Source organism: Arvicola amphibius, chromosome 9 (genome assembly GCF_903992535.2).
Source record: "Arvicola amphibius chromosome 9, mArvAmp1.2, whole genome shotgun sequence".
Lineage (NCBI taxonomy): Eukaryota > Metazoa > Chordata > Mammalia > Rodentia > Cricetidae > Arvicola > Arvicola amphibius.
Genome location: NC_052055.2, coordinates 120,255,226 through 120,377,121, shown reverse-complemented (window position 1 = coordinate 120,377,121; position 121,896 = coordinate 120,255,226). Strand labels below are relative to the sequence as shown.

Genomic DNA, 121,896 nt, shown 5'->3' with positions numbered 1-121,896 from the left:
TACAACATTGCTTGGCCAATAGCTTAGGCATATCCCTGGCTAACTTATATCTTAAATTAACCCATTTCTATTAATCTGAATATCGCCAAGAGGCTGTGGCCTACTGGTAAAGTTCTGGCATTCTGGCATCTTTCTCCTTCGGCAGCTACATGGCATCTCTCTGACTCCACCCACTCTCTCTCTAGATCTCTTCCAGCCTGGCTATATTCTGCCCTGCCATAGGCCAAAGCAGCTTTATTCATTAGCCCATAAAAGCACCACATGTACAGAAGGACTTCCCACATCATGCCAGGGTATTTTATCATAGTAACAGAAAGAAAACTAAAGCACCATTTGGATTTCAAGATTTAAAGTGTGCTTAAAAATAAACATCCATGAATGTACTTTCTTAGTAGATATAGGACGAGTCAGTTTCTCTATTTTGCTGTGGGCAAATTCCAGCAGTTTGTAGTTGTTAAGGTATTAGCCCAGATCAGTTGCCGTCTTAGAGGGTCTCAGATTGCCCTTCTTAACATGTTAACATCTGCAGGATCTGTGAAGATGACCCATTCCACCCTGATATGGTAATTTTTCACCTTTTCTCGCTGTTTGTTAATCTGGATAGGTAGTAAATTTACTGATCTTTTCAAAGAACCAGCCTTTTGTAATTAAGGGTCTCATGTAGTCTAAGGCGGCCTAACACTTGCCAACGATGATGAATTTGAATGCTCGATCCTCTTCCCTCCATCTCCCAAGTGTGAGGATTACAGGGGTGTGCTCAGGATGACTAAGAATTTATGTTTTGAAAATAAATTAAAAAAAAACAAACAGGCTGGAGAGATGGCTTAGAGATTAAGAGTACTGGCTGCTCTTTCAGCCGTCCTGAGTTCAATTCCCAACAACCACATGGTGACTCACAATCATCTATAATGAGATCTGGTGTTCTCTTCTGCCATGCAGGCAAAACACTGTATACATAATAAATATTTAAAAAAATTTTAAAAACTTGGGGCACTGTGATATACTGATTTCCCCCCCCCCCCCGAATTTAAAACTAGTATTTGTCCTGGTCTGCTGGAATGTGGAGAGCTTACCTCCCTCTCTCTTTCCCTTCCTCTTAGAATCTTCCTGAGGATTACATTTGCATACATTGAAAACCCCTCCAGACAATGTTACATTTGCTTTCAACCATTATGTATATTTTTAAGAACTTGAAAATAGGAAAAATGATTCACTGTATGTTTACCTAGCTGGGGTAAGAATGGTTTATTATTATTATTATTATTTACAGGGTCTCACAATGTAACTCTGGCTGGCCTTGAACTCGTTATATAGACCAGACTGGACTTGAATTCACAAAGATCCTCTGCCTCTGCCTCCCAGCTGCTGAGATTAAAGGTCTGTGCCACTCCTCCCATCTTTTTAGCCAGACTTCCATTCTGTAGACCAGGGTGGCTCTGAACTCAGTATGGCCTCAATTTGGCCTATGTGTGGCTCCAGGCATAGTTAATTGCAACCAATCTTGTTGCATACAGAAATGTAAGGAAACCTGCCATAGCAACCTAGGAACTGATCTCATCAAGTCAGAGCAGCTGAATCCTCAGCCAATCACAGCTGGCGGCTTTGAAGCAAGCCTGTGTAAAGTGAATTTGGATAATCGCCAACCGAATAATTTTGTGTGTAGTTTCTCCATTTTCAGGTGACTGACACAGCTGCTTCTGCTGTTAGTGGAGGCTTCCAGACCCCTCTTCAGCCTGGAATGCTGTCTCACTCTATGATCTTTTTCTTCCTTCCTTCCTTCCTTCCTTCCTCCCTCCCTCCCTCCCTTCCTTCCTTTCTCCCTCCCTCTCTCCCTCCCTCCCTCTCTCTCCCCTTCTCTCTCTCTTATTTATTTATTTTTAGACAGGGTTTCTCTGTGTAACAGTCCAGGCTGTCCTAGGACTCTGTAGACCAGGCTGGCCTCAAGCTCACAGAGCTCTGGTTGCCTATGCCTCCCTAAAGCTGGGATTAAAGTGTGCGCCACCACCTGGAGTGGTGAGCCCATTTTGTGGAACAGTCTTTATTGTTTCCTTTCTCTCTTTTTCTTTTCTTCTGTTTCTGAGATAGCTTCTCACTGATTGGCCAGGAACTCACTCTGTAAATTAGGCTGGACTAGAATTTAGATCTGCTTGCCTTTGCCTCTCAAACGCTGGGATTAAAGGCATGCACCAGAGCCGGGCGGTGGTGGCGCACGCCTTTAATCCCAGCACTCGGGAGGCAGAGGCAGGCGGATCTCTGAGTTCGAGTCCAGTCTGGTTTACAAGAGCTAGCTCCAGGACAGGCTCCAGAAACTACAGGGAAACCCTGTCTTGAAAAACCAAAAAAAAAAAAAAAAAAAAGCATGCACCACTGCACCACCACACACAGCAGTTGCTGTGCTTTCCAATGATTAATTTCTCAACCCACTTACTTTTCTATCTTTTGTTTCTCTGCTGATCGTGACTGTTCATTCTAAGGTTCTCCAGGGTCTGTGTGATGGCTCTGAGGGACTGGCCTTGCTGCCGAGACTAAAGGCTTGAGAGTCTTTTGAGAGCCACATGGTGGATGGAGGATGCAGTGCCTGCCAGCTTTCCTAGGTGGAGGTGGTGCTAATGACTCCTGTGATGTCAGGAAAGGTCTCCAGAGAGGAGAGGGCTACGCCCAGATCGGAGGGGTTAGTGGACATTAGCACTGAGAGAAAGACAGAGAGAGGAACCCTTAGAGATACACTGTATTTGAGAAAGACAGTGAGAGGAACCCTTAGAGATACACTGTATTTGACAGTAGAACAAGGCTGGGGGTCTTTCAGGCCACCCAGAGAACATTAGTGTCACCCTAATAGCAGTGGGACGTCAGGTTTTAATCACTGATGGGTTGCAATAGGATCACATAATAATGCCAAAAAAAAAAAAAAAAACCCCAACAACAACAAAAACCCACTTTAGTTTCAAGGAGAATGCACTAGAAACAACTTGATTGGACACAGACATCACAATTTGTTGGGGACTGTGAACCCCCAGACCCTGAATTTCCTCTGACCCCCTGCCTGCTGTAGTAAACAAGTTGTTTTTCTGTGCTTGCAGCTGCTCTGAGCACGAGACCCTCAGGAGTTCCTGATGGCAGGGGAGTGGTTTCTGTGGGCTTCCAGCTGAGGGTTAGGACATTGCCATTAATCAAGGAGACCCTATATAAGCTGCCCTGGAACACAATGGAGCATTCTTGTCTGCCTGTGTGTTTCAATCTCCAGCCCCTTGCCCAAGGGACCTTGGGAGATGGTTGAAGGGGAGGGGAGAGGCAGGGAGGGGAGCGGAGAAAAATGTAGAGCAACAACAAAAATCAATAAAATAAAAGAAAAAAGGAAAAAAAACTTTACAAAAAAGCAGCATCCTGGAAGAACATACGGTGACATATGAATTCATGGGATTTGAGACGAACCCAACTGAGAATGTCTAATAAAATTACATTAGTCTGAAAATGGGAAGGAGGGGATTAGAAATGAGTCTATCTCTGTTCAAGTGGTCAAATGACACGACATTCCTTCTTTTGGCTGAGTTATTGGGAATTGAACCTAGCAAACACTCTTGACACTGAGCTACTCCTAGTTCACTGTCCTCTCTAAGTGGGTCCTGTGTAATGAGAACCATGGCCTCAGATCTCGGCCAGTTTTCCGGCTTGTCTTTGTTCTTAATCTATATAATGAAGATGAGTCAGTCTGCAGTGAACTACTGAACTATATGTCATCTCGTGAAGCCATTCCTAAGAATACTTTGTTCCGGGTAGGGGAGTGGGGTAATGAGATAGGACCGGTCTCACTGTGTACCTCTGGCTGTCCTGGAACTAGCTTAGGAGACCAGTCTGAGTTCCAACTCACAGAGATTCGCTTGCATCTACTTCCCAGTTCTGGAGTTAAAGGTGCGTGCCACTGCCAAGCTCCTAAGAATAAATACTTTCATGGCTAAAACTATCTTGGGTAAAAACTGGTCTGTGGTCACTTAAACCAGCCTTAAATTTCTATACAAAGTGACTCTGACCTAAAGGTTAACTGCCTGATTTAATTGCTGTCTGTCTACTTATGTAAACAGTGCTTACTTGCTACAGGTGACCAGAGCTGTTTTTCTGTATACATCACAATTGCGGTCCTTGTCTTTAAAATTTTGGATAAACTTGAGGTCGAGATGGCTTCTTGCTACTCTGGGATAGCCCAGCTAGTGGTAAAAATACGGTAAAACGTCACATGATTTATTCAGGCATCTTGGGAGTTTATCTCTTCAAGTACCCAACAAGATGAAGTAAACTGAGGTGAAGGATTGATTTCTCTTCCATAGAGAGCAGAAGACCCTGGGTTTCTTATGCAAGGACACCCTTTCGCGCAGGCGCCTCGTGCGCCCAGCGCCGCCTGACCCGGGCTTTTCCCAGGGCCCAAGTCTGAACCCGGCGGGGGCGGGGCTGGCGGGCTTGTGACGTTATCAAGCGGCGCCGCCCGCAGGGCGGGTTCTTAGCGCGACGGCGCAGCTGGCCGGCCGGGTGAGGAAACGAAAGTGAGGGAGGAGGAGGTTGCAGGGCCAGGCTCGGCGGTGATAGTGGCGGCCTGACCCCTCGTCTCCGCTCGCCGGCAGCTCGCCCCATCCCCTCAGCGTGAGTGCCGGCGCGCGGCCCGGGGGGAGCGAGTGGGCGGGCGCGCGGGCGCAGCATCCTTCCCTTGTGGCGGCGACTCTGCCCGCCTTCTAGTAGCTTCTCTCCGCTCCTGCCCCCTTCTCGCCAGCAACCTCTCGGAGCCCGGGCTGCCGCCGCTGCTGCTCGCCGCGCACACAGTCTCACACCTGACGTTCCCAAACGAGAACTCGCCCCTCCCGCCCCCCCTCCCCCATGGCGTTCCCTTCCCGTCCCGGTGCGAAGCCGGGCCCCGGGCGCGGAGGCTCAGAGGGCGTCTGAACCCCGCGGAGGGGAGGAAGCAGGCCTCGGTGCCGTGTACCCAGAAGTGCCCGGTCCCAGCGCGCCTGCCTTTGTGGGTGGCTCGCTAGCTCCGTGGCCTTTCCCTGGCGGGGAGAAGGAGAGGTTGGATTGGATGCCCCGCGAGGTCCCCACTCGAAGGCGCTGTGGTGGAGGAGACGTTCGTATCTGCCACCCTGCCTTCCACACCGAGCCCGCCGCGCGCCCAGGCTCCCCACTTTTGCGTGCTGTGGCCCGAGAAAGGCTCTGCCGAGCTCCCCGAAGGCTTCCCTGTGGGCCCTTTCTGGCGGCCTAAGATGTCAAGTGAAACGCGGCCCCGGGAGGCCTTACTTTCTGTTTGTTGAGTCTCCTGGTCTTCCTGCTTCCCTCTGATAGGCGCTGCCCGGGTCACTTAAGTTGCCTCCCGGGAGAGGGATGACTGTAGGCTGGGTTCCCCGGTTCGTCCTTGGGCTAACGGGATCCAGTGTTTTGCTAGGTTTGAGGTGGGGGTGTGGGGGGGAGAGGATCACTAATCCCCTTCCAGTTTCATGAGTTTCTTGCTTCAGCTGCTGTTGCTAGAAACCCATTCCTTTTTTTTTTTTACCCCCCCCCCCCCAGCAGATGTTTTGAAATAAGTTCGTCTGGGTCTGACTTTTGTGTGACTTTACTGAGTAGTCAGTTCACAGTGAAAACATGCTCTTCAAACCACCGTGTGTGACGACACGCCGCTGACGCCTTTCCCCCAAGATGTCAATTTACCTCTGACTTTGTCTTTTTCTCCTCCCTGAGCCCTGTTCGTGGATACGCTCCTGAGGATCTCGTGATCATTTCATTCCATCCATTTTTGTAAAAAAATATTTTTACTATTTTAAGTTGTGGGCGTGTGCGAGCGTGTGGTTGCCTGCAGAGGTCAGAGGAGTCTGCTTCCCTGGAGCTAGAGTTACTAGCGTTTGTGAGCTGTCCAGAGTGAGTGGCGGGAATTGAATTCAGGACCTGTACACACTCGGACCTGTTGAGCCACGCCTCCAGCTCCTCAGCACTTTGTTTTTATTTTAAACTTTGTGCTTTCTTCTCGCTTACACCTGCTCATGGCCGTCATGGCACTGACTGCTTGCAGCTTCATGTTCTTTTATTTTCACCCTTGCATTGCTGGACTGAAATCCACAGCCTTGCGCACGCAGGGCAGGGCTCTCTCTGTGAGCTACATCCTCACGTCCTTGGTGTTTTGCTGCAAGTTCTCTCAAACTCAAGTTTGTTTCAAACTCAGACTGAGTTTGAGTGCTGAGACAGGCATACACTAGCCACACCCAGCAGTCTGCTTTTTTTTTTTTTTTTTTATCATGGGAGGTGTAATCCTAGTCTTAAAATTAATGTCAAAAAATCAAAATTTTTAAAAAGGAAAAAATTAGTGTCTTTGTATCCCAGGACTCTTGACAGTTAGCTACCTGTTGTCCCAGGGTTTTCTCACTCTTGGTCTAACCAGCTAATGCATCCATGCCTTACACTAGTACTTTCATACTTCAGACATGAAATAAACTAAATTCCAGCATTTTTGTCATATTTTCTAATATCTTAATTTTTCTGGCAAAAATGATTGAAAAAAGTCGTTGTATGATGGTTCTTGCAAACACTGGTGCCTTTTATTTAGTAGGTTCCGTAGTTTGTTTCCAGTGCACACTGGCATGAATAGCCATTATTGCCTCAAAAGGACAGAGTACAAGTACTCAAAGGCCTTTTTTCCTCCCTTGTTGAATTCATCTAGCTTTTTGGTATCTGACACCAGTGGCCCCTGGGTTTTTAAGTCTGAGATCACCTTGTTTCCTGGTAAAACTGACCGTTGTTCCTGAAATCCAGAGCTTGGCCATCCTTTCCTAAGATACGCGCTAGATGATGGTTGCTGACACGGGGTCCTTGCTTAATTCCCGGTAGCTGACTGATGGGGTTTGTGGTTGTAGTAACAATGAAGAGGAGAACTGATCCAGAATGCACTGCCCCCCTCAAGAAACAGAAGCGAATTGGGGAATTTACCCGGCACCTCAGCTCTACATCTGATGATGAACCTCTCTCCTCTGTCAATCATGCAGCAAAAGGTATGCTGGGCTGTGTGATCTGAGGCCACTGGCCATCTGGTGGTTTGAAGCCTTAGTGCTTGAATTGAGCAGACTATAGTTTAATGCCCCTTAGGCAAAATTAGAAATTTGATAGAAGTAGATTTCCATTCTGCTATTATTCTCCTACTACGAGTAGGGAAACTTGTTTTAAATTTTAAAAATGGGTGTATGGTCTTGTCCAGAAGTGCCTTAATTCTGTTACTGGTCCTTCAACAGGTGACATCCTCACTGCCTTAAGTCAGGTAGAAGAAGTGGTAACTTTGAGTGCCGTGGTTTTAATAGCTATTAATAATTTCGGGGCGTAGATGTGGGGTGCAGCTGCCTGGTCTGACTCTGGTCCTTGCATACAGTTTTCTCAGTTCCTGCAGCTGTAATTAGAAATACCCACCTGTGGTGGGGCATCACTCTGATTTCTGTTTATATTCAGCATAAAGATTTGGTTGGTTTGGTTAAAAGAAACTGCTTTGCCTGCAGGTTAACATTGTGAACATGCACAGTGCCTGAATTCACTTCATAGCCAGGCAATTAGACGTACTCTATTAGACAGCTCTGTTCATTTATTTATTTTTTCCTTTTTCCTCTTTCATTTACTTATTGTTATTTTTTGAGATAATTTTCTGATTGTCCTGGAACTCACTATGTAGACAAGACTGGTCTTAAACTCACAGAGATCCTCCTGTTTCTGCCTCCTAAGTGCTGGGATTAAATATGTGTGCTACTATGCTTCCATTCATTTCTGAGTGCTGCACTGCTTACAACAGAACTTGGTTCTCTCACTTCTGGAGACTAGCAGTCTCAACCAGACTCTCAGTAGGGCTCTTGGGAAACACTTCCCTCCTTACTTCTGTAATGTCTGTTGGCTCACTGGCAGTCCTTGGTAGCATATGACTCTAGTGGTAGTGTGTCTCTAGTTTCTGCCTCTGCTTCCTATGTCTGTGTCCATATTTCCCTACTAGGAGGATGGCAGGCATTGGGTTAGGACTTATGCCACTTTAGTGTTAATTTATTTTAACATGATTATATCTGCAAAGATCCTATTTCCAAATAAAATTCCTTCTCAGTTTGTAAGTGACAGGAATTTTGAAGGAACACACTATATCCAACCCAGTACACTAGCAGGCTTACATTTTGCTTGTTTTGTGTGATCAATGGTAAACTGGAAGGAAACTTTGTAACAGATTGGTGACTAAAAGGATGAGATGCTTCCTTTGTGGGTGTTGGTTTATTTACTAGTGCAGGCTCACAGAAGGACAGTTACATATTCGCTCTACCAGTGAAGCTACCCAGAGAAAAACTTGATAGGTGGTGAGCCTAATGTATCTTTTTTTCCTTTTTTTTTTTTTTAAAATATTTAACTATTTTATATGCATTAGTGTGAAGGTTTCTGATCCATTGGAACTGGAGTTACAGTTGTGAGCTGCCATATGGGTGCTGGGAATTGAACCCAGGTCCTCTTGAAGAGTAGTCAGTGCTCTTAACCACTGAGCCATTTCTCTAGCTGAGTCTAATGTATCTTTGGCGCAGGTGTGATATAGTCTGGTCAGAGACTCTCATGACCTTGCATGGAGGTAGGGCTGCCTTCAAAGACTCAGTGGCGTTGCACATGGTCACATATGCCTGGTCCCTGTCTGTCTGGGGTGTTGACACCAGAGAGATCACTTGAGGTGAGGAGATTGAGACAAGCCTGAGCAATGTTGTGGGACCTGTCCACAAAACAATTGTAGAAAGGCATAAGGGGGGCTGGAGAGATGGCTCAGCGGTTCAGAGCATTGCCTGCTCTTCCAAAGGTCCTGAGTTCAATTCCCAGCAACCATATGGTGGTTCACAACCATCTGAAATGAGGACTTGTGCCCTCTTCTGGCCTGCAGGCATACATGCAGATGGAATATTGTATACATAATAAAAAAAAGGCATAAGGGGTAGCTGAGCGGGCAATGGTGACAGGCAGAGGCAAGTGGATCTCTGTGATTGTGAGGACAGCCTGATCTGCAGAGCGAGTTCCAGGACAGCCAGGGCTACACAGAAACCCTGTTTTGAAAAATGAAACAAAACAAAAAAGTCTTGAGTGATTTGAGGGTAGAAGAGAAAGTCTATATGTGACCAGGGTCAGTAAATGGAAAGAAAGAAACAAGAACATCCATATGGTGCCCTTGGGTATGGAGAGGTCCATGAGGGACAGGGGAGCGTATGCTTGGGTCGTAAGTGTCTAGTGCTCAGTGGATCTTTGGACGTCTTCGGAAAAGTGAGAGGACGGTGAGTATATAAAGTTGAGGAAACTAGTCTGATTGACAGTTTTGGGTTTTTTGTTTTTTTGAGATAGGGTTTCTCTCTGTAGAAATCTGTTGGAGCCTCTCCTGGAACTTGCTCTGTAGCCAGGCTGACCTCTAACTCACAGAGATTTGCCTGCCTCTGCTCCCCTCCGAGTGCTGGATAAATGGCCTGTGCTACCACTGCCTGGCCTATGATTGACACTTTAAACTTTTTTTTTTTTTTTAAGATTTATTTTTTATGTGTACAGTGTTTTGCCTGCATGTATGCCTGTACCCCAGAAGAGGGCACCAGATCTTATTATAGATGGTTGTGAGCCACCATGTGGTTTCTGGGAATTGAACTCAGAACCTGAAAGAGCAGCCAGTGTCTTAACCATCTCTCCAGCCCAGACATTTTAAATGCTTAAAAATGTGTCTGTGAAGTGTGATTACCTGTTGGGGAATATTATTTTCAGGTGTATGACTTTATTTACGTAGCATTTGTTTAACTCTGTGAAGCTGTGTTACTGTGCTTGTCTAACACACCTGATGGTCTAATAAAGAGATGAATGGCCAATAGCAAGGATAGGCTGGGCTGGCAGGCAGAGAGAATAAATATAGAAGGAAAAATCTTGTGGGAGAGAGAATGAGGAGGACATCAGGGGCCAGTCACCCAGTCTCCCAGGCAGACACTGAGTAAGAAAGAAAGTAAGATATACAGAATACCAGAGGGAAAAGGTAGACGGGTTAATTTAAGAAAAGCTAGCAAGCTGGGTGGTGGTGGCGCACGCCTTTAATCCCAGCACTCAGGAGGCAGAGGTGGGCAGATCTCTGAGAGTTTGAGGCCAGCCTGGACTACAAGAGCTAGTTCCAGGACAAGCTCCAAAGCTACAGAGAGACCCTGTCTTGAAAAACCAAAGGAAAAAAGAAAGAAAGAAAAACTATCAAGAAACAAGGCCAGGCAGTCATGTGAATAAACCTTCATGTGAGATTTATTTGGGAACTGGGTGGCAGGCCCCCTGCCAAAGGGAACCCAAAAGAGTTAAAAAAAAAAATTATATAACAGTTACTGGCGTGCCCTTAATTTTACAAAATAGCTTTAACCTTTTCTGAAAGTAGCTTCATGACTCAGGACTGACTATTGCTGCCGTGTGTAGAGAGTGGAGATTGGGACTGGCCAGCTTCATGTGTGTCTGACAGTGGACCAGTTGGTTGTTTTTTTTCAGTTGTAGAAAACAAGGCAGAAAACCAACATAGCTACATATTTCCAGGTTAGTTTACTGTAAGGAGAGAGACAGTGACAGGACAAGATGAACCTGACTGCTCCGTGGTTCCTGCTCTCTTGTGCCTCGCAGTGGAGCAAACTACTTAGTCCACAGTTTCTAGAGCGGACTGAGAAAAGGTCATGGTGTCATCTCTCTAAGAATATGAAACTCCTGGCATCTTTCCTTTGCCCGTCCCTCCTCTCCCCCGTCTTTCGGACTGTGTTAGGCGTCTCTGGGACAGTGCTCTGCCAAGCTTGCTGTTTCCTGAGTTGCTTGTGAGGCTCTCCTCTTCAGGCTGTTGAGTTACAGCAGGGATGTTTCCATCTACTCACGTTTCTCTGCCTGCATGTACAGTTCAGCTAGGTGATTGAGAAATGCCCTTTGGGGACAATCAGAAAATAGAAAAATAGTACTAACTATTCCTGTCTGGACCTAGTGTTTTCTTCCTTTGCTGGATCAATGTGATGATTCATTAGCAGATCTATTTAATCAGTTTGTTTGTTTGACATTTTTCTCAGGTAGATCATTGCCAACTCAGCAGCTTGACATTTAGCCGAGGAAAAGAAGAAAGGGATATTATCATGGCATCTTGGCATCAGTCTCTTCCAGGCATTCTAGAGGAGTTTGAAAGCATTTTCAAGTGTAAATAAACTCTTAGAAGCTCAGTCAGATAACCTTCTTGAAGTAAGAGAGGTAGTTGGCAGCATCTTGTTCTTTTTAGTTGTTTCTAACAGGAAAATGTCTTTTTTTTTTTTTTTTTAACAGTGTGCATGTAGTGTGGGCCCAGGGTCCTCTTGTAGCTGGTTAGTTTGGAAGTGGCAAACCAATCAGCAGCACATTAAAAGCAGCTTTCCCTCCACCAGGTTTAATTCTTCCCTCAATAGGCTTTTGCCCTGAAACACAATTGCTTTCCTGTCAGTCCAGATTCATGGCCTTAATCAAAAACTCTCTTTATCAGTGTCTGTTTAAATTGCTCTAATGAGTTACTATTGGTTTGGCATGAAGGATAAATGGCATCTTTAAGCAAGAATGAGTGTATTCCCAGCACTTGTTAGGTAGGATGTGGTGCTCATTAAAATTCATATTTTATTCGGTATCTGTGTGCTTCTCACCTTGGCTAGGATTGGTTGGAGCTGCCTCTCTTTGGGTTATCACTTTGACATGCTCGTCTTACTGTTCTGAAGGCGGTGAGAGCCCTGAAGACCCGGCTGTGGGGTGCGGGCTGCGCCACTCTCACTGCTGGGTCCCGAAGGGTCTGCCTGGCTCCTTAGAGCTGAAGATGCTCTCAGGGCAGGCCTGTGCGTGTCTACAAGGCTAGTAAAAGGAGCAAGACTGCTACAGCACTGCAGCCATCAGGGCACATTCTCTGCCCCGCCTTTTACTACTGAGCAGTTCCGGTTAAAGGAATGGAGGCCCTTAGAAAGAGAATCTGCACTTTGGAGCACCATTCCTTAGTGTGTGGACTCTGCTGCAGCGCTCTCTCTCCTCCACAAGGGAGATGACAGATTGCAGCCTGGGAAGCATCTTGAGCCGTCAGGAGGCCTTGCCTATCAGAGCTGCTGCCTGATTTCTCTGGAAAGAAACCAATCTCTTCTCAAAGCTTGGAATGGTGATTCTTACAGCTGCATAGTGTGTGTCCCTCCCACCCCCAGTTTTTGCAGCAGAGTACAAAACAGAAAATACCGCCTCACCTTTCTGTTTCCATGGTTACTTATTGTTAATGTTCTGTCCTTTCCTTTTGAGTAGCACTCTCTGCCACTGTGACGTATGCTGCATTGATGGATATAAGTGAGATACTTATTAAGAAAATTGCGCAGCCATCTTAATAGGAAGGGGCAGATTTCATGCTCTTAAACTAAAATTCCTTCTGGTTTAGAAAACACAATTTTGTGAGTACATTTTGAGTGAGTGGTTTTTTTTTTTTTTTTTTTTTTTTTTTTTTGCAGAATGTTTTATTCTTTAAAAATGCACATTTATCTTATCTGTTAAATTTCAAAGTTCTCTGACAGTTATTTTTTTCATAGAAAGTGTCCTATTTTACTTAGTATTGGACCTATCAAGAACAGGTTCTGAACCAAAGGAGTTGTCTGACCTAGACAAGCAATGGGCCTATTGTTGTTGTTGTTTTTTGTTTGTTTTGTTTTGTGTTCTTTTTCAAGACAGGGTTTCTCTGTGTAACAGCCCTGGCTGTCCTGGAACTCACATTGTAGACCAGGCTGGCCTCAAACTCACAGAGATCCACCTGCCTCTGCCTCCCAAGTGCTGTAATTAAAGGTGTGCACCACCACTGCCCAGCTTTTTTCTTTTCCTTTTTTTTAATTGAGATTTATTGAGCTCTTCATTTTTCTCTGCTCCCCTCAATGCCTCTCTCCTCCCCATCAACCCTCTCCCAAGGTCCCCATGCTCCCAGTTTACTCAGGAGATCTTTTCATTTTCTACTTTCTACTTCCCATGTAGATTAGATTTATTTATGTCTCTGTTAGTGTCCGCATTGTTGTCTAAGCTCTCTGGGACTGTGATTTGAAGGCTGGCTTTCTTTGCTTTATGTTTAAAAACCACCTATGAGTGAGTACATGTGATAATCGTCTTTCTGTGTCTGGGTTACCTCACTCAAAATAATGTTTTCTAGCTCCATCCATTTTCCTGCAAAATTCAAGCTGTCATTCTTTTTTCTTGCTGTGTAGTACTCCATTGTGTAAATGTACCACATTTTCCTTATCCATTCTTCAATCGAGGGGCATTTAGGTTGTTTCCAGGTTCTGGCTATGACAAAGCTGCTATGAATATACTTGAGCACATGTCCTTGTGGCACAATTGAGCATCCTTTGGATATATACCCAAAAGTGGTATTATTGGGTCTTGAGGAAGGTTGTTTCCTAATTTTCTGAGCAGTTGTCACAATGACATCCAAAGGGGTTGTACCAGCTTGCATTCCCACCAGCATGCCATCACACAACCCCCCACTAAAACCATCACCACACAACAAATAATGTAAAAAAAATTATAAAGAAATTTAATTTAGCTGGGTGGTGGCGGTGCACGCCTTTAATCCCAGCACTCGGGAGGCAGAGGCAGGCGGATCTCTGTGAGTTCGAGGCCAGCCTGGTCTACAAGAGCTAGTTCCATGACAGGCCCCAAAGCTGCAGAGAAACCCTGTCTCGAAAAACAAACAAACAGAAAAAAAGGTAAGAAAAGGACTGCAGAGATTGCTGAGTGCCCTACACCTTTCAGTTGGCTCACAAAGGCCTATGCCTGTTGCTCCTTGGAATCTGACACCTCTTCTGGACTCTGAGAGCACCTGTCCTCACCTGTGCATATGTGCCCACACACCTGTCCTCGCATGTGCACACGCGCCCACACACCTGTCCTCACATGTACATATGCACTCACACATACACATGATTTAAAGATAGAAATCTTGAAACAAAACCCAAGCTGTTTCATTCTGCTCTTTGAAAACTAGATCAGGTTTGTCCCACACACTCATTTTCTATTCTGTTTCCAGGCCCCAGTCCCTGTGTGTGTACATCGGCACTTTCAGGCTTGTCAGTTTCATTGTTTTTATGTATCTTAGCTTTCAAGTCTCAATTACAATGCAAGTACAAGAAATTAAAATGCTTAATTATATTTTCTACCCAAGAGTCAGGATGTTGTATTAATACATATGACCCTGCTATTCATGTTATTATTTTTGCTACTAGGACATCATGTATGCTGGCTAAGCACTCTACATGGAGTTATATATCCCAGTGGTTATTATTATTTAAATTTTAAAAAGATTTGATTTTCCGGGTGGTGGTGGCGCAGGCCTTTAATCCCAGCACTTGGGAGGCAGAGGCAGGTAGATCTCTGTGAGTTCAAGGCTAGTCTGGTCTACAAGAGCTAGTTCCAGGATAGGCTACAAACCTACAGAGAAACCCTGTCTCAAAAAACCAAAAAAAAAAGGGGGGGGGGTTATGTGTATGAGTTTTGCCTACATATTTGTATATATACCATATCTGTGCCTGGTGCACATGGTGGTCAGAAGAGGGTGCCAAATCTCCTGGAACTGGAATTAAAGATGGCTAAGAGCTGCCATGTGGGTGTTGGGAATTGAATCTGGGTCTGCTTCAAGAGCTGCAAGAGCTCTTAACCGCTAAACCCTCTCTCCAGTGCCCTTTTAAGTGCTTATTCTTTTTTTTTAAAGCATGTATTTATAATTAATTTTGTTATGGTAGGTTCATACATGTATATAATGCGTTTTGATCATATTCACACATTCACCCCCATGATTCTCTTCCCTCTTTGCCTGATCCCGACTAGCCAGCCCCCTTCTACTTTTATGGAGAGACCAAGTGACAGAAATAGACACACCCCAGTGTGTCTCCTTAGGATTGATTACATGCTCATGGGTGAGGGTTTGTTCATAGGAGTTGTGGGCACCTTACCAGTGGCCACACCACTGAAGAATTGTCTCTCCCTCCCCCATCAACCGTTGGCTGTATACACATCCTCAGGGAGTGGCCCATGAACTACCCACCTCCTATGACAGATGCTGATGGACCCTGTCTTGTGCAGGTAATCACTGCTGTAGTTCAAGAGAACAGCTACTGTCTCAGCCTGAAGTGAGAGCTCCACACCTCTCCCCTCCTGACTCTTACATCCTTTGCGCCCCTTCTTTCAGGATATGCTCTGAACCTTGGAAGGAATGACAGAGCTTTCCTATTTTTAGTTGGACATTTAAATTATTTCAAAAGATTAAAAAATGATTCTCTGTGTGGGTATGTGTATGTGAATGCAGGTTCCTTCTGAATCTAGAAGGAGGTGTTGGGTCTCTTGGAGTTGGAGTTACAGGAAATCGTGGGCTGCTCTTTGTGGGTGGGTGCTGGGAACCTAATTCTGGTTCTCTGGAAGAGCAGTGTATTCTCTTAACTACTGGGCCATCTCTCTAGCCCCGTGGCTAAAGAGTCACTTATTTTCACTTTGACCAGTTCTGGGCCTCTGCCATTACCACTACTCACTGCAGAGAGCAGCTCATCTGCCCGAAGCTGACAGCAATGTTGCTCCATGGACATAAACAGTTACTCAGAAAAGTAACAAGCCATCTTGTTTCTTTAGCAGACCAGCAGCAGCTTCCCCACTAGGGCTTGTGACCACCGCAGCTGTAGAATTTGATTGGCTTTACGGCACCAGATGTGAATTCCTCTTGTGGAGTGGGCCTCAACCCCACCTTCTATTTTTTTTTTTTTTTGACAGTCTTGGTGATCTGTTTCAATTATACAGCAAGTGTTCTTAGTTCTTGGATCCTTGCAAGAAACTCTTGGGGTGTGGGTGTGCGTGAGCCAGAAAGCTAGACTGGGTAATTTCTTCCTCAGTTACTTTCCTCCTTGTTTTGAGACAGAATCTCTCACTGAACCTAGAGTGCTCATTGATTCAGTTAGAATACCTGCTAGTTGACTAATAGAATCCTCCTGTCTCTGCCCTCCCCATGTCCTTAGGAAAGAAGTTACTACTAAGACGTGTGCACTGCCGAGCACTGTCCAACTTCTTTTATTTAGTGTTTGAGACAGAGTCTTACTGTGTATCTCTGGCTATCCTGGAAAACTGTATGTAGACCAGGCTGACCTCGAACTCAGAGATCCGTATGCCTCTGCCTCTTGAGTGCTGGGATTGCCCAACTTCTTAAACCTTGGGATCAAAGGTGAGCATCATTATGCGTGGCTCACTGTCTAACTTCTTTATTGTTGTTGTTTGGTTGTTTTTTTTTTTTCATAACAAGGTTTCTCTGTAGCTCTGACTGTCCTGGAACTTGCTCTGTAGACCAGGCTCACCTTGAACACAGATTCACCTGCTGTCTCTCCTGAGTGCTGGGATTGCCCAACTTCTTAAACCTTGGGATCAGATTGGACATCACCATCCTTATTTCCTGTTCTGCATTCCTCTTAGTTTACTGCTGTTTGTACCATTTTTAGTGGAAATGTATAGAAATTCTTGCCTAAACTTTTGAGAGTGTTTCCATATTCAGGTGGATTTGTCTCAGAAACCTCTTGTGTTGGCTGCCGTCTCTTCTCAGCTTAACACAAGCTAGAGCCATCTGGAAAGAAGGAACCTCGGTTGAAAAAAATGCCTCCATCACATTGGCCTGTAGGCAAGCCTGTGTTGCATTTTCTTGATTAATGATTGATGTGGTAGGACCCAGGCCACTGTGGGCTTTGCTGTCCTGGCAGGTCATTTTGGATTATATAAAAAAAACAAGCTGAGCAAGTCAGTAAGTCGGCTTTAAGTCTTGGCTCTTCTCTCATGCTCTTTGGTGGTCTCTGCTTTGGTTCCTGCCCTGACTCCTTCCCTTCATGAAAGGCAGCAAGCTCTAAGATGATACAAACCTATTCTCCCAAGTTGCTTTTGGTCATGGTGTTTCCTCACAGTGAGAAACCCTAAGGCAGAGCTTGATACCATGTTCATGGGATATTGCTGTAATTGACCTGACCGTGGTGTTTTGGGGGAGGATTGTAGAAGGAATTTTGAAATTTGGGCTGGAAAAGCTGTTGAGTGTTGAGAGCTTACTGAGCAGTTGTGAGAACTTGGATTTATTTTTTATTTTGTATACAACATTATGCCTCCGTGTGCCTGCACACCAGAAGAAGGCTCCAGATATCATTACAGATGGCTGTGAGCCACTGTGTGGTTGCTGGGAATTGAACTCAGGACCTCTGGAAGAACAGCCAGGGCTCTTAACCTCTGAGCCCCAAGCTGAACTTTTTTACATTGTTGAATTTTGGTTTTGCTTGTCACTGGGCCTTGGTTCTTCCCTCTTGGAATAAAAGGTACATAATTTATTTTGATTTTACAGGAGCCTACAGTTACACTCCTCCCAGTCCATCTCCCTTTATCTCCCCCATTCCCTTCAGAAAAGAATAGGCTTCTCAGTGATACCAACTGGACATGAGACGGGTATTTTTTGTTTTAAGAGACTGATTTTAAAGTGTAAGAATTTTTTTTTAAATTATGAGACTTTTAAAGTTATGTTTTATATTGTGATACTAATATTAACATGACATTTTAGGGACAAATGAGAAAAGATGGATTATAGTTGAATGGTGATGTGTTTGTTGTGTCAAGTTGACACGGGGTCAGTTGTGCTAGCTAGGTTTTCGTCAGCTTTATGTAAGCTAGGGTCATCTGGAAAGGACTCTCAACTGAGGAAATGCTCCATCACATTCACCTGTAGGGCACTGTCTTGATAAATGACTGATGAAGCAGGGTCCGACCTACTGATGGTGGCATTCCTGGGCAGGCTGAGCAATCCGTGGAGAGAAAGTTAGCAAGTAGCTCTCTTCCCTGGTCTCTGCTTCAGTTCCTGCTATGACTTCTCTGAAGAACAATAAGCTTTAAGATGAAATAAACCTTTTCCCCCTAAGTTGTTTTTGGTTATGGTGTTTATCACAGTAGAACATGTCCTGAATAAAATTACTTTGGAAGAAGTAGCCTTCAAAGTCAATAGATTCATAAAGCACAGAACAGTAAATGTGAATGCCCAGACTGAAAAGCAACCCAGCCTGATGAAGGGACAGGTAGCCCATCCTTTCTGACTGCTGCTGAGTTAGATCTTATGTTGGAGTTCTTTGACAAGGTTGGTGGACAGCAGAGAGGATGCCGTGGCCTGCTCAGGCTTTGGCCCCTCCTGTAGAATTTACTCTCTCTCCTGCTTTCTGCTCAGTTGGTGGTCCTGCTGGGGTTTTTGTTTTCATCCCTAGCCTTCATTTCCTCTTTTTCCTTTTCTCCCTTTTCCTGTCTCTCCCCTTCCCTGCAGTGGACTATCAACCGGCTCCCAAATCATGACTAGATACTTATTATTAGTTATGAATGCTCGGCTTTAGGCTTGTTTCTTGCTAGCTCTTATAATTTAACCTATTTCTCTTCATTCACACTTTGCCTCAGGGCTTTTTACCTTTCCTTCCTTCCGTATGTCTTGTTTCACTGCTTCTCATGTCTGTCTGTCTGGTGGCTGCCTGACTTCTGGTCCCAGGTGTTTCCTCTCATTCTCCCTTGTTCTCTCCTTTTTTCTTTTCTCCCCCCCCCCCCTGATTTTTTCAAGACAGGGTTTCTCTGTAGCTTTAGGCTTGTTCTGGAACTAGCTCTTGTAGACCAGGCTGGCCTCGAACTCACAGAGATCCGCCTGCCTCTGCCTCCCAAGTGCTGGGATTAAAGGCGTGCGCCTCCACTGCCCAGCTTCCCTTCTCTTTTCTATTTGTTCTCTGCCTGCCAGTCCCGCCTGTCCCTTCTGCCTAGCTGTTGGCCTTTCAGCTTTTTTGTTTTGTTTTGTTTTTCCGAGACAGGGTTTCTCTGTAGCTTTAGGCCTGTCCTGGAACTAGCTCTTGTAGACCAGGCTGGCCTCTAACTCCCAGAGATTCTCCTGCCTCTACCTCCTGTATGCTGAGATTAAAAGTGTGCTTTTTCTTAGACCAATCAGGTGCCTTAGGCAGGCCAGGTGAAATGAATGCAACACATCTTTACATAATTAAACAAATGCAGCAGAAACAAATGTAACACATCTTTACATTGTTAACAAAGGCAGCAGAAATAAATGTAACACTTCTTTACACAAGTAATATTCTAAGCATAAACAAAAGTAGCATCTTTACATAGTTAAATATTCCACAATTTCCCTCTTTCTCTTTCCTCTTTTTCTCTTCCTCTAGCCAGCTTCAGTGAAGACCTACTCTCTTACCTGCAGGTATAAAGGACTGTGAATGCAAAGAGAACTAAGTAGGAGGTTAAGCAATCAGTATTTAGAAATTTGGGCTGGAAAGACAGCTCAACAGGGAAAGGTGCTTGCTACTGAGTCTGAGGACTTGAATTCAGTCTCCAGAACCCACTTGGAAGAAAGAAAAAACCAACTCCTTCAAGTTGTTCTCTGATCTCCACTCAGATCTACTCCCCAGTAACTTACACAAACAAACAGATATGATACAAATGAAAAGATATTTTTTTAAAGAAATAAGTTGTTAAATACTGAACAGTAGTAGAAAAAAATCTTACATTTGATAGTGTGCTTTCTCATATATTATTTTAGTTTTTTTAAAAGATTTATTTATTATGTATATAGTATTCTGCCTGCGTGTACACCTGCATGCCAGAAGAGGGCACCAGAGGTCATTACAGATGGTTGTGAGCCACCATGTGGTTGCTGGGAATTGAACTCAGGACCTTTGGAAGAGCAGGCAGTGCTCTTAACCACTGAGCCATCTCTCCAGCCCCCTATTTTAGTTTTTAAGCATCCCTGTGAGGCATTGCTGTCTCAGTTTGATAATGGATAAAACTTGAGAAGGTGAGGTAGGAAAATTATTGTGGCTGGGTTCCTGCTGTGTTACACACCAGTAGGTGTTGAACTCCAGCTCCCATGGGGCTTAAGGTCCCAAAGGAGAATAACACAGTCGGAGAGTGAATCGAGATGGCTGCCCGATTATTGAAAAAGGCAACACCTTATAAAATTATACTCTATAATTGCACAAAGGATTAAGTGAGAAAATGGATGAATGTGAGCTGGGGTGTGGCTTTTGATCTCAGGTTGAGAAAACTAGCATTGACCTTGATAAGTTAATAGGCACCAGTCATTGTTAATGGAGGGGGTCACAAGTTCCTCTTGCCAGAGACGAGAATGACTCCCTATTGGCAAGCAGGATTTTTTTTCAAGCCCCAGAGGCACTTTTGGGAAAAGTATTTTCTTGAGGAACCAGATACCTCATTATAGAATGTTGCAGTTTTTTATGTGACTTAGTTTTCCAGATATCTAATCCTTAAAGTGAGCAAAGACAAAGCTAGACAAATATTACTGTGAACCTGAGTAGACCTTAGAAATTTAATTTTTTTTTTTTTTTTTGGAGTCAGTTTCTCTGTGTAACAGCCCTAGCTGTCCTGGAACTAGCTCTTGGAGACCATGCAGACCTTGAACTCACAGAGATCCGCCTGCCTCTGCCTCCCAAAGTGCTGGGATTAAAGGTGTGTGTCACCACCGCCCAGCAGAATTTTCAAATTTTAATTATCAAAATGTACCTTACTTATCAAGCATATGTTACTCATCTAAATTTTCTAGCAGCCTGGTGTTAGCTTGTGTGGGAGTAAGCAGAGTTATGCTATATGATTCCATGGTGTTGGGGGGGTTTCCCAAAGAATTAATTTGTTTTCCAAAGAATTCAAGAGGCTACCATTGTATACATCCTCGTCCTCCATTGAAGCCCACAGGAAAGGCTTAATACTGAGAGTCATTAACAATGAGACTTGTCATCCAAAAAGTCGAAATGCTGGAACTTTGTCAAGCAGTAATAGTCTCCATGCAGTCTGTGACAAATAGAAACTTTGGTGATTTATCCAAGATTATACAGCTGGAAAGAGTAGAGATTTGACCCTAGGCCATTGCATGAGTGCCATTCAATGCAGGACACATATTAGACATAAGCAGACTAAGTGGATTGTGGATGTATGCAGGCCGTTTTGTGATATGGACTCACCTAAACATTTCTTCCTCTCTCTTCCAGCATCTACCACAAACCTTAGTGGATCTGACAGTGAGACTGAGGGGAAGCAACCCTGCGCGGAGAGTTTTAAGGATGACTTCAAAGCAGATTCCCTTGTGGAGGGAACATCTTCTCGCTATTCCATGTATAATAGTGTTTCCCAGAAGCTTATGGTATGTCACTGTTTAGAATGGATTTCTACAGCTGCCCAGGAGGGTGAGAGAAAGAGGGCAAGTGTGTATTGGATTTGGGGTGGGGTACAGTTGGCACAGGCTAGGTAGTATTTTTCCTTTACTTTCTGGCTGTTGGAATTTAGTAGAGAAAGTGTAGCCTTCTCTCAGTACATGTGTCTGTCATGTTGGAATCATCCATGAAAAGTGGCAGTGTCTCCTGTCTTGCCCAGAACTGGATCACGGTTTAGTACCCACATTAATTCACACCCGTCACACGCATTTGTGGGTATGCTTCCCTAGACATGGGCGTGTCACAGTTGAGGAGGTTCCTGCTGTTTTGCTCTAGTGAATACTTTGAAAAGAAAGGACTCACTTCCTGTTGGCGCTGAAAATAAATGCAAGTAGCATGGGCTCTTTCCATAGAAGGCCCTGTGTGCTCCCTAGCTTTCACATACACTGACCTACTCAATTTCCTTGTCAAAATTCAGTGGCCGTACAAAGTTTGTCTTCTATTCAGCCTCACCAGTGCCATGGCTGGCTCCAGAATTTTGTTGGATTAGTTTAAGAATGAGATGTGCTCCTGCTGAAGTCAGAGGTCAGGGTGCCGTTGACGCCTGTGAGCTTTGGTCAGTGGAGATGGGGATGCTCATGACTTAGCCCCTGACCCAGGGAACGGGCTTGTGGCTGCTATACAGGATCTGCCCAGTCTGTAAGCAGCAGTGGCAGCTTTCAAACAATGTGACCCTCCAGGAGGAATTAGACCTCTGTATTGACGTTCTTTGATTGGGTAAGAATCTGTAGGATTTGGGTCCCTGCTCTTTGAGGTCTTACCTTTGTCTAGTAACTCTGGAGGTTATAGACAGGACATTCAGAAAGGTGTTTGTGTGCCAGGACATTAAAGTGTCCTCCTCCTCTGTTCTTCATGAAGCAGACTTTCAAGTTCCTCTAACTGAATAGGCTCCTGCAAGCCCACACTCCTGGGTAGAAGCTGCTGCTTGAAGCTGCTGTATCCTAAATTAGGTTCTCTTCATTAGCTCTATCCTGGATCTCATTTCCCCTTTATATGACAAAGTAGCTGAAAGGGAGAGCTGTGCAAATGTCCAGTGAGAGTCATTGAGTATTCTCAGTGCTAATCACAGCTCTGCAGTCCCCTCTCATGTATCTAGTGTCAGGTTGTCCTAGACTTCACCTGCAGACCCACAGTGAGTTATTTATGCTTCTTTTCATCGTCAGGCTAAAAGGCAAACTTTAGGCCTTACTCATGTATTTCTCAGGGTTTGTCACAGTGTATGATCTCTGATAGGGACTAAGTAAATGTCTGTTGACTGAATTAATTGTGCTTTGTTCCTTTTTCAGGCCAAGATGGGCTTCAGGGAAGGGGAAGGATTAGGTAAATACAGCCAGGGTCGGAAGGACATTGTGGAGACCTCCAATCAGAAAGGCCGACGTGGTTTGGGTCTGACACTGCAGGGTTTTGATCAGGAGCTGAATGTGGATTGGCGGGATGAGCCGGAGGTAAGCTGGTGAAGGTGCAGGAAGCAGGAAAGCTGTTGGTGTTTTTGAGTGGGTGGCTCTCTGAAACCATATTTTAGCAAATTAGAACCCTGGGGAAGCAGTTTGAGCAGGGTGGTTAGAGGGGTTCAATGTTAGCATCTTACATGGAACCTGTGCTGACTAGATTTATGTCAGCTTGACACAAGCTACATTTATTTTAGAAGAGAGAACCTCAATTGAGAAACTGCCCCCACCAGATTGGGCAAGCCTGTGATACATTTTCTTGATAGATAATTGATGTGGAGGGTCCAGCTCACTGTCGGCAGTACCAGTCCCGGGCTGGTAGTCCTGGGTATTATAAGAATGTACACCTTTACTTCCAGCATCCAGGAGGCAGAAGCAGGAGGACTCTGAGTTTGAGGACAGCTTGGTGCTATTAAGTGCTATTAAGTACAGAGTGAATTCCAAGACAGCTAGGACTACACAGAGAAAAAACAAACAAACAAAAAAGAAAGCAGGCTGAGCAAGCCATAATGAACAAGCCAGTAAGCAGCACCCCTCCAATGACCTCTGCTTTAGCTCCTGCCTCCAGGTTCCTGCCCTGTTTTAGTTCCTGCCCTGACTTCCTTCAGTGGTGGACTGTGATGTGGAAGTGTAGGGAAATAATTCCTTTCTTTTTGGTCATGGTGTTTGATGACAGCACTAGAGAAACCCTGACTAAGACAGAAAGGAGAACACTGAGGCTGTATTCAGAGATAAGACTTTGTTTCTGTTGTTTTCTAGAACTAAGATGATTCTTTGGCTACACAAAGAACTTTTTTTTTAAAGATTTATTTATTTATTTATTTATTTATTTATTTATTTATTTATTTATTTATTATGTATGCAGTGTTCTGCCTGCATGTATTCCCTGCAGGCCAGAAGAGGGCACCAAGTCTCATTACAGATGGTTGTGAGCACATGTGGTTGCTGGGAATTGAATTTAGGACCTTTGGAAGAGCAGGCAAAGCTCTTAACCACTGCACCATCTCTCCAGCCCTACAAAGAACTTTTTGGAATATTCCTGGTGGATTGTTAAACTTCACAGGCTAGGGAGTTCTCTCTCTGCTAGGAGGGTCCAACAGGCGAATGGGCCCCCATTGCTCCTCCAGTGCAGGATGGGTTACGAGCCTCTAACATTCTTCCATCGTCACAGGTTTTGTTATTCAGGTTGTACATGTGTTTGCTTGTGTACACTTCCCCTGTTGTACTTTTTACTTGATTGTATTTGTTGTAAGATAGAGAAACTTCTTTTGTAACAGTTCTTTTTTTTTTAAGATTTATTTATTTATTATGTATACAACATTCTGCCTCGATGTATGCCCACATGCCAGAGGAGGGCGCCAGATCTCAGTACAGATGGTTGTGAGCCACCATGTGGTTGCCGGGAATTGAACTCAGGACCTCTGGAAGAGCAGCCAGTGCTCTTAACCTCTGAGCCATCTCTCCAGCGCCCCTTTTGTAACAGTTCTATAAGAATGCAGGCTGTGAGCTGGCTGTGATAGCACACGCCTTTAATCCCAGCACTCAGGAGGCAGAGGCAGGGGGATCTCTGTGAGTTTAAGGCCAGCATGGTCTACAGAGCAAGTTCTAGTTCATTTGCAAACCAGTTCTCACACACACAACAGGAAAGTGCTATACCTCCAGGCTGAAAAGAGGCTTTTAAAATTTGTTCCCATGCAGTGTTGAAGTTTTATTTATTTTATTCTTCAAACGATTTGAAGTAGGTATAATAAAACTGTCCGAAAATAGTGATAATCTGAGATATTAGCATTACAGAGTTGAGGTTAAGGGAAGCAGCACCATTGTCTGACCATCTGCATAGTGGCAGTAGATAGGCAGGTGTGGCTGTGAGCACTGGGAAACTGCTGTAATTGTTACTGTGCGTATGTGTTTGCGTGGAAATGCTGAGTGCTTTCCTTGTCCTCATTTGTGTGGAAGCAAGAGGATAGAGGCTCTGGTCCTGTCACTGGGGCAGGACTTGAATTCCTTGTTCAATCTGGAGTATGAAAGTTGATTGTAAAAATCTCTCTTAAGGAGATAGGCTATTTTAAAAATCCTTTTTTCAGTGAAGCCATTGCCGTTACCAGTGCCAATAATTTTTCTCAGACAGAAGCTGCCTGGTAAGGAGGGTTGGCTGCACAGCCAGTTGGTAGCCACTTCTTTAAAGTAAACGAGGCTGGGTGGACCACAGCGTGAAAGTGCTCAGAGGCTCCTGGAGCGCACGGGTGTAAAGTTCAAGGTTTTACATCTCAGGCAAATCCATCCCTTGGGTAGTCTTAATGTCCAGGCTTCCATGGGGAGATTAATTCTGCTTTTATTCAACAAATGATTGTCCAGTGAGTAAGTTTTTTGTTGTTGTATACGGCTTATAGTTTACATTTGTGCTTAAAGTCGGGATTTGAATGAGAGAAGAAACCATTACTCACTGCCAGATTCATGCACAAAGGCTTCTGTGATTTTTCTTTTTACTTTGCTATCTTGATGGTGGTTGGCTTGCCCTTGAGACCTTGCATTGTGATCCCATTTTACGCCTCTCAGAGCATGTAACATTACCCTTTAATCACATTGCTTCAGTTTGCAATGGTGAATCCCTGCTTGGGAAGCAGTCTGTTCAGCTGACACTTGGGTTGACCACCTAGATAGGTTTTAGAATCCACATTTTTTTTTTTAGCACAGTGGCACTTAGTCCTGGATTCACTGCACAACTATTCACTGCAGACTTAATATGTCCAGTCCCCACATCAGACCAACCTCAACTGTCAGCTCTAAAACGTATTACTCTTTGAAAGCTCTGTAAGTGTTGCTAGTGTATGATAGGTAAGAACCCTGGTTCAGTCTGTTCAGAAAAGTACTTGAGCTGGCAGGCATACCTTTAATCCTAGCACTTGGGAGGCAGAGGCAAGTGGTTCTCTGTGAGTTCAAGGTCAGCCTGGTCTGCAGAATGAGTTCCAGGACAGGTTCCAAAACTACAGAGAAACCGTGTCTGGGGAGAGGGACATTTGAAAAGTTAAGAGGAAGCAGACGTTAGAGATGAACCTCTGCTCTCCTAGATTCAGTGCTAGGAGAGACTGTTTACTGGTTTCTGGTTTATTTTGCGAACAACGTTGGGGGCGTTAGCATTAGGAGGTGAGGCTAAGTGCTATTAAGTCATACCTCAGAGAATTATATTTATGTGACACTACCTAGGTATTCCTCTGTCCTCATTCTCTCTTTCAATATTCAATGACTTAAGTTTATTTTTCATTCGTGCAAAGTCTAAAGATATGGAAACTATGTGCCAGACTGATTATAGCACTTTTTTTTAAAAGATTTATTTATTATGTATGCAACATTCCTTCCCTGTATGCTTGCATGTCAGAAGAGGGCACCAGATCTCAATACAGATGGTTGTGAGCCACCATGTGGTTGCTGGGAGTTGAACTCATGACCTCTGGAAGAACAGCCAGTGCTCTTAACCTCTGAGCCATCTTTCCAGCCTCTTTCCTCATTCTCTTACTAAATGCATTAGATCAAAGACATGTTTTATTTCATTCTAGTGTTTGAGTGCCTACAATATGTATTCATCAGATAATACTGGAACAAATGAAAGAAACATTGGAGATCCAGAAATTTTCTGAAGTATTCACAGAGAATTGGAGTTGTCTTTCAGAAACTGAACTTCAAAATTCTAGCTTTCATTTCTTATGTCTGACTACCTGCATTTAGCATCATCTATTTAGATCCTTCTTAGCCTGTCTGAGACCCTCTGAATTGTTTTGGGGAAGGACTGGTGAGTTGGGGCAGACTCCTAAAGGCCTGTCTCATCTGACTTCACCCTGTTTTGTTTGTAGCCCAGTGCCTGTGAGCAGGTGTCGTGGTTTCCGGAATGTACCACCGAAATTCCTGACTCTCGGGAAATGAGTGACTGGATGGTTGTGGGAAAGGTAGGATTTCATGGGAATATATCCAGCCTTTTCTTTCCTTTGAACTTAGTGTGTGCTTATTGCAGTTTTAGAAAAATGTGGAAGCCATGTCACAGGAGATGTAGACTAAAACTTGGAACATAGAAAAAGCAGTCATTTCTACCCTCTTTGGGGCTGGCTGCCTTTGGAGTAGCCTGTTATGTGTCAGTGGATTGTCTGGCCAGTGCTGGGCTCCGTTCGGGTAGGTGAAAGGATACCACCGCTGTCTTCAGAGTGACAAGGGCATTGTCACAAAGGTGTTTGTTTACTCTTATTCTGGGACACTGAAAATGAAGTGATTGATTACCACCCCAGTGTGTTCTCTAGAAGTAAGGTGTCTTCAGGAGCTCCACAAAGTCAAAGCTGCCTTTATGACACCGAGGTCTTGTTCTTTTCACTCTGATTTTCCCCATATGTCTGTGGGTTTTTCTGAGGCCAGTATCTGCACAATGCCAAAGCGAGGCAGGAACCACATCCCCTTCTTACTAAGCCACACACTAGAGAAATTTCCAGAAGTGGAAACTACAACTACTTACTAAACTTTGTTATGAAAATAAGGCTATTTTAAATAAAACAATTTAGCATGTTATTCTTTTGAAGTAAGTAAAGAAATACTTAAGAATCTCAGTTTTCACTTCTTTTAATAAACTCAAACAATAACTCTTGGGGGTTTTGGGTTTTGTTGGTTTTTTTTTTTTTTTTTTTTTTTGAGTGTTAGGGATTGAGTTAAAACATGTAGACAAACACTGTTTACTGGATATATACCCTCAGCTCCCTCAGTGACTTTGAGAACTATAGAATTTGACACTAGGCAGCGAGATGGCTCATTGAGTAGAGGCATCTGTATGCAGGCCTGATGGGATCTAACACACGACTGCCTGCAGATAGCCAATTCCTGAGATTGTCTTCAGAACGCTACATGCATGCCATAGCATAGATGGGCCTGTATATACACAATACACACACATACACACCATGGGAAAAGCTGTTTTTGAGGTGGCAACACTTGGCTGGGCTGGACATGACATTCTACAAGGGCTAGCGCTAATTGGACCCTTGTTTTCTGTAAAGTTACCAAGTCAGTGTCCAGTATCAGGCATTTCTGCCCATCTCAGAGTGGAGGCTTCCTGAATGAAGGACAGGTTTGTCATATGGGGGAGTCCTGTCCTTCTGCTCTAGGGGCAGACAGCTTGTGTGTCTCCTTCCTGTGTGCTCTTTCCAGCCTCAGCGTTTGTGCGTGCTGTGACCATATGGTCTTCTACCCAGAGCTCCAGCACACTGCTTCATCTCACAGCCATCTGGAACACTGCCAGAGGGATTTGGAATTGTCTCTCTGTGCTCCTCAGGGATTGATGTTTCTTGGCAGAGACTTAAGCCCCTTCTTGCTCTGAGCACTGAGAACCCTAATCTCCCCACTCTCCCCACTCTCCCAGTAAATAGTCACACTTGGTCAATGTTTATGACTTTGTTCTCCCTGTAGAGAAAGATGGTTATTGAAGACGAAACAGAGTTCTGTGGGGAAGAGCTGCTTCACAGTGTGCTGAAATGTAAGGTAAGGCCGGGCTGGGACAGGTGAGGCCTGTGGGTAAGATGAATGGATGGGGCTTTGCTAGTTGTTGTTGGTGGGAGTGTGCCATTTAGGCTTTTCCTGGAGATGGGAAGTATATGTGATGCATATGTTCAGGATGGTATTTTCTGTTGTGTTGTCTACGTGGTCACCAAGGCACTCACTTAAATCAGTATTTGAACCTCATTTTTACAATATTCTGTGTGACCATGGGCTAGTGGCTTGGGTGCCTCTGAGTTTGCCTTCTGTAAAGTTGTAGAAGGTACTTCTCTGGGTGGTTGTGAGTGTTAATGAAATCAGAGTGTCGCAACACATGGCGGGCACGCTAGCTTCCCTTACACCTTCTGGCCTGACTGCAGACCAGGAAGCACACACCTGGGTTCTCTAAGGAGGATGTCGGCTTGAAAAGAATGATTGCTACTTCACAAAGCTCTTAGTTTTGGCAGACAGGGTTGGGAATATATCCATAAGGTGACTGTGTCTCAGGTGTAATGAGGGGAGAGTTAGAAGGAAGGCAGGATTCTCCCCATCCCCACCCCATACAGTGTGTGTGTGGTGGGGGTAGATATTCTTAGGAGACCCTGGTCTTGATTTGTTTTTGAGCTTATTTGTTTATTTTGTTTTTCGAGACAGGGATTCTCTGTGTATCCCTGGCTGTCCTGGAACTTACTCTGTAGACCTTAAATTCTGAGATCCGCCTGCCTCTGCCTCCCAAGTGCTGGGATTAAAGGTGTGTGTCACCACCACCCAGCTTGTTTTTAAATTTAGAGTCCCAATCAAGGGATCCTGAGTGTCAGAACTTAAATCTCTGGAAGGTTACAGTGATACGAGGAAACATTTGCTGTGAGAAACATTTTCTACTTTCTGTGTAGCAGAGGTGCTTTTAACCCCTTAGCCACAGCGAGGCACCTGATTCATTGGGGGTTTTACCACTTTACTGGCAAGGTAGTTGAGGGTCAGAGTAATTGAGCAACTTGTCAGGGTCATACAACTGGATAGTTCAGAGCTGAGATGCAGCAGGAACCCAGTTCCTCAGAGGACAGTGAGTCTTCAGACCTTGGTCCTGTCCAAGAGGGCCTGATGTGATGTTTGCTGTAGAGTCTCCTTCTCTTTTGGCAGAGTGTGTTTGACATCCTGGATGGGGAGGAGATGAGGCGAGCTCGTACCAGAGCCAATCCCTACGAGATGATCCGAGGAGTCTTCTTCCTTAACAGGTGTGCTGGACACCCTCCCTTCCTCTTGTACCTCTCCACCTTTCTCCTGAGCCTCAGCTTTCTGTACTCCTGGGACTGACCCGTGCTTTCCCATCTTGCTTTGTTACAGGGCAGCGATGAAGATGGCTAACATGGATTTTGTGTTTGATCGTATGTTCACAAATCCCCTGGACTCTCAAGGGGTGAGATTTTGTGGTGCTGAGTGGACTTAAGCTTCAGTAGCTCACAGATTGCCATTTGTTCAGTGCGAGTATGTTTGTGCTCTGTGGCAGTGATGTGTTTTGCTCTGCATTCCCCAGATGGAGTCCTTCAGTGCTTCCTGGTCCCAGGAGTGTCCCAGTATGCAGGCTCTAAAGATCTGTGATTTCAGCAGGGTCATTTTCTCTTTCTGTGTGGGATCATAATTATGAGACTTTGGCCTTTCTCTAGAAACGGTAGAGCAAAATGATTTTCTGCTCTGCTACATCTCATTTCTCTGAACATTGGCCCTCCATAATGATAGAGAAAGCATAAAAGGAAATTTCATTCTAGAATTCCCTTTGGGGTCAAAGCATTTTTACTCACTCCTAGAGGGTTGGTTTTCTTCACAGTGACAGGGCCAGGAGCCAGCTGTCCTCAGACCTGTTCGTACTTCACACACCCTCATTCTACTAGACCCCCACCCCATTACCCACTGGCTAGAGGAACTTATTTCTAAGGTCTTTGATGTTTCAGTTCCACCTGCCTAACTACTTGTTCCATGCTGGTAATGCTGACATGTAGACCCTCCAGCCTTCACTCATCTCTTCTCCCCAGACCCCTCCCCATGTTCCAGGGCCAGCCAGCAGCAAAAAAGGCTCTTGGAATTAGCATCTTGAGAAGATTAGGTTGATACAATGTTGATTTAATTTTCTGAGCTTCCAGTGATTTCCTCTAAAGGCAAAGGCGGTTTCTAGCAGAGGAGCTCTGTTAAACTGAGGGGAAGTCATAGTATCATCTGGGCTGTTGATTGTGTCTGCCCTCAGCAGCTGCTATCTGCTTATTGTCTTTTGCTGTCATGAGAATGAAGTGGGCACCAGAATTGTACCATTCAGATCGAGGGTGGATATTTGTTACATAGGGAAATGCAGTGTGTTTGGAAAGCTTCAGGGAGCTTCTTGACCTGAATTGATTGTTAGTGGCCAGGAAAAATGGCCCTGTCAGAGATGTGTCTTTGCACTCCACGATAAAAAGTAGTTTCTCTCTAGCCCTAGTACGTATTTCTTTTTATCTCCATTTTCCCTGAGGACCTGAGTGAAAGCCAAGCCTAGCAGGCCTGGTGTGTTTTCAGGGACCAGCTGCCCCCAGAGGTGGGAGTGGCTAGAAGCATAGGCATGCTGCAGTCTTAGAGATGTTTGGGTTAGGCCTGTGCCTCAGAAAAAAATGGAAGCTTGGGGTGGTGTGGAGAAGGACAGAAGAGGAATTCTGAGGTTTCATAATTGATCTCTGGTGCTACAGATTATGGGAGAAGGAAAAAAGGGACTAGGGGAAGAAAAAGAAACTGGGAACTAGATTTAGATCCTTGAGGTATTACATCATATGAGGGGGTTTTGTGCCTGAAGATGTTATTTAATTTAGGTAAGGAAAGCTTGTCTGAAAAGTGTGATAGAAGAAAAAGTCAATGTGGATATTTACCTTTTGGCCTTGATAATGGAAATGAGGCGGCATCAACATTGCCCAGTTTGTGTGCAGTAATGAACTTGAGAGAAAAATATCAAAAAACCAGGAGTTTTGACTCCAAGGAAGTTGATCTAGTTGAATATAATGCCATCTTGTATTTGTGATGACTATAGTTTTAGAAAGACCTTTGCCACAGGTTGCATTATTTTTTAATTCTACAGCAGCCTTAATACCTGCATTCATCCCAATTACAGTTGAGCAATTGAGCTTAATAGCTTCAGATGTGTGCTTGTCCTTGACTGCACAGTGAGGAAATCGCAGAGCTAAGAACCAGCTGTTCTTCTAGGAGCAGAATTCCGGACAGGGCTTATAAAGGCCCCTTGTTCTTATTTTGGGACAAGGTCTTGCTATGTAACCTGGACTAGCCTTGAACTCACTCCTGTATCAGCCCCCCCAAGTGCTGGATGGTATATGAGCACTACTGTGCTCCAGCAAGCCACTGATTTTGAAATCGCAAGATGAGATCATAGGTAGGAACCATATGGAGGCCAGATACTCTTGAGTCTTTGAGTTTCCTGCTTCCCTTTGGCTAGAGGGGCTGGAGCTTCAGGCTAAGGCCCCAGTGCTGAGAAACATTGTTTTCTTTTTTGTGCAGTGTTTACAGTGCTTAAACTTAAGACTGCCACATACCCACTGTGTTGACTGCATTATATTGGTAACTTTTATCTAACTCTAAACTTATTCCAAAGTAAAGATAACTGAAGGACAAAATGGGAGAAGCACCCAGGGAGAGAAGATCGAGGCTGTGGTGTAGGAGGGCAGGTCCTTGACGCTGGGAGGTGGGCAGTATTTTTCCTCAGGAGAACGGTCTAATGGTCAGGCTTCTGGACTCTGACCTAGCTTTGTTCCAACTGCTGTGGGCAGGTTGCTTTGTGTCTTGGTGTTTCTGTTGGAATGTTCTGCTTACTAGGACACAAAGGCAGAGTGTGGTGAGGAAACAACCTGGGACATGAAAATGCCACTATGATAGGCACAGAGATGCTTTCACTGGGAGTTTGAGTTGGCCTGGTTGTGAGAAAAGTGTTCAGGATATTTGGGGTGAGGGGGCTCCAGGGGATACTGGTGACTGAGGAAAAAAATACTGGGTGTGGAGGGCCTGGTGGGAGCTCTGGGTCATACTTGCCAATAGGCTGGGTTTTTTGCCTCCTCTTCCCTGAGTTCTCCTTTCTTTTCCTTACTGAGCCATCTGTTATCCCTGTGTCCTTGTCTTCCACTTCTCTTTCAGAAGCCACTGGTGAAGGACCGGGACATTGACCTTCTGTACTTTGCGGATGTCTGCGCAGGCCCAGGTGGCTTCTCAGAGTACGTGCTGTGGAGGAAGAAGTGGCATGCAAAAGGCTTTGGGATGACTCTGAAGGGCCCTAATGACTTCAAACTAGAGGACTTCTACTCAGCCTCCAGTGAGCTCTTCGAGCCGTACTATGGTAGGGACATTGACCAGAGCAGGAACTAGGAGAGTGGCTGCTGTGTGGGGATTTGAGGCCAAAGCTGTTGCTACCTGTGTTCTTTCTAGTCTATTAGCTGGGGTTCACTGTCGCTGGCATGAGGGTCTTGGAGCCCTTTGAAGTGTCTTTTTTTAAAAAATCAAACAAAACACAGGCCTGTATTCCTTTAGGCAAACTCCCATCAAAGCCATATTAATTCCTCCTGCAGGATTGTGGTTTTTGTGTGGTGATGGGGGATAATGAAACTGCCTGATTCCTAGATGAAAAGTAGCAAGGTTATTAACAAACACACATCAGCCCCTGTGGGTCGTGTGAACTACATTTGCTAGCAGACAGCTCAGTAGCTGTAGCAGTCTCCCTGCCCTGACAAGTAGACTAGGGTCTGTCAGCAGATCTAAACTCTTTACTGACAGTCCTTACTGGAGGTTGATGTTGAGTGTTTTTGTCTTGATTTTGTTTTCTGTTTTTGTTTGTGTTGTTGTTGTTGTTTGTTTTGGAAACAGGGTCTTCCTATATAGCCCTGGCTGGCCTGGAACTATGTAGATCAGGCTAGCGTCAACTCATAGAAATCTGCATGCTTCAGCTTCCCAAGTGCTAGGATTAAAGGTGTTTAACCACCATGCTCAGCTTGGACTTGTTGATGTTTAGAGAAGGGGTCTTACTTTGTGTTCCAGGCCAACCTAAAACTTCTGTGTATCCCAGATTAGCTTTAAATTTATGGGTCATCCTGCTTCAGCCTCCTGAATACCTGTAGGCATGAGCCTTTATGCCTGGCTAATACTGTTTTTTTAGCATAAATAAGGTCCTCTGCTTCAATTGATGTCTCTTGGCTGGTCAGTTCCCTTTTAACCCTGGCTTTTGAGAGCAGGGCTTCATTCTTGCCAGTCTGTGTCCATAGGCAGGATGGGTCCTGGGTCTTGGAGCTTACTTGGTATCTGTGCTCACTCTCTCTGAGGGCTCCTGGCTCAGCTCCCAGCAGCAGGCAGACTCACCAGGGTTCCTGTGTCCTGTTAGGTGAGGGCGGGGTTCTCTGAGAGCTCCAGACAGCAGGCAAACTGACAGGGTTCTTGTGTCCCATCAGGTGAGGGCGGGGTCGATGGGGATGGAGATATTACCCGTCCGGAAAACATCAATGCATTTCGGAATTTTGTCCTGGACAACACAGATCGCAAGGGTGTCCACTTTCTCATGGCAGATGGGGTAGGTGACTGTCCCTGTAAAGATGCTTTAAAGCTGTGTTGTGAATTTAGAGGGTTGTTTCTTGTTTGCTGTTCAGGGGTCGTGGTCTTGGGCATACTAAGTAAGTGTGGTGCTTCTGAGCCACCCCCCCCCCTTGAGAAATACTTTGGTTTTGTTCTTTAGCTGCCACCGTAAATGGTAACTCACTGTTCATATAGTAGAGATGCACATTTTTACTTATTTTATACATTTCCCTACAATTTTTGTAGAGATTATACTATCATAGACACGTTTGCTTGAACTTACTTTGCTGACGAAAAGGCCTTAGTTGCTAAGGAGCCTATGAGTCATGGACTCCAGTTGAAGTCAACGAGGCAAAAACTGAATGGGAGGCACACTGCCATTACTTGTCATCGTGGTGGTTGTTGTTGAGGTTGTCTACAGGTGGTCTCCTCTGAGCCTCTCATGCACTGACAGGTACTTAAACAGTAGCAACATCAGCACAGACTCCTTGGAGGCCCTTGACTGGCTGAAGTTAATTTTCAAGGGCCCACCTAAGCAGCGCAGAGAGAACCGGCCACCACTGTTCAGCAGAGGCTCTCACCCAGTATCTCATGCCACAGGTGACTCCTGATGTGAGCCATATGCTACAGGATCACATAGCTGGGGTTCAGAAGAGCCTTGTGAATTGTGTGTGGAAGGAAGGGAGAATGTCAGAGGGGCCTGAGGATGCCCTGGCTCCCTGAAGCCCAGTACACAGTAAGACAGCAGATGAAGAGAGTTGAGGCTGGCTAAGAGGAAGGGGCTGCTCCTATTGCGCAGATGTGTAGAGTTTGCCAGTTCTGCCTTTTCTTCCTTTCATGTAGTGGACAGCAAGCAGAGCTGTAAAGCTCACAGATTTTCTGCTTTGGTAGCAGGAGGGCTGGCCTGGCCTTTTGATTTATATCTATTACTTACTAATTTTAAATTTTTGTTGGATATGGTAATGTGTTACACAAAGATTTTTTTCATACAGTATATATTGTACATTGAACACTCCCCCCCCCATCTGTCTGTTTCCCTCTGTTATTTTTCAGTTTTCTTTTTTAGTCAGTATCTCAGATAGCTGAAGCTGGCCTCGACTTCTGATCCGCCTGCCTCTATCTCCCAAGTGCTGGAATTATAGGCATGTGCCACCATCCCTGACTTTGTTACAGAGCTAATTAAGAATTCAAAAACAAATATGCATTTTGAGAATCATCTTTAAGTCTGGGAGACAATGGCAAACATTACTTACTTTTATAGGCCTGCATCAGTGAGATCTGGCCTATGGAGGCAGCTTACTAGAAGCTAGTGCTCTCGCTGGCTCTCCTGTATAATTATAGCATGCAATGCAGTTTGTCCTGAGTGTACGGTTTAGAAGTGTTTGTCTAGTCACTCTCTGAATTGAAACTACCCATTAAAGCAGTCCTTCGCCCCCTCTCACCCCGCCCCATTGCCTGCCTCCTTTATGTGAGTGTAAGCATGGTTTGTGACTGGCCCTTCCCTGCTGATGGGAGATACTCTAGGAATCACAGCATTCTTGGAGCAAACCTTGGCCTGTGAGTGTGCCAGCTGGAGGGAACAGGCTCCACAGCTAAGGACAGAGTAGTGGGTATTGTAAGTAAATCCTTACTTTGTAATTCTCTTTGTCAGACCAGGGGCTTTCGGAGGTCAGTGTAGTGGCACAGCCCCATCAGAATATTCTCCTGACATTTACTCTCTGTCTTCTTAGGACTTAAATATTTGTTTTCTATCTCGTGGTTGACCAGCGATAAACCAGTACTTTGCGTCTCTTCTGCCTTACTTATCTCTGGGTTCCCATGTGAATTTCAAGGTTTTTTGGACCATTTCTTTGGAAAAGCAGACTTGGTCCTGTGGTTTAGGAGTGATAAACTGGGAAGGCAGCTCAAGTTCAGCAGTTAGGCCAGGGTCCTTTGTCTGTAACTGACCACATTACTTAGATAAAGAAATTGATATGCTGATCAGTCAAGATTGTGGCTGTCTGATGCCACCACGAGCTCCTGATGAGATGAGGTAGGGATGTGATTCTCAGTCCTTCCCATTTCTCTCTCCATCCATGTGCTCTCCTTCCAGGGTTTCTCTGTGGAGGGGCAGGAGAACCTGCAGGAGATCCTCAGCAAGCAGCTGCTGCTGTGTCAGTTCCTCATGGCGCTGTCTGTTGTCCGGACAGGTGACACCTCCTCAGTTCTCCCTCATTAAGGACTTACTGGGGCCCTTTTGACAAGAGCATGTATGGGAGTTGGTTAAGAAATTTTTTAAAAATGGACAAAGAAAAAGTAAAGAGAAAGAAACCCTTGTATTGGGTGGCGGGTGGCTGGTGGCTGGGTGAAGCATACAGGGAAGAAAAGGCAAGAGTCTCCAAAGTGCTCCCTACAGCTGATTATCTCATAAATTGCCTTGGATTTCTAATGGACCAGTCCCAGTCATCTTTATTGGCTAAGGTGACCCCCCTCCCGTCCTGGAATAGCCACTGATTGCCTGGGCATTTTCTTCTCACTCCAGGGGGGCACTTCATCTGCAAAACCTTTGACCTCTTCACACCCTTCAGTGTGGGGCTCATCTACCTGCTATACTGCTGCTTTGAACGTGTGTGTCTCTTCAAGCCCATCACCAGCCGGCCTGCCAACTCAGAACGGTAAGGTCTTCCTCTCTGTTAGCCAGCTAGTTGGTCAGAAGTCAGCAGTAAACCCTGTGCTTCTGTCTAGCATAGACTTTCAAACTGTTAGAAACCTTGACTTAGGAGATGTGATTCTCCAATTGGAGCCAGGGTCCTTGGTTTGAGTGGTCATCTTGAGGTTGCTCAGACTGCCACTTCTACAGCTATGTTTACAATACTTCTGTCTGGAATTCTCAGCTTGGCCCAGGAAGAGTGTGACCACTAATAGAGACATTCAGAAGGGATATAAGCTAGGAACAGGCAAGGGGGCGGCCATACAGAGGCACCACAAGTGCCCATATGTAAGGTAAGAGAAAACAAGCCAATCAGAATTGTCAGGTAGCTGTTATAGTACAGATTTCTTTTTGTTTTTGTTTTTGGAGACAGGGTTTCTCTGTAGCTTTGGAGGCTATCCTAGAACTAGCTCTTATAGACCAGGCTAACCTCAAACTTACAGAGATCCTCCTGCCTCTGCCTTCTGAGTGCTGGGATTAAAGGCCAACAGTGGAGATTTTGTGGAGAGTTTGATTCCTTACATTAAAAGCCTTCCCAAGTTACATCTTTTGGTGCAGGGCAGTTGGGAACACCCCCCATAGAGATAGAAACAGTTTCATGTATAAGAGAAGGATTTTTATATATTTTATTTCAACACACAGTTTTATAGTATAGCCCTGGCTAGCCCAGAAATTACTACATAGACCAGGCTGGCCTTGAACTCGAGATCTGACTGCCTATGCCTCCCAAGTAGGACTAAAGGTGAATGCCACCAATTCCTATTAAAGAGAAGGACTTGAGGTGCATTTTTAAAAGTATGGAATGTGTTGCCCATTGAGCTCGGGCTTACGGCTGAACAAAAGCTGTTTAGATTTGTGACTCTACTGGGTTGGAGTGGAGGAATGTGCGGGAGAAGGCTCTGAGCTCCTTGGAGTGACAGGATGTCTCCTGCAGGTACGTGGTGTGCAAAGGTCTGAAGGTGGGCATAGACGATGTGCGGGAGTACCTCTTCTCTGTGAATATTAAACTCAACCAGCTGCGAAACACTGAGTCTGATGTCAACCTGGTAGTTCCCTTGATGGTGATCAAAGGAGACCATGAATTCAATGACTACATGATACGGTCTAATGAGAGGTAAGCCTGCTGGAACTGTTGGGGCAGTAAGGAAGCCTAGAGTCATGTTTAATTGCTCTGCTGGTTCCAGGACATTCTAAGACTTTGGGCTACTTTTTGGTTACTGTTACTCAGGACATTAGCATGTCCAGTCCCACGCCTGGCAGGTAAGTCCCTGGCTCTGGTGGTGAGAAGAAAGCCTATGGCCTGTAGACAGTCACTATAGTCTGGAAAAGTTTGTGTTTGCTGTCTTGTGAAGACCCTTGACTGGAGGCAGAGATGAATGGGACGCAAGTGAAGAGCATGTTTGGTAAGAGCCCAGACCTTGTCAGTTCAGGGTTCTTCAGGTGGGAGACGGAAAGCTATTCCCCCTTTTTAACTGCCTCCCCTCAAACTGGAGTTACAAGCAGTTATGAGCTACTCCACATGGGTACTGGGAATTGAACCTGTTTCCTCTGTAAGAGCACTTTGCTTCTTCCACACCCCCCCCGCCCCCACCAAAGACAGGGTTTCTCTGTGTAGACCTGGCCTGGCTGTCCTAGAATTTACTCTGTAGACCAGGCTGGCCTCTAACTCAGAGATCGGCCTGCCTCCGCCTCCCCAGTGCTATGATGTACTCCATTACACCCAGCCACTGCACCACGCATTCTTAATTCTGAGCCATCTCAGAGCTCTGGTTACCTCTCCTTTTCAGACATTTTTTTTTTTAATTGAGCTCTAAATTTTTCTCTGCTCCCTTCCCTGCCTCTCCCCACACCCCTTCAACCCTCCCCCCAGGTCCCCATGCTCCCAATTTATTCAGGAGATCTTGTCTTTTTCTACTTTCCATGTAGATTAGATCTATGTAAGTCTTTCTTAGTGTTCTCGTTGCTGTCTAAATTCTCTGGGACTGTGGTTTACAGGCCGGTTTTCTTTGCTTTATGTTTAAAAACCACCTATGAGTGAGTACATGTGATAATTGTCTTTGTGTTCAGACATTTTTAAGCATTAGTTTAATATTGAATTAATAAGCTATCTGTGTATTTTGGACATAAATCCCTTACTAGGCTTGGATATGGAATACTGTCTCCTGCCCTGTGTTTTTTTCACTGTATTATGTCCTTTGCACAAAAGTTTTTAACATCAGTATGACCTGGTTGTTGAGGACTGGCCTCAACAAAAATACTTCTTACCAGGGTAGAGGCATGGAAATTTTAGAAATATAAGTAAAGAATATGAAGACACATAAAAAATAACAGGATGGTTCGAGGCCAGCCTGGTCTATAAGAGCTAGTTCCAGGACAGGCTCCAAAGCTACAGAGAAACCCTTTCTCAAAAAACCAAAAAAAAAAAAAGGATGACATAAACCACAGAAAGTGTTGGGAGGGCATTTCAGTGACTGAAATCCCCCCCCCACACACACTTATTTTTTTCTACAGCTTTTATACCCAACATAAATGGGGGGAAGGAGAGAAGGTAACAAAAAATGATACAAAGGAAACTCACAGTCAATTGCTTTATCACTCTGAGACATCAAATCATTAGCATTCTGTTTTCTAGGTCACTAAAGTGTTCTAGATCAGGTATGCTGAAGACCACTCTTCCCCAGGTGACCTCATAGTTACAAAAGAAGGAGCAGAAGCTTGTTTGCATATCCTGACCACTTGTCAGGATGGCATGGCCTATCTTAATTTCAGGAGAACCAAGCAATCACATCCTGAGTTGGGATGTGCAAGGTGGAACTGGGCCTGCAGTTCTTGACCTCCACACTGACTTACTCATTTCTTCTATTATTACTCTCTGTTGTGGGGCTTCTCCCTGTTATTTGTAAGATTTGCAAGTTTAGCCTCTGTGTTGAGGCATTTTATTTTACATTATTTTTGGATATGGTATTAACGGTCTCACTTCATTTTTTTCTAGATTTTTTCCAGACTGTCCTTTCTCTATTAAATGGTCTGGGCACACTTTCCAAAATCTTTTGCTATTTCATTAGCAATGCTAATAAGTAGTAGTAAATGAGCATTTACTTCTAGGGTTTCTGTCTTGTTCTAGTGACATGTCATCTGTGAAGTGAGGTAATTTTATTTCCTTTTCATGTTTGACATCTCAAATTTTAAAATTTTGAAGATGAAATCCATTTAGGCCTTTTCTTGTGAATGATTTGTTTTCTTTCCAGGAAGTCTTAGTTTGCATGTTTGGCTGGTTGGAACTTGCTATCCTCCTGCCTCAGTGATCCTCTGAGTTTTAGGATCAGTGTTCTTGTCACACTTCTGCATCCTTCCTGGAGAGCCCAGGTTCCTGTCTGCAGTCACTCCACTTCAGTCATTCTGTAGACCTGAGACAATCCCTTCAGCTTTTGTCTATTTAAAAATGCATTTCTGGGCTGGAGAGATGGCTCAGAGGTTAAGATCACTGATTACTCTTCCAAAGGTCCTGAGTTCAATTCCCAGCAACCACATGGTGGCTCACAACCATCTCAACGAGGTCTGATGCCCTCTTCTGGCCGGCAGGTGTACATGCAGGCAGAACACTGTACACATAATAAATAATAAAGAAAACATTTAAAATAAATAAAAATTGAATTTCTTAGTTGGGCATGGTGGTGCATACCTTTAATCCCACCATTCATTTGGCAGAGGCAAGGGATCACTGATTTCCAGGACAGGCCGAGCTACATAGTGAGGCTCTGTTTCAATAGAACAACCTATAACATAAACACCCAGAAAAAAAAGCATGCTTTTTTTTTTTTTTGAGAACATTTTAACAGGGAATGAAAATTTTTTTCTTTTACTACTTTAAAGATATTCTACATTTCTCACATCCCTTTCCTCTGATGGGAAGCTATTAAAAAAATATTTTCTTTCCAACTCTGTGTCTGTGTATGTGACTGATGTTTGCCTGCAGAGGCCAGAGGCATTGGATCTCCTGAGGCTGAAGTTCCAGGTGGTCGAGAGCCGTCTGAGGTGGGAGCTTCTAACCACTGAGCCGCCTCCAGCCCCGCTATTAGCTTTGTCATTATTGTCACATGCCTTTTCCTCTGGTTTTCAAGAGCCCAGGGGCTGACGTCAGGTGTCTACCTAGAGCTCACCAGCTCACCTAGTCTAGCTAGCCAGTTTGCTCCAAGGACCCTGTCTCTGCTTCCCCCATTGCTGGGACTACAGGTGAGCTGCCAGCCCTTGCCCAGCATTTATTCAGGTACTGGGCATCTGAACTCCACTGAGTCACCTCCCCAGCCCCTTTCAAAAACTTTGAAAGTTTTTGTTTGTTTCCTCTGGAAGTACAGCCGGTGAGTGAGTGCTCTTAACCTTTGAGTCATCTCTCCAGCCCCAATAGTTTGGGTTTTTTTTTGTTTGTTTTTTATTTTTTCGAGACAGGGTTTCTCTGTAGCTTTAGAGCCTGTCCTGAACTAGCTCTTGTAGACCAGGCTGGCCTCAAACTCAGAGATCCACCTGCCTCTGCCTCCCGAGTGCTGGGATTAAAGGCGTGCACCGCCACCACCACCCAGCTAGTTGTTTTTTTTTTTTTTTTTTTTTTTTTTTTTTTAATTTTATTAAGTGCCAGACACTGTGTGTACAAGGCTAAGGGACAGACAGTTGTTACTGTAGCAGGTTTGTCAGTGCTGTCTGCAGTTGAACTGGGTATGGACTTTGCTGTTGCTTAGAGTCAGTTCACCACTGTGTTTGAATTCTTTATGGCTGGGATGAAAACCTTTTCAGCACACTTGTGATGAGGGCTTGGCTCTGCTCTGCTGTCTTTGGGCCCCATGTAACTCACCAGTACCTTCCTCACATACAGACGGCTGCTGCTCCGACCACACTTCTATGCTGATAATGTGTCTCTTTTCTCTTAGCCACTGCAGCCTGCAGATCAAAGCTCTGGCCAAAATCCATGCCTTTGTACAAGACACGTGAGTGCCACCCATCCTCACCAGCCTCAGAGCGGCCCTTGCTTTGTTTTTTCCACCAACCCTATCTCTTTAGCAGTGTTAAAGCTACTCTTCAGGTTCATTTTGCCTTGTGGGATATCAGCATAGTGATGTCTTTGAGAGCAGAAGAGAAATCACATTGTGCTTGGTGGTGGAGGGAAGGGGTGTATAGGGAATGACAGCATCCAGGTGGTGGGAGGGGAAGTGATTTCAGTCCATAAATTCTGAACTGTCTTTGGAGGCCAGCCCGCATGTGTACTCAGATGTTCACTGTTGCAGTGTACCCCTAAGCAGCTGAGAAGGTCATATAGGGCTCCTTAGAGGTCTTAATCTTGTTCCGGTTTTGTTTCCCTAGCACCCTGAGTGAGCCTAGGCAGGCAGAGATCCGGAAAGAATGCCTCCGACTGTGGGAGGTAAGCAGCCCATTGTTACCCCAGGCCAGGAAGCTGTCGATGAAAACAGGATTGTCACCTTAACCTCCCCCCCCCACCTGAAAGGGAGCCCAGCTACTTGGCATATTACAAGTTACCTTCTTGACCCTCTGACAGCTTGGCCTGCAGCTGGGTCAAAAGAACACAGAGGTTTGGGGCAGCCTGCATTTTGCCCTGATGGCCCCATCTATATCTAACAGGTGTAGAGAAAAGGACTTTGGGTCTTGATAAGGAATGAACTTTGTACTTCCAGCTCCCTTGCCAGGCCTCTTTGCTTGTATGCCATTTATTCTTCAGCCTGAACCCATCTCCTCATACAGCATGTCAACAGGGCACTTAGAAACCAAAGCCAGGGCTGGAGATGGCCCAGAGATAAGAGCACTAGCTGCTCTCCCAGAGGACCCAAGTTAGATTTGCAATACCCACATGGTAGCTCACAACTGTCTTTAACTCCAGTTCAGGAGATCTGATGTCATCTTTTGGTCTCTGCAGGCACACATGTGGTAGACAGACATACAGGCAACACACCCACACACATTAAAAAAAATTATAAGCTCTTTGATCTCTCTCTCTTTTTAGATCCCAGACCGGGCTCGAGTTGCTCCTTCTTCTTCAGACCCAAAATTCAAGTTTTTTGAGCTAATCAAGGTAAATCTGACTTCTGTGGCATCATATTAGGGGCCTTTTTCTAGGGGTAGAAGGTGTCACTGAGGCAGCCCTGGCTTTCATTTAAGGATTGAGAAGGCATCAACCTGGGAACTAAAGGAGTGGACTAAGGTCTCCACTTAGAACCTTGCTATATATTATATAGGGTTTCCCAAGAACACTTCTGGCCAGTTTTGCTTTTTTTTTGTTGTTGTTGGTTTTTTAAGACAGGGTTTCTCTGTAGCTTTGGAGCCTGTCCTGGAACTAGCTCTTGTAGACCAGGCTGGCCTCAAACTCAGAGATCCACCTGTCTCTGCCTCCCAAGTGCTAGGATTAAAGGTGTGTGCCACCACCGCCCAGCTGAGTCTTGTCTTAAGATGGGTTTGGGCCAGCATTCTGCCACCCATAGGGTATGCTGGCCAAAAGGTTCTGAAAATTCAGAATCATAAGGGTTTGTTTGCATGGAAGAAATGGAATGATGGATGATCTTACGCAGGGGAACTGCAGAGGATCCACAGTGAGTTTGGTCCAGCTTCTCCATCCTGTTTTTAGTGAGCTAGTCTTAAGAATTCTGCCATCGACCTCCAGCTTTTCCCAGGGCATCATTTCAGTTGTGGTCATTGTGCTGGTTTTGTGAGGGTCACAGACTAAAGAATGAGGTTCAAGTTGTTTACATTTTTCTGAATGGCATAGAGAGATCATTTCTCTGCTCTCAGGCCAACTGTTGGGGAATCCTTGCTTTCGGTATCACTGGATGCATGGCTGCTCTATTCTGGTGATATTCCCCATAGCTCTGGTAAATCTATCCGTACTTGGGACTTGTTTTTTCCCTTTCCTAGTTTCTCCTAGGAAAACTGTAGGCAGATGGAAATAGATCCTATTTAATGATTTGTTAGGTGGAGGGCAGGGTGCAGGGAAGCCTGCTCCTGAGAGCAGATGCTTCCTGTCCCCTCATATCTGTCAGCCTGCCCCAGCATAGCAGTTTTTTCTCTGATCTGTGCCACAGGACACTGACATCAACATCTTCAGCTACAAGCCCACACTGCTCACTGCCAAAACCCTAGAGAAGATCCGTCCTGTGCTGGACTATCGCTGTATGGTGTCTGGCAGCGAGCAGAAATTTCTCCTGGGCCTGGGGGTAAGTCAGCTTCTGGCCTCCCATTGGCGTGGGGTGGTGGCAGTGTCCTCTGTCAGATGTGGACAGCTTCTGGCCACATTCTTGTGTATTCATTCTGTTGGCATCACAGAGGTCTTCTGTCGCTTTTCTTGAAATGCAGAGCCAGTAGCTCATCAGGCTGATCCTGGGTGGCCAACTGTCTCCAATCATACCCCCTGCCATTTCCTGTCTGGAAGACACCCTCTCCCTCCTCAAGGCCGTGGCAGCTAACAGAGGGAGGGCCTATGAACTTTTTATCTTGCATCCTCCCATGCAGTTGACTCTTCTCCAGTCACTTCTTTTGTGTCCTTTGTGTTCTTCTCCTTTTGCCTCCTCCTCTTTCTGTAATACCAACCTCCACGTATGCATCTCAAGGACCTCCACATGCACATCACACTGGATAAAGTCTTTTGTAGTTTCCTTCCAGCAAGATGGAGCCCATCTCTACTCTCCTGTGGAGGCTGAGGAGGAAGTGTCACAAACTCCATCCCTCCTAGACATTTTTTACGTCACTGGCCAGCCCTTGTCTCCTTGAGTGCCAAGTTAATGCTCTTTTGAGACTAGAACCTCCCATTTCTTAAGTCTGCATGCCTACTCTCTCCCTGCCTACAGAAGTCCCAGATCTACACGTGGGATGGCCGCCAGTCAGACCGATGGGTGAAGCTGGACCTGAAGACAGAGCTGCCCCGGGATACACTGCTCTGTGTGGAAATTGTGCATGAGCTGAAAGGGGAGGTCAGAAGGGTTTTTGTTCATAGATGGCCCTAATGCAGGGGAGTTGGGGGACTGTGGAGCCTGGCCTTTCACCTCAGTGTGGTTTCATGGTGTCATGAAATAATTTCCTCTAAAACAGTTGCCATGTACTATGGGAGATACTGGGAAGGGACAGACAGAAAGTCTTTATCCACAGTTCTGACATCCTGCCAGGTGTTGTTAGTAGCCAATTTAGTTTATAACTAGCAATCCCTTAGGAAGGAAGAGACCTGGCATATTCTGTGAGCTCTGCATTATTTCAGTATAGGGATGATGAACAGGCAACACAGTGGAAAGCCAGCTGACTAGAGTAACCATGGCCACAGCCTTACTAGGGCATGCCACAGTGGGCCAGAGGCTAGTACCTGCACAGTGGAGAGCATGCTTGTCCTTGTAGGGGAAGGCCCAACGGAAGATCAGTGCAATCCACATCCTCGATGTCCTGGTGCTGAATGGCAGCGACGTCAGAGAGCAGCACTTCAACCAGCGGTGTGCCTGGGCCCTGAGGGAGGGAGGAAGGGAGGGACGGACTTCCCATGTCCACCAAAGGCAGGAGGAAAGATGGGTCTACATTACACTTTGCTGAGGTGTGGGCTTTGGTTGCCCAATTCCAGCACATTTTATGCTAGTTGCTCAGATCAGTCATTTTTTGTGTAAAGACTGAATTAAGGTGGCTTTGTTTGAAGAGGGAGGGTTTCTTGTAAAAATCGTGGCCAGAACATGGGCAGTCTCAATTTTGTGCATCTGAGCTAGGGTGAAAGAGCAGACGTGCACAGTAATGGTTCTCAATGTCCTAACAGAGATGACTGAACACAGCAAAAGACACACTTTAGGAAAAGCAGCTCACAGGGGTCAGAATCCAGGGGACATGAATGCTGCCACTTGGAAGTTTTATATAGGTCCAGGCTCCCATTGATGCTGTGAAAATGCCTTGGGGCACGGGTGCTGCTGAGGTTCCCTGGCTTTCCTCTAAGGATTCTGTTTGGATTGTAGAATTCAGCTTGCTGAGAAATTTGTGAAAGCGGTCTCCAAGCCCAGTCGGCCTGACATGAATCCTATCAGGTGAGCATGCCCCCCCCTCCTCCCAGACCCCTCGGGTGGCTTTGTTGCTTATTTCTCCAATCCTCAGTGGGATGGGAGGGTTGTAGAAGGGGCTGGGACTAAACTGCCCTGTCAGTAGTTTGGGGATGCAGCTCCTTGTCCTGCCTGGCAGGATGGGTTAAGGTTTCCTAATTTGAGATGCACATGTGCCCTTTCGTGCTTGAGTATCCTTTACTGACTGCATGGCTCTGGGTAAGGAAATAAGTGAGGGAATGGGGATTCGATTATGAAAGGATGGTTAGGGGAGTGAAACTCAGTGCTTGAGGAGAGAGTGGAGCTTGTCAGCCGTAGGTAGGATAAAGTACCAGGCTCAGGGCAAGAGGAGTGAGGGGATAGAGAGTAGACTACCTTGTCCAGGTCAGAGGTCACTGAAGGGTGAGGTGCTTAGTGATACATTAGCAGTCATTGGAAATGTTCATCTAAGTAAACTTAGAAATAACTCCAGCACCGAGGATGCAAGACAGCTTCAGCATGAGTTCTGCTTGTGCTAATAGGACATCCTGCCTGCTAGTTAAAACAGGCAGCTTATCCAGGTGCAGTTCCCAAGGCAGGCTTGGGTTCCCTCCCTATATGTGGAGGGCTGGGCCTCAAACTAGAGCCTACACCCTCAAAATAACAGAAGTACCAAGACTACTTAGAATAACTCAGCTATAGGAAGACCTAAAGTCTATGTAGACAGACCCAGGCAAAAGCCTGGCCTTTGGATTTCTGACCTGTAGTGTCAGTGAAGGTTACTTGAGGAGAAGGGTAGTGTTAAAAAAATTTGCCTGCCATATCTTCCTTTGCCCTCTGTCTTCAGGACTCAATGCTGAATCCCAGCTGCTGGTACAGGCCCAAGGGGCTATGTGGCAGCTCGGAAGCCTAGGCAATCAGTAGGTAGCAGTGCCGCAGGCCCAGCAACCTCATTTTTGGGCTGCTGGTCTCAGAGAACCTGAGGATAAGGGCAGGTTTAGGGCCTCTGTCATGCTCTTCACAAACATCCCAGGAAACTGTCCTCACCTGCTCTACTCAACAGGGTGAAGGAGGTATATAGGCTGGAAGAGATGGAGAAGATTTTTGTCAGGTGAGTAACTCACCCAGTGTGGTTTAGATTGGTGGTGGTGGTGCATAGCTGAGTGGAGGAGATTGATTCTATTTTCAGGGTGACTTAGAGAGCTGGGTCCTGGCACTGCCTCACTCCCAACTTTCCCTGCCTTGCTGCAGTTGAGTCCCAGCTGTGAGCTAGTTCACCTGTCAGGAGGGGTACAGGGTGCTTTATGTCAGGCAGCAATACAGGCTCATTGATGCTGGAATAGGTTAGGACTATCCTTTCAAGAGGCAGAGAAGCAAGCTGTTTCAAACACTAAACCCTAGCTCACAGTGCTGAGAGTGAGCAGAGGACATAGATATATCTTACATACTTTCAGTGTGCCTTGCTCACCAGATGACTTCACTGTGAGCGAGCTCTGTGGTCATCTGAAGACCCAGTAGCACCCCTGGTTTCTGATTCCCCTTGTTGGTGCCACTGTGAGTGCAGAGCTGTGCCCTAAACTCAGAACTGCTGTGAACTCTGCCCTAGGTGGCTTGGAGCAGTATACATAAAGATCTGTGCTTTGGTTTCTTCTGCCAAACCAGGATAGGATACTGGAACTGGTGTTATTGTGAATTACCTAGAGACTAATGTTAGAATGCCCTACTCTGTTCACCATGCATGTGCTTCCTGAATGTCCACCTATTTGGGGAAACCAGGTTAGAAATGAAGCTTATCAAGGGTTCCGGTGGCACGCCAAAGCTCAGCTACACAGGACGGGACGACCGGCACTTTGTACCCACAGGCCTCTACATTGTCAGGACCATGAACGGTAGGTTCCCCTTCTCTAGCAAGGGTGACTGGCCCAGACTTCCTTGTTGAGGTGGACAGTTGGCAACTTCTGAGGTACCTCTTGGGAACACTAAGGCCTGTTCTGGTCTTTGGGTGGGGACTGGGAAAGAAGAAATTATAGATGCCCACTTGGTGTTCTCAGCAGGTAAGCACGGTATTTCCGCAGGCCTTAGAGAATAACCTGCCATCCTCCTGAGCCATTTGGGCTTGGCCATGGAGGCTGGAAGGGACAAGCAGGAGAATAGAAGACATCCTTATTGGTCAGACTCATCCCCATGGGTACTGTTCTGAGTGCCTGCCCTCTTCTCCCTCAGAGCCATGGACTATGGCATTCAGTAAGAGCTTCAAGAGGAAGTTCTTCTACAACAAGAAAACCCAGAGGTCTACCTTTCACCTCCCTGCAGATTCCATTGCTCCATTTCAGTAAGTAGTCTTCACTGACTTGAAACCCATCACTGCCATGCAGAAGCCGCCCCAAGTATAGGCCAGAGTTCACTGGCTAGGTGGCTGGGACCTGCAAGAGGGTTTGAGGAACATGTTGCAGGCTCCCCAGCCTTGCCCTTTATGACTCAAGGTCCCAGGTGTTTCTCCTCAGGACATAAGCTTTGGCTGTGGCCCGTGGGGCCTAAAATTAGCTACCAACACTTGTTTTGTAGCCAGCTAATACTGGTCTCTTAGTGAAGCAGGTGAGCTAGAACACCAGTAGAGTCCAGTTGGATGCAGGGTATAGCAGTAGAAGTTAGTTCTTGGAGGCATGGAAGGTGTTGGGGTCTCCTGGGTGGGTACCTTTTGGATGCCAGAGCCTCATTTAAAAGCGTCCATTCTTGAAGTCACAGTTGCCAGGGTGGTTTAGTCTGTTGGTCCTGTGCCACCAAGGTACAGCACTCTGACTGCCCCCTCCCCTTCCCAGTACCTGCTACTACAGCCGGCTCTTCTGGGAGTGGGGAGATGGCTTCCATATGCGTGACTCCCAGAAGCCCCAGGATCCAGACAAGCTGTCCAAGGAGGACGTCCTTTCTTTTATCCAGAGTCACAATCCTGGAGGATCTTAGGATCGCCACCTGATGAATGTGCTGTCATTCCCAAGGCAAGGCCCTGTGTCTGGCTCCTGCCTTGTGGAAAGGAACTGGGAATGTTCTCCCTGGTCATGAGGGAGATGGGCTCATCTCCATTCCCATAGCTCAGTCAGGGTCTTTAGAGGACACATGCTTGTGGAACTCTGCTGCCTGAGAACCAACACCACTAGGAGTCAGCCTGAGAACAGCGGCTTGGGGCAGGTTGTGCTTAGGACTTGCCAGAGTGGCAGGCCATTCCCTCTGGAATTTGTAGACTCTGTTTTCTGAGTTCCAATTTACACCCCTACCCCCAAGGCAGTCAGGCCTTGTTTTTCCCAACTTTTTACCAGGCCAGCCAAGCAAGGAGGCCCTCCAGCATGTGCTGGCCAGGAGCAGCTGTTGTATAAATCAGAGTTTTATTTCTTGTGGTCTTTTTTCCCACTCCCATCCTGGCAGGCCGGGAAGGCATGAGGGCCCAGCATTCTTGACACACCAGAGCCTTGGGTGTGACTGTGACTGCTGTAGGTGTTTTAAACACTGGGCAGCTTCGAAGACTTGCCCTTGTTGCCCCACTCCAGGGTAGGCGTAGCACCAGCCCTCAGGCAGTTCAGGCCACCTGAAGCTCTCAACAGAGCTTTGAGCTAGTGGTAGCTCTTATGCCCCCTCCTCTCTGTTAGGAAGCACACACAATGTGGTCACTCCATTTCTTCTCTTTAAGGAGGAAGGGCTGCAGGTTTGGGTTGGGGAGGGCACCTGTGGTTGTTTTTAATAGGAAGTACCTCTCAAGAGATGTCCCTAGGGCCCCATGCTAGCACCAGTCTGGTTTCCATGGAGATAGGGCACCAAGGCACCTGTGAGGTTGGAATTGACTCCACTATGGAGTCAATTCCCTTCCACCAGCCCCTACCCCAAAGCCAGCAGCAACAGTGCTAGGATGCCATATTTCCACCCAGTTCTGGGCCTATCAGTGTCTGGCAGAATCTTGGATCATTAAACTTATTTTTACTGCTTGTGTGGCTCTGGGCTATGACATTAAAAGGAAGGGAGGAGGGTTGTGGAACCCAAGCTTCCCAGGCTGCTGCCTGTAGACAGCTCCAGAGCAGAGACATCCAGGTGTAGTTCTATTTGAAGCTGGGATTGGGGAATGAATGAATCCACAGCCCCAGGAGGGTGGGGAGACACCTTTGCTCTTACATAAATCACACAGCGCACTCCATGGTGGCACTGTGATAATCCAGGATCAGTCTCTGTGACTAAAATAACAGAGGTGTCAGACCAATTAGTATCACTTAGACAAGGGACAGGAGAGAGAGGAAGGGTGTTTGGCTGACCCTGACCAGTCTCCCTCCACAAGAGGCCAGTGTTCTGTCCTGAGCCTCCGTCAACTCCAGGCGAGACCTCCTTCACCTGACCATCAGTCTTGAATGGGCTGCCTGCATCTGATCCCATCTTCATACTGCACAGCATTCCTTTATTCCTCTCCATGGGACCTTTTAAGGTGAGCAGAGCTGGGGTGACTTCCTTCTGATCAAGTCCACCTTATTTACTGGCTGTTGTCACTATAAGTCAGTCTGGTCACTACCATAGCTCTTGCTACCCGGGCACTCCTGGAGGCCTCCTTGACCCTGCCTGTCTCTAGAAAATGAGTTCATTCAGCGTGCTCCTGGGACCTCCACTTCAAGTCCAAGTCTCCTTTTCCCATGCATGCTGCATTTTCTTCAGTGGTGGTCACAGACCAGGGCACAGAGTTTAAAGAAACGGGTAGCACAATGCTACCTTCCCAGCTGCTCTTCTCCCCTCCCTTCTGCACAAGAACTTGGGAACATCCCTTTATCTTTGAGACAGAAGTGCCTCCCTTGGTGTTCCTCAGCTAGTCAGCCAGAGATATTTACTCACCAGACAGCAAACCGTGGGGCTCTTTATTGCCCCTCTACTGAGCTGGAGGACACGACAGTACCATGCCCTTCTGTTACAGCCACTGGGCAACCAGAGAGGGAAAGGCCCCCACCTCCGTCTTGTGCTTGAAAGGTTGATTGGTCCCTGGTAGGGAGTAGAAGGGAAACTGCATGGCTGAGGATGGCTGACTCACATAGTCCAGTGGGCATAAAGTAGGGCGAGGAGGATGAAGATGGCCACTGAGAGTAACATGTTCTTCCGATTTTCTTGGCGAAGCAGCTTTAGCTCTTTCTCTGGGAGGAAAAAGATGGGAACAAGAGAGAACACTAACGCCCACCTAATTGCTTCTCCCACTCAGAATGGACACTCTGATAAAGACAGAAATGTCTCCTTCCAGCTACTCATACCCAAAAACCTGGCCATGTATGTCCTTGGCGTGCCCACACGCTAGACTGAGACCTAGGAGTAGGCCTGACTTGCTCAACCTTTTCTCTGAGTGCAGTAGGGTAATGTGCAAGGCCATCAAAGGAGCTCATCCTTCAGGAGTCTCCAGCCAGCTGTTAATAGTTCACCCTGAGGCCAGCTGCAGCCTCCTTGGGCTCACACAGTTCCTGAATTCCTGCTGTCCGAAGGTACACTAGAAAGAGCCCCAATACTCTTGAGCTACATCATACCCAGTCATCACTTGTGCAATGGCAAAACTGATGTCCTGGCCATCCACCCCACCTATTCAATGGACTGGGAGAACGGCCAGATTGATCCTCTGAGTAGAGAAGGAATGGGACACAGCTGAAGGGTCTGCAGACCACAGTCCTAGCCTCAGGGATCTAATGCTCTGCTTCCAGCACCAGAAGGTGGCAGCATTGCTCTACCCACAGAAGCCCTTTCCTGCCCAATGTAGACAGTTCTGGTTGAGTAGGGCATGGGATGCAGAGTCCAGTGTCTGTAGATGAGAACCTTGCCTCTGGACGTGTACAGACACACCCCAGGGAATAGAGATCCCTTGCTACTGCTTTCTCCTTTAGGGGGAAAAAAACCTTTTTCTCCTAGGTGCCAGGGATCAGGCTGGATATAGGAGGGAACTTTCTTACCATACTTGGAGGCTTTGCTCATGAGGGTGGTTTTCTCCTTCTCCAGAGACCTCCTGTGGGGAAGGAGTTTGCAGGTCAGACCCTTTCTCTCCTGTCTCAACCAGAGGAGCAGTAGTTCTTGTCTGCTTGAATAAAGGGACCAAAAACTAGGACCTTAGAAGACAGGAGTTAAAGCTCAAAGTTAGGGACCATTTTGCCTTGGCTTACTTTATTTAGGGGACCAGGCCTGGGGGGGCATAACTGGACAGAGGCATTACCTGTCTTCAGGACTCAGTTCTGCCCTGTAGAGCCGGGAGGTCACAGCTTCCAGGTCCTTCCGACACTGAGACAGCTTCTCCTCTAGGCCATCAATCTGAAAGAGACGGAGGTGCAGAGCTCTAAGCTCTCCCAGCACTGGTGCCCTGGAGGGGCTCACCTCTAGGTCCACCCTACCTTTCCCACCCCATGTTTGTACTGGGCAGGACCCAGCTCTGCTGCTGACAGAGAGCTTCAAACTTTGAACTGCCTGGCTGAGTCCTGAGAAACAAGAAGTGGGTGAGCCAGGCACAGGGTGGGCATGAAGCAGCAGATTCCCCACCAGATCCCTGGCACCCAGCAGAACCTGCCCTGTGGTTGGTTCAAGAAGGAAATGAGCACTGCAGAGACAGCACAAGGTCCCAAGTCTCCATGTGGGAGGAGAGGGGTTAAATGTCGGGGGGTTAAAAAAAGTAGGGGCATTTTTCTCATGACCATGATTCATCCTAATAGTGCAGTCTGTGTTGTCACTATAGGCGTTTTTTCTGAGAATCAATAAAAAATTGCAACTTAAAACCACTCCTCTCTCTTTCTGATGTGGCTCTTAAGCAGAGACGTCACCTATCATCAAGGTCAGCGTAACTCAATGGCAAAGTAGCTAAGCTCTTAAAAAGAGGGCTGCCCGCCGTATCTTCTTCCATTTGCTCTGTCATTTCAGATATGTGATCTTAAAGAAAATACCTGAATTGTTGGAAAATGGTCTGTAAAATGCTGGGCCAGGCTGTCCAGACCTGGGTGTCAGTATTATGCATTTGGCACTGACCACCATAATTCTGCCTTGACTTGGTCTCCAGTTATCTAAGTAGCTATTTATCTGGGTCTAGACTGGCTGGCTAGTGCCTCACTTTAGGTCATGGGTGTGTTGAGGGCTCCTTGGAACCCTAAACAGTCCTTTTCCAGCTCTGACTTTACCCACCCTTACCACATCCCCAAGAGGGACAGCAAACAAGGCCAAATCAAAGGATGGCATTCCCTAGATGGAATAGTTTTCCTGAGGCGTTACAGGAACACCCTTCTGTCGTCTCAGTTCCATTCCTTACTGGAGCTACCCAAAAGAAACTTGCCTTCTAAGCAGGCTGGGCAGAGTCTGGGTGTCCCAGGCCACTAGCCTGGAGTCAGGTATCAGCAAAGTTGCACTTGAAGCCCCTGCCATCTCCCTGGACAACAGCCATCTCAGACATTCCTGGGTCAGCCACTTTGGTGGGTTCAGGTGAAAGGTATAACCTCTTTCCCGCAGCCCAGGAAGGAGGGCTCCACGTGAAGGAATAATCTGCAAAGCTGCAAGGTAATTGCATGGCACCAGCCTCTCAGCCAACAGACTAAGCAGTCCCCAGAGAAGCCAGAAGCCTTCCTGGAACTGTACTGTAGAGGGGAACACTGGAGATGAGGCCTGGGGACAGCAATCTGATGTGGGTACTTCTGGCCACCCTGCAGTGTGCCCAACACAGGTTACCCCTGAGACTGCCCTCATGTGGCACAGCAGTGATCAGTCAGAGGCTATGCTGAGACCTAAATCTTTTTTTTTTTTTTTTTTTTCTGGTTTTTCAAGACAGGTTTCTTTGTAGTTTTGGAACCTGTCCTGGAACTAGCTCTTGTAGACCAGGCTGGCCTCAAACTCACAGAGATCCGCCTGCCTCTGCCTCCCAAGTGCTGGGATTAAAGGTGCCCGGCTGAGACCTAAATCTTACTTATGCAGCTGGACCTCCTGCCCTGGCTGGAAGATACCTCTTTCACCTGGCAAAGTCAGACTCTTCTATACTGCCCCTCCTGTTCAAGCTTTTATGTTCCCAGGCTGGAACCCTGGCCAATTCTACTTGTGACTATGACCTGCCTGACCTCTAAGAATGTTCAAGTCTGCAGCTCCTTAGGCCACCTGCCTACTTTTTTGCCCACAAGGCCTGGTTTCCTGCAGTCTTCCTATTTTTGACTAGAGTGAGCAGCAGCTCGAGTATGGGTAGACTGAGGGGTTTGTACAACTGGTTTCTGAAACCCTTGGGTTCACTAAAACAAGAAAACAGCTGTGCTTGCACATAGCTGACATAGCTTGCCCCAGATGTCCAGTCCAGGTTCAGTTCTTTCTGCTGCTCTCTGGGCAGGACCCTGGTTTGCAGGCCATTCTGGGGAGCAATCAGGTTAAGGATTTCCATCCCTGAATGCCTCTGGAAGGTGACCAGGTGCCCAAACAAGTGGTAATTGCCCTAGAGCCAGGCCAGGCGCTCTTGCTGAGCAATGTCTTACAACCGAAGCTGTGGCCAAGTCATTGCCATCATGCTCTGGACAGGGCCCGAGGGGCTGGCAGTCGGGGGCCTTTATCTGAACAAGCCAAATTTATTTGCAGTTACACTGAATATCCCCACTTTCATTTGCCACTTTTTAATGAGGCTTAAATGGGCGAACACAAATCAAGGTTTCAGGGACTCAGTTCTAACCTCCCTTTATGAATATTTATGTCCTGCTGACAATTCTGATTCCCTTCTAAATAGCAAGTTCTCTTTACTACTGCCTGTGGACTGGGGTGGGGGAGGCTGAGCCTGAAGGAGGCTCTTCAGCAAGTCACAGATTCACCCTTTGGAAGGGACTAGACACCAGCAGCACTTGAAGCAGAGACCACTGTCAGAAACTGGAATAAGGGGGCAGAAACTCCAGGAATTTCTGTGGAGGAGGCAGGAAGGGATGGTCATATGCTTTTAGATGTGTCGTGGGGCTGCAGAACAGAGCTGTCCCAAGACAGGTCAAAAGACAAGACTTGAAAACAGGCCTTATAGGAAAACCCCAGCTGGAGTTTCCAGTCAGCTCTCATGCACATGGGTTATGAACATTACAGGCTACAGGTTCAAATCCAAGTCCTCTGTTCATTTTTTCCCTGCCTTCCAGCCAAAGAAAACAGGGCAGAAAGCCAGGCCCCAGAAGCTATAAGCTTTAGGGTCAGAATAAAGAACAAAATAGCTCGCTGGGTCAGTTGCCACTTGTGAATCAACAGCAGGCTCCTTAGACCTGCCTGTGCCTCAGGTGACATCTGAGATGTAACTGTGATGTGCTCAGAACAGCACTTCACATAGCGGATGTAGGAATGGCTGCTGTTAGAGAATGGTGCTCCCTGGGCTGCTGTGGCTGGAGTTAGCATGAGCAGTGGGGTCAAGAGTGGCGGGGAAGCCCTAGCCCTGCTATTGGCAGGCAGCAGTGGGAGAGCACACAAGGTCCTCCTCCATGGGTCAGCTCACCATTTTGCAATCTGTGTGGGATCAAAAGGCAGGGCCAGGTATGGGGGAACCCAAGGGTGAAACTTTGAGACCAACAGAGAGAGCCCTGAACAGAAAACCAGCAGAGGCCCAGAGAAGTAGTGGCAGTGGTCCTCTGGGGACCTGAGGTAGGGGAAGCCTGGCAATCAGATTTAGGTGTTTGAAGCACAGCTCTAGGGGGCCTGGCAGCTAGTAAGGCTGAGTAGGCTAATAAGACTGTGGCAGAAAGAGATTCAATCAAAGAGATGGGAACTACTGCAGTGGACAGGAAGGTTCCACTGTGGAAGGTCATGGAGTTACCAGAGCCTCTGCCTGGCAGAAGACTGGCCTGACACTAAAGGGGGCAGCATGGCCCAGGCAGAATGGGTGTGTCCTGGTAGAGTAACAAACATCCATGCACTGTGCTTATACCCAGGAACAAGGTGATACCAGGGGGAAGAGCCAATGGCTGAGCAGGCTCACTGTCTTCTTAGAGGAGCTGGCACCTTGCATTGAGAAGCAAGGTGCAGCAAAAGGAGTCGGTACTCAGAGAAGCCTGCACGTGAGGCCTGTATTGCAGTCTGGATAATAACAGGCCTTGGCTATGAGGAGGACTCAAGTCAGGTGGGTGGCTTAGAGTGTGCTAGGGAGGGCGGGAGAACAGCGGGGGGTGGCAGTCAGGGACTCAGTTCCCTCCCCAGCCCACTGCTGAGCACCTCTGTCTGCTCCTGGTGAGGGCTGTAGATCCCCAGCCCCAGGTCAGACTTGGATATAGCCTCACTCCCAGAGCTTTGGGCAAATGTCCCTGGGGTCCTATGCACCATAAAAACCACTGTGTTAAGAGAAACTGTAAAACTCCCCTGAAATCCCCAGGAGGCATCTTTTCAGAGGATGGTGCCTCCCGGAATCAAAGCCCTGAAGAGGCTCGCAGAGGCAAGGAACTTGTGCCACTTGCATAGACAGCTGCCCCTGCACAGGTCAGGTCAAGTCCCACAGGGTGCCAGCTCTAGGGCTGCTAAAGGAGCATGGGTAGCTTTTATTCCTCTGACAAGCGAAGTCAGCAGGCGCCACAGCTCTTGAGGGGAGTGAAGTAACTGAACACAGCACTCAGAGCACCGGGACAGCTGGGAGGCAGCTCCTGATCCACAGTCTCAGATACTGCAGCTGCCTTGAGGGCCAGGCTCTCTCCTGAGAAAGGACAGAGGACTCCTGGGGCTTGGTTTAAGGCCACGAGGCCCACTCTGTTCTCTAGGTTGGCAAGACATACCTGTGTCTCTCCCGTCTCTCCCCTGGGAGCTTCTGGCCATCAAGTCACAGGATGCTGGCCACAAAAGGGCTTGCGGGGTGGTGGTGGTGGTGGTGTCAAGCAGTGGTCATGGGGCATGCACTGCACCCGTCTGGCCAGGAGCTAACTGGGTACCAAAGACTTATAACAAAGAAGATGGTATCATGTGTCTGGATGAAGACACGAGTCAGGAGTGGCACTGGGAACCAAAAGCCCACAAAGTAGATGCAACAGCTGGGACACATTTGCAGCAATGCCCAGATGCCAGGCTCTGTTCTAGTCTCCACACAGAGGAGGAGGGCAGACAACCAGGGTCCACATTTTATAGGCAGACTTACAGGAAGGAAGTAGCTTTCCAGGTGTGTCCTAACCCTGTCACCCCACAGTCTTTCTTAGCCTACGAGGCAACTTCCACCCCTGTACCCTAGGATGGACAGCATATGCAGCTGCAGGCATCCAATCTGACTTTGCAAAGGGCTGTCACCACTGTGCAGAGAGCTAACTCTTGGCAGAGATGGTTAGCAACTTGGCAGAGGCTACATGGCTAGGAGGTGGCGGGACTGGGTCCTGGACCATGTGCTTTTCTCCAGCACCCTTCATGAAAATATCCACAATCAACAAGAACTACTGACATTCAGAAACAAAGTCAAGCACCACCCAGCTGAGCCTGTGGCAGTCTGTTGGTCTGGCTTCAACAGACCCTCTAATCTGAGTGACCTTGTGCCTGGCTCTGCTTGGTCTCTTCTCACACAACAGATGCACTGCCTGGAAGGGTCTGCCTGGAATCCGTGTGCTGGAGACACAGGCGCCAAGAGCCCAACGTCTGTCTTCATACTAAGCCGACTCCCCCTTCACAAACACCCCACACACACATTGCCACACTGTCAAAGTACCTTCCCAAATGCACACAAAATACATCCAGTTTGGAGAAGGAAGTGTGTGGGCTAGCTGTGCCTGGTAAACCCTCTTCCTCTCCCCTCCCCAAAGGGCATCAGCGCTTTCTCCTCTTCTAATTCACAGCCTGGGAAGCTGGTCCAGGAAATCCACTCATTTTCACACATCAGGAGCCCTGGGATGTTTACTGTAATGGGCAAAGGAGCTAGACCGCCTGCCCAGATGGTCCCTGGCAAGAGTGCTGGGACTTTCCATCTGGAGCCTCTAGGCCACACGGTCAAGTCATGGGGGGATCATGGACATCATCTCCCAAGTAACTAGCCTCAAACCTAAATGGGTAACCCCATTACACTGTTTAAGTGACATCTTTCTGTGGAGGCTCACAGGACTCTGTAGGTGCAGAAAAAGAAAACACCATGGTCCCCAAAACAATAGCCGGTGCAAAGTTTCTCTTCCAGGCAGAGCAGGTGAAGACAGCAAGCCTTCCAGTGTCTAGCAACAGCCAAGAAGACTACCCAGCTGAACATGAACCCCACCCCAGCTAGCGAGGAGGAGGTCTGCAGAAGCCCTGGAGAGCTGCCAAGGTCGGCACAGAGGAACTGTGCAGCTTTGGAAGTCACCTTGCAGGCCAGACCTTGCCCTAAGCCTCCAGCTGCCTCAGGACAAAATGCTGCCTGGGTTTGGTTTCTCTTCTTTCTCCTAGATCTGGTTTTTGATAAACTGGCAAGGCTTCTCCATCGCTGAGAGGCTCAAAGCACTTTTCGAGAGCTGGCGTCCGCCCCGTGCCTTATGAATTCATTAATTAAGACACTGGCAAACAGCCACTCCACACATGCTGACATCCAGCAGCGTTAGGTAATGAGGTTTTAGTCTCCTGACCCCCGTTAAGTAGAGCAGAGCCAGATGCAGGCTGCCGAAAGACTCACCTGCCCGATGGCGACCTGTCGCTTCCACCTGTGCAGGTGAGGCTCATTTAATGGTCAGCAGGCCCTGAACAGCCCACATCTGCCAGACTCTCCCAGCAAGGCAGCTCCATGTTAGTGCCCAACCTCAGCCCCAACCACACACCTACCTGGAATCAACAGTGCCTCCTGCCACTGAGGCCAATTGGGTAAGACTTCTTCCAGCCAAGACATTGCTCTAGCCCTGTTGCAGGAAAAGGGGCTTCCCCACAGCTTATGCAGAGCTCACTTGAGGACTCCTGGACTGATTAACAGTGGTCACAGTTCATGCTAGCCAAACCATTTCTTTCCCGAAGCCTCCACCTGTCCTGAGTTGCTGTCAGTCTGTCTGCTGAGAACCAGGGGATAGCAACTGCTTCCCACACTCTCAACCCTTGTGGAAGACACGATTAGCTGGCCAGTCCAGCAGTGACTCTCAGCCCTTCCCCTCAGCTTGCCTCCACTGCAGAAAAGTTGGCTGACAGCCAGGGTCACACAGAGGGCAGCTTTGGGTAATGAGACGTCCCAGATGTCATCTGGGAGACGACTGGAGCTGTGGCAGCTATCTTGTGACTATGGACCCAGTTAAGGCTATGCAGGAACACTAGCCCTGCTACTGAACAGAGCTGAGCTGCTGCATGGACACAGGAGCCACTCGGCTATCCTCTCCTACGGGGAGAATAACATTCCCATGCGTCTAAGTCACGGAGCCCGTTCAAAAACCTGTACACAAAAACTTTCCCAACGGACAGATTTGTGTACTAGGGACCAAACCTAACCAAGTTACCTCCTTCAGCAGGAGCTGGGCACCTTCCAACCATACAGACGGCCATAGTGCCATAAAAGGGTGGGGGCGGCTAAGACTCATGCTTAGTAAGGGCCCAAGGCTTACAGGCCAGCCACCAAAGAAATAAGTCCAGTTCCTGTCTCGGTTTAAACTGCACATGAACTACTATCAGCCCAAACTGCCCCTGTCCATTTGGGCAGCGATTTCTCATGGGATAGGGCTTTGCTCATTGCTCAGAACAAACTCAGAACCAACAGTCAGTTGTTTCCAGCTGACTCCCATGGGCCTCTGAAGGGGGCCTGGCTGCTAGGTGACCACCTGGTACAGTTGGCCCATGACCACCCTCAGGGCAAGGGCCACCTGCTTGGTAATTGTTTCATTAGGACAAGCAAGGGCTGTTTGCAGGTGCTGAGATCTCTCACTTGTGGGCTTTTATTGCACTCGTCAGATTAACAAACATTTTTGATTAAATCACCACTTCACTAGCTCTGAGCGAACGACTTTTAATAAGAGGACAATATCTACCGCCACTGAGCATCAGTGCACATTCAATACTCAGACCCGCTGGGGGCAACAGAGAAGGAAGCAGAGAAGCAGCCAGATGCCAGGCTGAGGCCCAGGGATACAGGTCTCAAATCCTCCAATACCCCAACAAAAAGTAACCGTAGGGACTAAGGCTGCAGATACCTACATGCTCATACAGTTTTATAATCTTATTTGCCAGTATTTTAAATCTCCATACAAACATCTATAAAAGTGCCGTTACTGAAGGGGTGGAATGGGCTAGGGGCATGGCTCGGGCTTGCCTACTGTGCTGGTCTCTCCTTAAATCACATCTGCTTCTTCAGTCCCAGCAGACCACAGAAAACAGCACACCACTGTCGGCCCTGATCGAGTCTTGTCTTGGCTCTGAGCCTGCACAAGCCAGGCCTCCATCATCTGCATTGCTCTTGGTGATTTTCCAAGCTCCCACAAGAGCTCATTACGCTTGGGTCACTAGTGCTGTTTCCAGCCCAAGGTTCCAAACACCCCCACAGTCCTCCCAGACAACATGCTCAGGACCACAGCAATACCCCAGGAACCTGACGCCGAGCTCCGTTCTGGTTTGCTTTTCTGTTGCTGTGATAAACGACACCACCAAAAGCAACTCGAGAAGGAAAGGGTTATTTTCAGCTTCCCAGTTTACAGCCCACCATGAAGGGAACTCAAGGCAGAGGCCGTGGAAGGGCTGCTCCCCATGGTTTGCTCTGCCTGCCCTCTTACACAACCCTGGACCACCTGCCCGGAGGCACCACTCAGCTGGGTGGGCTCTCCCACACCAAGGCATTCGTCAGGAAAATGCCCCGCAGACTCACCCATAGACCACTGTGATGAAGGCAATCTCTTGAAGTCCTTTCTTCCTAAATGACCCTAGTTTGTGTCAACTTGACAAGAAACTAACCAGTGCCACACCATGCATAATGCTGCAAAATGGGTAGATCTGTTCCCATATACAGCACTAAGAGAACCCATGTCATGTCGAACACTTAAAATTCTGTGCTGGAGGCTGAGGGTGTAGATCAACAGCAAACACTGGGCTCCAGCCCCACCATAGATAGATGGATGGGTGGATGGATGACAGATAGATAGACCCATCAACTGATGAGTCAGCTTGATGAAAGACAGGAGCTACGCTTCTACGTTACTGATGAGGAAACCGAAGCAGGAAGAGGGGGATGAACTCAGATCTGCGCAAGTTGGGCAGGGCAGGGGGGCTGGCTGTCCTCGGCCACCTTATGCCAGGCTTGCTCTGGGCACCTGACAGCAACACTGTGAGGGGAAGTGTGATCTGAGGGAGACCTGGTCCCTACCACATGCCAGCCCCTTCCCCCATGATTATCAGGCTTCAGCTGTTGTGCTGAGCATGTGGCCTCCTGGCTGATGAGCCCGTTTCCCAGCTGCCCTGGCAGGTAGTGAAGCCATGCACCTTGGTTCTTAAAAATAGAAAGTGGGCAGTCTAGGGCCAGGGTCCTTAATGCACTGGCTACTTAACAAAAAAATATACCAGAGAGGTGTGTCCCGATCTTGTTAAGATGACAGAGCCCCAGTCCAGTGGACCAGACGCTGGCAATCAAAGGCCTGTGGACCAAACATACTCTGCTTACTCTTCCTAGAAAGGGTGTTTTAGTTTTTGAGATGTTTCTCACTGCTGTACTCTATGCTGGTCATAAACTCATAAGTTTCCTATCTCAGCCTCCTAAGCACACCGTTAGCTTTAAATAAGAGCTGCTTTTCTATTAAGACAGACTGATTACAAGGCAGCTACATTTTTTGTGTATCTGAGTCAGGATCATATGTATTGTGGGTTTGGCTATGTAGTAAGGATGGTCTTGAACTCCTGATCTCTCTCTTTCCCAAGTGCTGAGATTATAGGCATACGCCACCATAACTGGCTATGGGAGATACATTTTTATTTATATTTATATTTTATGTCTGCTTATGTTTGTGTACCACATGTGTGCCTGGTGTCCAAAGAGGCAAGAAAAAAAAAAAAAAAAAAAAAGGCATTGGATTCCCCGGAACTAGAGGTAGAGAGACTGTGAGCTGTCATGTGGATGGTGGGAAGCAACCCTGGTCCTCTGCCAGAACAGCCAGTGCTCTTAGCACTGAGCCATCTCTCTAGCCCCGGTACTTACAGCCTTTAAAATTGGCCCAATAGCAAGTTAGCAAATACTGAGGAGGATTGGGCTTCCACAAAGCTCTGGTCAATGTCTTCATCAACTAATACATACACAGTGCTCTCTGATGTGTGTTTTGTTAGAGATCTTATTTAATAAATGGACAGTTCATTAGCACTGAACTCACTGCTCAAAGCATCATGTAGTACCGAGCTGCTTCATGCCTGGAAAATGGTTAATCTAACAAACCGATTGTCCCTATAAGCCACATCACAGCCCTGGAACACTAGACAGCACTTTAGCGCTGTGCTTAGGGATCCCTTGAAGTAGCGAAATCACCAATAAAGAGCACAAAAATGCAAAAATCACAGCCCTAGAAAGCCCATAAAAAGGACATTTGTTATGGCATGACGGCTCAAATAGGGCAGAGCTGCTCAGTCTCAGCTGGAACGGCGGCTCTCAGGTGAATCCCACGCACTGCCACTTTCTTTTGCAAACACGCTGAGGTGAGGACGACAGACCTCAGCCAGGAGACAGATTCGGAGTCTGTGACTACGACTGATGAGAGCTGCCACAATGCCATCCGACTCAAAGTCTAAACGGGAAACGTTGGACTTTTCTACACATGACCTTCTCCAGGCCATGAGCTAACGACAGCTTTTTCATTCTCGAGGCTTCGGAGTTTTGGGGTTTCTGGTACACAAGGTTACTTATGGTGGTATGGGTGCTCCTCCCCAACAACCCACACTTGGAAGGCCTTTCTTACCCACCAGGGATGAGCGCTTTCTCACAGCCGCAGAGATGGGCCCCCTGGCCTAGCTTTCCCTAGCTTAAATACAATAGCCCAGCTCTGAGACCACGTGCAATACAACAGGCCGAGTTGCATACAACAGGTGAGGATTATGACCCTCCCCAACCCTTCAAGAGGGGAACAAGGAATCAGCAAGCACAGCTGGGACCCTCCATTTGCAAGCAGACACAGCTGAGCTTCCCTCAATGGCAGTGGCTTAGCTCCGAGGACAGCCAAACAGCACCTGCATCAGCTTGGATACGGGTGGCTTACTTCAACCACCCTCAGGTCCTACCGAGTTACCTGGGATAAAGAAGCGGTCACGTCTCCACTTCCGCAAGCTCTACGATGAGTCGTTTAGACTCACCCAGTAGGCAGGAAGCCTCTGGGAGGCTTTGGACAGTGATACCTGACACTGTCATCTACACACGTGTTGAGTTACATTCCTGTATGTGCCGGGACACCTGGGGCCTAAGGGTCACAGGCTGACATGCCTGCTACGGTAGCTGGGATGAAATGAGTCCCCGCTTCTGGGACACCCACCTGAGCGTCATTCTCTGCTCATCACCTTTACCATTTTCAGCTGGCTTCAGCTTTTTCTTTCCCCTTTGGGGGCGTGGTCTTGCTCTGTATCCCAGGCTGGTTTTGAACTCTCTGAGTCCTGGGACTACAAGCATGCACTTCCATAGCCCTGGGTTCTACTTCGAACCTTGGTTCCCTCATCTATACCAACATGACAGGCATGCAAGGATCCGCTGAGAAAGCAGGGAAAGTCGCATATGGTACTCCACGTGCCTCAGAAGTCTTCCTCTGCATGTGTGAGAAACTATTTCAAAGGCCTCCCTAACACCAGCTCTAGAATTCTTGCCAGATTCCCATAGATCCTAAGAGCTAATTTCCACAGGAAAAACTCCCCATCTCTGGAGGCGTTTGAGCGATAACAGAAGCGCACTCATGCCTGGGTCCCAGCTCCGCGACAGTCCCCTCGACTCCAGGTCCCTAACATCGACAGTACCCACTGGTCCTTTTCAGCGACTTCTGAATCACAGGTCTCCCTCTCCAAGTCCGAGTCCCTCCCCTTAGAATACCGTCTATGCTTTGTCTTCTGTGGGGCTCTGCTTCCGGGCATCCCGGGGCTTGGCTTCCCTCCCTTCAGGGCCCCTCACGCCTCGCCGCCTCTCCCAAAGCCACGTCTACCCGCTTCCTCCTTCTGGTCCCCCTCGCAGCCGCCGGGCCGACCCACGCCCCTGCGGCGGAACACGGCGAACAACCACACAGCCCAAACCTGACTTGTCCCCTCACCTCCTGAGCGACGCCCAGATTCTCCCGCTTCTTTTTAGTCATATTGCTCGCCGTGTCCCCCGCACTGGACCGGCCCACTAAGTCGCACCACGCACGCGCAAATTCTCGTGCTTCTCTTTCATTGGCTGGCGCGGCAGAAGGAGGCGGGGCCGCTGCCGTCGCCATCTTGTTGAGGGGCACGTCCCCCTTGCCGCGGCCATATTTGTGAGGGGCGGACGCTAAGAGGAGGTCTCGGGATGAGATCCGCGGACCAGCCTGGTGGAGACCGCTTTACCTACTAAGAACGAACCTTCGATTCCTTCCTTCCTTCCTTCCTTCCTTCCTTCCTTCCTTCCTTCCTTCCTTCCTTCCTTCCTTCCTTCCTTCTTCCCTCTCTCCCTCCCTCCTTTCCTTCCTCTTTCTCTCCCTCCCTTACTTTTTCCTTCCTTTCTTTTCATTCATTCTTTCTTCCTCCCTCCCTCCCCGACTCCCTCCTCTCTTTCTCCCCCTCCCCCCAACATCTTCCTTCTTGCATCTGCCCGTGGCATCCCTCCCTGCACAGTTTTAGGCTAACCTCATTCAAATTCAGTCGGCCCCACGAGGCTCAGTTTACAAGCCCTGCTCCTTTACTCCCAGTTTGAGCCATTCTGCCCGTTGGAATCCAATTATGGCCTTGTACTGTTAATCCTTATCGTCTTGTATTCTTCGACAGTACTCCTGTGTTCTGGCGAGACCGGAGCAGCCTGCAAACATCACAGAAGACATGCAGAAGGCAGGCAGCCTGCGATGCTCGGCCTGAGCTTTCCTAGCTCCTACTTTTTTTCTGCCTATTTCTTTACAGTCTTGCTCATGCTTAGTATTTTAAAGTGTTTAAACCTGTGAACTTTACAGTGTTTTAACAATAACCCTACCGTATAGACTGTGACCCACGGAACTACAACCAAAGTTTTACAACTCAGTATGTTTGGCATCTGTGAAGTGCTGTGTGTGTGTGTTTTTAACTATCTGAGTTAAAAAAAAAAAAAAAGATAGCTGAGCATGATGTGGCATTCCTGTGGTCTCAGTTACGTAGGAGAGTGGGGGGAGCAGTATTTAGAGCTCACAAATTTGAAATCAGCCCAGACAACAGCAAAACTTTAACAATAAAAAAGTAATAATTATTTTTTTAAATGGGGGGGGGACTAGCAAGTAGATGAACGTGGTTTAAAAGAGTGGGGTGTGGTTCAAAAAACTACTATAGTTCTTTTTTACATTTCTTTGAGATGCTGGTTATTGATTATGGCTCCAGGTAATACATCCCCTTCTTGTGCTGGACATTATTTCGTTGTGTGGAACCTCTCTGTGCACGGGGGGGGGGGGGGGGAAGCAGCCTCCTCTGCATGCACAGCTCTGTCCTTCTGTGTATCTTTCTAAAGATAAATTTGCCCAAGTGGAATTACTAGGTCACAGATGATGAGACCAGGATCGAAGCTCCTTGTTTCCCGGTAGTTATCTCTGCACCAGAGCCTGTTTCTCCGTGTGAATAATAGCCCCACCTCAGTGTTCGGAGGAAAACCGTTTTCAGATCTGTGTTTTCTTCTTGATAGAGTCCTTGAGTGATGGAGCTGGAAGGGACCCGAGATACCATCTCGCTTGGCTGCCTCCCTGTGACTCACAGAGAGAACGTGTAGTAAATTCTACCTGAACAGGACACAGGCTGTTGAGGTTGTTTAGTGCAGTCCTCAGCACAGAAAAATCTTACTCGAGAACATTGTCTATCAACTGTCAATCAACAGCACGTATTGTCGGAACACTCTCCCAGCATTGGTTCCGGTCCCAGAAAAACCAGACTCTGCTTCCCAATTATCACAGGCATTGGCCCAGGGGAGGTGAGAAGAAGAGGAAAAACACTGTGTTCTTTTAGAAGTGGCTCCTTCTGTGTTTCTCTGGCACCAATAAAAAGGCACAGAGCTCTGGGTGCGCCTCATGCCGGTCTCGTCTCCTCCCGGCTCCTGGCACACACAGGAAAGCTCCACTCTCAACTTTCTCCCTGAGCGGCCTCAGGATTTCCCAACCCAGCCTTGTCTCCTGAGTCAAGGAGACAAGATGGAAGAAAATGCTCAAGATGAGGGATTGGGGAGAGAACATCACAGTTAAAAGCATTTTAGCTCTTGTACAGGACCTGGGTTGCATTTCTAGCATCCACATGGTGGCTAATAACAGTCTATAACTCCAGTTTCAGAGGACCTGACGCCCTCTTCTGGCCACCTCAGGCGCTGAAAACACATGGTGCACAGATAAAACATACAGTCAAAATGACCATAAACATAAATAAAAACAAATAAATAGTTTAAAACGCCAGGCACGGTGGCACACCTTTAATTCCAGCAGTCTGGGAGACAGAGGCAGGCAGATCTCAGTGAGTTCGAAGCCAGCCCGGTCTACAAAGTGAGTTCTAGGACAGTCAGGGCAACACAGAGAAACCCTGTCTTAAAAGGGGGAACCAAAACAAACAAACAAACATCTCAAAATGTGCCAGAATCAAAGTCTCTGAGTTGTAGTGAAGGAGGGGGAGACTTTTATGGTGCAGCTGTCCTGGATTCCAGTCTCTCCTCTGTTGTTGAGCAGCCGTACAAAGTGGCAACGTGGGACAAATACTTCCGTTCTCAGTTTCCCTGTCTGTCAATGAGTGCATCATGCCAGGTGTGGAAGGCCCTTATGAGAATTGCTAAGACATTGCAGCTGCAGAGTGAGCGACCGGGAGAGGCCTCAAGACTGAGGAGCCCCCAGCCTGTGACTGGGTTTGTGCGCCAGTTTCTGCCATTTGTTTTGAGCCTGGATTCTGTCAGCCTTCATGTTTTTATAGAGCATTTGTGGTTTGGAGTTTGAGGCAAATACCTGGGGTGTGGAGTTTGCTGCAGACAGCAGCCCCAGCAGGCACAGGCATCTCTGCTGAGTGCCCTCCCCCCACTTGTCAGTCACAGTCTGATGAGTGGTGTGAGGGGAGGCCGCAGACACCCAGGGCATCGGTGCAGGTCCTTACACACCCCGCCCCACCCAGCAAGTACAGAGACCTGGCCTTGGATTCCCACCAGGGCTGTACACTGAGCTTTTCTCCAGCCTGGCGTGGCAATCCTGCCCAGGAGCAGATGGGGTCCTGGGGGGATGGCGGCCTGCGCGTGTCTCTGTTCCCCAGGGAGCCGCGGGCCTGAAATGTCTTTTTGAGGGTTTTGGAGCAGTTAAAGCAAATAGAGCATGTGCATTGGCGGTCGGGAGACGTGGGTCACTACTGGAAGGTTCTCATGGTACAACCTTGGGCCGGTCAAGCCTCCCCTTTGACTTTCTCTACAAAATGGACAGGACAGAGAGAACCTGCCAACTTAGACACCCCGCCATTTTGTTTCCAGGACCTTGCTGTTTGTAAGGTTCCCAGACATAAGGCACTGTGGTCAGCAGTGAGGCAGACATATACTGTCAGATGAACTCATTATTACCCTCGTGATATCTTTAATCTAGTTAGAGAGAAGACCAGCAGCACGAAATAGCGAATGCCATGCCAGGCGTGGTATAATTAAATGCCAGCGGCGTGGTACTTGCTGTTGCTGCATTAGTGGCTCTGTTAGAAGACCATGCTGTGGGCATCTAGGGTGACTTGGCAGGGGCTCTAGGTCAGAGGGCATAGATGAGGCTGTATTGGCCAGTGGTAGGAGAGGGCATCCCGGCTGGCAGGGGATGCCAGGAGGAAGAGCCCTCTCCAACTTCGGGTAACAGCTCTTCAGAGGCTGGCTCCAGCCAAAGCCCCAGATGGTTCCTTCTGTCCTTCCCCGCTTTCTGGACTCGCCTGAACTGTGAGACCCAGGCTCGGGTGCTCGGCAGTGCCCCGAGGGAGCCTTTTTCAGAGCAGGGGTGAGGGAGAGCGGCACCACTCACTGTCAGAAGCACTTCAGGCAGGAAATGAAGAGCTTCGAGCTTTGTAGGTGCTTTAAACATACAGTGAGAGCTGATTTATGTTGGGATTTTGTTCCAGGGCAGCAGATCATAGTCCAAGTTTCGAGGCAAAGGCAGCGGTGTCTTTATGGCCTGCTCGGAAGGGTTTCACATCTTCGTGCTTTTTATGTTTCGCCTATGCCGAGGTGCTAGAACTTTTTTTTGCCCACTGTGCTTTGCCGGGGAAGAACTCGTATATATCATAGCTTAGGTCCAGGTGCATTTTGACTACATTAAAAAATAGACAATCATTATTTGCTCGTTTCTTACTTGGTGTCCAGTTTCTAGTCAATGTAAATCAAATAGTAAGTAGATAATTTGGGGAAGAGTGCAAACAGAAGAATGGGGGAGTGTCGAAGGCACAGAAATCCAGATTATTTGATCCCACAGTATCTTTTCTGTTTTTTCTAAGACACCGTCTCACTTAGCACAGGAAGGCCTCCAGTTTACTAGGTAGCTGGAGATGACCTTGAACTCCCGACCCTGGTGCCTCCAACTCCAAGTGCTGAGACTGCAGCCCTGCACCACCGTGCCTGGTTTTATGCATCAAACCCAGGGCTTCATGCATGCTAGGCAAGCACTCTACCTACTGAGCTAACCAACCCTCCCTCCCCCGCCCCAGGCTCTCACTGGCCTCCCGGGAATGTCATCAAGACATCTGTGATAAGATGAGCCCTGTGGTCGTGTCTTGGAGCTACTGCATCTTTTGTGATTGACCCCACGCCCCACTTTCCTCAGACCCAAACTTCTTTGGGTATCTTGAGCATGAGTTTCCATATTGTAGGTTTTCCCTGGCTGTGCCTGCTCTTTCCTTGTCTCTCTCAGCTCTGTCATGGTCTCTATTTCTTTTAGCTTTAAATGTGTGTTTTTATTTTATGTGTACAGTGTGTTTTGCCTGCATGCATGGCTGTACACCCTGTATGTGCCTGGTGCCCTGGAAGAGGGCATTGGATCTCTTAGAACTGGAGTTACAGAGGGTTGTGAGCGGCAGTGTAGGTGCTGGAACTGAACCCCACCCAGTCCTCGGAAAGAGCAGCCAGTCCTCTTAACTGCTGACCCATCTCTCCAGCTCCACAGTATCTATTTTTAGCCCATGGTATGATGAGCATTTCACTAAGATAACCAGAATCCTCTCTGGGGAACATAAAGGAACATGAAGAAACTAATAAATATATCCTGTGTTTGTAACTATGACAAGTTGTTCTTCCTAAAGTAGTTTCTGTGTCCATTAGTTCTGGGGTTAAGGATGGTAGAGCTAGCTTAGTCACCCCATTTTGCAGAAAAGGGAATGGGGTACTTCCGTAAGTAATGTGGCCCACAGAGAAGGGCAGACCCATTCCTCCTGCACAGAGGACCAGATGAAACCTTCTGAAGATAAGAAGATGAAGCTAAACGCCAATTAGGTGACTTTAAAAACATCTTTTTAGGCTTTATGTAGTGTGTGCTCATATATGTGTGTGGACATGCATGTGGAGGTCAGAAGACAACTTGCAAGAGTCAGAGTTCTCATTTGGGGGCTGGAGAGATGGCTCAGAGGTTAGGAGCACTAGCTGCTTTTCCAGAGTTCCTGAGTTCAATTCCCAGCAACCACATGCTGGCTCACATCCATCCATAATGAGATCTGGTGCCTCCTTCTGGCCTGCAAGCATACATGCAGACAGAACTCTGTATACGTAATAAATATATAAATCTTTAAAAAAATTTTCTCCTTTCACCACAATGGGGCCTGGAGGTTGAACCCAGGTCATCAGACTTGGCAGCAGGTGCCTTTACCCGTGAGCCACCTCTAACAGTCAGCAAACTCTTAGCGGATGTGGAGACAGGGGATGGAGGTAGTAACTTTGCTGCCCCTTTTCAGAGCGTATACAAGCTAGGGTGACCTGGCTTTAGAGACACCCCCCCTTATTGACAGCTCTGTGACTTTCTCAGAACAGAGCATTCCCCACTGTCACATGGGTGGTGTCTGACCAATCTGTCAATCATAGAGCCATATTTTCTTGGTCATGGTGATTGGTGCAGAGGGATAGTGTATAACCTTAGCCGAGCCAATTAGAGATCTTCCTTGTGGTTTTTCATCCATCTGTAGCTAGGTGAAATTCCTTCCCTGAAATGAGATTCTGGAACCGCTCCGACAGCTCTTGTCATTGGAAGGAGACTAAGTTCTGAGGAGACAGGTGACATGTTTGGTACAGTAGTGAGGGAGGGGACGGAGAGAGTCCTGGCAATGGTCATAACCCAGAGTCCACTGTTTGTGCCTTGCCCTTGCCTCTTCGAGAACGTGTACCAATAAATCCTCTTATTTTTTGGGATGGGCCTCTCTCCAGACTGGTCTTGCACTCAGCTGTGTAGATGAAGATGATCTTGAACCTCTGACCCTCGCCCTGTCTCTTACTGAGTGTTGGATTAGGATTACAGGAGTGTGCACCACACCAGGTTACGTGGTGCTGGGTATGGAAGCCAGGATGTCTTACATGCTGGGCACACTTGTTCTCAATGAAACTATATTCCAGAACCAAAGCTCTCTCTCTCTCTCTCTGTCTCTCTGTCTCTGTCTCTGTCTCTCTGTCTCTGTCTCTCTGTCTCTCTCTGTCTCTGTCTCTCTGTCTCTCTCTGTCTCTGTCTCTCTGTCTCTCTCTGTCTCTGTCTCTCTCTGTCTCTGTCTCTCTGTCTCTGTCTCTCTGTCTCTCTCTGTCTCTGTCTCTCTGTCTCTCTCTGTCTCTGTCTCTCTCTGTCTCTCTCTCGTCAGAAGACAACTTGCTGGAGTCGGTCTTTTCCTCCCGTGTGGATCCGGGAGACTTACCTCAGGTCATCAGACTTAGTAGCAAGCACCTTGACTGCTGAGCCATCTCACAAGCTCCAACTCCCTCTTATGAGTTCAAATTAGTCTAACCCAGAGATCTCTTTTCTTTCTTTCTTTCTTTCTTTCTTTCTTTCTTTCTTTCTTTCTTCCTTTCTTTATTACAAAAACGAATTAAAATTTTATCTTAAGATATACTTTTTATTTTATATGTGTATTTTGCTTCCATGTACATATATGTACCACAAGTGCGCCTGGTGGCTGAAGAGACCAGAAGAGGGTGTTGGATCCCCTAGAACTGGAGCTATGGATGGTTGTGAGTCATATAGGTTCTGGGAACGGAACTCGGGTCCTCTGCAAGAGCAGCAAGTGCTCTCTGCTGCTGAGCCATCTTGTGTAGTTTTTGTTTGTTTGTTTTAGACTGAGGCTTTCGTCCCCTTAACGAATGATGCCCAAGATCTCTTCCTGAGGGTCTGGACCATCCCAGCATCCACGGCAAGTAGCTTGCAACTGTCTGTGGTCCAGCTCCGGGGGATCTGATGTCTCTGGACTCCCAGGGCACCTGCACTCATGTGCACACACCCACGTGCAGGTTTCCACACCTACACATAATCCAAAAATAAATCTTTTCAAGTAGGAATGATGCTTTTCTTGGGCCCAGGCTTTGGTCTTCTCGGCCCACAAGTCAGACCCTCCGTGTTCAGCTTTTCCCGTAGCTTGGACTTTGGGAAGTAACAATAACAATGACAGTCACACTTGGGGGTTGAGGGGGAGACATCCAACCATGCTGCTCATCAACTGTGTGATGTCGGGCAAGCCATTTAACCCTTGAACCTCAGTTCCTTCATCTGTGAAATGGGGACATTAATAGAAGCTACTTAATAAGGTACATTTGTGACAGAGGATGAAACCCAGAATGTCACATGTTGGACAAATGCTTTGACACTGAACTACATCCTATTTGGTACTTTGAGATGGGGGGGTCTCACTCTGTAGCTTAGGCAACCCTCAGACTTGCAGTAATCCTTCTGCCTCAGCTTCTCTAGTGCTGGGATTATTGCCTGGCCTTAATAAGGTTCTTATTAGCCTTCAGGAGTGTCCAACCTGTGGCCTGTGGTCCATGAGCACCCTGGACCTGAAACAGCTTAGATTAAAAACCAATATGAGATTTCAAAGCATTATGAGATTAAAAAAAAAAAAAAAGCCAGGTACATGCCTTTAATCCCAGCACTCAGGGAAGAGGCAGGTAGATTTATGTGAGTTCGAGGCCAGCCTGGATTACAGAGTGAGTACCAGGACAGCCAGGGCTACACAGAGAAACCCTATCTCGAAAAACAAAACAAAAGAAAAAAACAAATGAACAAGCAAACAATCCCCAGCTGCATGGTTGTGGAGGAAGAGCTCTGTCAATAGCACTGCATCACGATAGCGTGATTGCCGGTAATCATCACATCACAGATACAGCTCCATCATTGTGCGTAGCTTTATTGTTCACTCTCAAACATCCCACGAATGAGACAGAATATATGCATCCGGGAAAGCAAAGCTGGTGTTCCGCAGGGGCCATGGCCCCACCCAGGCGACGCCGTAAACAGAGCCTGGACTGGGGATGTTGGAATCGAACCCAGGCCTGTCTCCTTTGGACTGCGCTTCCCGAATGACACCACTGTTGGCTACTGTCAGGAAGCCAGTTCAGCAGCTTATAAAGGGCGCTGTCCCTGGAGGCGCAGAGTCCATTAGAGAAGCCAAATCCTATCCGAAGGCTGCTCGGTGAAGACAGAGATGGGCTCTGGAAAGATGCCCAGAGCAAAGCCTGCTTAAGCTGGCATGCCCGGGCACCTCCAGCCAGTGTCTACCCACCCTCCGCGCTTCCCTCCTGCCGGTTCCCATGAGTTCCTGGAACCCAGACTACCAGACCCGCCACTCATCCACTGAACACACCCACTGTATGCCGGGCACCAATCAAATCTCACATTGTACAGATGAGCAAGGTGGCTCCCAGGGTGGATGATGGATGCGTCTCTAGCGACTGCAGAGGATTGGTCACTTTCTTAAGGAATCTTCCAGAAAGGTCTCTATCCCTCACACTGCTCTCCTGAGGCTGACATGAGCGCGACTTCCTGGTCACAGTTGATTGGACCAGAAGATAATAGCTGTCTGAAGCTGGACCAATCAGATTTTGGCTTTCAGGACTTTGACTCAGGAAGGCGGGAGGGAGGGAGGGTCAAATCTCCTGGAGCGGAGCTGGAGTTACACCCAGCTGGGTGCTGTGAACCAAACTCAAGACCTCTGGAAGAGCAGGGTGCACTTTTAACTGCCGAGCCATCTCTTCAGCCCCTATTTATTAGTCTTTGACAGAGTATCTTGATATAGCCCAGGCCGTCCTCCAACCCACAAGCCTCCTGCTTGAGCTTCCCTAGTACTGGGATTACAGGTGCAGTCCATTGGCTGGTACGATGGCTCAGTAGGCAAAGGCACTCACTGAGGACCAGAGTTCAATTCCTGGGACTCACATAATGGAAGGAGAGAACTAACTTGAGAAGTTATCCTCTAACCCCATAAACACTAAATACATAAATAAATAAGTAAATAAAAGCACAATTAAAGAAAAAGATTTAAACCCAACTTGGATTCCACACAGGATCCCAGGATGAACCCAATGCTAATCCCATCATGTTAACTGGGAGGGAAGATGGCCGCCACAGTGACCTCTCAAACCCTGGCCCTCACATATGACTTTTGAGATGCCAAACATATTCCCACGATCCAAAGGGACACTCAGCACGACAAGGATGGAATCTCTGGGATGCGCCACGTTCCTTAACCTATGAAGCCACGGCCAGAAGGGTATACGTCATAGACTGCAGGGAGGAGCAGGGTGGAGTGGAGAAAGTGGCAGGCCCTTGCGCCACCTTGACGAAATCGGTCATTCCAGGGCCTCTCGCCAGCGGTGTATCCTGGTGGGGCATCACCGTGAGTCCCTCCTCTGTTTCTGGCCCCTGCTTCTGATCGCCTCTGGTTTTCACAGCCTCCTCTATGCATAGCACTCAGAAAAGCGTGAGACAGGTGCTTTCTTCTGTGTGGGGTAACGTCTTTTCTTTTTAGTTAGAATTTTCAAGCAGATCTTTGCCAGGGCCTCAGAGGTGAGCTTTCCTCACATCTCTCTAGCCACTAACATTCCCCTGAGATCTACCTTGGACTGATCACATTTTTTTTTTCACATAAAAACAAGTTGTATTCAAAGCCCATGCATGCCAGCCACATAAAAAGCCGTCTCTGCCTTCGGACGAGCCTTGATGTGTGTGTTGTAGCTTTGATGCGGTGTCATGTCTGCTCCCACGCTCCCCCAGGGTAGGGGCTGGCCAGCTGATTGAAGTTCTCATCATCTGCTCCTTCCTAGTTGTCACCCAAGCGCCTACTGTGTGCCGAGCTCTGTAGTGGGGCAGGGACAAAGGGACTGTGTGCAGACCGTCAGACAGACACAATGCGGTGTAGGCACTTGAGGACACACAGCCTGCGCGTGCACCGCATCCTGTGGCGTGGCTGAGGCAGGCATCAAGGACGGAGGCTCAGAAACAGAAGAAGAGGAAGTTGGACAGGCAATGTAATTTCACACCCATCAGCTCACAGACATCTGACAAATTCAAGTGTTGACAAGGATGTGGGGCCATGAAAACCCTGTGACATGGCTGGTGGAGTGCAAATTGGTACAAAACTTTGAAAAACAAATCAACTCTGAAAAGTTGAAGGTGCCAGGGCCTGGGTACTTGGCTCGGTTGGTACAGTGCTGGCTGTGGGAACACAGGATCTAAGTTCGACTCCCAGCATCTGTATACAAAACTAGACATATTGGGGCAGATCCCTGGGCCTTGCTGGCCAGCCAGTCAAAGCTAATTGATGAGTTCACACACACACACACACACACACACACACACACACACACTCACACACATGCAAAACAAACTTGAAGATGCTACTTCATATACTATTCATGGTTGACATGTGGAAACACGTTTCCAATTCTTTGTTGCTACAACAAAGTACATTTAATATGTCCATTATATTAGTCAGTACCCATTGTGATACTGCTGTGTAACAAACAGTCCTGAAGGCCTCAGGGGCTTACAACAAACATTCACTTTCCAGCTGCATTGCAAGTGAGCTGAGGTGCCTGTGCTCAGGGAAGTAAGAGGGGAATAGGAGAGCTGCCTAAGGTGCCCTCTGCCCTCCACCAGTGCTTCCTATGAATGTCATCCTACTAGATCTCTGGGGCCCCTGCTGAGCTGATCTGGGTGCAGCAGGGTGAGAAGATGAAAGGCTGTAGGCGTGGGTGGGGCTGCTCAGCACGGACACGTTAGTCCACACCTTCTAGACACGTACCGTGGTGGTCTGAGGATGTCCCTCACAGGCGCTGGCATTCGAACACTTTGGTAGTGCTGTTTGGGGAGGCCTGGGGATGTAGCCTTGCCTGAGGGAGCACCTCACGGAGGGCATGTTTGAGGACTCAACGCTTCACGCCATTTCTCTTCCCCGTTCTCTGCTTCGCGCAGTTTAAGATGTGAGCCCCGGCTTCCTGCTCCTGGCACTGTGCCTTTGCCCCACCATCGCGGGCTCTTATCCCCCTGGAGCCCTGAGTCCAGATGAACTCTTTCTTCTGTAAGTTGTCTTGGCCATCACAGCATTGTCTTGTGTTTTGTCACGACCATAGAAAAGTAGCTGAGACGCGCACACGGGAGCCAGTGTGTTCCACACGTTGTGCCAAATGTCATAGTTTCATTCTGGATGGACAGATAGAATTCAACGTGGCAGCTCTCTACTGGCCCCCAGGAGAATCTTCCATGCACATTTGGAAAAAAAGAATGCAGCATGTTGGGCACAGCATACCCACCTGTCAGCCCAGAACTGGGGAGACAGAGATGGGAGGATCACCCTAAAAAATACCAGCCCAGGCTAGATATTGAGATCTTGCATCAAACAAACAAAAAAAGCAAAGCAAAAGCAATGATCCAGCTTTGTTCTTTCTGTTAGTGCTGTGGGGGCTGGAGAGACATCTCAGAGGTTGAGGGTGCTTGCTGTGAAGTCATGGGGACTGGGGTTCAGATCCTAGCACCTGTCTCCCAAGCCACACATCTCACGTGTATCTGTAACCCCAGCTCCACAGGGGAGTGGAGACAGGAGGATTGCTAGGACTTCTAAACATATGAGCCATAGATTTAAGGAGGGACCCTGATTCAAAGAAGTAGGCAGAAATAACGGAGACCACCTGCTGCCCCCTACTGGACTTCACACGTATGCACAGCATACACTAGCAGACATAAATACATAAGTAAACAAAAGATAAATACACAAGGAACAGAGAGGTGACTCGGGGGTTAAGAGGGCATGCTGCTCTTTCAGAGGATGCTGATTTGGTTTCTAGCACCCAAATCAGGCAGTTTATAAGCCACCTGTGACTCCAGCTCCAAGGATTTGAAGCCTTCCTCTGGTCCCCATAGCCACCTGCATACTCACACACACACGAGCAGATAAAGACAGGCATCTACGCATAAATGATAAATCGTTGTTAAAAATTAGGTTTATATCTGGGACTGGAGTCATATCCCTGTAATTTCACCACATAGGAGAGAATGGACAAGATCATCACATGAGGCCAGAAGGTCAAATCAGCACTGCCTGCCCTGACTAGATTAGGAGGAAGTATACCCTGTGATGGACAGTTCCCAGGCAAGTATCTGACACGCTTAGGCATTTGAAAGCTGTTTTGGTTGGTTTTCTAAGGACATTACAAAACACTATGACCAAGGCAACTTATAAAAGAAAGCATTTAATGTGTGGGCTGTGGTGGAATAGTACTTTAACTATGTAAAAGATATGTTACATTGTTTATGTTGTGAAATACTGCTTTAACTGTATAAAGGTGTGTTACATTTGTTTAACTATATAAAGATGTGTTACATTTGTTTAATTCTGTAAAAAAAAAAAATTAGGTTTATGTTATGCGTGTGTGCCTGATTGTCTGTGCACACACCCTGGGAGTGTCAGAGTCCCTAGAACTGGGGCTGTAAACTGTTGAGAGCCACCTAACATGGGTGCTGGGAACTCAGCCCAGGTCCTCTGAAAGTGCAGCGAGTACTCTTAACCATTGAGCCATCTCCTCAGCACCCCCCCAATAAAATTTTTAAAGAGAATAAATACCAAAAATAATGCTGCTTGGGGACATCTTCCCAAAAATACTTTGGGACACAGCCATATCACTGGGGAAATTGAACTGACCACGGATTTTTTTGTGTCCCTTGTCCTGGGGACCCAGGGAATGCCGGAGATGCCCTTTGACAAAAACATCCCCCCTCACTGTGCTCCCCAACTCGTCACAGAGGAAGGGGTGGGCTCGTCTCATTAGTTACTGGGGACTTGGGCCACCAGCTGGGCCAGCATGCAGTACCCGGCTCCACTGGCTGCCAGGCCTCATTAGTGGCCACCAGGTGGGGGTGAGCCTGTGGGCAGACAGCCCCGAGTGGGTGAACTGCTGTCTCTGCACAAGACAGGTCACATCCTCGCACACTTGTGAGTCTTTCTGGGAGAGCTGTTTTCTTGTCTCCTCACTTGCTGGTATTGAAGTCTGGGCTGCCTGACAGCCCTGGCAGGCAGCCCAGAGGCCAGCGCCCCAGGCAGTCCCTCTCTGCCTTCTCCTTCTGGCTTTGGTGGCCTTGTGCGATTGGGTGGCATTTGAGAGCACAAAAGGGAAGATAGTGCCATTCAGGAAAGGGCGCCTCGGGCCTCCCCGCTGGAAAGCCTCTCGGCTGGTCTATTTTCAGCAATCAGGCATTTCTGCCGTGGTCCTCATTCTGGCCTTTTGGGCTGCGCAGGGTGTTCTGCCTGCCTGCGGACCAAGCTGGCTGCTGAACTGGCGGGAGAGGATAGGGTAGAGTGAGGGACAGCGACAGTGTCTGCTAGGTCTTCCTGGCTGGTACTGGCCACTGGGTGACTTTCACAGAACTCAGCAGGCTACCACTCTGGGCACCTGGTACCCCTGGTCTCCCTCCCTGCTTTGGCAGCTGCTCTGAGAAATACACAGGAGCTGCTGCCCTGGGGCTGGGTGCCTGCAACAAAGGCCCAGGTCCCTTGGGACTTCTTTGTCACGAGCCATCCACATCTGTGGGGTGAGGATCAAAGTCCCCCCGCCCCCCACCAGCTGTTGGAGAGCTAGGGTTTGGACAGGAGACAGAAGACCAGAGAGAGCTCAGCAAGGGGTCCTTTGTCCCTGGTCACTTCTAGCTTCAATGTCTGAAAACTTCTACCTCTACCCCTGCCAACCTGGTCTCTGGTCTTAGAAGCCACAGGTTTTGAAAATCCTGCCCAGAAACAGTGTTCTGGCTGCCAGCATGCCTAGTGGTCAGTTGTCATTGGTTTTAAATCTGTGTGTCTGCATCTGGAGGCTCGGGCCTAGCTCAGCCCTGCAGCAGGCAGTGGAGTCTGCCTATCAATCTGCTTATGGGTTTACTGGTCTGCATTTGGGAACAAACTTGGGAGCAAGGCCCTAGTATCCAGCCCCCAGAAACACTCCAGCATGGCCCAAAGATGTCACTGGCTGGATCCGATAGGCTCAGGGCCAGCAATGCGAGGCTCCTGAAAGACAGCACTGGACCTCGGAGCTTTGTGGCACTGGAGGGCTGAGTTTATAGGCACAGGAAAAGCCTCCTTCAGGAGACACATGAGACTCAGCTCACCAAGGTTTCTGCTGTTCAAAAGCCCTCCAATTCTATTTGGAGATCGTTTTCCGATGTGCTGGGATTAAGTAAACTGAGAGATACTTCCAGAAGCTGGCTCAGCCCATACGGAATACTATTACATATTTTAAAGCCTCAGAGGAAGGCTGCTCTGTTGCCTTTTGGAGGCATATGTTGGCTACAGATTGTGGTAGCAAGCTGGGATGGAGAAGCAAGGGAGGGAGGGAAGGGGGAGACAGCCACAGCTGAACAGAATTCTGTCATCTTGTCACAGGTCTGGGACGATACCAGAGTAGTAACTGTAGGACTGAGGTAGCTGTAAGTAGCTTAGGTTGGTGGGGACCTCGGTGGATTAAGAACTCCAAAGTTTACATTCTGGGCAGCCCCAGGAGAGTGACTTGCCTTCTCTGGGCTTTGGCAGCGACAGGGAGACTAATGGGGACTACAGCGGTCACGTAAAAACCACACTCATGTTCTGGGTGGAGTATGACCCTAGTTAGGGGCTCCTTTTAATCATTTTTCTGGTTTCTGCCTCCTTGGGGAGCCCCACTCCCCTCAGGGCAAAGGTGAAATCCCAGGGTTGGTTAAGCCCGAGGAGCAGTTCTCTGTGTTCCAGTGGGGACATGGGAGGCCAGGTCAGGTGAAGAAGAGGAGCTGAGGATGCTCCTGTGACACCTGTGGCCCTGAGAGACTATGTCCGGTCTCAGGGACACACAGGCTGGAGTTCCACTGCCTCGGTTCCCATTCAGCCCTGCTCTCCACAGCTGTGCAGCCTTGAGCAAACGGCTCAGTCTCTGCCCTTGGAAAGGAGACCTGGGCTCAGCTCGTGGAGTTGACAATGAGGTTATGGTGTGCCATATTAGATGCCAGGCCTCTAGCACACAAGCCGAAGACTCCCCTTGATACCTAACCCAGCTCCGACCCCACAATGGAGCCTTACTACCCGGCCATGCTACCCTGTCCGTGGATTTTTTTTTGTGTGTGTGTGGATTTTGTGGGTTTTTTTTTTTTTTTGAGACAGCTGTACTAGAACTCTCTATGTATATAGACCAGGCTGCCTCGAACATACGGAGATCTGCCTGCCTCTGCCTCCCATGCATCAAGTGCTAGGATTAAAGATGTGTGCCATTACTCCAGGCCTAAACCTCAGTGTCTTTGTACCCGCTGACCCCAGCAAGGCTCTGCTCCACGCAGTCCTCTGAGAACTAGTCTCCCCTGTAATGCCTTCTAAGACAAGGTCCCCTCGTAGACCAACATGACAGCTCTGAGTCCAGCTATTTCACCTTCCTTCTAACCTTCTAGGAGAAAAACCCCAGAGGTTTTTATCTGGCATTTTCCTTAAAGCTCGTTGCTCAGAATTTAATAATACAGATGTTTGGCCGCAAGGGAAGCCGGTTTTGATTCTGTGTGGCCACATCCTATGTGTGACTAGAGAGGACAGTGGAAGAGGCCAACCAGCTGTGAGGACCTAAGGCCTCTGAAACCCCATCAGATATGACTGGCTGCCCAGCAAACACCGGTTCTGAGTGTCTACCTTCCTGACCAGAGTGGGCAGGACCATATCTGTTCCTTCTGTCTCTTTTACCATTAGATGTCTGTGCTTCCTACACTGCTGCTGTCCTTCATATGGGACACAGTGGTCCTCACAGAGAGGGGAGGCTGGACCTCGGGGGCACTCCCCATGGGCTTTCGTGACAGTCAGATGCTGTGCTCCCGTCCTCTCCGGCTACCCACCTGCTTGAGCTGGTTCAAACTCCCAGAACCTCCGGCTCTGTTTTGGCAAATGAGGAAACCCATTCCAGATGGGACTGGGGCCTGGGTCACACAGCTTCTGAGTGACAGCTCTGAGACTAAAACCTAGGCAGGATGGCTCCAGAGCCGGTGCTCACCACCTGCACCATGTTCCCCGGGGTTCTTACCATGACACGGCTAGTAAGAGCCACCTCCCACTCTCCTAACTGCCCCTAGGCTTCACCAGCATGTCTGTAATCACCACCTGCTGTGCTTGTGATGGGGGAGTGGGCAGGACACCGATAGAGGCAGGTGGGGTCGGGAGGACCTGTGGGGTGGTTGTGATCCTTGCTGGCTTAGGTTCTGCCGTCTCTCTGTCTTCTGGGCCCTGTCTCCTTGATCATGCCCAGATCAGCCGTTGGTCTTCTTACCTCTTTTAGGCAAATCCTAGGATTTTAGACCCCTGGAACCAGCGTAGTCTGAAGATGTCCTGTGGACTCTGTGGAACTCTCTGTCCTTCTGATCCTCCTTAGCTCAGAAAGGGAGGAGGAGAGACATAAGTCCCACAGAGGAGGCCTGGGGCCACACCTCTGCCCCCTCCCTTGCTGCACAGAGAGTTCCACAGGCTTTCACCCCACAGGTGGGCAGTGGGGACAAGACCTAGCTCTCTTCTTTCTAGGAAGTAGGCACAGATAGAGGGGGGGCTGGATCACACCTCTCAGGTGAGACAGATATCCCACAGGCCCCTCTGCCGGAGGTAAGGGGGAGACAAAGGCAAGCCAAGCTGGTACTGACAATCCCCAAGCCAGCTCTAATTCAACAAATGTATTCTAATTTATCACATATTTAAATTATTTACCCAGTGTGTGTGCACACACCGTGACATTTGAGTGGGGGCCAGGGGACAACTTCAGGAGCCATTTCTTTTCTTCCAACGCGTGGGAACCGATGCTTGCACCTGGATCATCAGGCTTGGCGGCAAGTGCCTTTACCCGCTGAGTCCAAATTCAGTGGCCCCAATTCAGCAGATTTAAACACACCTTTTAAATCAATTGAGGTTTTCAGGGTGGGAGGGACCTGGTGAAAGGGACCCTCCATTGCTCTTTGTGTGTTTATCTGTGTGTGTCCATGTGTGTGTCTGTATGTGTGTGTCCGTGTGTTCATGTGTGTGTGTGTCTGTGTGTTATAACTGACTGGGAGAGTGGCGGGTCAGACCAGAGCTGTCCTGCCACCTGGGAGCGATAGAGGACGCTGTGTGGCCTTGTGTGCCAGGGTCTTGCTGGCTGGTGGTGGGGAGGAGTTGCAGTCAGGAGCCTCCCCCCCCCTTCCCTGCTGTGACTTTGTCCCCAGTCCGGGAGGCTTGTTGCCGGCCCAGCTCCCTGGTGAGTGCTGGATCCGTGAGCAACTGAGAGATATGTTTATTTCCTTTTAATATTGTTCAGGGTTCAATTTACCCAGTGGCACGCTAGTAAATAAATAAGAAAACCAAACCTTTGACAGGTGGAAATATGGAGTTTCCCCTCCTCTATTCCCGTGTAATATCACAAAGCTTTTGTGGCTCACGAGGGTCTGCAGTGTTTGCGGACAGAAAGAAAAGAAGGGGAAAAGGAAAGAAAACCAGCTCGCGTCATATATATATTTACAGTGAGTGAAGAAGCTTTCATGGAATTCCTCCCCCACCCCCCAGACACCTGCTTGCCAGGGTCTGTGGCTGTGTCTGTACCCATGGAAGTGTAACCTGCATAATCATGTCCCAGCCGAGGGCCTGTGTCCCACTGCCCAGAACCCATTACCCAGCAAATCTCCTGACACTAATCCCCCAGCCGTGATCCGGGCTGATGGGGGTGGGCGGTAATTGTACAAAGCTTGTTCCAATGCTCCTGCTCAGAACGCAGCAGCCCTTAAGAGAGGGAGCTGAGGGGGAGGCTGTAGTCAGCTAATGAAGCAGGGGCTGGCGAGGCCGAGGAGGTGAGGTGACGCCTGTGCACACTGTCACCCATGTGCCTAGGTGACTCTGCAGAGACCCTGCTCTATGCCCGGTGAGGACCTCACAGTGATGTCTGAGTTATCAGTCCAGCAACTGTGGATCAGACTGTACCGGATCGGGTAGATATTCACTGAGTACCTGACCCGAACAGGGTGCTGGGCCAAGTGGAGTACCCTGTTCACAGCAGCTGGGGTGCTCATCTGATGGAAGAGGGAGTCTAGTCTGGACGGATAGTTGGGAATACCAGAGAATTTATTTGTTTATTCTTCATTTTGTTGCCATTTATTTACTTATTTACGTTTGCATTTTTTGAGACAGTCCTGGCCGGCTTGGAAGTTGACTCAAAGAGATGTACCTGCCTCAGCCTCCTGAGCCCTGTGATTACAGGTGGGTGCCACCACGGCTTATTTGTTATTTTGAGACTGGGTCTCAAGTAGCGCAGGCTTGCCTTGAACTTCCTACAGACCAGAGGATGACCTTGAACTCCTGATCCTCTCCTCTACCTTCCTAGTGCTGAGATTCCAGGCACACCCAGCTCCACCTCGTGAACCTTTAAACATGAATCCTGAAGTCCTGACTGATGCTGGAGATCACAGACTTGCCTCCACGCCTGTAGGGAGGAGAGCAGCCCAGCCAGGGTACTCATTCTGCAGCCCTTCCTCAGAGAGACCGACGATCAATGTTACTAAGAAACTTAATAATAATTTAGGTTTTCAAGGGGGAAGATTGCCAAACTTATTCTTCCCGGGATGGGTAAAAGTGTGTGTGTGGGGGGGAATGGGGGATATGACAGAGGGAAGAGGACTTTTAGGGCTCATTATGACAGGGGGAGGGTGCATGCAGGCAGAGAAGTCGGGGTCAGAGTGGGGGGACATCTGGCCACTTGATCATGATTGCATTGGACTTGTGGCATATAGATCAGGGCTAGAGACCCCATGTCCCTCCCTCCAGGCTGTGGCACAATTCTGGGGGAAGGATAAGTGGGTGGGAGTCATAGAAGACTCTGCATTCTGCGAATTAACACTAGGGGCAGCTGGGGGTGGGCAGCGCTCACCCAGGGTCTTCTGTACAGGCTGCCTCTGAGCAACCATCTGAACATCACTGCCAGTTCCCACAAGCCCCATGTTGGAAGTAGGGGTTCAAGGGCATATGGGGGGGGTGCTCTCCATAATTCAAAGACTCTGGAGGCAGAGGCCAGACTCCATCAAATCTATCTCCAAACCCAGAGGGGTGCACGTGGGGCTTAGCTGTAACAGTAGATACCCTGCACTGGTATCTAGAATGTTTATTAATGTGTGTCTGTATACACATGCCACAGTGTGTGAATGGGGGGGGTCAGAAGACAACTTGTGGGGGTCGGTTGTCTTTTACCATGTGAGTCCCAGAGCTCAGATTCTATCATCACGCTTGGCAGAAAGAGCCTTTACCTGTTGAGACATTTGCCAGCCCTTAACAATTCCAGTTACATTTATCTATGTATGTGTGGTGGGGTGGTGGCAGCTAAGCCACAGAGAAGTACGGTTCCTCCCCCAGGTCCCCACCTAGCGCAAAGTCAGGATGGAAACCCAGGAAATGTGGTTTACTTCTCGGGTATTATCCTCTACCATCCTGCCTTCCTGTGGGGTCTGTCCCACTTCCTAAGCCGCTGTCCAGATTGGAGGGGGCTCTGGGTACCTGTGGAATGGCGGGCAAGTCTCATGTCTGTTTTGTGAGAGAGGGTGTTAGAGTCCACCAGTGAGGTGCAGCACCTGTGGCTCTGTCAAGAAAAAAGTAGAAAAGTCAGGCTCAGAGTAGTCCTGTCACCAAAGGCGACAAAGCTAAACTTGAGGATCCAGCAAGGGGGTTTAGCGGGTAAATGCTTGCTGCCAAGCTTACCAGCCTGCATTCAATATCTGGGCCCCACATGGTGGAAGGAAAGAATGGACTTTCTCAATTTGTTCAGTCACTTAATGCACATACCACACCACACACACACACACACACACACACACACGCACACACGCACACACGCACACACGCACACACGCACACACGCATACTAAATGTTAAAAATAAAAATGGCCTTCAGGGTCTCTGTTCTCCAGCCACAGCCATCAAGGCCCGGTGCAGGCACACGGAGGGCACTTGGGAAATGACAGTGAGAAGCCAGAGGCAGTGAGTGTCTCTGGGCCCTCCCAGCCCACTTTCCCAGCCGTGATATATATATCCTTCCAGCCAAGAGCTGAAGCGAGTTTGTCTGTAGCCTTTTCTGCAGATCCATCACACAGCAGAGCTTGGTGCAGATTTGCAAACAGCTTGAGATTACTGAATTAATTAGAATAAAATTAATCAAAACACCCACCACAAAGGAACCTGAGCATGTGGAGTGTGACTCGGGTGAGGGGCGGAGGCGCAGCAGAGAGAGGGCCTTGCAGGCTGCAGCTGGCTTCCTGCCCAGAGTCCACTCAGCTGGGATAGGCCAGGAGCTGAGGGGTGAAGTCTACAGTCGGCTTGCACTTCTGCGTGTCTCCAGGAGAGGACGCTGTCCCTCCGTCCAGCTGGTACACTCTGTGTGGGCTGAAGCAGGAGGTGATGGTTCTGGGGTGAGCTGTCTGGGGATGAGTGGGAGGTGAGTAGGCCAGGCTAAAGCAAGACTGGTGGTCAGCGGGCAGGAGCTCCAGCCTCTTTACCATTTCCCAGTATGAAGGGCTTGGCTTTATCTTCAGCTTGAGTCTTTAGGTCATATACAATGGACACAATGACAGAGTTAGACTATCTAGGTTCAAGGCTTGGTTCTGCCATTTAGCAGCTGTGGGATGTGGAGAACTAACTACATACGTGTCTCTCTGAGCCTTAGTTTCGTTGTCTGTAAATGGGGTCAATAGTAGCACTTCCTCATGGAGTCACATCCAGTGAGCTAAGCAGGCATGTCCTCTTTCCCTCAGCTTGCTCTCACTTCCCTTTCCCTCCTACTGCCACTGCTCAGACAGGCCTTAATCAGTCCGTCTCCCACCCACCCACCCACTCCATCCTTCCATCTGCCTACCAATCCCACCCACCCACCCACTCCATCCTTCCATCTGCCTACCAATCCCACCCACCCACCCACCCACCCACTCCATCCTTCCATCTGCCTACCAATCCCACCCAAACACCCACCCACTCCATCCTTCCGTCTACCTACCCATCCCACCCAAACACCTACTCATCAATTTATCAAATCCCATCCATGCACCTACCTGCCTTATCCCTCTCTCCATCCACCTCATCCACCTCCCTCCTCCAACCCATCCCCTTTCCACCTATCCTCCTACCTATCCATTCATTCACCTACCCATTTATCATCTATCTATCTATCTATCTATCTATCTATCTATCTATCTATCTATCTATCTATCTATCTTATCTATCTATCTATCTATCTATCTATCTATCTATCTATCTATCTATCTATCTATCTATCTATATTATCTATCTATCTATCTATCATCTATCTATCTATCTATCTATCTATCTATCTATCTATCATCTATCTATCTATCTATCTATCATCTATCTATCTATCTATCTATCTATCTATCTATCTATCCACCCATTATTTCATTCTATTATCCATCTGTGGTAGTTTGAATATAATTGGCCTCTATAAGCTCATAGGGAGTGGCATTATTTGGAGGTGTGGCTTTGTTGGAGGAAGTGTGTCACTGTGGGGGTGGGCTTTGAGGTCTCCTTTGCTAAAGTTTCACTCAGTGTGGCACACAGACTACTTCCTGTTGCCTGTGGGTCAAGGAGTTGGACTCTCAGCTCCTTCTTCTGCCCCATGTCGGCCTGCATGCCACCTTGTTACACCATGATGATAATGCACTAATCCTTTGAAAATATAGGCCAGACTCAATTGTATGTTTTTCTTTATAAGAGTTGCCATGGTCACGGTGTCTCTTCATAGCCATAGAAACCCTAAGGCACCATCCATCCATCCAAATGTCTTGACCCTAAAGTAGTAGAACTTTGAGGATGCAAAGATATGACCTAGCTCCTGCTCTAACTTGGGGGAGCCTCACAGGGATCTGGGAGTCCAGTGCTTGGGGTTTCCATGGTCTTAGAAAGGCACTGTGGGCAAAGTATTGTGAACAGAACCAGCTTCCTAATACACAAGTGATCAGTCAGGCAAACTGCGTCTTGAGAACCTGTAGCCGGCCTGGTAGCTCCCTGGAGTGGAGTCAATGCTGCAATGGACAGGAAGCCCTCTGCTGGGTGTCAGTTCTCCCTGATCTGCTCCACTTAACCTCTTGTTCCCCAACTTGCGCTCCCTGTCTTCTTTATGGCAGAATTACCTTATTACGGAACCCGAAAGATCATGAGAATACAGCAGGAGCTTCACCATCAGCCCTGTCTTTTCACCAATGCACGTGGGTGGTCTGGTTCTCTCTGTTTCACACATGTGCGAGAGGCAGCAGCAGGCAGAGTTCAGTCTCTGGCCCAGTCAGTGCCTTCAGGCCATGTTATGTTCTGCATTGGCCCAGAATCACCCTCTGCAGGTTCCTTCTGCAGGGCTCTTCCTGCTGGGTACTAATAACAGGGAGATGGTTCTGGAGTTGCCCGATAGGGGGCACTGTGGGCCTTTGGGGAAGAATAGTTCTTTGCTGTATGAGACCTTCCCATGAGAGAGAGGTAAGACAGTTGAATACCCACCTCCTTCCCTGGAGCAAGCACAGGGCAGCCAGAACCACTGCCCTCATCGCCTTCCCATCCCATCTCTGTATGCCCCGGGGTAGGACATTTCTCCTTTAAAAAAGCTTTTTAAAATAGCATTTGTATTTGTGTGTGTTTGTGTGTGTGTTTCAGAGAGAGATATGCACACGTGTGCCACAGTGTGCATGTGGACAACTTCTTTCAGGAGTCAGTTCTTCCCTTCCATCATGTGGGTCCCAGGGACTGAACTCAAATCGTCGGGCTTAGCTGCAAGCACTGTTACCCCTGCGCCATCTTACCGGCTTCAGACAATCAATACCTCTGAAAACCCTTTTGTGGTCCTCTCCAATTCTGACTTTCCACTGATCTCTAACCGCTCAGTGGTGGGCCTAATACACACAGGAGACTTGGTTTCTTCCCCCAGAGGAGTCTCATGTACACATGGGGCAAAGCAGAAGTTCCCCGGAGGCAGGAGTAACCTGGGTTCTACAGCCACCCTGAGGAATGCACACTTGATGGCTGTGTGACCCTAGGAAAGCTGCGTGGCCTCTCGGGACTCCACACCTGGCTCATCTGGGAAGTGAAGCTGTCAGCAGACACGGCCCTCGCAGTGTGGAGGGTGAATCTAGATGAATGCAGGGCAGGTGGCCACCAGCCTGACTCGGGGTGAGGTATTCAGTGGGAGGGCTAGCTGGGCAAAAGTGAATCTCGTGTTCTCATTGGTTAAGGACAATAATTCTAACCTTCTTTGATGGTGGCAGGGGTGGGGGGGGGGTGGAGAGCGGGGAGGGGTTGTGAGATTGAAGTCAGCCGCATTCCTTCCTACACAAAACTGGGTTGGCCCTCAGAGTGATATACACCTCGAGTGATATAATTGATCTGGGTCTTTCAGAGTCACGACTGTGAATATTCTTTGTCTCAGCAGTTCTAACTATAGACACGTAGTGTAGAGAATTTTTCTTCTTATAGATACATTTCCAAGGGTGTAGATACAAAGAGCGGGAACAGCTTAAATCCCCTGCCCACCATGGATACTTGCATCACACACGGGACTGAGACATGGTGGAATACTATACAGCTATGAAGAGGAACGAGGGAGTTCCCGTATGAATTCTCATAGAAAGATAGATTATCCCGGAAAACAGAAGAGGGAGTCTCCATGGTGGCATCTCTGCTCATAGGTGCCCAGAATACCTCTGGAAGGATCCACAGCGGGCAGCACTCTACCCCTGAGTAGTACCCTGTGCAGTACGATTCATTCAATCAGCACCAGTGGCAGGTGTCTTCAGGGAGTATAGAAAGCTTGCGTAGGTTTGGAACTGTGCACATATAAAAGCTATCCATAGACATCAAGCCACCAGGGGCTGTACTCAGCCTCAGTCTGAAGTGAGGTCTCGGTGCTGGGGGGGATGACAGGAAGCGTGGCTCCCCCAGGCTTAGGCAGATGGTCCTTCACGCTTGCCATCAGCACACACTTCCAGGAGCTAAGGGGAGGCTCGGCTGGGGCCCAGGAAGGCGCTGTACCCTTTGAGGGGTCAGGCAGAGGCTCCGTTCATCCCCGGCACCTTGGGAGGCCTCTTTTCCCCAGTGGTCTCCACATATTGGCACTTAAACTGAGTTATACTGTGAAATGTCTGATTGCTCTGACCAGGGGTGTACCCCACAAGGGCTCAGGAAGGTTCCGAGTGACTGGAGAAGAGACTATTTCCCATATGGCCCAGATTCATGTTCCTTGTCCCTGCCTGGAGTTAAGTAGCTGCTCCAGAGAGCAGGAAGGCACCCAGCGTAGCAGCCTCCCCCAGGCGAGGAGGTGTCTCCACCGGCAGAGGCAGAGGGAGACAAGACTTGCTGTCTGGGTCACCCCAGAGATCTGTGGCATTTAGCCTCCATAGTCCTGTGACTTGGGGATACATGTGGACGTGGAAGGCTGTTTTGTTTTTTGTTTTTTGTTTTTTTTTGTTTTTTTTTTTTTTGGTTTTTCGAGACAGGGTTTCTCTGTGGCTTTGGAGCGTGGAAGGCTGTTATAATAGTGAAGACAGTGTTTATGAGCACCCTGTGACAAGGGCTGAGGGGTGGGGCGCAGTGGCAGGGTGTGTGCCTAGTAAGAAGTTGGCCCTGGGTTTGCCCCTGATGCTGTGAGATACCAGCTACGGCAGGGGCTTGGGGAAAGTGTTTGGAGGGGATCTTGAGGTGCAGAGGCGGGGTGGGGAGGGAGGCTGTGGAGGGTATACCGACAATCAGTTACCTTCCTGGGTCTCAGGTTCAATTCTGCTACATTTCACTCATCCGGCAGCCATGCAGAACTAGCCTCAAAGTCATCCGATGGAGGGACAGCTGGGACATTATATGCCACCTCCCTACAGTAACAAGCATTGTTTGCCTTCCTCCCCTACTCTGTTCCCAGCCTGGGTGATGCTGGAGTGAGGGAGCCTGGGGTGACTGGGAACCAGAGAACCCCAGGAATCAGTCAATTGATCATGGGTATCTCCCTAGTGAGTATCTCCTTCCTCCACCTCTCAAGTACTGGGATTACTGCCATGTGCCACCATGCCTAGGAGACTCTGTCACTTTATGGTTGGGTAAGCCCAAGATGAGAGAGGGAAAGAAAGTGGCTTCAAGCCACACAGCTCTCTCTAGAGGAGCAGGGCTAGGAGCTGACCTGAACAATGCTGGCCCTTCCCTACCCGAGGCCCAGTGAGTCTCCCAGTCTCCCAAGGGTGGCCAGTCTCAGGTGGGACTGGATGCAGAAGGTGGCTGGCTGCAGAGCGCCGGGTGCTGCAGTGCGGAAGTCAGGGGGCCGGAGGGGGGGCACTCATCGGCATGGAAGACGGTACGGAACGCTCTGATTATCATCTTTAAGACGCATGCTCTGAATCTCAACATCGGTGAAGGAATTGAGACCCGGAGGAGGCAAGCGGTGCCCGTCCCTGCTTTTTAACCCCAGGCTGGCATCAAAGAGAAGATGAGCTGGGTTCAGTAGGGTGTGAAATTTCCTTTTTGTCTCCTGGGGTGGGGAGGGAGAGATGAGAGATTGCCATGCACCCTGTGTGTAATTAAAGGCTTTGGAATTACTTGAGGATTATGTCGCCTAAAAGAGACAGTGGGCTCTGGATGGGAAAGATGGGCCCCGGCCAATGTGCCTCTCAGTGGACTGAGAAATGCTGGAGGCCACATGCGTGTGTGTGTGTGTGTGTGTGTGTGTGTGTGTGTGTACAGAGGGGAGAAAGCAAGCAACAGACAAGCCATGAATTAACAAATTAGCCTGGGCTGTCTCATCCTCCTCAGAAGAGCAGAGCAGGGCTGGCTGGCTCACTAAGCGTCTCCCTTCTAGAAGCTTCAACCTTTAGTTACTGGGAACTGTCTTTGCCAAGCCTTTCAGTGTGTTCTGGCAAGACAAAGCAAGGCCCCGACTTGTCTCTGCTTGCCTCCCAATGCCCAGTTTTAGCATTAGATTCCCCATCGTGGGAACCCTCTGGCTCCTTGACAGATCAAGATGGCTAGTCTCCTTGGCATGGCCTTCAGTGGCCCGCTGGGCACGCTCAACCTGGGAGAAGTCAGTTGTTCAGGGCCAGCTGAGATCAAGGCTACTGGTGAGTGCAGGCCACTCGGCTGGGCTTCCAAAACTGTCACCCGCTCTTTCATTTTTAATCTTTTACTTTTTGAAGTTTCATACATGACTACAATGTATCTTGATCATGCCAACCCCGGCTGTCCCTCCCTCTTCCCCTTTCCCCTCAAAACATCCTGTCCTGGCCTCCTAGCTTTCTCCCTTTCGTAATCCACTGAATCCAACCAGTGCTGCCTGCTTGGGTGCTGTGAGGCCATGCGTGTGGTCAAAGGCCACCTCAGGTCCACAGGACACCATTTTATGGCTCTCCACCCCATCGTCTGACTCTTACATTATATGTACTATATATATATAGTATATATAATGGTCTATTTAACTTTATTTTATATGCATTGGTGTGAAGGTGTCAGATCCCCTGCAACTGGATCTTCAGACAGTTGTGAGCTGCCATGTGGGTGCTGGGAATTGAACCCGGGTCCTCTGGAAGAGCAGACAGTGCTCTTGGCTCTTACATTCTTTCCGCACCCTCTTCCTCCTTGTTCCCTGAGCCTTGTGGGTGTTGCCATAGCTGTCCCTTTTATGACAGTGGCCTCTCATTCTTGCCTTTGGACCCCTGTTTTATCTGGCTGCTCCCCCCAAGCCAGGTCACACCTCTGTGAGGGTGGTCTTGTTGTTCAGGCTGACAGGGCTGTGTGCCTGGCAGGAGAGTCCGAGACAGGGGCTCAGGACTCCTCTGAGCGCTGTGTAACCTGGAAAAACTCTCTCCCTCTTTGGGCCTTCGTTGCGTATGAAGAGACTGGGCCATATTTCTTTTTCGTTTTATTTGAAAGATATTTATATTTACGTTATGGAACTAAAGTGATTATTTGTCAGAAAAAATTAACAGTTAAAAAAAAATCAGGCACAAGAGGTTAAAATCCTCTCCTTCTCCCTAGGGACAATCTTGTCGACAGTCTCTGCTTTTCCCTCCAGACACCGGCTATGCACAGGCGAGTGTGTGAATATGTACAGCCTTTATTTAAAACATAACACAAATGAGATTGTACTCCGCATGCTAGTCCGCAACTTGCCTTTTCTGCTTAACAATGTATCCTGGACATCTCCCGTGTCCACACGCACGTAAATCTCCCTTATTCCTGTCACCGTGGAATGTTCTGTCATAAGGAAGCCCTGCGACTTGTTTAATCAGGGCTTCGTCTAAGGTTGCTGCTGGAACTCAAACCCACACCCAGGCCACATCAGAACAGTTAGGGGGGCGGAGAGTGGGGAGTGCAGGGCTGGGGGAGGGTGCCTCCCAGCAGATTGCCAACCCAGGCGAGCTTAGAACCTGGGTATCTCTTTATTGCAAAACATAAAATGATTTAGATACAGGTGAGGATGGAATAGGAGCCTCTGGGCCCACATAATGAATGGATGAGGGCACCTCTAAGAATTCACACACATTCCCCCTCAGCCCCCCAGCACCAAGGTGGGGTGGCAGAGGCGAGGATGGCCGCTAATGCAACCTGACAGGGCTGTGGAGTCTGATAAGTTTTTCTATTTCTTTGTCTTTCCTCGAGAGAAACTCATGAATATCACCCTCTAGGTCACCAGGAGCGGAGTAGGGGGACAAGGCTTCCAGCTGGCTCCCATCAAGAAGGTCCCCGGGAGCCTGCAAACACACTGCCCTTCATCAGCTCTGCACCACTGAACACTGCCATCCCCTGGAGGGGCTGGGGAAGGGGTGCTCTGCAGAGGTCCCTGGGGAGGGCCTGGGCAAGAATATGAAATGTCCCCATGTCCCAGTGCAGGTGGGAAGCGGGCTGGCCACCAAGGACCTGGAATCCCTACAGGGACCACTGAGCTCTAATGAAAATATCATTAGATGGCAGGGCACCTGGGTCGCATCGATGGGGCTTCTCAGACGCCCGGAAGGGGTGGCTTTGGCTCCGCATCTCTCTCCCTGCTGGCCGCTGACTGAGAGCATCCATCCTGTCCGGGTCTAGATGGATAGGACAATCTCTCTACCCACACCCCATTTGCTAGGAGACAGCCTGGGCTTCTGAATTTTTTATGGCCTCAGTTAGCTTGGAAGAAATCCAGAGGTCAAAGCTGGTGCAGGCGCTCCAGTCACCTTGGCCCACGCGGGTGTGCAGCTTTTCCGAAACAGCCTCACCCACGGGGCCCTAAATTATGGCGATTACACTGCAATCCGTCTCACGGTATTACTCTGATACGCTACCTGCGGCAACCGGGCCTGGGAGGCGTGCATTATTTACCAGAGATGCTCTGTGGGGTCCCTCCTGTCCCTGCAGCCCCTCCTCTGCCCGCCCTGCAGGGTCTCCAGGAAGGAGGATCAGTCAGGCAGCAGCCTCTCTCTTGGAGTGACCCTTTCCTGACCACTGTCCAGTCTCTGAGAGAAGCCAGCGACCACAGTGGCAACTGGTCAAGGGGGTGGATATGGGTGGGAGGGAGGAGGCCTGACCCCGTTCTTCTCCCTCACTTTAAGGACACCTGTGGTTCTTTAAGTCAGGTCTCTGGCAGCCTCGCTAGTGTGGGCCACTGATCACATCTGGTTAACCAACCTTCCCTCACAAGTTCGGGATTGGGTCTGTGGCAGAGCTGGGTGGTGACGGGAGCTCCTAGCTGCCCCCGTGGTACCTGGAGGCTGAGCCGGTTTGTGCCCTCTCTGTCCCAGCCCTTCTCAGCTCCCCCGTTAGGCTCAGCATCAGCATCTAGATTGCAGGTTACTTCCGCTTTTATCTGAAGCTGTCCTTAAGGGAGATGGATTTCTGATTGAAATCTAGTCAATTGCCTCTGAGGCTTCAGCGCCCAGCGTGAACACACACTTCAGGGGAAATTGCCCTGGGTCTAGGAGGAGGGGCAGCTGGGGGAGAAGCCCCAAGGGTTGGGGGAGGAGCCAGTGACTGATTCCCTAAGCAGGCTCCCATTGTGGCTATCTCTGAGTCAGTCCTTCCGGGGGAATCCTCTCCCTGCTCTTCCCAACACCCAGCTCCTTGGGATCAAGAGAGTCACAAAAGAAGGCAGGAGACCTCCAGGGCCTCTGTCTCCAATCTGTGGGGTCAGTCAGGCCAGAGGAAGGGGCCCTAGTGGTGTGGTGGGCCATTTGTCTTGGTATTTGGAGGGTGTGGTGGTCTCAGGTGGCCCGATTAAAACTGACTTGGTTTTACAAGTTTCTATCCCCCAGGGTCTTCTGACAAGGTTCCAGGGGCCCTGCTGGCAGAGGGCGGGTACCACCCTGTCTGCTTACATCCCCACCCTACCCCATCCCCAGCTTTACTATGGAGCAATCTCGAAAGTTCATCCAGGGTCCCACTATTCCCAAAGACCTCCATGTGGGGGACCTGGACTCCCTGTGAAGCCTCCTTTCTAGCGGAGGTTCACCCCAAAGTCGAACTCTCCTGGAACAGCACCAAGTCTGCTGGCTTCGGGAGCAGCTGGAGGGGCTAGGGTCTGGGTTCAAGGTGCCTAGAGGCCCTGGCAGGAAACCACAAGCAGAGGAGATTGTTTGGGAGGTAACCCAGACACCAGAAGGGAGGCCTGTCGGTACCATCCCAGAAGTTGCCAGGGGCTCACTCTCCCTACCCTTCCCAGGCCATCAAAGCGCACGTACATCATCCCTCTGCCCACTGTGGGCCTCACCTGAGACAAATATTTTTTAAAAGAAACCCCAGTTGCTGCAGGAGCAGATGGTGCTGCGGGGGGGGTGGGGGTGGCGCAGCCAAGGGCAGAGAGATAGGGCAGTGGCTTGCCAGTTGGTGATGGTGGACACATCTCTCCCTCTGCTCTGCTGTGTTCCAGTTTCCCTTGTGAAGGATGAGCAAGATCCCATCCTTCCCAGGGTAGTGAGTCGGGCCTCCCCTGGCCTGAGGTCAGGCCATTACCCTGAGCAGTAAGGAAGAGTTTCTCTCCAGTTTGTCCCCTTCCTGGAGGAGATGGGGTGGGGGGATGGGCTTGTTCCTGCCCGAGGCAGTACACCTGATTGATCTGTGCTGAGGCTCCCTGGCTGATCCCTTCCTGTGGTTGTTAGGTGTTGGGGTGGATAAGCTGGAGGGAGCATCAATCCATCATTGGCTGGCAGGAGCTTAGTGACCACCTGGTCCTCTGTCACCTGGCCCATCCTTGTCCTCGGAAGCTCCACTCCTTGACATTGGAGGCACCTACCTTCAGGAAGCTAGCCCAGCTCTCAAAACAAAGCCGAGTTCTCTGTGTCACTTCTAGTTCATCCTAGAGTGGGTCCCTCCCCTGTATTTCAGGGCATCCACTTTGCTCATACCCCAGTGTCCTGGGGCTAGCCTTGCCTAATGCCCTCATATTGCCACTTGTGTCCCCTCGTGATAGTGGTCATCTCAGCTGTATCCCGCCGTCTTGTCTGTACTGCGGCATCCTGGGAACCAATCCTTGTCCAATGTCCTCACACTGCAGCCTCCCTGTCTCTCGGTGATTATCACTTTGGTAGGAATTGATTGAGTTTCCAGTCTGACACCCTGGTCTTCAGGAGCTCCGAGTCAGGGAGGGATAACAGAACCTCAAGGGTGTTCAGACTGCTGACTTCCACCTGGTGTGGCTGCTATGGTCTTCCTGGGAAGTGAATGAGTTTGGTGGAATCTTCCAGAGGGAATGGGAACCTCCAGTTATTTCAGAAAAACAGCACCTCGCCCTTTCTCCGGAAGTGGGGACCCAGGGTGTACTGAAGGCCTGGCCAAGGGTCCCTCTGTCCCCTGAGAGGGTAGCAGAGAGGTTTAAGAATGGCCCCATCTCCTCCTTCCCCTGGGAAGGGCTCTGACAGGCCCCCTTCTGAGCGTCGCGGTGTGCCCTCCTCCTCTAGACCCGCCTACTTCTCCTCCTGACGCCCTGAAGTGACTTCTAGAAGGGCCCCACCCACTATGATGGGTCCACCCCACCTCGTCCTCCCCCCCCTACCCCAGCTAATTTATTATTAACTCTGGAACTGACTCTGAAATTATGGGAGACTGCGTTGCCTCTTTTTTTCTTAGCTGCGTATGGTCCCCATGGGGAGGAAAGCAGAAAGTGCCGGATACACAAATACGCTGCGAAAGCCCTGTGGGTTTTCCAGCTGTAGCAAGGGAGGGGAATTAGCTGTAATAAGCCGCTGTCGCTCAGCAGAAAGCCTCCAACGCAGACCCTAGGAGGAGCTCTGGCCCTGCCTGCAGCCACCCTTCCCTGGCCACCTGCTTTTTTTTTCAGGTTCTGCCCTGCAGGGCGGTGGCCTCCTCCCCAGCCAGTCTATGATGCCTTGGGTATGTGTGTGTGTGTGTGTGTCTGTGTGTGTGTGTGTGTGTGTGTGTGTGATCTGTATCCTACACAGTGACATACAAACAAAGAAGCTGCCCCTGACCCTCTCTTCCTGTGCTATTAGCTTAAATGGTGGTAGGAGAGACAGGTAGGGGGCCATTCTCATTTTCCTAGAGTTAAGGGGAGAGAATTATTAGGAGTTTCTGAGGGGTGAGAGGATCCACCCACCTCCACACTCCAAACAAAAGGACCGTGGGTGTTTGGCCTTTCCTTTTTCCTCCCCTGAGGAAAACCAGGAGCTTAAAGCTTTAAGTTAGGGCTCCACAGCGACAACAGCATTTAGGTAGAAAATAGCCCCTGGCCACTAAGGAGGCTGTGGAGGAAGCAGGTTCTAGCCCCTCAGATGGCTAATGAATTAGCCTGTGGGTCTCCTCTCTGGCTTCTAGTCTCTTGGGGGACGTAAAGTCCTGGCAGATGTCCTATTGAGTTTCTTGAGAATGTGTGTGTGACCCTGGGAAGTCGCCCAACCTCTCTGGGCTCACACAATGTTTGTGTAAAAGGAGAAGGAGAAGAGTGGCCCGGAGGACTTTTGCAGGGACGTCGTGTCTCAGCGCCATGACTTGAACATCCTTCTCTTCACGTCCTCCAGCCACAGGGATGAGCTGTCTCCCACCAGCTCTGTCACTGAGATTTCTGTCAAAAGGCAGGTGTCGCGACACTTGACAGGATGGTTCTGATCTTTCACTCCTCATAATAGTCCTTGTGACTTAAAAACCTCAACAGTGAAGTGAATTCCAGTCGCCTCGCAGAGTCTTTTACTTCAAACTACGCCGAGGTGCTCTTTCCCCTGGAGAGACAGCAGAAAGGAGGGGTCTGACCCTTGCACGGTCATCCGGCCTCTGCCGCTCAACAGCTGTGCACTGTGGCCCCTTCCTTCGTTTCTCTGTGCCTCAGTTTCCTCGTCCATAAGGTGGGGGTATTAATACCATATCTTGAGTAGATCATAAACCACAGGGATTAGGGTAGTGCCTGGCACATGCTGTGTGACTATTTCTGCCTTTCCGCCATCACCACGGCTGCAGCAGCAATGCTTCCAAACCTGCTCCAGTCACCGGAAAGGACGGCCGCTGTGTGTGCTTGTCATCCCCGTGCTAAGAAGGCAGAGCCTTGGCATCCACTGGCTAGTCAGCCTAGCTTACTTGACACGTTTCAGGTCTCAAAAATCAAACTGGATGCCCTCAAGGATCAATGTCCGAGACTGACCTCTGGATGTCCTCGTGTGTGTGAGCACACACACACACACACACACACACACACACACACACACATGCACACACACGTGTAAACTATCCCAGTGCCAGACATAAGAGTTGCAGCTAGAGAGCTGTGTGGGTTCCATTCTCTCCTGGGTGACCGTGAAGAATCTAATCCTCAGAGCGACCCAGGAGAAGGACATCGTCACCCTACTTTACAGGCCTGGAGAGGCTGTAAGGGTCCGGCCTGTCACTGGAGTGGTATTCCGCACGTAGCCTGACCCACCTTTCAAAATTCCCTTGGTGATCTGTAGCCTTTACTTCATTTTAACGAGGAGAGCTGCCTCGGAGAGCTGAGAAATGGGGGCTCATGGCTCTCAGGGTGGAAAGGGAAGAGAAAGCAAAAAGCCATGGAATGACAGAGCTGCAGACACTGAATTTCACTAGCGTGGGTCTCTAACCATGGAGACAGAGAAGGAAGTCCAGAGAGGGGTGAGTGCCTCCTAGGGCCACACAGTCACACTCTTTGTCCCCTCCCCCAGCCTTCTACATAGTTTGAAAAACATGTCAGATTCTTTGTGTGGGTGTGTGTGTTTGTATACGTATGTACATGTGCACACACGTATGTACCTGTGTCTACATGTGTTTGTGTATGTACATACATTGGGCTTGTATGTGTGTGCATGTATATGAGTGCACATGTGTGTACATGTGTGATTGTGTGTGTGTAGGCTGGAGGTCAATGTCATTTATATAATGATATAATGTCTCCTATTGCTCCGCCTTATTTTTTCTGATATAATCCCTCATGAACCCACAGCTTACCGATTCACAAGGTTATCGGTCAGGAAACCCCAGGGACATACCTGTCTCTGCCCTTCCCAGAACTGGGGCTACAGATGCAAGCCTACACCTGGCTTTTACATAGGTTTTTGGGATCAAAGTCAGGTCCTTATGCTTGTGTGACAAACCCTTTACTGACGGAGCCATCTCCTTAGCCGGGGGTGTTAGATACTATTACAGGTAACCAAGTGTGGTGTGCAGCCTGTGGTATCTGTCCAGGGACACCACAGCTTGGAGGCAAGAGGCCCTTTGTCTCTGTTTGTAGAGATGGCATACACCAAGCAACAGCTTTCTATAAACATATTAAAAAGTAATAAAGTGGCCCCATCTGCATACGAGAACGATGTGCTCCCATTTTAATGAAGCTTGTCACAGCAAAGTCATTTTGATGACTTGTCAAATGCACTTGTCATTTGAAGACACTGCCTTTCTTTTGTCTGGCCAGGAAGATAGAGAGGCCAAGGGCCTGGTCCTAGCTCTGGGCCATCTGCCTTGTGTGCCAACGATACAGTTAAATATCAAATCAGACATCACAAGATGACCCGCACAGCCAAATGGACAGTAATAATGGCGGTATTATTGATTCAGCCCGTACCATATGTCAGGGCACTGGGAATCTTCTGTTTGTTTCATTACCCACCAGCCTCCACACTTCATTGGGCTCTAGGGAGGCTGGTGCCCAGGATCTGAGGCCTTCTGCTGGTCTCATTGCCCAAAGCCAGGCATCAGTAAGAGAGGGGAGGAAAGGAGGTAGATGGATTGGGGTGGCAGTCTTTGGTGTTCACATCGCCTGTCATGGCTCTGTCCCTGAGGCTGTCCCCTCTAGGTCGGGGGTAGAAGCTCACCAGAGTGGCCATCTTCTAGCTTGCCCACAGTCATCTCTCCTTGGCAGATCAATGGACCGCCCACATCTGACAGGGACCCGCGGACTGAAAACAGAGCAACCCAAGTCCCTGCAGCGGAGCCTTCCTTCCTCAGGCAACTGAGACAGAGCCGTTTACAGACCAGGAAACTGAGGCCCAGCTGTATCAAGGCCCTAGAAGAGGCGGAGTCTAAGCCCAGCTTGCCCTCAGCACCTAATCTAGGCTCCTTTACCTGCTGGAGAGGAAGAATGGCCCAGTCTGTTCATTCCAGGCACCTTATAGGAGCAGGCAGGGCGGGGTGGGGGGCAGGGTAGGAGGCAGAGGCCTACATGATACCTACTGTGTGTGAGCCAGGTAGTGGGACTCAGAGAAATAGCTGGTCTTCCCGCCCCCAACTCCCTGAGGAAGCCACAGTCTGGATGCTCAACTTGGCTACAGATTCAGATCAGCATCCTCGAAGAAACCTGAAACATCAATGCCTTTTTTGCTTTGGTCAGTTCAACCAGGGTCCTTGGGAAAAACTTGCCCTGAAGCATTCAAGTCTGTCAAGGATCCAGGCTGGGGCAGAGGCCTTTGCCTGAGGTCAGCGGGGGCCAGAGAAGGTTGAGGGGACTCAACTGCTCTGGGGGATCTGGAAAGAGGGATGCTGCAGGAGGAGGAGTCCAGGCTGGGGAATAATTAGCTTGTGTCTGTGAAAATCCATTTAACGAACTCCAGACTCAGAGCTCTGCCAGTTCCAGTCGCTCTTATAAGGAAGGCAGCGCCGGGGAGCGTGCGTGCGCGTGCGCGTGTATTGATGTGTGTGGGGAAGTGTGTCTGCGTGTGCACTGTTGTGTGAGCCTGTCTGTGTGTGTGCCCTCACCTTTCCGGGTGGCTGTCTGTATGCATCTACAGTGTCCTCAGCGCCTGTTCCCTTCTCCAACTCACTTCTGTCTCCAGCCAGGGACCCTACTTCCCAGAGGCCTGCAGGCCTGGTCCTGGCTGCCATACCTTCTGGATCCCAAGGCTGCTTTTTGTTCGCTGTCCCTGGCCCAAGCCTGGAGAAGCAGCCACAGAGGCCGGCACAGTGCACAGGCTGAAGCTGTCCTACCGTCGGCCCCAGAGGTCACCAGAAGCAGTGCAGACGAGTCAGAGTCACCTGTGAGGGCTGCCTCCTATCTGGTGCCAGCTGGTGCCAGGGAGTGCCACCTTATTGTGAGGACAATAGTAACGATGTGATGGGCTGTTGGAGGGCCTGAGAGGCCCAGAGCCATGGGCCTATCGTCACCGGTAGACTTGAACCACCCTGGGGACAACACACTCTTCTGCCTCCCCACACCAACTCCATGAGGTGGCTTCTCTTATGAAGCCCATAACACAGACCCAGAAAGTAGGGGGCTGGCTCACCGAAGGTCTCGCTGGGCTTTGACCCTCAGCAGTCAGGGAGACGCGGGTGGGAACAGCTTGGCCTGGTCCCGCAAACATGGAGGACATCACTGTCCTGTGCCATCAAGGTAAGGGAGATGTGTCCTCAGCCGGGTCCCAGATGGGTGGGGAGCCAAGGCCTGCTGGGCACCATTCCTCCTGCTGAGCCCTGAGGCCCTGTGGAGGTGACAGTCTCCTTGCATAGAGGTTAGCTATGGTGTGCGCATCCTTTTTTGTTGAGGATAATTAACTGGCTTCTTGTCCCCTCCAAAGAGGTCATTTTGTTATTCTTGGCTGTTGTCCCTCCAATACGTTCCATCTTTATGGCCGACAGCAGACACATTGAGCTGGTCACGGATGCTCCCTTGCCTGGTGTTTGCCCAGCATCTAAGAGGAGGCCTGGGCCCTGTTCTCCCTGCTCTGTCACTAGGCTTCATTCTTCCTTAATAGTTCCACTACGGGAGCCCGGTCCCCTAATCTCTTTTCCAATCTTTGCTTACAGCATGTTATTAATTCTACAGCCATATGGTATGTAAAAGGTCTCCTGGTGCCCGGGAGTGCTGCTGGCTGCTGCACAATCCTAGAAGGGACGGATTCTATTTGGGGTGGCGTTGGGGTGAGGATTCTGGAATGTGCCACTGGTTATGTCTCATCCTGGGTTGGGCCACAGACACTGAATCCTCCCAGCAAAATACAAGAAGGTGGAGGACCTTGGCAAGTCAGGCCACCCCTGAGGGCCTTGGCGGTCTTAAGTGGAGGGATGGTAAAAGCCTTCTGAACATGCAACAGCCAAAGAGACGTTCATAACTAAACATGCCATAAATCTGGGTGTTTCCGGGCACTGCACATCCATGTTGCAGTGTGTGATTTCATTACAGTCTTGGGTCTGAACTCAACCCATGCATTTCTTGCTGCATGTACACTGTACCAAATGTTGCTTGCTATGCCTTGGCTTGCATTTCAGGCTCCTGTCTGCTATGAACTGTAGTGGTTTTTGCTGGTTTTTTTTTGTTTTGTTTTTACTTTTATCATAGAGAGTTTTCTGTTCTTATAGACACGTTTTAATTATGGAAAACAAAGACTTGGTATTTTCTTACTGTCATTCCTCAGCAGGTAAATACCAAATTAGTTTGTGTTACACTAGAATGTTGGGCTTAAATTTTTCTGTTAGGGTTGCTAACTTGAATTTCATATTTTAAAAGGAGTTGCTAAATGGATTTTGTCCTGGGACTAGGACAGAACTTCCAACCATCTCTGCGATGGCTCTGAACATACGCCTGCCATTTATCCTATGTATTAATACAAAGGGGCATTGACGATCATGAGATCAAGATGCTGATCAACCCTGAAAAACAGTGAAGATGTGTTGTGTCCTGGTTAGCTTTTATTGTCAGTTTCTCACAACCTAGAGTTACCTGGGAAGAGGGGACCTCAGCTGAAGAATTGTCTCTATCAGACTGATACACAGCCACGTCTGGGAGAGATTGACGTGTGAGAACCCAGCCCACTGTAGGCAGCACTATGCCTAGGTTGGAGGTCCTGGGTTGTACACAAAGCTCGCTGAGCTTGAGCCTATGAACAAGCCAGCATTCTTCCATGACTTCTGCTTCAAGATCCTGCTTTGAGTTCCTACCCTGACTTCCCTTAATGATGAACTATGTATGACCTGGAAAAGATAGCCAAATAAACCCTTTCCTTCCCTAAGCTGCTTTTGGTCACAGTGTTTTTTGTTTTTGTTTGTTGTTGTTGTTTTGAGACAGGATTTCTCTATATAGCTTTGGAACTTGTCCTGGAATTTGCTCTGTAGACCAGGCTGGCCTTGAACTCACAGAGACCACCCGCTTCTGCCTCCCAAATGCTGGGATTAAAGATGCGCCACCACCCCTGGCTCATGGTGTTTTTTTTTTTTTTTTGCGACAGGAAACTGGGACACTCTGTGTCCTTTAATCTCAAATATTCAGCCAAGAATTAAATCTTCATGCAAAAATAAACAAAAAACTCCATCTCATTAGTGTGCAAATTGGCTTTCATCTTTAATAAATGATAAACAAATGCATATATCAAAGAATTGTTTTCAAGTCATCTTTATGCTTTAGCATCAATAAGGGTTTAGTTTTTAGATCTGTTTTATTTACCTATATTTCTGGGGTTGTGCAAAAATTTCTCTATTGTCAAGGGGTTGCCAGAGTAGCAATGGCTTTTTTCTTTTTCCATTTTCCTGTGTGTGGACAGCTATGTGCATGTGTGTGTGAGCACGTGTGTGTGAGCACGTGTGTGTGCATGTGTGTGCGGGTGTGTGAGTACGTGTGTGCACGTGTGCACGTGCATGTGTGTAAGCACGTGTGTGTGCCCCAGGAGAGGCTTGAGTTGATGTCAGGGATCCTTCTCTGTTGCTTTCCACGTTACTCGAGGCAGGCTCTCTCAATCGAACCAGAGCTAAATGACCTGGCATTCTCCCTGGCCAGCTTGCTCTGGGGACCTGTCTCTACTTTTTGAAGCTGGGATTACAGGTAGGCTCCATGCCCAGTTGGCATTTACATGGGCTTCTGGGGATCCAAACTCCACTCTTCACGGTTGCTTGGCAACCGCTTTAACCACCCAACCATCTCTCCCACCCCTGATAGTGGTGATAAGGGGGAAATGCTGGGAGAGGCTCAAGGGGCTGGGGTGACACAGGTCACATGGTTGGGGTCTAAATTCAGGGTTCTCTGGCATCCATCTTAAGCCCCTTCTGCTGTAGGAGACAAAAGCCCACCTGGAGATGGACAGGGACTGCCCCAGGAGCAGCAGCATGGTGTCCCCTGTGATGGGCTTGAGCAGCAACAGCCAATGCTGTTTGGGCACACAGCTGTAATTCCAGCACTCAGTAAGCAGAGGCAGGACATCAGAAATTTAAGATATCCTTGGCTACATAGAAACTTTGGGGCCAGCTTGGGCCACATCAGAGCCTGTCTTAAAAACAAAACAATGCAAGAGGCGGTGGTGGCGCACGCCTTTAATCCCAGCACTCGGGAGGCAGAGGCAGGCGGATCTCTTGAGTTTGAGGCCAGCCTGGTCTACAGAGTGAGTTCCAGGACAGGTTCTGAAGCCACATAGAGAAACCAAAACTGAAACAAGACAGCAAGAGCCCAAACCTGACCAAGGTCAGGTCATTATGGGGCCAGACCACCAGCTCCCGTTTTCCACGTCATCACCCGGGGCCGGCTCCAGCTTGGCTCCGACTTGGGAGCTCCCCTGGCTCACGCCTGGGGGGGGGGGGTGGAGGGGTGGGGCAGAGAAAATGGGCGGGGACCATAGACTCTTCTATGCTCTTTCTATCTTGTACTGGAATTGGCCCCATTACCCCATCTCGGGGCATCCCACATCCTGAGGGCCTCAGAGGATCAAAACAGTGAGTTAAAAAGCGAAAGAAAACCTACAGCATTTTCGGCACAATTCCCTCTGTCTCTTGAGGAAGGCGTCACTGTGTTCACGGGAGCTTTTAAGTCACTGGGAACAGAGCCCAGCGCTTTCATGGCTTTTCCTCTGTGACCGAGGCCCTCCGTGCAAAGCGCTATTATTAGCCTGGCCTTCGAAGAAGTAATTAAACGCATTATTCCATGCACAACGAGCGCATACATCTGTGTGGCAGCCTGGGACACCATGCTGCCGCGCCTCCAAGTTTCTGGCTTGGGATTGCCTCTCGTGGCTTAGCTCAGTCACAGAGAGGCTTTGGAGCTCCGAGAGGCTGGATGAGGTAGTTTGCTTTGGCAGCTTGAGTCTAGGGACAGGGGTTTACAGGAGAGATGGGAGGATAGAGATGCCCGGACCAGGCCAACCACAACAGGGTCCCCCTAGATGAATGTGGACCATGGGTGTAGTCAAGTATGGATGGGTGGGGCCAGGCTGGGGTTGGGGAGAGTTGGGAAGGCTAACCCTGGCATCCTCAGGTGATCTGGCCTTGACCTCTAACCCCAACTCTCCAGAGCTAAGTGAGTCCAGGCAAAATGTATAATCATGTAAAACCATGGACAAACGACTCTATTCTACATGAATAGGTACTGAGTCTTCCTGTCAAAGTCGTACCCTAGCCTTCTTGGTTTGATTTACTCAACAGTCCCAGGCCATCTGCTTTCCTCCCTGGCCACCAGGGCCTTGGAGCAGGTCCCACTGTGGTGGCTAGACACACAGGACTGAGGAGGGGGTCTGGGTCCCTGCCTCAGCCCGTTATCATTTGCTCTGTGACCTCGGAGAGAGCCAGATTTACAAAGTGCCTATTTGAATTAAAATATGTATGCAATGTGGGATATATTCACAGTTTAAAATAATTTCTAGCTTACCCCAAATTCTCATTTGACTGCTCATTCTGTTTTATCTGGCAGCCTGGGTTTGGATAAGTTCCTTAACTTCTCAACTGCCAAGTAGAGGAGAAGGGGGGGCGATACCAGAACCTCCTTCCAAGGTGGCGATGGGCACTGAAGTAGTTAAAAACTGGAATCGCAGAATGAATGCGGTGATAATAACCAACCTTCTTGGAGGGTTGGGGAGCATGTCACAGCGGCAGATACATTGTTGATATGTTATTTTTGGTATCTCTTTAAAACACTTGTATTTACTGAGAGAGAGAGAGAGAGAGAGAGAGAGAGAGAGAGAGAGAGAGAGAGAGAGAGAGTTGTGTGTGTTTGTGTATGTGTGTGTGTGTGTGAGAGAGAGAGAGAGAGAGAGAGTTGTGTGTGTTTGTGTATGTGTGTGTGTGTGTGTGTGTGAGAGAGAGAGAGAGAGAGAGAGAGAGAGAGAGTTGTGGAGTGGGGGAGCAAGCGGAGCCCAGAGGAAGAGCCCCAGTGTGTCTTGTTCTATTGCTCTAATTTACTGTCTTGAGAAAGGTTCTCACGTCTCGGCTGGCAGCCAGCACGTCCAGCAATCCTCCTGTCTCTGTCCTCACACTGCTGGAGTTATAGGTGTGGATTGGCCATGGTCAGCTTTTTCCATGGGTGCTGGGGATTTTAGTTCAGATCCTCGGGTTTGGGCAGCAAGCACTTTCAGCCCCTGAGCCATCTCCCAGCCACCATTTTTTTTGTCTGTCTTTCTTTCCCCACCCACTTCATCAGTGACAAGACGACAGTACTCTCTGTGAGGAGCTAAGGGAACTCCTAGCAGGAAGAACTGACCGCGTCTGGATTTTGCCAGCAGCTTCCCACCTCTCAAGGTGCGGTGAGTAGCTGGCGGATACAAGGATGCTGCAAAACATGGCAAGGCTACAGCACAGCTACAAGCTCTCCAGGACTCTGAGGATAAAGAACCTGCGAGAATACCAACCAAGGGGTTAACCACACAGAGGGCCGGCTTGGCTAAAGGATATCAGCCAGAAAAGGAAACATGAGGCAGGATTCTATTCACCTGAAGTCTAACAATGGGCAGGATGCCTCGCTGAGGCATGGAGAGAGGGAGGGAGGGATGGCCTGGCCTCCTGGTGCTGAGGTGGGTGGGGAGAGGGTGCAGGCAACCATCTAGTCCTAGTGGAGGCAAAAACTCCCTGTGTTTGCTCTAAAAGAATTTGTTAGGCCGCCAAGATGGCTCAGTAGGTCAAGGTGCTTGCCACCAAAAATCAAACAATCCAGAGATACACGGTAGAAGGAGAGAACGGATTCCCGAATGTTGTACTCTGATCTCCACATATATGCTGTTGTGCCCACATGCATACACATTTATACAAACATGTAATAAAATGATTTGAGGTGACTACATCCTAAGATTCTAGGTAGATATGATCTAAAAATAAAATGATTTGTATCTTGAATTTTGCTTATTTCACAAAACGCTAAGATTATAGAGTGGGTGGAGACAGGGAGCGTGACACCCAGGGGTCCAGGTTCATCCTCTCCCTAAAGGAACCTGAAATCTCTTATCCACCACGTCGTTCTTAAAAAAAATTATTTATTGCTGGGCGGTGGTGGCACATGCCTTTAATCCCAGCACTGGGGAGGCAGAGGCAGGAGAATCTCTGTGAGTTAAAGTCCAACCTGGTCTTTAAAGCAAGTTCCAGGACAGCAGAACTACAGAGAAAGACTCTGTCATGAAAACCAAAAGAAAAAAAATTATTTTATGTGTTTTGGTATTTTGTTTCATGCATGTCCATGTGTCACGTGACTGCAATGCCCACAGAGGCCAGAAGAGGCCATCAGATCCTCTGGAATTGGAGCTACAGACATTTGTGACCAGCCATAAGGGTGCTGGGAACAGAGCCCAGGGCCTCTGTAAGAACAACAGGACTCTTGCCGGGCGGTGGTGGCGCACGCCTTTAATCCCAGCACTCGGGAGGCAGAGGCAGGCGGATCTCTGTGAGTTCGAGACCAGCCTGGTCTACAAGAGCTAGATCCAGGACAGGCTCCAAAGCCGCAGAGAAACCCTGTCTCGAAAAACCAAAAAAAAAAAAAAAAAAAAAAAAAAAAAAAAAAAAAAAAAAAAAAGAACAACAGGACTCTTAACCACTGAGCCATCTCTCCAACTCCCCCTCCCTCCTTTTTATTTTACTTTGCTTTTTGGTGTATTCCTGTCTGTCCTGGAACTTCTAAGGCTGCCAAGGTTAACCTTGAACTTGTGATTCTCCTGTTTCTACCTCCTGAGTGCTGGGATTACAAGTGTGTGCCACCATGCTGGCCTTCCCATCTTCACCTGAGATGCTGCCAAGGAAAGTTGAGGAAGCCGAACTCACCTTCCCTAAAACTTGCATCTAGCTCTTTGTGGCTGTTGAGTTCTTAGGGCTGTGCAGGATAGGGAAGAAGGCAGGTGGGGGTGGGGTGGGGGGAGAATAGGGGTGTGGGGGGACGGGGGCAGGTCCCCAGGCAGCAGCAAGCCTGCACTCTTTAGCTGCCTTCCCATAGAAGCAGGCATCATTACTAATAATGACCACTCCAGGGCCAGAGGGCATTTCCCATTAACCCCAGACCTCACATCTCACTACCCTCCCCACATCCCATCCCATCCCACAGTATCTACCTCAGACCATACCGTGCCAGCCAGTGCTGGTCCCCCTGGCTGGCCTTACCTTAATTCTCTGGGTGAGTGACATTTAAGGGCCAGCTTTTTATTGGGCCATAACAATTTACAAGCCGTGCAGTTGAGGCTTGTCAAGGGGCCATGGAGGAAGGAAGAAACCCTTTGTGATAGGCAGGGGTGAGGGGGTCAAGTGATGTGTGCCCCCCCCCCCCATTAAAGCCCTGCCATTAGGAAGTACAGCTTTTTTTTTGTTTGTTTGGTTTTTCAAGGCAGATTTTCTAGAACATTTTAGCAAGCCTTTCACTTCACATCTTCCAAGCCCCTCTCTACTGCAGTGGTTCTCAACCTTCCTAATGCTGCAACCCTTTAATACAGTTCTTCATGCTGTGGTGACCCCCAACCATAAAATTATCTCGCTGCTACTTCATAACTGTAATTTCGCTACTATTATGAATAGTGATGCAAATATCTCATCTGCAGGATATCTGATATGCAGTCCCTGTGGGGGTCACAACCCACAGGTTGAGAACGACTCTGCTCTATTGGGAAAGCAGCAACTCTGGACCAGAATGCCTGGGAGGCCTTGCTTTCTGAGCAGCCTCCCTCAGGAGTCATAGCCTAGGTCAGGAAGCTGGAGGGCTTCAGGCGGCTGCCTCAGGCGCCCTGCTGAGCCAGGGGTGGGGAAACTCCACAGCTTACTCTCTGAGCAGGACTCTAGAACCACCTCTCTCTGGTCCCTTGCCTTGCCTGGGACATGCTCTGAACTCAGAGCTTGGGGGACATTTGCAGCCAGATCCTGTGCAAGCCTATGATCCCAGCATTTAGAAGCTAAGGCCTGAGGATTGTGAGCTCGAGGCTAGCCTGGGCATTAAGTAAATATATGCTGTTTCAAAACAAACAAGCTAGGGATGGCCCAGAGAGAGCCAGCCCCTGACTCAGCAAGGATGTGAATGTCAAGAGGTGCAGAACAGGTGTTTGTGCAGGAGGAGGGAGGAGGGTGCACAGACTGGGCCAGCACATTTCTGGCTCCTTCTACCTCAGGCTACAGGACTTGCTTGCTCCTCCATGGTAGCCTCCCTCTCTTTCTGACTCTCTTCTCCCTCTCTCACCACACCCCGCTCCCTTTCTGTCTTTACCTCTTCAGGGCAGCTAGAGCTAGAAGAGGAGGTGCCGTTTCTCTTGACGACATGAGCACCTGGCATCACAAGTCCATATCCAGACCTTACCACCTCGGTCTGAGCATCTTCATAGAGCCAAGCTTTGATTTCTCACGTGTTAAAGAGTCTTATGTCCTGTCCCCACTGTGGCCTGGGCCTTCAGGCCCAGGGCAGTCTGATCTTCTTTCCAGAAGCCCAGAACAGTCCCAACTTCAGGGAGTGGTGAAGAGGTGGTCACGTGGGCCAGAGACCTCAACTCACCATGGACCTCTGTGGACCCAAACCATGCTGCACACGGGACTTCAGAAGTCTCCCTACCCCTGCTGTACTCAGGAAGGAAGGCACTGATGTACATGGGAGCTATTAGCTTTGCCTCCAGGCCCTGTCACCCAGCTTCCAGTTTCTTAGGGTACCATTTTGTAGCCCTTCTTCCGATGCCTTCCAGTGGGCATGGTACCTCCCCCCATCCCTCATCCCTACCTACTGACGTCTTGTCTTAGTGTTTTCGCTCTGTCCCCTACCACCAGGTACCTACACTAGCAATGTGTGCCCCTCTCCCAGGTCCTCCCAGGAGGATGCTGGCCCTGTACCTGCAATGTGTGCCCCTCTCCCAGGTCCTCCCAGGAGGATGCTGGCCCTGTACCTGCAATGTGTGCCCCTCTCCCCAGGTCCTCCCAGGAGGATGCTGGCCCTGTACCTGCAATGTGTGCCCCTCTCCCAGGTCCTCCCAGGAGGATGCTGGCCCTGTACCTGCAATGTGTGCCCCTCTCCCAGGTCCTCCCAGGAGGATGCTGGCCCTGTACCTGCAATGTGTACCCCTCTCCCCAGGTCCTCCCAGGAGGATGCTGGCCCTGTACCTGCAATGTGTGCCCCTCTCCCAGGTCCTCCCCAGGAGGATGCTGGCCCTGTACCTGCAATTCGTGCCCCCTCCCAGGTCCTCCCAGGAGGATGCTGGCCCTGTACCTGCAATGTGTGCCCCTCTCCCAGGTCCTCCCAGGAGGATGCTGGCCCTGTACCTGCAATGTGTGCCCCCTCCCAGGTCCTCCCAGGAGGATGCTGGCCCTGTACCTGCAATGTGTGCCCCTCTCCCAGGTCCTCCCAGGAGGATGCTGGCACAGATGCCAGTGTCTCCCTCAGAACAGGAGCACAGCAGGTCTCAGAGAAGTCATCACCTGAGGGACAAGTATTCTCCTTGCCTCTGTCTTGGTTGCACATAAAGTCTCTGGAGGGAGACGACAGCAAATTGGATAAAAATCACACCGCGGAGATTCACTTTGCTGGGATTAGGCGACTTTCACGCTGGCCCTCCCCAGACAGTCTCTGCCCTGAGTCATTCCCATCCAGCCCCCTGTCAGCAGTGTGGGCAGCATCCTCCCTCCCCTGACCTTCCTTCCAGTCCTGTCTCAATTACCCAGCATCCCCAGCATGCCCTCTGCTCCTCAGCCTGCCCTATTTTTCCACTTAGAGCCTGTGACCCAAACTACCAAAGCCTGACCTGCCATTTCTGCTGAACTCGGACTAGCGGTCGTTGCTTTGAGGTTTTTTTTTTCCTATCTCCCAGACTCTGGTCCCCAGCTGCTTCCCTATCAGCTGAGGAAGCAGCTCCAGTCATCGTAGGGATGGTGTCAGAGAGGAAAGTGGAACCACCCCTGTTCCTTCCATCAGTTTCCCCCAAACAGGCAAATAATTCACCCTCAGGCTGGGGTTGTAAGCCTGTCACACAGCCCCTGCTGTCTATCCAGAAGGCAGACAGATATAGTGATGCAGTCTCAGGATACACGGTACTGGGAGGCCTAAAGAGTCTCGGTTTCACTGCAGGGAGGGGAACCAGCTCTGCTAAAGTGGAATCTCCTAGGATGTCTAAGGTGGGCGGTGGGGAGGGTATCAAGACAGAGTGTACAATATGGGTAGGGGCAGCATAGGAAAGCTTCCCGTTGCTATAACAAATACCTCAGACAAAGCAGCTTCCAAAGATGAGAGGTTCGTGGTTTTTTTTTTTTTTTTTTTTGACTCACGGTTCTAGAAGTTTCCATCCGTGGTCACATGGTCCCCTTGCTTTGGGGCTGTGGCAGCTCAGAATGTCGCCGTGGAAGGCTGTGGCAGAGAAGGCCTGCTTGCCTCGTGGCAGCTGAGAAACAGAGAGGCAAGAAAAGGAAGAGGGGACCCAACGTTTCCTCAGAGGTTAAAATCCTTCCACGAGGCCCTCCCTACTTCTAAAAGATCCACTACTTCTCAAGAGGGCCACAATTGTGTCAAACCTTCAAGGAACATCCCAGATACCCGAGTGTGTGGTGGGGGAGGAGCAGGAGGCAGTGAGGGAAGTTTGGCTGCTTTCACCAAAGAGGCCTTATTTTATCCCCAAGAGCATGAGACCTGACAGAGGTTAAGCCAGGTGTGATTCTCCATACACTGACCGTCCCTTCCCCACAAGCCTCCTCTAGCATTTAGCTGGGAGAGCCTAGATTGGGCCCAACACACCAGGGGTACGCCACAGACACCACAGACTCCCTCCCTGAATCCCAGCCAAGCCGCCCATCCTCAAGGGGTGCCCCGTGGGCTGCAGCCCCTCAGCGTGGCTCCCACAGGGCACTCTGGATTTCCCTGGGTCTTGAGTTAGTGCCCAGACATGGGGATGTTGTATGGATTTCTTGAGGGTTTGTCCCCCATCAGGGCCACTTCCCCACCCCCACACAGGGCCACAGTCACTTTTCTTCTTGTTGCCTCAGGAGGGTTTGCGGTACAGTCTGGAAGAACAGAGTCTAAGGTGGTCCCCACCTTTCTCTAACACGAGACACTCTCCCTTTGTAACACTTGATTCCATTTGTTGTTAACGTTATTGGGAGGTCTTCGCATTCCACCCGCACCAAACCCGCACCTTCTGTTCCGCGGGCTCTCTCCAGTGCGCATGCGCGCCCTGGGAGTTGCGAAACAACCTAAGGAGCGTGGGAGGGGTTTGCTTAGGCCTAGAGCTCCCTGAAGGAGGGGTCCTTCCCCTCTTTCAGGTATTCATTCCTTCACTCGCATACAGAATGGAGACTTCTTCCTGCCTCTCTCACTTCCCTCTAGGATTACCTGGCCTAGCCAGAGCTTCCCAGGGGGAGACCTGTACTCCTACTGAAGTTCCGTTAGCAAAATGAGGCACAATGCCACCCAAGTTCACTCGGGGAAACCAATGAATTTACCGGGCTTTCCTATAGCGCACAGGTTAAAGGGTTACTCGCAGGGATGTGAGCCATCTTCCCCAAGACACCACAGCAAGGTTTCACCCAGAAGGGATGACGAGTTCCCCCACAGTGTCCCAGAGAGATCCAACTCCCCTTCCCTCTTCTCCCCTGACCTCTATACTCTAGCCGTGTCCCAAGGCCACATGCAGTTGGGCAGAATTACGTACAACAGGTGGTAGGAAGTGGCCAGACACTCAGGCGAGGGTCTCGTGCCCCTCCCCACCCTTCCACAACAGATAAACAACACGCCCAGCTGGGATGATTGACTGTAAGTGGGCACAGCTGAACTACCCAAGATGGTAGCTGGCTCAGAGGCTAGTCATGCACAAACAAGCAGCGGAGGTGAGGTACAGGCAGCTGGGTGCCACCCAGCTCAGACCCCACTCCCCTCCCGACAGAGTGACCTCCAAGGATCTCCCACCCCCACTGGTGCCTCAAGTGGGCCCCCAGCCTCAGTCCCTGTTGTTGCTTGGAAACGGCCACATCTCTTCCCTGGCTTTAAATATACCTCAGGGCCGGGCGATGGTGGTGCACCCCTTTAATCCCAGCACTCGGGAGGCAGAGGCAGGCGGATCTCTGTGAGTTCGAGACCAGCCTGGTCTACAGAGCTAAGGTAGTTCCAGGACAGGCTCCAAAGCCACAGAGAAACCCTGTCTCGAAATATATATATATACACACAAACTTGAGTTTGACTTGCAGGACCCTGAGAACTGACTCCCTCAAGATGTGCTGCCCAGTTTCTTTCTGTTGCATTATACAGCTTATTTTTATGCTTGTGTTTGCATGCACGTGTGCAGGGAGGCCAGATACTGGGCAAGTTTTCCCATCACCCTCCACTTTGTTTTGTGAAATGAACCCTCTTGTTGTATCTGGAGTTTACCAACTGGCCAGACTGGCTGGCCAGCAAGCCCCAGGGATCCTCATGTCTCTGCCCCCATCCAGAGCTGGGATTATAGGTGCCTATCACCAGACCAGATTGTCACATGGGTGCCGAGTTCCTTCACACTAGTGTGGCAAGCACTTCACCTGCTGAGCCATCTCCCCTGCCTCAGAACAGGACATCCCTTTTCTGTTCCCTCTGAGTCCTGGGCTCTCTTTGTTCCTGCCTGCCTGCTTCCGTTTCCCCCTAGGTCTTCTGGACCTCACCCCCTGCCCTCCTAGCTCTGCCAGCTTCTCTGTTTGTCACTAGATCATGCTTAGTGAGCTCACAAGGCAAGTGGAGAGAAAAAGGGAGGGGTCTCTAACACACCAGCCTCAAACTTGAAGCAAGTGTCAGCAGCGGTGAAATGTTGCTGAATAAACACACAGCTGTCTCTTTTATCTCTTCCTGGCAGGAGGGAAGACCTACAGGGAGGGGAAGCCTGGAAGAATGGGTAGAGAGCAGAGATGGATGATGGGTCCCAGAATCAGACAGGCAGGGCTGGAGGCAGCAGTCGGGGCTTGAAACAAAAGGGGATGCAGGTTTCCATGACCGCGGGCTCCTAGCTGGAAACTTTTGACCCTGAAGGCTGGACACAGGGAGTTGACAGGAGTCCAGGACTTAAAGGCTAAATAAGGAAACAGTGAGAAGTGTGCTGTGAGTGTGTGTGCACATGTGCACGCATGAGTGTGTACACACACCTGTTCCATGTAGGAATGGCAGTCATTAATGCAATTTGCTGAGTGCTGCTAGGTCTCCCTGATTCTTGGTAGCACTTCTGACTATCCCTGTGATTGGAAGGGTCATGTGACCAGTTCTGGTCCGTGAGCAATTCTGGTCAATAGAGTTTAATTGTGTGTCTCAGAGGCATGCCCCGCCCCCTGGACTAGCAAGTGTAATCTGACATATTTCCATCAGCCTGGGTTCTCGGGGACTGTGATGGGCCATGCCTACGTGGGACCAGAAAGTGAGCAAGGACTGAACTTTGCAGTTTGAGCTGTGGAGTGTTTGGACTTCTTACTGCAGCATGACTTTGCCTATCCCGCCTGATACTGGTGCTATGCGTACGGCTCTGGTGTCTGTGAGCGTAAGGTGGCAAACATTTGTTTAAGCATGCATATGTGCCTGCATGTGTATGAGCATGTGTGTTTGCATGTGTGAGAGTAAATCTCTGGGTTCTTTAAATTATATTTTAAATTGTGTGTGTGCTCACGTGTGCATGAGTGTACGACAGAGGACAACTTGCCGGAGTCAGTCCTCTCCGTCCACGTGTAGGTCGTGGGGATTGAACTCAGGTCATCGGCATCAGGGATTGGTGGCATATGCCTTTGTCTGATGAGCCATCTTGCCCACCACTCTGTTCTCTCTCTCTCTCTCTCTCTCTCTCTCTCTCTCTCTCTCTCTCTCTCTCTCTCTCTCTCTCTCACACACACACACACACACACACACACACACACACACGAGCATTGAGCAAACCAAAGACGTTTCCTCCTTTCTTTCTCTCACCTCTCACCTTTAATGGTGAAACACGGGACTCAGTCCTGTTGGCAGCTCGCCTCCTACTCCCAGGGGCCTTGTCTCTGCAGCTGCTCTTGCTCTCACTTCCCTGAGGGATTCTGAGGCAGCTGTTGCTTGGGCTACCTGGTTCTATTTCTGACCCCCATGTTGCAGGCAGAGTGATTGGCCCTGGGGTGGGGATGGTGACCTGAACTGGGCCACTCAGAACCTTGCTGTTGGGACCATCAGAGAAACATGCCTCTTCCCTCTGGGATGAGAGACAGAGGGGGCAGGTCTCGCCAAGGAGGGGTGAGCAGTCAGGCAGAAGGATGCTGAAAGGGAGAGGGAGAGACAGCAGGGTCCGGGGGTGGTGCGGCTCGATCTAATGATGCAGCCTGTGGTCAGTGTGGGCACCAGTCTAGCAGCCTGGGCTAGGATTGTGTTGTGTTAATTGGTTGGAACAGGGTGTCCTGTGTCCCAGGCTGGCCTAGAACTCACTTTGTGACTGAGGATGACCTTGAATTTCTGATCGTCTTGCCTGTACTTCCTAAATACTGGGATTCCAGACATAATCCTACCACAGTAATTTATGGAGTACCGGATTGAAGCCAAGCCGGATTGAAGTGCAAGCTCCGCAAGCTCATCCTTGTCTTCCTTGCCTTGAGAATTAAGTGGGTGGATTCGCAGCACTCGGAAGAGACCACTTCCCGAACCAGAGAGTTGCATTTTTGTTACTGCCCCTGATTGTTGATGTAATTCCCTCTTCCCTGGCTGACACAGCCTAAGAGGGTGGGCTCTTCCTCCTTCCATTTTTCCTGAACCAGAAAAACCAGAAGTCCCTTTCAGAGGCCAGAAAGATAGCTTTATGGGTAAAGGCACCTGCCACCAGGCCTGCCAACCTAAGTTCAATCACCCCATGATGGAAGGAAAGAGCTGACTCCTCAAACTCATCTTTGTGCTTTGAAAGTCATACCTTGGCATGTGCACACAGACACACACACCACACAGAAATAAATGTAATAAACACGAGTTTAGATCCCTTCAGATTCCTCATCTCCAAAATATACAAAGAACTCAAAAAATGGAGTACAGATTCCTCCTATGTCTTTCCTGTTTTCTTTCTTTCTTTTTTTTTTTTTGTTTTTTGTTTTTTTGAGACAGGGTTTCTCTGTGTTGCTTTGGAGCCTGTTCTAGAACTAGCTCTTGTAGACCAGGCTGGCCTCAAACTCACAGAGATCCTCCTGCCTCTGCCTCTCGAGTGCTGGGATTAATGGTGTGCACCACCACTGCCTGGGGTCTTTCCTGGTTTTAAAGGGTGCTAGCTACTACTACAGGCAGCGTGGCAGACACCCCTTCTTCAGACTTAAAGCTCCCCAGTTAGCATCTCCGGCTGACTCCTCTCTTCCCAGCCCACACCCTCATCAAGTTGTCCTTGAATGACTCTGACGGAATGGACCCCGCTTCCTGCCAAACCGGATTACTAACAAGAAGCCCAGTGCCCAGTTCACAGGCACCTCGGGCACTTGAGTTCTTCACACAGATGCTCCTGGCGGCTTCAGCTCCACTTCTGCTGCTCCCGCTCCCCCTCCCTTTCTGTGTCCTCACAATCCCGACTCCCAATGTGACAGGACCTCCCAATCAGCTTCTTCCTGCCCATTCTGGCTCAGGCTCAGTTCTTGCTCCTGGGTAGTCAGCTCTGTTCCCCACAGGAACTTCACTTCCCCCCAGAGTCCAGCCTTGACCCATAGACTCTGGTCAACATTTCCAGCTTCTCCTGGAAGTGAAGTTGGGCGTTTTTGGACGCCTCAGACAAAACCCTTTCCAAGTTGGACCGCCTTCGCCTGAGTCTGCTCTCCCTCCGTGTGACCTTTCGGAATGTGGCTTTGCCATTCGCCTCCACACAGGACTGTCTGGACTTCTACTTTGCCATTCTGTTTCCTTCCTCTTGAGTCCTGTCCTTTGGATCTCCAAAGTGTTGCATGAATCTCCCTTGAAGCAGTCCTCATCATGCTGGCATGGCTCGCTGCCAACCCCTTCTCCTTACTGAAGCTCCTTAAGTAGCCCTGCAGGCTCCCACACCCCTGAAGCCAAGTTACAGACCTGAGCCTGCATCTTGCCTACTCAGACCCTTCCATGACAAACTGGACCCTCTGTGACCTCACCCTAGTATCCTTCTCCTAGGTGGCTCCTCCAGCGTCTTCACCCTGGGAACATGGAGCCATCTCTAGCACCCCACTGCCCCACCCTGTCTAGCCTCCCTGGCCCTTCTGAGCAGTGCACTTTCCAGAATGTTGTCTCTCCAACCTTGGTCCATCTCTCCATCTCCATCTCTCCTCCCATCTGAGTCTCTCTCCCCTACCCCTGTGGTTTTTTTTTTTTTTTTTTTTTTTTTTTTTTTTTTTTCAGGCTGGCTTCAAAGTCACAGAGATCTTCCTGTCCCCGCCTCCCAAGTGCTGGAATTAAAGGCATGCATCACCATGCCTGACATCTTGCTTGCTTAAAACCACTTTGGTGGGGCTTAGGATCAGGGTCTGGAGAAGGGGGTGTCTGGAGGCGCCATGTCGGGCTGGGAAGGTGGCAAAAAGAAGCCCCTGAAACAGCCCAAGAAGCAGACTAAGGAAATGGACGAGGAAGATAAGGCTTTCAAGCAGAAACAAAAAGAGGAGCAGAAGAAACTCGAGGAGCTAAAAGCCAAGGCCGCGGGGAAGGGACCCCTGGCCACAGGTGGAATTAAGAAATCTGACAAAAAGTAAGCTGTTCCTCATATCTTGAGATGATGGTGACCCTCTTCCATTCCTATTTAAACATCTGGATTCCCTGCCATAACATTTTTGCCATCTACAGCTAGAATGAAGTGTTATCCTGGAACCTGTTAAACATCTGGATTCCCTACTATAATATAACATCATTGCCACCTATAGTTAGAATGAAGTGTTATCCTGGAGCCTGTTGTACATGGTAATAAACTTTTGTAAAAAAAAAAAATAATAAAATAAATAATACAAAAAAAACCCCCAAAAAAACCCACTTTGGCGGCATTTCCTCCAGGCAGGGGCAGAAGTGCCAAATGAAAAAAAAAAAGTGTGTTTTATCCTCCAGAGGAATAAGGGGAGTAAAGGAAAGCAGAGGAAGGGAAGCCGTTTCTACAGTGCGCTGCCTTTCTCTGCGGTTAACCTCCTCTTCTAAGTGCTTCTCCTACAGGCTTACCCTCTTCCTGCTGCCACTGGTTTTCGTTTTTTTGCCCCCGGGCTTGACGACAGCCGCAGGCCTGAGGCTGCCAGGCAGTGGGATGCTGAACTAGCTGCTGCGCCTCTCAGGGTCTCTCTGCAGAAAGTTCTGGAGTTTCCCCACCCCCACCCCCGTTACCATGGCCCTGGGAATGTATTTCTCTCAGACAACTACTTCATCTCTGCACGACTGCAGGTCCGTACATCCAGCTTCCAGGAGCCACCAGGGAACCACAGACTTTTAGGTTCCAGGTGACAACTCTACCCACAGGCTCCTCTGCCGTCACCTTCCCAGGATCCTCTGCTGTCACCCTCCCAGGATCCTCTGCCGTCACCCTCCCAGGCTCCTCTGCCATCACCCTCCCAGGATCCACTCGTGTCTTTCCTTTTGCACCTCATCTGAATCCCAGGAAAAGTCCCCAGGGATGTCCATCCTGGATGCTGCTCTTCCAGTCCGCTGGTGGAGGGGTGGCCCAAGCGTGCACTGGAGCAGACTTGTACCCTGATGCTGGGTTCAGCCGGCAGAAGGGCCCATCAACTCCACCCACCCAACTCCAGGGCCACTTTTCCTAGAATTGGCCTGTGCTCTCTCTAGCAGGATAACTCAGCTGGCTCTTTGAGAGAGGAACCGGAGTCGGGAAGACCGCGAAGAGTAGGCAGAGGCAGGGTAAAGAGAAGGGAAGGATTTAAAGCATGGCCAGGGGTCCGCAAAGGAGTGATGGGGGAACAGCTCAGATGCCCAGGACAAGCAACTTAACACGAAGCTGCTCTCTTGCCCTTCCTTGGGGAGCAGTTTTCAATCAGGAACATTATTTATGAACCAGAGGAGTAGGAGGGAAAGAGAGGAGGATCACGTGGTCCTGCTGTCATGGAAACCATCTCGGGAGCCGGCCGAAGCCCCTTTCTCCCGCCCCTCCTAGAGGGCCTCGACCGTGAGCTCCCCTGTGTGGCTACCAGCTGAGCAGCGCCCACCGCTGGGACGCTTAGCCATGGGTGCTAATGGGGCGGAGGGTAGAGGGAGGCAACTTGATTTGTCAGCAGGTCCAGCATTCATTATCTCTGGCACATCCATCATCATCACCATCAATCCAAGAGATGGTGCTCTTTCAGATCAGACCCATCTTGCCATCTGCCATGGATACCTGGACAGCTCCTAGCTGTCACCGAGGGTTCCTTCTGCCCGCCCTGGGTCCAGGAAGTTCCCTTTGAGGGTCTTCCATCTTGTCTCCCCGTCTATCTAGTCTCAAGGCATTTATCATGGTCCGAACTCAGCCCTTCCTGCTGTCCCATGTCTGTTGTCCTCCCCCACCCCCACTCCGTGTATCCACACACCCATTACCTGGCAGCCGCCTATATATCATGCAAGCCCTATTATTCATCATTTATCTACATATGTATCATTCATGCTTCCAGACATCTATTATCCATCAGCTTCTCGAAGCCTCTTTGAAGTCCCGCACTTTGCCACCGGGGTTAATGCTGTCAAGCCTGCTTTCCCCAGCTGGGAGAACAAAGACACCAAAGCGACTTAGAGCGAACAGAGAGGCCACTGGGGGCTGGGGGGACTAAGACAGCTGGGGGTTCAAGTTTAGAGGAGAGTGGAAAGACTCAGAGACGTGTCTGATTCGCCCCTTCCACCCAGAACTTAGTGTCTCCAGGACTCTTCTTTCCCACCAGCCCAAAGAGCAAGAGGACCTGGGTGTGTTTGACGCCAGGGAGCCTTAAGCTAGACACAGCGGGATGCGGCTGCCAAAGGGGCGATGTCTCTGAAGGAGAGGCTGTGAGAGTTGTGGGGCCAGCAGACAGGGATGGAGCTGTGACCAAAGCCAAGGGCCCCTCCAAAACATGCATGCATTCAACGCACCATGATAAGCCCAGCTATTTAGAGCCAGGGAGGCATTCTCTAGCTGACAAATTCTTGCTCAGCCATTGCAAGTCACCCCCGACCTTGCACTGGTTTTACAAGTTCTGCTCCTCACGGTGCTGACACAGTGGCCAGCTTGCCAGCATCCCTCCAGCACGGTTTCCTGGAGGGACTCATGGGCTATGGCTCTTTACACTTCGGGGCCTTTCTCTCCTACAGCGGCAGCTCCTCGTCTCCCTGTTCCCCTCACACAGAAACAGCAGAAAGAGAAACAGGAAGGGCCCTGGCACCCAGGGCGGAGCTCTGTGCCCGTTTCAGAATCCCACATCTGGAACATAATCAAGCAGTAGCGAAGTCTGCTATCTGGCCAATTAAGAGGAAACGCCCCGCGGTTGGTTCTTCCTGCCCCAAAGAGACAGCAGCAGACAGGAGGCACAGAGCTCCGGCAGTGTGCCCTCACTCTCAGAACACAGCTGTGGGCCCCAGACTCCGAAGCTGTGCCCATGAGTGAGAAGGTCATTTCTGAGAGCTCCTGCGGGCTTTTAGCAGGAGGCAGACCTGCCAAGGAGCTAGGTTCCCAGAAAGGTCAGAGAGGGGCCCAGGTGCTAAGGGCTGAGTGAATGTGGTGGCTTTCTCCAGCATACTTCCTTGGGTAATTTGTGAAAAATCTGGGGTGAGGGTTCGAGGGGATCCGGAGATGGACTGTTGGGGGTAAGGGATTTATTAGATGAATCACTAACACTATGGACATACAAGCAGACGGAGAACAGCATGTTGGGGGTGCCGAAGAGAGGAGAATTGGGGCCATATGACAGAAGTGGGGTCTCTCATAGCTTTCTGAGGATGGAGGAGGGTTCACAGCACAGTTGCAGCCAGTCTTTCTGAATCCCAGGTGTCGGGGGAGGGGGCACAGACATGTGGCCACCAGTATCCACTTTGGTGTCAACTCCCTTCCCCAGGTAAGAAACCCTGACACTTGGAAGTCTGTTATCCAGGGACTCACAGACAGTGTCAGTAATGTCAGTATCTGTGAGAGAGGGGAAAGACTGCCAGGATTGTAACCTGAGTCCAGGGGGATTCTGTTTTAAAAAACTTGGTCCTATCTATCTATCTATCTATCTATCTATCTATCTATCTATCTATCTATCTATCTATCTATCTATCCATCCACCTACCTACATATCTATCTATCCATCCACCTACCTACATATCTATCTATCTATCTATCTATCTATCTATCTATCTATCTATCTATCTATCTATCTATCTATCTATCTATCTATCTGTCTATCTATCTATCTATCCATCCACCTACCTACATATCTATCTATCTATCTATCTATCTATCTATCTATCTATCTATCTATCTATCTATCTATCTATCTATCTGATGTGTGTGTGTGTGTGTGTGTGTGTGTGTAGGTACCTGCAGAGACCAGAAGAAGGCATCAGATCCCTTGGAGCTGAGGGAGAGGCAGTTGTGGGCATCTGACATGGGTACAGGAATTGAACGCTGGTCTTCTGCGAGAGCAGACCTGTCCACCCAGCGGCTGGATTCCAACATTGCATTCTCTCACTTTGGTTCTGGGCTTGTGACCCTAGGCTTGCAAATGAGCTTAGGACCTGGAGTGGGAGAGACAGGGGTGTCTGCAGCTCCAAGGGTTAAAAAGCACTTAGCAGAAGCATATAATAAAGGAAAAATGTAGGAGAAAGAATATCCTAAGAACTTAATAAGCCACACACAGAATTATCACGATTCTTTTCCTAGCCAGTTGAGTTTTCAGTGATTAAGAAAATGCAATTTCCTGTAATTAAATCTTAACAAGGAATGTTATTAAAAACACTCTGTCCCAGCTCCTGTAATAATTGTGTGCTACCCCAGAACAGTAAACAGAATTAGACTTCGCCTCGCACATGCTAATCCATGCGTCATTTCGATCAAATTTGTCCTAATAGCCTGTCTTCTTCTGAGACAGGGAAGGCAGGCAAGAGGCAGCCATGCCCGAAGGCCAGGCAGGACCCTGTTCTGGGAATGCTGGCTTTGTCCCAGCTGTGGGAGGCTTAGCTTGGCTGAGCACGTCCTGCACGCCAGACCCTGGACTCAGCAGGTTGCAAGCGTGACATGAGATTTGACTTGTTCCTCTCACAACCTGAACTTGTCACACGGGTGGAGGTGCAGAGGTTTCTTTTCTTTCTTTTGTGTTCTTTTGAGAGAGTCTCTACAAGGCCCTGGCTGTCCTGAATATGTAGACCAGGCTGGCCTCGAACTCACAAATGTCCACCTACCCCTTCCCCTGCCTCCTGAGTGCTGAGATTAAAGGTGTGTACCACCACACTCAGCCCTCAGAGAGGCTTTTTAACTCCCTCAAGATCACTCTGATCTTTTGTGTTAGTTGACCCTGATATGTAGTTGCAGGGCTCTCTCAGGACATCCATGTCCCCTGGGAGTGGCCCTGGCTAATGCTGTGGAGGACACATGGTCACTGGAGGAAGAATTTCCCTCCCCAGATCACTCTGGCCACCACAGCAGGAGTAGTAGGATCTCTGCTTTGAGGAGTCTCTTTTCCCTTTGAAAAAGCCAAAGGGTTGGAGAGAACACCGCTAGAAGACCAGTATGAGGTGGAGCAATGATATGGAGTGGGGTGGGGACTCTGAGGATGGCCCTGGAATTTAGCCGAAAAGAAGATTCTAGCTCAGTTCAGATGGGTTGAATGTGAAAGTCAACACTGCTTTTCCTGAGCCAGACTGGTGATGCACGCCTATTGATCCCAGGAGCAGACGTGAGAAGGATCAGGGAGTTAAGGGCATCCTTGGTTATACAGCAAGTTCAAGGTCATCTTGGGCTGAGAGATCTTGTCTTAAGATGAAAGCAAGAAAAAGCAATGAAACAAAACCCCACAAAGTGCAAAACCCTGCATCTAAGTGTGTGTGTGTGCATGTGTGCTCAAGCACACACATGTAGACAAGAAAATATGGGTATGTCTATGAATTATTGTGAGAGTGGGTGAATGCAGTTGTGTGTGTGTGTGTGTGTGTGTGAATGTGTGCCTGTGAGTGTATATGTGTGTGTATACTGAAGTGAGCAGGTGTGTGTAAACTGGGTAAGTATATCTAGTACAAATGTGTGCAAATAGAATGGTGATATGGTTGTAGACAAGTGTGTGATTGTGTATATGTGTGAGGGTTGGCATGTGTGTGAATGTGTCTGAGTGTACGTGAGTGGAGTGTGCTCCTGGATCCTTCCCCTCTCTGACCTGCCCATCCCTGGTGGATGGGGTTGGAGACAGCACCAGCAGAATCTAGTTCCTCGTGCTGTCCCTCGAAG

The 121,896-nt window shown here is 48.9% G+C and overlaps 3 protein-coding genes across 4 annotated transcripts; 2 read left to right on the top strand and 1 right to left on the bottom strand.

Moving 5' to 3' along the window:
* Window positions 1-4,498: 4,498 nt before the first annotated feature.
* Window positions 4,499-51,299, top strand: Cmtr1 (cap methyltransferase 1). Of its 2 annotated transcripts, none has more exons than XM_038342128.1 (24): window positions 4,499-4,632; window positions 6,882-7,016; window positions 21,066-21,217; window positions 22,574-22,732; window positions 26,584-26,676; window positions 28,175-28,246; window positions 29,381-29,475; window positions 29,585-29,657; window positions 32,399-32,597; window positions 33,700-33,818; window positions 35,913-36,009; window positions 36,342-36,474; window positions 37,444-37,623; window positions 41,432-41,488; window positions 41,862-41,919; window positions 42,517-42,585; window positions 43,589-43,720; window positions 44,351-44,473; window positions 44,889-44,980; window positions 45,485-45,553; window positions 46,608-46,655; window positions 47,321-47,433; window positions 47,768-47,876; window positions 49,863-51,299. In XM_038342128.1, the coding sequence occupies exons 2-24, from the start codon at window positions 6,887-6,889 to the stop codon at window positions 49,930-49,932; spliced, it is 2,442 nt and encodes an 813-aa protein (XP_038198056.1). In that variant the 5' UTR covers window positions 4,499-4,632; window positions 6,882-6,886; the 3' UTR covers window positions 49,933-51,299. The 2 variants fall into 2 exon arrangements, with proteins under 2 accessions (XP_038198056.1, XP_038198055.1); XM_038342127.1 differs by lacking the exon at window positions 49,863-51,299 and adding an exon at window positions 48,364-49,518.
* Window positions 50,414-63,732, bottom strand: Ccdc167 (coiled-coil domain containing 167). Its single transcript, XM_038342130.2, has 4 exons — window positions 63,664-63,732; window positions 51,753-51,847; window positions 51,496-51,548; window positions 50,414-50,697 (listed from the first exon to the last, which is right to left on the bottom strand). Exons 1-4 carry the CDS (start codon window positions 63,703-63,705, stop codon window positions 50,594-50,596), a joined length of 294 nt encoding a protein of 97 aa, XP_038198058.1. The 5' UTR covers window positions 63,706-63,732; the 3' UTR covers window positions 50,414-50,593.
* Window positions 63,733-116,008: 52,276 nt separating this feature from the next.
* LOC119822174 (translation machinery-associated protein 7-like) lies at window positions 116,009-116,255 on the top strand. The gene has a single exon (XM_038341146.1). It carries the CDS (start codon window positions 116,039-116,041, stop codon window positions 116,231-116,233), a length of 195 nt encoding a protein of 64 aa, XP_038197074.1. The 5' UTR covers window positions 116,009-116,038; the 3' UTR covers window positions 116,234-116,255.
* The last annotated feature ends 5,641 nt before the right edge of the window (window positions 116,256-121,896 follow it).

What these genes read in the sequence shown, in the direction of transcription:
- Ccdc167 (XM_038342130.2), bottom strand. Translation starts at nt 63,705, where the DNA reads ATGACTAAAAAGAAGCGGGAGAATCTGGGCGTCGCTCAGGAG. An exon ending in ATCTGGGCGTCGCTCAGGAG is followed by an intron (nt 51,848 to 63,663) that starts GTGAGGGGACAA and finishes CGTCTCTTTCAG; the next exon opens with ATTGATGGCCTAGAGGAGAA. An exon ending in GAACTGAGTCCTGAAGACAG is followed by an intron (nt 51,549 to 51,752) that starts GTAATGCCTCTG and finishes CCTTCCCCACAG; the next exon opens with GAGGTCTCTGGAGAAGGAGA.
- Cmtr1 (XM_038342127.1), top strand. Translation starts at nt 6,887, where the DNA reads ATGAAGAGGAGAACTGATCCAGAATGCACTGCCCCCCTCAAGAAACAG. An exon ending in CATGCCTTTGTACAAGACAC is followed by an intron (nt 41,489 to 41,861) that starts GTGAGTGCCACC and finishes TTGTTTCCCTAG; the next exon opens with CACCCTGAGTGAGCCTAGGC. An exon ending in CCTGACATGAATCCTATCAG is followed by an intron (nt 45,554 to 46,607) that starts GTGAGCATGCCC and finishes TCTACTCAACAG; the next exon opens with GGTGAAGGAGGTATATAGGC.
- LOC119822174 (XM_038341146.1), top strand. Translation starts at nt 116,039, where the DNA reads ATGTCGGGCTGGGAAGGTGGCAAAAAGAAGCCCCTGAAACAGCCCAAG.